Genomic DNA, 108,795 nt, shown 5'->3' with positions numbered 1-108,795 from the left:
CGCCAGTGAACGATGTTGTTGGCTCCGCCTTAAGGCATCTAGTTTTTATATGGTATCTATGAGGGGGAGGGCTCCCACTTCAAGCAGGGCTCCAGGGCAGCCATCTTTGATGACAGGGTTCCATCCAGGGCCAAGCTGTTCCTGGTCTTGGTCTTGTTTGGTCTCACTCGGGGAAGTTCTAAATGACATCATCATCTAATTGCATAACCGCTCATTTGCATATCTCGGTCAATTAGATAATGACGTCATTCAAAACCGATACATTGTTGCCAAATCCTTAGTCAGAAAAGTTCTAAACAATAGGTGCGTTCACGATGGCAAAGCCAGAGGTAGACAGAGCTAGACGAAGTAGACGCGCAGTCATGGGGCGAGTTGATAAGTCTGCCTCCAACTCGGACAACCCTATGTTCTCCATGTTTGTGTTTCTCATGACTCCCACCGTGGGGGGTGTTTACAGGCCCGGCGTCCGGGGTGGCAATGCCCCCCCCCCCCCCCCCCCCCCCCCCCCCCCCCCCCCCCCGCCTGTGCCTCCTTGCCCCCCTGGCTGTCAGAGGGGTAATTTTGTTTTTCTTATTAAAAACAAAAGAATTCATAATTTCTTTTGTGTGTCACATTGTGTTAATTCATATTCAGTTAACTGAAATAAATAAAATTTAAAAAACAAAATAATTTTAAGTTACGTTTTGGCTTCTGTCATGTGAAGCTTGTGTGCTGCTGCAAGTGGACCAGGCATCAAGGGGGGGCAGACTGCCTCGCCCCCTCAGTCCAAAAAATTAATAAATAAGTTTTCAGTCTATTTTGTGCTTAAAAAACAACAGCAAACTCCGCTGGCTTGGTCCAATCAATATGAAGTGTTGTGCTATTCAAAATTCCAGAAAAAAAAAAAGAGGAGACTCCAGCTCTACTAAAGGTGAGGGCTGGTTATTTTATCATTTGTTTTATTACTATTTGTGCTTTTTAGCAGTGTGATTAATGATCAAACATTGTTGGACATGGTAGAACAGGCCTCTGATCTCTGGATTCTGTTTTTGTGTTGCTCCGTTACTTTTTCGCCACCTTTGCGCTACCCCCCCCCTCTGCTCTCGAGCAGCTTACGCGGCTACCTCTGTGACCGATCTCGTTTGGGTCTCGCGAGTTTTCGATGCCCTACGTAGGTCCTACGTATCAGTGACGCCGGGCCAAACCTGGGCGGGGCGGCTCAAAAGTCTTAAAGGTCTGCATCTGGCTTTCTCATGTCGAACGCACCTGTTATTGTCATCTTACTGAAAGAAGGAACAGCATTGGTGCAAAGAGAGTCACGTGACGTCATAGACATCCAGTCATCGAGAGCCCTGATCATTCAAAAACAGCTTTTAAATGGACGGACATACATCTATTCTGTGTTATTATTCTTTTTCAAATGTAGAAATGTTATCTACAGTTACAAATCAAACGTGATTGGTGTCTTGTCTTATATTATTACATGGCAATATTTTAATAATTTAGAGTAATGGTAGTGTTTCCTGTTTGTAATTTATTCTGTCAAGTGTCCATTTATTTCAGTCATCATATATTCAGTTTTATAATAAATAATTGAACATGCATCTTCAAGTTCCATCAAGAGGGGATCCAAATTCTTTGACATATTTAAATATGTTGCTTTTAAGTAATGCAATAGTTACTTTTCTGAGTAATTAGTTACTTTTAAAATATAACTAGTTACTTTCCAAAATACAAATACAGTTAAACTCTTTCTTCTGTCTTTTTTGTTTGTGAAGGTACACTTTTCTGAATGTGTTAAAAAAAGGCTGCATCTATGTAAATTAAGCAGCAATAAGCCACACGTCCATCCATCATCCATCATCCATCCATCCATCCATCCATCCACCCATCATCCATCCATCAATCCATCCACAAATCATCCATCCATCCATCCTTCCATCCCTCCACCCATCATCCATCCATCCATCCATCCATCCATCCATCCATCCACCCATCATCCATCCATCAATCCATCCACCCATCATCCATCCATCAATCCATCCACCCATCATCCATCCATCCATCCTTCCATCCCTCCACCCATCCATTCACTCACCTGCAAAAAACAAAGTGTGTGTTGGCGTCAGTGTGACGATATGAAAATAGGCCACAAGATGGAAGCAAAACCTCATGTGAAGACCGAGCTTCTCATACAGACCTTCTTCCTGGAGACCACCAGGGGGCACCATCGTCAAAAAACCTGAGGGATGACCTCCATCTCTGAGGAAATAGATGTTGAGACATACTAGAGAATTTCTATCATTAAAACCTTTCATAAAGTGAAACATTGTTTGGCTAAATGTGTATTAGGATCAATCAAATGCTCATTTTACCAGCAGATGTTTGAGATTTCAAGCATGAAAGATGAACCATATAATTAATCTGCTCTTGTCCACACAGTTGAAGGCTCTCTGTAACAGAAAAGCCTGCAGTCCGAGCAGGAGATGTAACTCAATATCTCTTCTCCGGTTTCCTGCTCTCCCACTGTGTGTGTTTTTTTAATCTGTATAGAGTGAGACTGTGGGAGCCGCTTGTTCTTGCAGCAGAACCTAAAAATAATGCTGATTTCAGTTTCCAAAGAAAGCAGATGTGAGGTTTGAAGCAGGAGAACCGGTGAGGTCTCCCAGTGTCATGTGATCTCTCTGAGATGAGAATCTTTGTGTCTGCCTCAAAGGCGAACCATATTGATCTCAGGGTGCTTCTCCTTTCCCTCTGTGGGCTGCCGAGAAACTGCTGCAGTGGAGCCAGCCGAGAAGAGAGAGAGAAAAACCGAGATACTTAGAGATGTCTGAACAATGAGTTTGTTTCCATCAGTTTCACTGGACAGGAAAACAACACGGTAAAGTCATTAAGACAAAAATAAAAAATTGTATTGATTTCATCGAGACTTCATCAGGTTTGTGTCCTTGTTCCTTCCTGTTCAGATGCTCAAACGCCTTCAGTCGTCCCTGTAAGATGACATGTGTGTCCTGTTAGTGGCTTTTGACTTCACAAAACCTGACTACCTCAATTATTCGGCATGACGTGACAATGATCGCTCAAGTCCCTGGCCCTGTCAAGGTAGGCTGTTTGTTTCTCTAACAGATGTTCTAGGCTTGAGTTGAGGTAGAATTTTTCCCCACAAAGATGCAAATCGGAGGATATCTGGCATCACTTCAGAACACTGCTACACATGAATATTTTACCAAAGTGTCAGTAGATCAATCTTTAAAAGTACCAACACAGAGCTTTTTAATGATAACACTTTGGTTAATTAATACGGTGTATATATCACATTACATCTTCCACAATGTGATGATTATGCTAAAGCACTTTTGATCCTGTTTTCTCCCTTTAAGCTGTGCGGACTCTGCTGGAAAGCTGACTAATCGCACTGAGGAAGTAGATGTAGTAAAAATGATGTTGGATGAATCATGTGCACCCTCAAAAAACAAAAAAACCCAAAAAAACTAAACAATTAGCTTTGACAGAAAGAAGTTCTGTAAAAGCAAGAGATTAAAAATTATTTTTCACTTAATTCCTCATTAAGAGAGACTTCATGATTTCCTAACATGTAGAGGAGTCTTAGATTCAAATACAAGCATTACAAATCTAGTTCTCAGCAGTGGTCAATTCACTTCATCAGTATTTGTTGCCTGTGACATTGGTGCTATAACAGGTTTTTGCTAAAAACACAGTACTGGTTATGCAGATTGTGAGTGGCACCTTTACCTTTGGTACTGTGAAGTATGCTATCATGTGTAAAAAGAGCCATCTGTGACAGAGGCAGATAAAAAAACAACCTCCCTCGCCCACAGCTTCCTGTCATGTGTCTGGAGAAATCTCCAGATTAATGGTGATAATGCTCCTCTGGGCGCAGATTCATACCTGGGGTTTAACTTCAGTTTCACTGTCTGCACAGAGCATTCCTCCGCTCTGACTGTCAGACACATCCGCTGCTGACAGAAGGCCAAATATGTTGCTAAGCTGGTTGGAGGAGTGTCAAACACACTTCAAGGCTCCTCCGGGCACTCCTTTGTTGAGATATTATATCCCTGAGAAAGAGAAAACTACTGTTTGCCAAACCACCTTCTCACCCCGTCTCACGTCCAATGAGATTCATTTACACAACTGCAAATTGCAGGGAAAGGTTCAACCTGATGCAGATGACTGTTTGTGGTGAAACTCCATGATTTCAGATTGATGATGATAGAGCAGGCATGTAGCCGCGCACGGCACAGAGCTGGCTTTGTCACGGCACAAAGCATTTATTATCCCCGTCATGGCAGAGAGGGGAAACGCTGCTCCGCAGACCCCTTCCTGCTTATCTCAGACGAGGGGAAGGCGCTTCATAATCACCAGGCGTCTGGAGGTAAATCTGCAGCATCCCGAGTACCAGCTCAAGCTCTAATCACTGCTGTCTCACAGGCTCGCTCACCGGCTCCAGCTCACATGTCACAGGAGTTCATTCATTATGGGACAATGGCACAGCCGCATATTTCCCACCGTCTACTTTTTATATGGAAGAAAAAAAAGTACAGAACATGCCCTGAACAAACGCAATGTTTTTGTCTTTTGCACAAATATGTCGAATCACTTGACTCAGGGATATTTTGGCTGAATGAGAGGTGGAAAATCTTCAAATTTGACTGGAGTAGTAGAAATCAAGTATTGATTATTTCTCAGTGCAGAACATGCAAACTCCACAGGGAAAGGCCTCGGCTGGTATTTGAACCCGTTATATTCTGGCTTTGAGAGAGTGCTAACCACTGCTCCAACACAACACATTATCTTTTAGTGATCAAAGACAAACTTGAGTCACTTAAGGACAAATTCTTCAACAAAGGGACAAAAAAAAAAAAAAATCAATTTACAAAAAAACAAGCTGTTGAAATCACAAAGCAGTTCCCAGGACAGGGTCCGACCTAGGAAAATATTGATTTTATATATATAGATTTTATATATATATATATATATATATATATATATATATATATATATATATATCTATATATATATATATATATATAATATATATATATATATATATAGATTTTATATATATATATATATATATATATATATATATATTCTTCCCAGTTTATACCTTTATACCTCAGTATCTTGAAGGTTTTGCTTTTGAGAGATGAGGTCTTTTATTCAGATGAGAATTGATTGACTGATTGAATTATTGATTGATCGAGTTATTCATTCATCCATTCATATATTCATATATTCACTCGTTCATTTGAATTAATTATAACGATCACTTTGGTATTTGAATGCAAATGAAGAGTCGCTTCAACAACAACCAAAGCTAAATACCACATGAAGAACATTTTCTAGATTTATTATCGCAGATCTGGAGGTACAAACATGGATCACATCAGCGATATCTTTCCAATCTTTGTAGACTTTGTTAGTTGGATTGGCTTTTTCCTGAAGAAAACAACAACAACAACAACAAAAAAGTACTTGTGTAACTATGTCAGTTTGGCCACAGCTTTCTTTTATTCGTTGTTGCTGACTGGGGTGGCAGCAGGGGTGACAAACCTTGCTTATAGGGAGGTGTTTGCCATCCAGGTAGATCCGCCCATGTTCAAAGACTAACTTTGCGTATTCTTGCCCTCTGGTTCATCACTGCATGCAAGATGCTTGTGAATACAATAACTTTAACTTTTTTAAGGGCAGAGTTGAAGGCTTCATGTAAGAACAGAGTCCCTCCGGAATCAACATGAGTTAAACCTTAACGGAGAGCAGAATGTCTGTTTGTTTCTGTTTGTTTTTTCTTAACAGAGCGTCACAGGTTTGTTTGTTTGTTTGTTTTTTGTTTTGTTTTTTGTTTTGTTTCTGAAGCGCGCTTCGCCTCTTCTGTCCCTCGGTGCTCGCCGTACTGCTGGGCCGGGTTGCCAGGAGACGGCGGAAGCGTTTTCTCCGCCACGGCGATGGAGAAGTACGAGAAAATCAAAGTGGTCGGAAGAGGAGCTTTCGGGTAAAAACTCTGTCTTTCAAAGCTTTTCTGCGGGATTCACACCTGCCGACATTTGCGGCGCTGTTATTGGTGCGTTAAGAAAAGCTAAAGTTGCCTTTTTGCCCTCAAACTGAGAGCAGATAACGGGAGGTGACGGAAAAAGTGACAGGAAAAAACTTTGTTTTAACGGACTCCCCAGTAAGATTAAATAGCAGACTTCGCAGTGTGCGTGTTGTTTCAAGGTTTTGTAAACTGGGGGGAGAAACGGTGTACTGTCTAAGATTATTAAAATGTCTTTAAAACAACTTGGAAAATAACAAATTACCTCTCATATGTAATCAAAACATTCCATTTAGAACACTAATCAAAGCAACTTCATAAAACATGCATTTAACTTCGGCTTTCAATGCGTCTTTTGTTTTTGTGGATTGCAGATTTCTCTTTTTCTACAACTTTTATCCAGCAAAGGAAATCAGAAGTACAATGTCGTGTCGGATTTTGATATGGGATACAATATTTACAATAAAAAAAAAAACAAGATATTTAAAAGAAAAGGGAGGGCAATAACAAGTGTAAACAGTCTTTGGACATTTTAGTGAGGATTTAGTAAAGATTAATTAGAGTTACATCATCTATTTGTGTTTATTTGTGATGACAAAAACTTTTGTTTTTCTCTCAAAAAAATGATTTTTTGCAGTAAATAGTTTATTTCATATTAAAGTACACATTTCCTTTAAAACATTACTACTTCTGTTGATTCATGGATTTACTGGATACTGTTTGACAGAAGTTATGTTTTCTTCCATAAATGAGTGAATGCAGGAACTGTCCTGTTGGCATTTTTGTTTTTTATTGTGATCTTCATGGCAGCATGGATGATTAAGTATTGTCATTAATTCGCTATATTAACTTCATTAAACAGAGAATGTAACAGGAGTAATTTCAGTCATTTTTAAAAAGATTCTTTAGTATATTTACTAATAAGTGAAGTTGTAGCGCTTCTCGTTTCATCTCGTCAGACGGAGCCAGATCCATGACTCTCAGGGTCAAAGCTCTTCGAGGCCGACGCCACTGAATGTAAACTGCACCGCTTCATTCCTCTGTGCTCCCGCTTAGAATAAATAGATGGTTCATTTTTCTTCGCTCCCCTCGCCTGTCAGGATCGTTCACCTGTGCCGCAGACGCAGCGATGGGGCCTTCGTCATCCTGAAGGAGATCCCGGTGGAGCAGATGTCACGAGACGAACGTCTGGCAGCTCAGAACGAGTGTCAGGTGCTAAAGCTGCTCAACCACCCAAATATCATAGAGTATTATGAGAATTTCCTGGAAGATAAGGCCCTCATGATAGCAATGGAGTATGCTCCAGGTAAGATCGTCTTTCTTCCCTTTTGTACGTTGTTCTGCGGTAAACCTTCTCCCATGGCTGCGTGCCTCCAGGTTCCCTGTCTTGTTCCCATGTCAGACCTGTGGAGAACGTTTGAGAACATCTGGCCTCAGTGTCAGCTGCAGATGAATCTCTACTTGAGTTGTGTTCCTAAAGCGTGTTAAAGGCTTTGCTCACTTCTGATTGATGGAGGTAATGAACAGTAGTGTTCTTCTGTCCTCATCATCCCCGCAGGTGGAACTTTGGCCGACTACATTCAGAAACGCTGTAACTCCCTGCTGGACGAGGACACCATCCTCCACTTCTTCGTGCAGATCTTGCTGGCTTTGTATCACGTGCACAACAAGCTCATCTTGCACCGAGACCTGAAGACACAGAATATTCTGCTGGACAAGCACCAGATGATCGTCAAAATCGGAGACTTTGGCATCTCCAAGATTCTCGTCAGCAAGAGCAAAGCTTACACAGTGAGACCATCTCTGCTTCTCTTTCAACTGGTCATGACACAAGGCAGTGTGTGTGTGTGTGTTTGAATTCAGTGCTGGATTTGTTTGCTCCGCAGGTCGTTGGGACTCCTTGCTACATTTCCCCAGAGCTGTGTGAAGGGAAGCCGTATAACCAGAAGAGTGACATCTGGGCTCTGGGCTGTGTGCTGTACGAACTGGCCAGCCTGAAGAGAGCCTTCGAAGCCGCTGTACACAAACCAGCTGCTCTGCTTTCGTAGGACTGCGGCTTATTGCGATGCAGCTTGTCATTGTTATTTAATTCTGCTTTCAGAATCTTCCCGCCCTCGTTCTGAAGATCATGAGCGGAGCCTTTGCTCCGATATCAGACCGGTACAGTCCGGAGCTCAGACAGCTCATCCTCAACATGCTCAATCTGGATCCATCCAAACGGCCTCAGCTCAACGAAATCATGGCTCTCCCCATATGCATCCGGCCTCTGCTCAACCTCTACACCGATATAGGCAGCGTTAAAATGCGAAGGTCCGGACTTCAAAATGAAGCAGTGAGATCTGAGCTCACATCTGAGATCGAGATTAACTGTGTGAATCTTTCCTCCAGGATTGAGAAGCCACTGTCAACTGTGCAGCCCGGTTCTCAAGGGAGACCAGGAGGGAGGGTTCCTACCAGCAGATCCAGAGGTGATCGCTCTAAAGTCCATGTTTTGACTGCAGATTGTGCCCTAGCATAGCGTTTAAAGTTGACGCTTATGAAGCAGGTTGTGGTTTCTTGCGCTGAAACAGACGGATCGGTGGGTTTGGGATCAGGGAAGCTGCATTCCCTGCCACTGTCCTCGGTGTACACGTGGGGAAGTGGCATCTCGCCGCCCCTCCGCCTGCCGATGCTCAACACCGAAGTGCTCCAGGTGTCGCTGGGTCGCACTCAGAGGATGGGAGTCACAAAGTCAGGCCGTCTGATCACATGGGAGGTCTGCAGCACCTTGTTTTTTACTCTGTAGTAGCCGTGGCAGTAGTGCAAACAGCTGACACCAGTTTTGAAAGAGCTGAGTATGTGTCCATTTTTTAATCCTAGAAGACGCTACAGAAAATATGAGTGTGTTTCATGGATACTGAATAGAAAGTAACCGTTGTGTTCGGAGGCTGATCGTGTCTCGTGTGTGAAGTTCAGGAACTGTGGTAAAGACACTCTCTGCTCACTTGAGAATTGAAGTCATTCCTGCCTTCAGGCTCCCTCAGTGGGCTCTGCAGAGGCCAGCCTGCCCGGCGCCGTGGAGCAGATGCAGCCTCAGTTCGTTTCTCGCTTCCTGGAGGGACAGTCCGGAGTCACCATCAAGTCCGTGTCCTGCGGCGATCTCTTCACCACCTGCATGACAGGTTGGCGAGCCGTTCATCTCCGGGTTGCCGTCAGAGAGAGCGCAGTGGTCCTCAGTCAGTTTCTCTGGGAGCTCTGCTATAGGAAATCAATCTTTACGCTCGGCTGGCTGCCTCCACACGCCGCAGCAAATGACTGCAAAGCACTGAGGCAGCGTTTGACCGTGCATGTATGAACGTGTGGACGCAGCCAGCTTTTTCTCCTCAGAGTGTGAAGCTGCTTGGAGAAAATAAACCTCCCCATGCTAACCTGGCACTTTAGAGGCCTGAATTTCATGAACCCAGCCTGGGATTTTCTTCAGAGTGCCCTGAGAGGCTGTTGTCAGTCCATCCAGCAGATAACACAGGATTTCAGACCCTTCCTTTCAGCTCCGCAGCAACTCTTTCATCACACTTCACTGTAAGGACGTAGATTAGCGTTTTAGACCAGGATTAAAAGCATCCTGTCGGTCTGCACAAGAACACACCTACACTCATCAACTGATATCGCTGATCCCTTCCCTTTGTTTCCAATTTGCAGATCGGGGCATCATCATGACGTTTGGGAGCGGGAGCAACGGCTGTCTTGGCCATGGGAACTTTAACGATGTGACACAGGTACGGCTGCACAAGAGTGGATTCTTTAGTTCCAGGAAACGGGAATAAGCAATAAATCATTTGGATGACTGACAGCTGACTCAAGGTGAACTGAACAAGACTGGTTTTCATTTGTCACAGCCATGAACACTGGCTAATCCATTCTTCTTCTTCTGTTTTTAAACTCTACCTACATGGATGACTTTCATTTCTCTCTGTCTGATCTTCATCCTCAGCCAAAGATCGTGGAGGCGCTCCTCGGCTACGAGCTGGTTCAGGTGTCTTGTGGAGCGTCCCACGTTCTCGCCATCACCAACGAACGAGAAGTCTTTGCCTGGGGTCGGGGAGACAACGGTAGAGTGAAAAACCCGGCGGTCTCTGAGCTCGCCTGGGTTACGTGGGTTTTTCTTTGTTTATGCGTTTGTTTCTCAGTGATTTACTGCAGCGGGATCTCGGCACTCAGCTCGCTCGCTCGCTGCTGTTTTCTGTCTGGAAGGTCGCCTCGGGCTCGGCACCCAAGACACCCACAACTGCCCCCAGCAGGTGTGTTTACCTGTGGAGCTGGAGGCCCAGAGGGTGGAGTGTGGAGTGGACTGCTCCATGATCATCAGCACTCAGCACAGCGTCCTGGCCTGTGGAAGCAACAGGTAACCGCTGCAGAACACAGCAACAGTGAGGCCGAGCGGCCACTGATGTTTAATGAATACTTTCTGCACATTTACAGCTCAGTTACTGATTCTCACAGAGAGATTGTTCAGACGTTGATAAAAATATAAAACAAGTTTCATTTGACAAACTCATCAGTGATATATGTTTACGGTAAGATTTGGTGAGATTATTGTTTTGTTCATTTTCAGGTTCAACAAACTGGGCTTGGATAAAATTACAGCTGGAGAGGAACCGAGTCCTGCGAACCAGGTGGAAGAAGTTCATTCCTACACGCCGGTCCAGTCAGCTCCCCTCAGCAATGAGAAGATAGTTTGCATTGACATTGGAACTGCTCACTCTGTGGCTGTGACAGGTATCCAGACGTTCTGGCTCCTCACCGCACACGTTAAGCAAATAGAAACAAAGAACCCTCTTTGGCATTCAGGCGCACATTTGAAGTAGAAAAACACTTTAACAGATCATTTGTAGTGGATTAATATCTGTGTTGTTCTTCTTGCTCGCAGTCATGAAACGTGTCTGATTCATCGTCCTAATATTCTAATATTTCATCTAAAACGCGGTCAGTGCACCTCTCCAATCTCTTCCTGTGTTTATCACTCAGCTGGAGGTCAGTGCTTTACCTTCGGCAGCAACCAGCACGGCCAGATGGGCTGCAGCTCCCGGCGCAGCAGCCGCGTTCCCTACCTGGTGCCGGGCCTGCAGGGCATCGCCACGGCTGCCTGCGGCGACGCCCTTCACCCTGGCGATCGGGATCCGGGTGAGCAGAGGCAGGCAGAGACTGAGCTGCAGCGTGTTTCTTCTGACATGTCTGAAATGAATTCTCTGAAAAGCAAAAATGTATGCGAGAGTTGCGACGCGTGCGTGTGAGCCCGAAACTGACATATTTCTGAGCAGTGTGTCCCTCGTTCAGAGAAACAGTACGCCGCATCGAGCTCAGAGTTCTTCTAAACTGAGATGGGGCTTTCCGTGGATTCTTGTGGTTCACTGCATGGAAAGAACAAAGAGGATTGGGAATATTTAGAGCGTTTTCAGTGACTCTCCGTCTCAAAAGAAGTCCTGTGACTGAACAGCAGCTCTCCAGAAAAGCTGATTAATCGCTGACTGTCGTGGATTCTTGAGTCTCTGTGAACTGCAGTACGGTAGAAACTGTGCACGGACTCTGAGAACAGAGCAAAACCACTGCTGCAGTTCTTCAGACATGTGCTGTCAGACCCACAGCAGATGTGTGTGTGTGTGTGTGTGTGTGTGTGTGTGTGTGTGAGGGTTTTGTTCTTGGGGTTGAGGGTAACATGGTGAAATGTCACTTTGTGCCACCGATCGGCTCCCCGGGGAGGAGCCAGCCTCCTGCAGCTCGTCTCTGCTGAAGAGAGGCATTGTGGGGCCGCGGCGTCCTGCGGGTCGAGCCGTTAGCCGCCGCAGCAGGAGGTCCAGGCTGTCACTTCTCCGACCTGTGTGGATCACGGCGTCCCTCGGGGGTTTCGGCTCCTTCTCCTCTTCTTCTCCCGCAGACGGCGAGGTGTTCACGTGGGGGAAAGGAGCCCTGCGGCCGCCTCGGAAGGAAAGAGGAGGATTCTGGGATACCGAAGGCGGTTTCAACTGGATGAGAGTCACCCCTTCACGGTGACATCCGTGGCTGTTGTCATGGCAACACCCCTGCTGGCAGTGAAACGTAATATTTTATGTATTACCCTCCACGAGCACACACTGTGAGATGTAGGCGCGTGTTGAAATCCCGCTAAACCCCGAGAGAAAGACCAGCTGAACCTGAGGCATGCTCCTCCGGACCGCACCAGCCCCGCCCGATCTCAGCTTCAGCTTCGGATCGAACGATCCGACCAGAAAGTTCTGGCAGAGAGGAGAGGAGAGCAGAGGCGCAGGAGGAAGTGAAGGGAAGTGAAATCCAGTGAAGGTGGGATTAGACCTCCAATTGAAAATAGCCGCAGAATTAGTAGAAGATTAAGCCGCAATCGCAATTTAATAAGTAACAGAGACGTTGGTAATCCTCACTCTGGGCCGCAGGGCGCTGGACGGCTGCCTGGAGCCGACCTGCCACGGGGAAATGGTCACGGTTATTGTGACGAAGCTTTTTAGGAACGCACGGCCGCACCCGGCTGCTGGGGACGTTTTGTCCTCACCTCAGAGGTTCAGTTCACAAATCATGACTATAAACGAAAGTGAAGAAAAGCCTCAACTGTTTGATTTACACGCTGGACGATATTACTGAACGAGAACAGGAGTTTCATGCAGGTATTATTCAACTGTAACTTTCAGCCAGAATTCTAGAAACATAAAAGTGACAGATTTAAAGAACTTCCACTGTCGTGTGCTCAACGGAAGAAACTTCAAACCTATATGTAAAAATACATAAATAACAGGCCGTGCAGTGGTGCAGTGGTGAGCAGCCTCACCTCACATCGAGAGGATCCCTGGATCAAGTCTAAGCTTGACACCTTCCTCTGCCAGTACTTGAAGTTGGTGCCAGTTCCTGCGCTGCTGTGCGCTGGCAGCCTGTCCCGCAGTCCTCTCCAGAGAAGACGAAATAATGGAACGATGAATTCCAAATGTTGCATAAACCAGGATAGAACATAGATATCTAGTAAAATCAGTTTATTTACCATAAAACAGTCTGTACAAGAGAACAAAGAGAGGTTTGAATAGTTTAAAGTCTGACGGTATCTTCCCCACAAGGTGCTCATCACTTCATTCATGATCTGATAACTAAAAATCAGTCTCTGTTGTTTCAGCGCTACTGGAGGAGTCCGTCCCAAGATGATTTTATCCTGAACACACTCGCTCGCCTGTGTGAGGCCGAGCGGAGGCCTGAGGAGGAGGAGGAGGAGGAGGACGAGTACAGTTTCCTCCCAGATACCCATCTGCGCCTCAGCTCAAAGATTTCCTTTCATACCGCAGCTGCAGCCTTGAGTTTCGCTCCGTCTTCCTGCCTTTCTGGTCTTATCTCTTTCTGTTTCAGGAGTGAATCTTTGTTTGACTCGATGGCTCTGATGGCTCGGAGCACAGCAGAGCAAAGGTCGCGACCTGCCGGTGGCAGCAGGTGTGTCTCCGAGCAGGTCGACGGGCGGAGCGAGTGTGGCGGCGCCGACGCTGGCGCCGGACTGCAGGAAGTCATCAGGCAGAGCTCATGCGGGGAGCCATTGTCCTCCTCCTCATGCTGCTTTTAACATAAACAGTGACAGGTCAGAGAAAGTCAATCGGGTCTGACCTCCCCTGAGCAGCGAGTGAGCGAGACAACAGGAAGAATGAAAGAGGTGAACACATTACTCACTCTGCTTTATGGGATTAGTCCTTCAACAGCAGCCTTCCAGCCAGATAACGACGGCCTGTTGGGCCTTACGGCCTGAAACCAGCCCCTCCTCTCTCTCTCTCTCTCTCTCTCTCTCTCTCCGCTCCCAGCAAAACAAACACTTCAGCAATCACACAACAAAGTGACACACATGAACAGAGCACGTGTCTGCAGCGGCGCTGCTTTCAGTCCACCAAAGGAAGTTTTGACAGAAGCGTCGCACAAAGAACCAGAAACAGCAAACAGGCTGCGCCTCGACACCAACAGAATCAGGAAAACGTGAGGAACCGGACACAGAAACTGCCTGAACATCCAGACTCCAGCGAGAGAAAACACTCACCTCCGAACCTCTGAGCCCTCTGCTGTTTCGTCCATTTCCCTCTTGTGCATACATCCTCAAATTCAGTCTATGATTCTTCACAGCAGAATCGACGAAATAAGTACGGCAGGATGAGGCAGCAAAGTTTCCCCTCAGCTGTGGATGTTCCTCAGGCCTGGAGGGGCTTCGCATAGCACAGAAGACTTAAAAACAAAGTTCTGTAATGACAGTGTTATTGGTTTGAAAATGTGTTTCTAGGAATGATAAAATGTGTTTCGTTCAGTGAGTTACATTTATGATCCACTTCACGCAGTAACCTGGAACAAACATTCAGCACAACAACCTTCACACACAGACTGTGAACTCATGAGCATGTCGTCAGTCGGGGTGTGTGCGAGAACGGATTCCACCTCAGTGATGCTGCTTGGTAGAAAGAACAAGTCGCAGCATCAGTGTCGACCCAGCGAACATTTAGAATCAAAACTAATAACTTTAAAGTCATTTTTAAGTATGGGATCGTGTTGTATTATGTTTTAAATATCCTAGCTTCTTTCTGTCATTTCTCAGTGAGGATTATGGTGCATGACTCTATTTTACACCTGCTTATGAAAACATGAATGGATGCTGATGTTATTTCTGACTTCAGTCTAATATCTGTTATGGGCTAATAATCTGCATCTCTGCTAATAATCAGTACACAAAGTATGTTTTTTATGTGTTTTAATTCTGTATTATTGTGAATTTAATGACTACAGTGTGGAAAACCACAGAGAGACATTAGTAAATAACATCCAAAGTAAAGCATGTTAACTATAAAACTGCTGAAGGAGGAAAATATTTATTCAACTTTTATTAACGTTTAAAATAATTATTATTCTTTTGTGTTGCTGTTTTCATTGGTTTTGCAGACAGTAGTGTGAGAATCCTGATGTTAGATGGCCACACAATGAAACTGGACGATGTTTTATGAAATAAACGCTGATGTTGAATGACAGTGTGGACCTGTGGGATGTGCACAAACTTTATCCTCTCACAGTGATAAACGGCAGCAGCCTGTTCGCCTGGCTTCATGCCTCCTCCACAGCCTTTTTTCTTCATTTTAGAATTTCATGTTTTTCTCTGGAACATCGTCTGATTTCCAGCTTCACTCATTATTATTATTGATGCTCGTGTTGTTAAGGACCTATGGTTTCCTCCCTCCTTCCCTCCCTTCTTCCCTTGCTTCCTTAATTCCTTCCTCGATTGCTCCCTTTCTTTCTTCCTCACTCCTTCCTCTTTCCTTCCCTCCCCCCTCCCCCCTGAGGAGCAGCGTGTTGGTGTAAATACTGCCCCTGTCACACACCTTCTCTGGGGCTCAGCTGCCATTGTTGCCCCTGTGATGATGTAATGATGATGTAATCCGGTGGCAATCACAGCAGGTGAACAGGCATCCAGATGTGCGGGCGCGCGCCTCGCTCACGCGCGCGCTTTCACACGATGCCGCCGCACTCCTCTCCATCCATCAGGACTGCAATGTATGCGCACGTGAACGGTCGATTTTATTTCGGCGTGCACGTGCGGATTTGTGACCATAAAACACAAAGAGCGGTCCGGCGCTGGTTTTGCTGAGCGGCTCCGCCGCCAGGGGGCGCCTGCAGCCAGCCCTCCATCACGTCCACTGCTCCTGATTTCCTCCATAACCTTCAGATTTGGAGTCTGTTCACCAGCGGCCCTGCTGTCTGCCGCTGTAGATCAGTCTCGCGGGCGTGATTGTGTTCAAGTGACCGCGCACGAGCCTGCAACTGACTTTTATCTGGCGCATAAATAGTAATTATTCACATGTGGAAATACACAACAGCGCGTGTCACGAGAGGCCAGTGCGGGCGGACAAAAGCCCAATTAAAGCTCCGTGATGGGAGATCAGAGGGATAAAATGGTGAGAACGGAGTGCTTCAGCGGCTTGACTCCTCCTGCGTGGAGGGAGGAGGAGGAGGAGGAGGAGGAGGAGGAAGGAGGCGGGGCTCGCTGCACCTAAACAGACGGGGAGCTTCTACATTGTGCTCAGTGTGTCAGTCCCCGCACCGCCGGAGAGACCCGCACAGCCGCGGCCCGCAGCTCCCAGCCAGCCCCGGAGGAAGGACCGCGTCCGCCGCGTCTCCCCGGACTCTGCGCTCTTTGTCGGCCGCAGGAGGAAGAGCTGCGGAGGACCGGCCTCCTCCTCCTCCTCCTCCTCCTCCTCCGCCTCCTCCTCCTCCTCCGAGAGCCCGACGTGATATGAACCCCTCATCGGCTTAAACGGCCGCCGAGCGACACGCAGCCCCCGGCAGCAGGGCGGGAGGACCGGAGAGGACCGGAGAGGACCGCAGCGGACCGCAGCGGGGCGGACAGGACGTCTGCACCTGACCCTGCAGCCGAAGGCCGGAGAGGAGCGCGCGGAGCCGCAGCCATGCCCGGGTTTGATTACAAGTTTCTGGAGAAGCCAAAGAGACGCTTCCAGTGTCCGCTCTGCAGCAAGGCCATGCGCGAGCCGGTCCCAGGTGTCCACCTGTGGACACCGCTTCTGTGACACCTGTCTGCAAGAATTCCTCAGGTACGATCAGTGTGTGTTTGTATGTGTGAATGTGCGCGCGCGTCTGTTTTCTGTGCGTGCACAGAGATCAGCCTCTCTGCGGGCGATACCGGACACCCGGGCCGTGCTCGGTCCGGCCCGGGTCCGGCCCGGGTGTCTGCTCTGGTCGGTCATTTGCGCCGCTGCTCGCGCACAGCCGTGTCATGAGGCCTGGTAAACAGGAGGATTTAAACCTCCTCCTCCTCCTCCTCCTCCTGCAGCTCCAGGTGGGATTTCTCTCTGCACGAGCAAATGCTGCAAGTCAATATTTCGGTGCGTTTTTGTTTTTTTGTTTTTTTTTCTATTTGAGCAGAATGAATATTGTTGATGTGGATCATATCCTTGGTGTTGTGGTGATTGTGTCCTGCAGAGGGCTCCTGCCTCCCCATCCTGTCTGTGTGTCTGCCCTGGGGTGGCTGAGGTGTGTGTGCGTGTGCGTGTGCGTGTGTGTCAGCAGGGCTGACCTTTCGCCCAGAGGTCAGCGGTGTGACAGAGCCTGTCGCCTCTTAATCTGCTCAGCGTTGCAGTCAGTGTTGCAGTGGAACAGTCGGCGTCTTTGTGGCGATGTTTTTAATCGACTCTGGCGCTCGTCGCCACACTTGGCTCACAGGATGCCAGTAACTCCTCCGATCCGTCAGCAGGGTCTTCCTGGTGCTGATGTGCTGCAGCCTCACGTTGAGCAGAAGTAAACATCTGCAGCTGGAGCACGTGTGCGTCCTGATTTACGTCTTCATGGGAGCACACAGCTCCAGAGCTCCAGTCGGTGTGCACTGTGTAGACATGGATGCCGAAAACAAGCCTGTTGTTGTTGTTGTTGTTGTTGTTGTTGTTGTTGGGGGGGAAAATGGCTCCAATCAAGTCATGCAGGCTGTTTTCTGCTAAGTGTGAACTACTCATTGGTTGCGTTCGGTTAATAAATTATTTTGCATGTAGATGGTCAGAAAGAAGGACAACAGTGGTTTGACACACTAGAACCAGTGAACACCTGACAAATGGCTAACAGGTTATTTAATCAATCACCTGCAGCTGTTTCCATACTGATTTTCTAAAATCACTCTGAGAAGACATGATGGCTCTTTGAAGACTGTCCTCCCTCACGTCAAAAAGAATCCTTTTGGGTTTTTCTTTGTTTCCCAGAAAGAGAAACTCTTCAGGTGGAGATATGTTGAGCTGTTGACTTGGACCACGTTCTGAGTTCTTACAGCTCAAACTAATTCAATAAAACACACTCGGTGGCAGCTCATGTGCGACGGGGGGAGGGCGGGCTCTCTGAGAAGCTGTGGACGACCTGCTGTTTTCATGCTATGGAGCAGAGTTGGTGTGTGTTCAGTGAGGCAGACGAGCAGTCATGATTCAGATCTGAGCTTCATGGTTTTGTGGAGAGATGAATGAAAAAAAAGACAAAACAGAAACCTGCTTGTGTTCCTAACAAAGAGCGAGGCCTCCTGCAGTCTGTGACAGTAAATATGCTTCAGTTTCACATTTTAATTGACAGAATTCAGTATTCACGAGTCATAAAAATCTTCTTTTTTTTTTTTTGGTTTTCATGTGGAGAAAATTTTGTGTTGGTCGGCCTGATCTCCAGTTCCATCTCAAGTTTCAGTCTGACAGCGATTAAACTGGAACCGGCTTTGAAAATAGGATCCTAAAGTGTGTTTGGTTCTACTTGATGAGACATGAAGACGCCCTGAGGGAAGCTCACCCAGCAAGCAGAGTGAGCTCTGTGAAGGCTGCTGCTGCTGCTGCTGCTCTCTGGGAGGAGGGAGGACTCATCCATCCCGTGGACCTGGTGCGTCGGGGGGGAGTCCGCCGGCCGGCAGCAGAGCGGCGTCCTGACGCCGCGAGTTCTGCTCCTGGTCTGAGTCATCAGGAAGCCTCCTCGGCCGGCAGAACATCGCATCTGCCTGAAAAGCAGAAGCTGTGATGAACAAAGCGAGCGAGGGAGGAACGCTGATCAATGAGCTCGGCCCGACGCTTTGTCTGCCTCGTCCCTCCGCCTCCGTCTTCATCCTCCAGTTTAAGCTTTTTCTCTGAAAAAAAAACAAAAAAAAACCCTTTTTTTTTCTTTACTCCCACGTAACGTACCAACTGATTTCAACTAAACTTTCCCAGTTGAGTTTTAATCTGAGTAACTTGGTGGATGTGTGTGTGTGTGTACGTCTCGGCTGCTGTGTGGTTCTTCTTTGTTAAATGAAATGATGGGAAGCAGCCTCTCCCTGGGAGAAGCAGCCTCAGGACGTCATCGTCCATCCACAAGCACACTGTTTCAGTTTCCAGGAGCCGAAGCTTCATTTCTCAACCTCGTTAAACCCTTCATCACACTGCTTAAAGGTAAAAGGTGAACCTTTTCACCTGCCTTGTTTACATTCATAACTTTGAATTAGATCATGAGAATGCAGCTTATGAATGAATGTTAATCTTAAAAGTTGTTTCAATTACAGTATTGGGTACATACCTGCAGAAAAGACAGACCTGATTTCTATTGATATTTGGAGCGTAGACGGATCACTGTAATAATGTTCATGACTGCTGATTTCACAGTGAAACGTCTTCAATAACACACTATTCAAGTGTGTGACTTCAGGTTAGACAGTTATTACTTCTGAATAATGGATTTTTAGGGTTTATAGCTTATTGAAAGGTGATTAGAAGTTTTTTTTCCTTATTAATGCTCTGAATCAAATGCTAGGTGGCTAAAACACCGATCCATTCATTTTAATTAACTCACTTTTAATGATGTTTCATCATTAATCTAGGCAGATTAGCTCATATCCCTTATTTATTATTGATTAATTAAGGTGTACAAATGCAGGTCAGATAAATAAAGTCATCAACTCGAGAGAAAAACTTTTTTTACGCTGACTGATGTCGACACTGAAGAGTCGTTCAGGATCGCCGTGAAGAGAAAGTTGGCTTCGGAATAACTGAACAGTCCGGTTTTTAGTAATCCAGTAAAATATTATGTAACACTGCGATCACTGAGCCAACTTTAAACCAGATTTTCTACTCGACTTCACCGGCAGATGAAAGCGTAAATAAACACTTTATATCAACAGTGGCGCGCTGCAGAGCGTCTCGGCGCTGCAGCGCGGCGGACAGGCCTTTTCTCACCTCTGTAATTAACAAAGCGTGCCGGTGGAGGCCGTCCAGTGTGTGTGTGTGTGTGTGTGTGTGTGTGTGTGCATCCTTTCGTGGGCAGAGTTCAAGTTTATTGAGTCTGACAGACAGTCGTTAGCTAATACTGAGTCCATTGTGCAACAAGGCCGGCCCTTTTCTCTTCGTTTTTCCCCCTGTGGTAATTACTGAGGGCTGAGGAGCATCCAGCCTGGACTTGCTCTCCGGCACACTTTCACATGGACGCGTGTGTCTCGTCTCCACAGCTCCATGCTGCGTCGCAACAAGCCGCCCAGGAATGCAGCAGCTATTTGTTATCATTATTCACATATGCTGCTGTGCATCAAGCAACCTTAAGTTTAACCGCGACTAATAATTTATTAAACACAAATGCTTTATAGTGTTGCAAAAAAAAAAAAAAAAAAAAAACCCTTTTCCGCATGAGTGTTACGGTTCAGAAACCAGCCTCCACAATCCCAGCATGAATAAACACACAGAAATATCACACTTTAGAATACTGCTGTGACTCCAACGGCCCTCCAAAGACGAGTTTTACTGTTATCTTTCTCTGTCTGGTTGTTTTAAAAAGGAGCCTCCACCAGCTGCTGCCCTCAGAACATTTCTGTCTGCGGTAAGCCGTTTGTCACAGCTTACATACCCCATAAATGTTCATTAACTGGCTGTAATGTGGTAAAGGCTGTGAAATAGAATGAGTAGCCGTATATCATCTTCCACAGCATTAGAAATTAGATCGGGATTTTTTTTCAAAGTATAAAACAGTAAGATGCTCATACTGTCCTTTGAGACCATGATCGAGTGTGTTTGAGTCGGCTTTCATGCATCGATGCATCAATTAACGCTCTAATAGATGACTGTAACAACATGACAGTGTTATTTAACGCAGGGTTTCTTAACCCTGGTGCTCGAGGCCCAGTGTCTAAATTAAATCTAAATCAACATATGCTTAAGATTTGGTTACGTATATAAAAACGATGGTGAAGACTGATGGATCCTGTAGTTCCACTGCAGTCTTCGTCTCGGCCTCCACTGGAGGAAACCCCTGGATGGTCCTTCGCCCCGTTAGCATGTGATGCTAACGGCGGTTCGGGATGTGTGACCCCGGCGGCGGTCATGAGGCGAGACTTTTGAGTCACGTCAGAGTTGGCCTCACGAGCCCGGCCCTCCTGAGCCGCGGCCGGGCTTGGCAGTGTGGCGGCGGCGCCGGTGGTTATTTGGTTGGGGCGGGGAGCCTCTTCCTCGTCCTCCGGGCTCCGGCGCGGCCGCGTGGCGCTCTACCCCGAGTCACGAGGATCTGGAGTGGGCTGATGGGAGAAGGTCTCGCAGCCGGATCCTTCGCTGTCCCAGTGTTTCAGACCGAGCCGTGATCGTCTCCCTGTGCCTCCTCTCTCCCACCAGCTCTGTAATCGCCTCTGTCAAATGCCTCACTGATGAAAAGCTCCGATAAGCCACCTTGATGAAGCACTTATCAAGAATCAATTGGTTTGTTCTTTTTTCTTTTTTTTTTTATGTAAGTTTCCAATCAATCATTGTATTCAGCTGGTTCATAAAATGTCCCGAAGTGCCTCAGCTCGGCACGGAATCTCCTCTCTGAATGTCACAAATACGTCCATTAATCATCCACCTTTTCTGCCTGATTTGTCCAAGTTGGGGTTTCAGAGGCTCAAACATTTTCTGTGCGAGTTTGGACTGAAGGAGGAGGTACACATTATAAAGACAGTCATGTTCAGATGTCCTCATTAACTGGACAGACTAAGAAAAGAGGCCTTGAAGCAGGTTTTAACCCGAATCCTCAACCTGTGGTGAAGGAAATCGCATCAAAAACCACGACCTCTGAACCAGCGTCCTTCATCAGGTGTGTTTTTCTGAGCGGTGACCCCCGCAGCAGGTGTGATGTGAGTCGCTTCAGGCTCATTTAGCTCCTGATGAGCGGCGTTGGCGAGATGCGTCCCCTTTAAAGACGCGATTGTGTCCATTGTGCGTGCAGCCGGATGCATGGCGGCTCTTCGGGGCCTAAATGGAGCTGTGTTGCGTTAGTGTTCAGTGTTGTGTGTAAGTCTGCCACTCGGGGCAGCTGGGGCTTTGTGTCTGAATGGGAGCCAAGCCGCGGATGGCTGATGAATGACTGCTCCTTCAGAGCCCTTCCCGTCCCCCCGCCCCCCCGGCCCCCCATCACAGAGACGCTCACAGTCCCCCCTGCAGGTGTCCCGGGGCCTCCCGGGCAGCCCGGGTCCAGATCCGGAGGCTTCGGACAGAGAGGAGCAGTGTGGGTCCGAGTGAAAGCCCCTCTGCTCTCCCAGGTCTGCGAAGGCGACGGAGCTGGAAACGACGTTTCTTCCCTCCTCTGCAGAATTTCCAGAGCCGAAACGGCTCTGGAAATTCTGCAGAGGAGGGAAGAAACGCCACAGGACGCAGCGGCGGTCGTCAGGGGAGAGAACAGCCTGTGCTCTGTGCTCTGCCGAAACCTACCTGTGGAGTGAAGAAACAAACACTCCACCGCCCACTCCCTCCCTCCCCGCCAGCAGAGACTGACTGACAGCACGGCGAGCACAGAGCCGCTCGCTGCTCTGAACTTCACCCTCCTCCCTGCTCTGGACTTTGACACTCTTGGATGATTGAGAGCTTTAAAGTTTAACTGACATTACTCACGGTTTTATTTAGATTTTGATGAAGCATTTTGACTTCAGGTTGCCAAAATAAAGAATTAACGGTTGTTTTCAGGAAGCCACGGCCTCCACTCTGCTTCAGCCGGCGTGATTCCAGTTTGAGCTCTTCTTCTCGAATATGTGATAAAAGTCAAACAACAGGAAACGACCTGAAATCACGGTGTTGTGTGGATGTGAGGAAGTGAAGGTTGACGTCAAGTCGCTCGGTGATTATGTTTAACGCTCTGAAGCCTCCGACCGACGGATTCATTTAGCGCTTCTGAATGTAGAATTGTGGGAAAAAGTGCATTGAATGCTTTTGATGTTCAGGTGAATGTGAGCGGATGCAGACGTCCTGGAGGCGACTAATGACAGGATATCGACTGAATGTATCCACTTCCTGGTGCTTCTTGATTCTTTTATTTATTTTCTTTAAACAGTAAGGTAGGAAACAAATCACTTCCGATTAAACCAAAAGTATTGCAGGAGTGAGGCGACCTGTGGCTTTGAGGCAGGTATTTATGGAGGAAGCCTGTTGAACTGTGGCGAATGTGACTGACTGACGGCCGTCTCAGAGTGGGGCGAGCGTCTCTCCGGGGAGGCAGCGTGGAGGATTTGGACGTGCAGCTGCAGATGACGAGGCTGCTGGGAGAAAGTGTGCGGAGGGTTTCACACAGCTGCAGGGCGCCGCGGCGGACACTAGATCTGCTCACAGGGCTCCGGTCGCTCCAGGCGGTCCCTGCTCCGCCCTCAGGTCACAGAAATGAAGGGTTTCTGGCAATTTTTTGAGAAAGTTTGGGTGGATTTCTGCACAAAAACGTGACCACAGAGTCGTTTTCACTGCTGCTTGTGGTGCGTCAAATGCGTCAATGAGGGTAATTTGTGGTTTTAGAAAGTGATTCAACACCTGAATGACTCTCAGAACAACCTGGAATTACTGAAGTGACTTGTCAGGCTTCACACGCTGAGCTGACAGGAGATCAGTTTGTGAATGAAAGACAGGCTTATGGAGATGAAGGTGGAGTATTTTGAACCCTAGCTCAGCTTTATTTGTGACTGCTTTGGCCGTTGACTGAAGGGATGTCCACACTCACAAGTCCTTCATTCAGGAAGTTTTTTGTTGCTAAAGTCTCTAAACTGAAATATTGAAATGCCACAGCTCATCTGGAAGGCCCAGAATGTGAAATCATGTCTGATTTCAGAGATTTTCGTTCCTCCTCACGTCCTTCACGCACTCAGTTTTCTGTTTCTGACTTTGTCCGAGTCTGGCCGGAGGCAGCGGACTGACGGTCGGGACGCAGGAGCCGTGATTCATCGGTGGAATGAGGATGTTGCGTCTCCTCCTGAGAGATGTTTGCTTTGTGTGTCAGTCTCTGTTTTGGGTCAACCGTGGCGGGAAATTATAGCATCCTTGAACTAAACCTCGGTTGCGGCGGCGTTCGCCCTTTAGGAGCCCGTCACGGACATGCCCGGACTTGTCCCTTTAAAAATGATTCCCGCAGCCTCTGGAGGCGAGCGGGGAAACTTTCCAGCGACGCAGCGAGGCACCCCGGCGCTGCCGCTGGCCCTCCTCCAGCTGGCCCAGATCTCGGCAGCGTGGCCGGGTGCGTGCACGTGCCCGGGTATGCTTGCTATGTCGGGCAGCTCCGATAAACACGTCTTGATGGCGGTGCGTTCGTGTTCCGGGCCTCCCGAACCGCCGCGGTAATGACCGGCTTTAAGGTTCAGCAGATACGTGAAGGGCGTCGTTAGCTTGATGTGCTCTCTGTCGTATGAACCCACCCCCCCCACCCCCACCCCCGTGCGCTGTGTTTGTGTCGTGCACAGGTCACTGAGCTGACGCAGCAGCGCACGTGTCTGAGCTCCCACACAGATCATGACAGCAGGACGCTTCCCGAGCGTCCAGGTCGCATCTGGACGGCGCCGTCACACGGTCAGGGCCGCAAATTAGGGACAATTAGTCGTCCTGGTTCAACCGCAGGCAGAGGTAATCTGCGTCATGTGACTGGCCGGCCGGACCGGCCAGGGTCGGCAGTCTCTTGGTTTTTCTTTGTTTCTGGGTTCTCAGTAATGTCCTTTTTCCAGAGTTCAGTCTCACTCAGTGATGAACGGAGAGCTTGTGTTGGCTAAAGGTCAGCTCTGCTGCGGTCCTTTAACTCTGGCCGAACAGCAGGTTAAGTCTGGGAGACGGGTTCGATTCCCTGTTGTGGCGGGAACGGGACGCTTTGACCTTCTGACTGCCGTGACCTCGGTAAAAAAAAAAAATACAAAGAAGAAGAAGAAGAAGCCAAACAGACAGACAGGTTTCCTGCAGCAGTTGTGGTTTGTGACAGAAAACACATCCAGTCCACTGCGTCACAAAACGCAGCCGTAATTACAAAGTGACTCATTTTATTGTTCCTGTTTGGGAATGTCTTCTGGGCGAGTTCAGCAGAGAGCCGGACTCATACGCAGCTTTAAAACAACGACGTCTAAAACATAAATGTGAAAATGTGAAAAAATTAATAAGTCCTTCAGTTAATACAAATGTTTATTGACTCTTTTACTTTTCCAAGGACTCTAAATGTCACCTTTTCCCACTTGTCTTCCCTGATTATGGACGACACAGAGGACATGTGGGTTGATTTCAGACACGCTCTTTGTACTTTATATTCCTGTCTTTTCATTTTTTTTGTGAAAAACGTAATTGCCGTGTTCCTAAATGAACGAACTCGGCTCTGTTCACCTTTATTGCACAAACGTGGAGTTTCTCCTTGAGGGTCTGAACGGAGACGGTCCTGAGAGGTGAAGCCGCTGCTGGAGTTGCTTCGGTTGAGCTGGAGTCCGTCTGGCTTGTTTCTGTGTGAAGTGAATCCTGTGCAGAGTTTCAGGGACCTGTCTGCAGGACCCCCCCCTCGTTGATTTAAAGCGCCCCGTTTGCAGCGGCCTCCCGACAGGAAGCCGTGTGAGGGGTCTGAAAGCCGAGCGGAGGAAGTGGCGCCCGGCTGCGGAGACACCTGTCGGCAGTGAAAGGCTGCTCTGTGGAGCCCGACAGGTGTCGGCGAGGCAGCTAAGCCCTCCGCTCCGAGCCGACACACTCGGGGCGATTGTCGTTGATCCCGTGTCGGCGCTGGGGTCGCCCCCGCCTCGCCGCTTCACCGTTCCCTCCGCTCTCTGTCCTGCCAAGACGGCTCCGTCTGCGTCTGGTCAGCTGCTCTGTTTACTGCAGCGCTCCTCACCCAAACAGCTCAATGGCTCCGTTGTCCCTCAGGATGCGGCGGCGGCGGCGGGGCGGCGGCGCGCGCTGCTTCCTCCTCGGAGGAAGTCGGTCTGTCAGGTGCACCTGTGGCTCCACCATGAAGGAGCACTTGTTTTCTGGACCTTCTGCCATGGAAATGAGGACGAGAGACGGTGCAGCGCGTTAGAACGATCATTTCTCCTTTCTTTGAATCCTTTAGTTTCATTTCAGCTGTTTACTCAGCGTCTCAGCAGTATAACTGCTTAACTTATTTATTTTACGAGGACAAAGGAAACCTTTAAATGCAACATAAATGTGATTTCTAAGGCTGTATTGACGATGGGGTGGGGCCGTGGTGGCTGAGAGGGCGGAGAAGCTTGTGTTTGGAGTTTCCTGGGTTTGAGTCCCACTGGGGCTTCAGTCCCAGCAGCTTCTCGGCTCAGATCGTTTCAGGTTACCTATGAATGGAATGAGTTAAATGCAGGTAGCATTCTGTGTGTGTTGAGGTGGTAGCCACCCATCCGGAGGGCTCTGGCTCCCTGCGAGCCCCGGCTGAGTGCAGCCGGTGCAGAATGTCGACGACTGAAATGACAACGTCCTCTGAGCAGGGTTTGATTTTATGAGAAAGAGCTGACATCCCTGTCTGTCACTGGCTCCTTTGTGTTTTTTTGTCGTCTTGCTCTTTAATACACCGGTTGAAAAAAATCTTGTCATTTATCTCATTGTTGCTCCCGGCAACAGGGGCAGGTTGTGAAATCCAACAATGCAGCCGAGGCGTTTTTTTTTTTTAAAACAAAGGAGGCGATTTGACGTCAGCGCCTCGCCTCGCCGAACAAAGAGACCGCATCCCCGCAGCAGAGAGGTGGACCGCCGCAGGCGGCGGCGCTCCAGCCGCTCTGGCAGGCGGGCAGCAGGGCACGCCGCCGCCGCCGTGCCGGTCCGGACTGGATCCGCAGGCAGCCGTCACAGATGGAGGCTGATAAGCCGGAACAGCGGCTGATGTGAGCCGACTGCAGCACTCCAGCAGGGATCGCTTGGTTTTTCTGAATTAGTGTGTGAATCTGTGTGTTTGTGTGTGTGTCCCCTGTCAGACACACACTCACCTCACCTGCCCCTGCAGTTACCATGAGCACAGCCACGCAGGACCCACCGTGAGGGACGTACGCTCATCACAGACCGGAGTGAACGTAGCGAGAAGCCAGGAGAAGAGTGGAAATAGTGCCACACAAAGGCTGGAGAAAGAACTCAAACTGATACTGAAATCTCAAACTGGCAAGACAGACCAGTCAGTTCCTCGCTGGAGGTCGGGGTTCCCCTCCCAGACGTCTTCCTGCCGACGCGAGGACCACGGGAAACATCAAGACAGTCTCAGTAAAACCTCACACAGGTCCAGACGTTCGGCTCTGGTATCGGGGTAGAAAGCTGCAGCGAGCAGCCGCCGGGTGCTGCAGCCTGAACCAGGAGGAAGCAGCTCTGCGCCGCGTCGGGCGCCTGCTGGCCTCTGAAGGCGAGCAGCGCGGAGCACAGAGGCTGCGAGGGGAAAGTTCTCCTGCCTGAGAGGAACACCAGCGACTGGTGACACATTGACTCACTGCGCCGCCGCGATAGCGCCGAGTCACACGCCCCGACCGGGGACGGTCCGAGTCCTTATCAGGCCCGCAGTCCGCTCCGTCTTCGCTCCGCCGCCACCTCCGACACTCTGCGGCAGAGTGCGTGAGAGCCACACGTGCCTTATCGCTCTCCGGGCGTTTGGTGGAGTGGAGTCGGTGTGATAAGGACTTTATGTCTTAACGATCCGGCGGGACAGAACCGGCTCATTACTAGATGTGTCACTGAGGCCGTTCTGCGATTTTACAAAGCTGCTTTTTTTTGTTTTGTTTTTTCAGTGCAATAAAACAAAAAAAACCCCTCCCACACAGAAAAGCTGATTCACCCCCATGCTCTCTCGCTCAGCCGCGGACGTCCTCAGGTGTGTCCAGCTGCCCCGTGGTCGGAGGGGAGGCCACAGTTCAGTCTGCAGCCTGTTTTCAGATCAGACGGCGCTCTGGTGGGAGGGGGTTGTTGGAGGCAGACATGATGGCTGCTGCTGAGGTTGAACATGGCTGCGAGCGAAGCAAGAAGACACAACAGGAGCACCTGCTGGACCTTGGTCGGCTCTCGTAGTGCATCCGCTTCGAATCCAGAGAGGAAACTAAGTTTACTGAGAGTTTTGTCTGCATTGACTTCACGTCAAACGAGGAACCTGCTGTAGACCAAGCTCCGAGCAAATAACTCAAACTTATTAATCCTGAACAACCAACAGTAACAGATATCTGAGCTTGACTGTCATTTCAAAGTGACAGTTAAACACAGGAACTTGGCGGCTTTACGTATCCTTCAGTGTTTCATTCACCCGGGAAAAAAAGACGACTCAGCAGACTCAGACAGTTCTCTCATGTGGTCGTATTGAAGAGAAACCAGCTGGTAGCAGCGTCCTTCGGAAGGCCACCTCTCTACCTCGAGTACCTCCAAGCAGACTTTCATTCCCACTCGAGTGAGACCCTCCTTTTACAGTATTTCTCTCTTTTTTTGCCTCTGCACAGTCGATATGAGACGCTGAGAAGAAAAACCAGAGTCTGCATGTCTTGATAAACCTGCTGCTTCTGTACCGGGTTCAGGAGTCGTGCGTCTTTCCGGCTTTTTCCCGCAGTAGACCGGCGAGCATTCACAGCAGGGGTCGTCTCTGTGTGCAGACGGCGTTGGCATCGGCGGTCAGCGAGCCGAGGCTCCTTCTCTTACGCACCGCTATAAAAAGTGATTTACGGCGCGGGCGTTCGGAGCGGCGGCTCGCCCCCCCTCCCCGGCCGCCATGAGCTCAGCCGCCTTCAGGCGCTAAGCAGTGAGGCTGCGGCTCTGCGTGGCCTCTGATTGATGCGGGGCCCTCCGGAGGAGTTAAAGCTCTCCCTCCTGGCTTCTGGACGGGGTGAAACTGATCTTGGCGGTTTTTTAAACCCATAAAGCAAAAAAACTTCACGGACGGCAAAAGTAGGCCGTTACACGGGAGTAATGTGGCGGAAGGATCCGCTCAGAAGTCACATGCATGTTTCACTCTTCCTTCCGCAGGAGAGGTGGAAACAAGCTGTGCTGGGATCGGTGGATCCTGGTGGTTTTTCTTTCACGGTCGATAAACGTTTGTCTGGCGTTGTGATTGTTTTACTTTCCATCTTGATGAGTGTGAGGGGTGACGGCAGAGATGCTCCATTTAGAGCTCAACTCTACACCACTGATGGACGGCTCCTCTCTCTCTCTCTCTCTCTCTCCTCCCCTGGCGATTTAAACTGAAGTTAATCCACTATTTATGTAAATGACTGACTTCACATGGGCTATCTCTGCTAATCAGAGAAAGTGTGTTCAAAGGGAAATGTTTTATGATGCAGAATTTGCTGATCCGTGGATTTGCCGGGCATTAGCCTCCTGCCCTCCCTGTCGGCCATCTGTCCGACGCTCCGACCGTCAACAGCGCGTCAGCTCAGCCAGACGCTCCTAAGAAGCTTTGCAGTATCTGCTCATATTCGAAGTAGTAGTTTGAAAGAGTAGAATAAGAAGGTCGGTTTCACTGCGGCTCAGCGTGGCGCTGCGGCGAGCGGCTTGCTTTACAGGGAGGAGGAGAACAAACTGCGAAAAGGCTTGGGCGCGGATTAAACCCAGCAGCTCTGGAAGTGTTTGTAAGCAGATTCTGGACAGACTGGGATGAACCGCTCCGAATGTTTACGGCCTTCCAGCGTCCAGCTGCAGTCTCGGTGAACCCGCTCCTCATTGCGCTGGTCTTTCCGACTCATAAATTCATTTTGGCGTTCAGAATAAATGTGGAATGATGTCGCGAGCGAGTGGGATCTCAACAGGACGAAGAGAGCATATGCAAAACTTGAGTGAAAATCGCTAATAGACCAGCCAAACACTCACTCTCCTGACTCATCGCAGTCAACAGGAAGTCGCTCGCCTTACAATTCCACTCTGGGTGTCAGATTTCCTCAACGACCTGAAGCCAGAGACTGGAGCAGCTCTGCAGTGCGACGGCAAACAGAACGGAGTTTCGGCTCTCATCAACAGTCCGTCACGACCTCTCAGCGCTTTCTGTCTGTTTCCTGCATCTCAGGACCAAACTCCGGCTTTAAATCTGGAGCCACCTCAGGAGCCTCTTACTTTAATTAGCTTGGAGACGGCGAGCGCGGAGAAACTGCAGCCAGGCTCCGTCCAAAAGTAATGAAATCCACCCACCAGCACATTTACATACTAATAAAAAAGTTTAATGTTGTATCGGTACACAGACGCGCTCGCTGCCTGCTACCTGCAGGCTCATGTTCTTCCTCCTGTGTTCATGTTTCCTGCAGTATTGAGTTACCGTCTGGGGGTTGTGTGTTATGAGAATCTGAAATTCAGACGAGAGATGACCTTAAAGCGAGCGCCTGTGCGTGAGAAAGTGTGGGGTTTTTTTCCTCGGCGGCACATTATCACCGCCGGCTGCACACGCTGATGAGAATGCATCGCATCCCTCCGCTCTTATTTTGACAGACAGCTCGTACAATAGCTGGAGGCGCGCTGCTGCTTCCGCGCTTAATCTGCATTAGCGCTGCGATTTCATGCCGCGCTTCTGGACCGTTCTGACTGCAGTCGCTGATTCATTAATGCTGTTTGAAGGAAAAATGAGGCGGCTGTGTGTCGTCTGCAGCTGCAGCTGCTGCTGGTGCTTCTTCTTCTTTGGTGCTGTAAGCGAGCGGTTGGCAGGCGGCTCTACCCTGAGCGGTGCGGCGGTCTGTGAACCTGCGCGTCCGGTGTGGCCTCTCCACGAGCGCCGCCGCCGTCGCAGCAGGTCACTTCCTGTGCACAGATCTGCCCTCTGAAGCGGCCCTAAAATTAGAAAAGCCATCTGTGATTAAAACAGCTCAAAACTCACACTCGGAGCGTGAATACTGTCCTCCAGCTCTTCTGCACCCTCTCCGATGTGCGACGGCGAGTCATAGAAATGGGAAGTGCGTTTTTTTTCGCCACCTGTTCGGGCCGTGGCGTTGGCTCTCGGAGCGTCCTCGCAGACCGGCAGGGCCTTCTCACGTGCGCGACGTGTTGGAGCCCGGGACATTCATTGATCTCCAGATGCAGCTCTCCGCCCACCCCGCCCCGCCGCAAACCGCCCTTCAGCCACATCAAACGCAGCGCGCCGCTTTCATGTGCAGGCCCTGGTTTGTGTGGTCCGCCTCCGCCATGGCGCTCGCTCGCTCGCTCGCTCTCTTCTTTTTTTTTTAGCTGCTGTGCACTGCGTGGGTGGGTGGCCGCTCTCATGCATGCATGAGCTCAGCTCCTGCTGGGGCTGATGGGACTTCTCCCTTCCTCCTGCACTCAGCCTCCCCCCAAGATCAGCAGCAGTTAATGAAAGTGGATTGATTTTCCTGCGCCTCCCGCGTACGGCGGATAATCTGGAGGCCGAGATCGACCGGGAAAACAAAAGATCCCTGAACATTTGCCGTTTTGTTTGTTTGATAGCGTCCCGAGCGCGGCGGAAAACTCCGCATGTGAGCAAAACTGAAACCAGGATCGTCCTGCTGCAGCTGACGTTCTCACACACCAGCAGGACCGATCCCACGCGTCCCTAGTCCTGGACGGATTACTGACACACACACACACACACACACACACACACACACACCACACACACACACACTCACCCCACTGAGGCAAAACGGTCACAGATGCTGAAACAATATGTCAGGAGTCATAAAAAACGCACAGAACGAGCGTGATAAGACAAAGTGAGCACGGGGACAGTAATGACAACAAATGGTCACGCAAATCGCACTCATTCACATAAAACGAGTCTATAAGCAACTGCAGCATGACGTGAAACGACTACAAAAGAAGGACAACGTCATTAAACTAAAAAAAAATCCTCTCAACTGCACAAAAGAGCAAGCTCTGTAAAGACACACAGCGACCACATGCAAATCAGAAATGACACCGGAGCTCACAAAGTGCCTGTTCGAGGACCTGAAACGACCACAAAGAGAGACAAAGGGAGCTGCAGCAGATGCAGCGAGACGTACAGAAACCACAGAGAGTCAAAAAGCTGTTCGAGATCCAAACAGCACGTTGATGCTAAACTCTATAAAGAGACACCAAATGAAAAGAAGCAGTAAGATGAGTAACGGAGATCAGATGATGTGAAAGATAAGTGATTTATTTCCATCGTCTTATCCCCGTTTCCCTCCCAGGGCTGTTTGAGACGCTGTGGGTTTATGACTCTGAACCTGATGAAGCAGCAGAAGCAAAGTGTCGGAGCTGGATTATAATCTGCTACTCGGGCCGACCCTCTGTGACGGAGAGTCCTCGTCAAACCGCGATCGCCGTGATGGAGGGAGACAGTGCGGGGGGATTAGAACTACTTGTAACTGCCGCCCCCCTCTCTCACTTCAGGGGGGGATTATGGCGTCCTGCAGGTGGCTCCTCCTCCTCCTCCTGACCCGCTCCCTTCTACTCCTTCTCTCGCTTTAATTTCCTCTTGCAGCAGGTGGCTCTCCGTTTTGGGGGTTTTGCCGTCCTGGATATCTGCTCCTTTCTGCAACCTGATGAGTCACTTGTTGTTTAATTTCTGATCGTTTCTGTCTAGACGCTTCAGTTAGGACGATAAAACTACTCATGCAGCAATAAGATATGAAAGTGTGAGCCTTAAACATTACTGAAATACAAACTATTGCTCAGGGGCAGCATGGAGCCGCACAATGTTTGCACTGAACACAGTATTTCATTACCACATATAATATAGAAATAACCTTTTATATTCTCAATTTGCGTGCACTCCCTGTCTTGCATTTTGCAGCAATGGACTCTTTATTGCATGCATTTTTTAACACCATGCATCTTGTGCCTCATTTGTGATTTCATCCTGCAATAAACCTGCAGTCTGCAGCCGTGAAGACGTTATTTCAAGAACAACCCACACAGCTATTTCTGGATTATAATCTAAAAAAAAAAACACGAAAGAAAGAAAAGATGCTACTCCTGTAAAAATACTGCCGTGCTATATATTTACATTTTCCAGTGCTGCAAAGCTGACATTTCAGGAAAACAAACAGAGCTTTTGTTAACCTTTCCAGGCTTTTTTAGCGGCGTGAACTCGCTCACAGATGGCTCGTGCTCACAAATGTCAGCGCGGCGAGGCGCTCCGCACGCGGCCGCTTACATAAGCCGTGACGGCGGCCTCAGGTGTCCGATCAGCAGACCGGACCGCCGCGCCGTCAGGATCCGCGGCCTCTCGCAGAGGGCTTCGTGGGAGACGCCGGCGCAGATCAGAGTTTGAATTAAAAAAAAAAAAAAAGCCAAAAAAGAAAAAAAATGCTTTTCAGTGGTTTTTCTATCTTGGTCCACATTCGGCCTCAGTGAGTGAGAAACATGGGGAGGTGGAGATGAAGCCAGGGAAGGAGGCCAGACATCCACCACACACACACACACACACACACACACACACACACACACACACACACACACACACACACACACACAACTCGTGTTAGTAGTAGTGCCTTTCACTTGCATCATTCTTCTCCTGCTTTGGCAAAGCAACACAACAAAAATAGTCCCTTTTCTCTTTCCCTGCGTTCGGAGGCATAAAAGCTCGCTCGGCACAAAAGTTCACTCGATGCGAGTGTGAAACGCTGGAAAGGCTTTGATTTTCCGCCTGTCCTTTTTCGAGGCGTCTGACACCGAGTCAGATGTGATTTATCTCCGTGCCGCTGATGAGTGTGACCTGCACACTGTCAGCCATTGTTACTTCACATGCAGCAGCTGCCAGCGGCTGTTAGTGACCCACACAACACACACACACACACACACCACACAGTCGGATGGGATTTTACAGGTGTCGTCTTCACGCTCCGGTCGGACATCACTGCCAACACGCTCCTATTATCTGGAAGTACGGTCCAGTTTGCAGAACACTGCGATCACCAGCGCATTCAGGAGAGTTCACACAACCGCTTCGCTTCATTTACCAACTTCTAATGACAAAATGTTCATTAATCACAAATATTCCTCCGACTATTCATGTCCATGTTGAAATCTGTGATGGGAATGACGGAGATTTCTAAAACTAGCTGTCAGAAACAACCAGAGTGAGATTCCTTCTGGAAGCTCTTTTATTTTGAAGGTCCTTGCTTTGGTGGGAGCTGGAGTGTCCGCCAGCGCCTGGCTTCCCTCTGCTGTTTCAGTGAATCAGAGGTCATGTGGGAGTCCTCGACCTTTCTCCGAGGCGGTCTGGGAGTTCATCAGAATTGTTAAATCGTTCCAACAACCATTCACAGATTGACAAAGTCGTTTTATTAAGCGCCTTCCTCCCGTCCATCTTCCACGCTGCTCTGTCCAACTCGAGAGAGAGAGAGAGAGAGAGTGAGAGAGAGAGAGAGAGAGAGATCTCTTCTGCTTCAGCCTCTCCTGTTTCCATCGCCTCTCAGACTCTTTGATCAGAGTGTATTCAGGGAGTGAGGAGAGGAGTTTGATGCCACAAACGTCAGCATATAGTCTGCCTCAGACCTCGTGCACGGGCAGCTGATCCGGGAGGTTTTCCGTCCCAGGCAGCTGTGCGTCGCAGCTCAGCCGTCCCACACAGAGAGCCTGAAACGGATCACCTGTGGGCAGGTGTGTGTCACACGCCTCCTCCCGACTGCTGCCGCTCGGCCGCTCGCCAGGCCGGCAGCGGGTCGGGTTTCTCAGCCGAGGAGACGCTTCGGTCCGTTAATGAGGGACTGTCACCAAACAGCAGCAGCACCGAGACCTCCCGGGTTCTGCTGTTTTAAGACCCGCTCCGCACGCTTCGTTCTCCTCGCTGAGTTTGATCCAGTTCAGCAAAAACGCTGCAGCAGCAGAAACGCAGCCCCGAAGTCGCTCCTCAAATCTCATTTGGAAGAAATTAAGAACAATAGTTGAGGTCAGACGGTTCAGAGACGTCTTTAAAAACTAAACTCTTCAACACTAATCCAGACACAGAAAACGCTCAGATGGTGGAGGATTCATGCTGGTTTCTTCTCTTTTTGATGAAAACAAATACTCTTTGTATGTTTGTTGGTGAGTTTGAACCTCGTTGACTTTGAATGTATCGAGTGGAACTTGGAATCATTGTGATCTGTGAACATCTTTTAGACGAATCGGTTATTAATCTGAACGCTTCCAGCCACACATTCAGTCTCTTTGTGTTTTTAAGGAATCTCTGCTGCATTACAGACACTTCCTGCGCTAAAAACAGCAGCGATGTGAGAGGTTAAAGGTGACGGCATGTAACTTCAACTCATGCACATATGCTCCCCCCAGATGCCTCCTTTGAACCAAAACGTTGAGCAAAACAAAGGACGACAGTGTAGCTCTTTCTAAAACTCTCTCCTCTGCAGCGTCAGGACTCACGATGCTTTGGCGATATCATCACATCCTCCGCAGTCATTGTTGAAACTGCGTGGCGAAGACAAAGGAAGTCATGACTTCTTCTGCAGAGAGATGTGGAGGATTACTGTAACTGTACCGGAGGTAAAGCTCGGGCCTGCGCTCCAGCCGGGAGAGCTGCAGCCTGCGGAGGCCGTCGGCTGGAATCTCAGGTGTGTTTGCAGATATTAAAGATAATCCCGGGTCTGAGTCAGGAAGACGGGAGGCTCCAGCGGGAGGAGGAACATGAAAGCTGGCGGCTCGCGCCGATGGCCGGTGGAGCCGCGATGCCGTCCGGGGGGGTCTGTTGGGGTCTGTTAATGTGCCGCAGACGCTGAGCTCTCTGCTTTTCACTCCGTTTGTTCAGAGCGTCTCGTCAGTCCGGCCGGTAAACACAGGGGGGTTTGCTCAGGACCGGCTGTCCGTCGATACAGAGAACGTGGTTCATAGTCTGAATAAGCTGCTTTGAGATTCGTGTGTGTGTGTGTGTGTGTGTGTGTGTGTGTGTGTGTGTGTGAGAAGACATGAGTGTCTCTGGATGTTTACAGCTCGTCATGACCACAGCGACGTGAAGGAGCATGACGGATGTTTGTGACCCAGATCTCTGGAGTCCCTCCCGCCTTTTGTGACAGTTTTTAAATGAAACCATTAACGGGACCCAACCTGGTATCGAAGTCTGCGGCTCCCGCTCCGTCGTGGTTTATCTGTGGAGTCAGAGGAAGCGCCGGCGTGGGGAGATGGACGGAGATGGATGGAGCTGAAGCGAGCGGAGTTCCAGATCAGCCGCGGCATGCGGCGCTAATGCGCTGTCACGAAGCGGCAGCGAGCCGGAGTCACGAGCCGCTCCGACCGGCGGGGCCGGCCTCGTGGATGCGAGGCTGCGGGAGCTTCTCCCGGCCGAGGAGGGAATCGCGCTGACAGTGTGTGACGAGGCTCTTTTCGCCTGTCTGCCTCCCTGTGCGTCAGACGAGGCCGGGGCCGGACGGCGCCCGCGGCCGTCCCCCGGCCCGCGTCGCAGAGCCTGTCGCTTCGCATCGCCTCTCGCTTCCCGGGCGACGGCGGAGAGAGCGCTGACTCCGCTCCGATCGATTGACCTTTCTCCAGGCCGGGCGGCTCGTTAGCCGGTCCCCGCTCCCCGCTGACACACTGACCCCGACGGAGGAGAATCACTGCTGTCCCGTCATGCATTAACCCCCCTGCTCGTCAGGCCCGCTCCACCCTCCCCCCGCCGCCAGCTGAACAAGCTGCAGACTCTCCCGTCAGGTGATTCGAATTAAAGCGGCGAAAGTCAAACGCTCCGTCTGCAGAGCTTCAGCAGGCGGAGGGTCAGGAGCTCCAACCGGGGAAGGCAGGAAGCCGCCTGTGGGATTCAGCCCTTCAGGACAGGACGACGTCCCAGTCTTCACAGGAGCAGCCCTCTCTCTGCTTTCATCTCTTTAGTTCGGTACAGAATGACACAGACAATAAAAAAGCCATTTTCGATCATAATGCATCCATCAGTTGATCCGCTGCAGCAGACTGGCTCCAGGAGCATCAGATTATTCATTATTGATGAGGAATACATGGATGGATTCTCCGTGTTTCTCAGATTTAGAAGTTGTTCATCCTCTTTTCCGGTCGTTTCTCAGCTTGTCTTGGAAGTCGTACCTCCACCTTTTAAGAAGACAAGAGACTCCAAACCGAGTGCAGGAAGGCCAAAGTTTAAACCATTAAGGAGTCTGGTTTGGATTTACGACCTTCAATCTACGAACTTCTCTCAGGAAATGTAACTGGCGGCTGCGGTTTCTCACTTGTTTGCGACCATCTTTTTCGTACTCCCTGAGTATTTTGTTCTGGCTTTGCATACAGCGTGTTGCTAACGGCATGGCTTTAATTAAACCAGAACAACTCCATACATCGGCCTCGTATGCCGTTATCCTCATGAGATTCCTACTTTGTCCTGTTGCCAACCAGACGTCACAGTTGCTGTGTGTAAAACCATGTTTTTGGTTGTTTTTAGTAGCAACATGAAATATTTCAGTCTTTCGCGTCACCTGATTCCTTGCTGTATTTGTTGCCGTGTGGCGGTTTGGGACCGCCGGCGCCTCAGGAGGCGAGGCGGCGGTGTTGTTGGTGTAACCTGTGCGTCTGGACGCCATGTCGCCGCTCGCCCGAGCCTCCATTATTCACAAGTGTGAATATTTCATGACAACATCGGGGTCGGGGCCGGGAGGAGGCTTCCCTAACGAGCCGTGGCGCTCGCTCACTTGGCCCCTGTAACGGGCTGGCGAGCGCGAGCGCTGCTGCTCTGCGGCGCCACGGAAACCACGCGGGGGGGTTTGGTGGTAAAACCAGAGTCAAAGTTTTATTTTAGGATGTTTCAGCTGCGGAGGAGAAGAAGAACCTGCCTCTGGCTGCTTCAGTGTCGTTCTCTCCTGAGCAGCCTTGAGCATGACGTCCAGATCGGTTTCACTCAGGGGAGAAACGGGAGTCTGGTTCAGGTAAAACGTTATCTAGATTCTAAAAGCAGTGGGGAAGGAGAGGGGGAAGGCTGCTGCTGGGAGTTCAGTCTGCAGGAGTATAAATGTGTGTGGACGGTCATTAAAGCCAGAGGCTCGCAGATCTCTGAGCGTTTGAACGTCACGCGGCGTGATGAGTCAGAAACTTCTCAGATTAGCAGCGCGTGTCCAAACGTCTCAGCAGAGGGGGGGGAGGGGGGGGGGGGGGGGTCGGCCTAATCTGACGCACTGTGCTCATCCACTGCTCACTGAGGTCTTTATTCGCATCGTAACCCCGCTGCTTCTGTGCTCTTCTCTTGCAGTGAGGGCGTCTTCAAGTGTCCGGAGGACCAGCTGCCGCTAGACTATGCCAAGGTACGACCCTGACACACTAACGTGCAGAAACCAAAGAAACCCATGAGCAGGACACGTTTTGGTTCAGGGTTCAAATCAGAACTCTGAACTCTGAACTCTGAGCTTCACACTCAGAAAACGTGACCGAGATGTGATGAGTAGCAGCCAAATTATACAGCAGAGCAACATCCAGGAAAACAACTCTGCTAATGATTCACCCACTCAATAAACAGCGGTGTGTGCACAACCAGCACGTGCTGCTGGTCGTTAATGTCTCCCATGGTCAGGGTACTGTTTCACTCTGTTGTCACTTTGGTACGATGTTGGTTTGGTACAGAAATAGTGCTAAAATGTAGAAGTTGTGCACAGGGAGAACATGCAAGCTGCACACAGAACAAGGCCTGTGCAGCCAGAGCGACGTCTCCTGTAGCTGCTCTCACTTTCAGATGCTTCAGCCTCAGAGGGTTTCCAGCCAGAGCAGGTTCAGGTCAGAGAGAAGAGAAGCGCACACTTCCAGCACAGACTGGGAAGAAGAAGAAAAATCAGCTTAAGTAGCTCCGAATTTCTGGAAAGCGAGAGCAGCAGCTTTTGTCACCCGAGCCCAAAGTCAGGGGTTTTATTTCGCTTCATTACAGAGGGTAATTTATTAAAACCACCAGATTTCTTCTTGTCCGGAAGAAGGAAGAGAATTCATGTGAACTCTGAGTGCAGTTAATCAGATTGCACTCTGGGAGGGAAAGATGACTGGAAGTGTGTGAGAGTCTCTCTCACGTGATCTCCCCGCTGCACGGGGATAAGGGCCGGCAGAGGATCATCGCCCGTTTCTCTTTTCTTTTTTCGATTGTGAGGATGGAAGTCTCCTCGCAGCGCCTGAATTAGCCGTAAAACCCCCGCCGCTGGGCCGTTCTCCGTGAGAAACGCAGAAACCAGAGGTTCATGCAGACCTGACGAAGCACCAGAGTGTCGGACAACATGGCGGGGGGGTGCACATGGCACACCTGTCTGAGTCTGACGTTATTTACCCCTGCAAATCCTGGCGTCCCGGTGGTCTCCGATGCTCGCCAGGAAACGTGGAGGAGCTGCAGCAGACAGAATAAACCCCCGACGCGGTGCTGGGAGAGCTTAACCCCCCTCCGATCTGCCTCGGACTAAGTTATTAAAAGGTCATTACTGCCGTCCCCGTGCAGATTCCAAGACTGGAACAATGAGAGAGTGTTTCGCTTTGCGGCAGAGGATTTTTTTTTCCTTCTTTCCGCTTTGTTTCTCCTCAGAGAATGTGATTAGGCGAAATACCATCTGCTCCTCCTCCACAAGTGGAGTGCTGCACTTATATATCAGCATTATAGGAGACTCAACAGACATTTCACTGCTTAAACACACTTATTTGCTCTGCCGCGCTCTAACAAAGCAGATCCCGACGTAACGGAGATAACGGAGGTGTTGTTCCTGCAGAGCGCTGCGCTCTCGCCGGTGTTCCAGCGCGGCTCCGGAGCTCTCGTTTGTTCAGAGGGCTGTTGTGACATTTTGAGGAAGTAGCTTTTCTTGTTTGACCGGTCGTCTCTGCTCGCGCCACAGCGTGGGGGATGGAGGCGAGAGCGGGGCTCTAAATCCTCGGGACAGCCAACTGGAGGGGGGGATTTGGGGTGTTTGGGCAGAAAACTGACAGAGAGGATGAGTAACCCCCCGCCCCGCTCCTCGTGCCTCCCTCCCTCTCAGAGGTCTCATAAACTCATAAACGGGCTCATTATCACTGCTGTGGCCGGCTCCACTTCCTGTGCTGCACTTTGATGAGGGCTTCATTCCTTCAGCTCCACTTCCACTTTTTTGACAAATGTGCTTTTCCTCCAGTCCCGGCGTTAGCTGGGCGTGACGCGCAGCAGCTGCTTCGTGCTGCTGAAGGAGCAGCCGGCGCTCTGATTCATCTGTACAGAACTGAACCTGCAGTCTGGAGAGAATCAGTGGAGCTGTGCCTGAAAACAGAGGGAGCTGCACGGGGCTGTCCCGACCAGTCCTGACCAGGGCGATCCGCTGAGCCCAGCCCGGATGACAGTATATGGAGTTTCTTTCTGAGAGACTCTCTATCTGTACACAGTTGTGCATTGAAGTCCTCGGCAGGAGCCTTGTGCTGTGGTTTCATACAGCAGATGTATGAGAGTAGTTAGTTGGAGCGGAGCAGCTGCAGTAATGAACAGATCTGTTGTAATTGTTTTGGCTAAACCAGCAGAAGTGAACCAGCAAACTGGAAAATATGAAGAAAACATTCAACAGGTTTTTCACTTGTAGAAGGTCTGAGATCCTCAGAATGAGGTTTAACCCGTGTCGATCAGGTTTACATCAGAACGGCGTCATCTATCAGACATGACGGAATAATTGGCAGGATCCGGTCCAGTTCCGGTCTTGTCGGCGCGTTCGGCCCCGGACGCCCTCGCCTGGGCGGGATGGGAGTCCATGGGCTTCTGGACAGCAGATCGTATTTCACTTCAGTGCTGCAGCAGCTGTGGGGCTGGCGGGCCTCGGGACAGGAGTCTGGAGCTCAGAAGAACCAAAACTGAGAAAATCCTCCAAAACATCAACGTCAACAAACTGCCTCTGGTTTGAAACTCCGCTGAGGGAGAGCTGCAGACATAAAGGCTGAAGGAAGACAGAGCCAGACGAGGCTTGATTTAGAGACGGCTGCTGCTCATCAGAACTCGCTTCACTGCAGGACAGTAACTCCTCCGGCCTCCTGCTCCTTTTCATTACGAGACATTTCTGAAAACATCACTGCGCATCAATACACTCTGAGCGCTGTCACCTCACAGTGAGAACATCCACGGTTCGAGTCTCTGCGGAGTTTGCGTGTTGCGTTCGGGAGCAGCCGGTGGTGCGTTCACTGACATGCAGCCGGTGGTGCGTTCACTGCTCCTCCTCAGATCTACCCGGACCCGGAGCTGGAGCAGCAGATCCTGGCGCTGCCAATCCGCTGCATCCACAGCGAGGAGGGCTGCCGCTGGACGGGCCAGATGAAGCAGCTGCAGGTGAGAACCCCACCCCCACCCCCCAACCCCCCCCCCAACTCCCTCCACCCCCTCCACCTCCGTCACCCTGCCCGTCTCCCCCCTCAGGGACACTTCTCCACCTGCGCCTTCAACGTGATCCCCTGCCCCAACCGCTGCTCGGTCAAGCTGACGCGCCGCGACCTGCCCGACCACCTGCAGCACGACTGCCCCAAGCGCAAGGTCAAGTGCGAGTTCTGCGGCAGCGAGTTCACCGGCGAGGCCTACGAGGTAAACGCCCCCCCGCCCCGACCGCCCGCTGCAGGTGAAAGGCGTCTTTGTGGGACGCGGCGGGAGAAGCGAACGCACGCGTCAACACCTTTCAGCCCGATTTTGAAATAACTTGTGTGTTGACTGAAGGGAAAAAGCTCTGACTGTGTCTTTCATGGAGTTTTTTCCTGATGCGGCTCCTGCCAGCCGGCTCCTCCTCTGTTTACTCAGCTCTCGCATGTTCACACGTTCACAGCTGCACTGAGGAACCTTTCTCCTCTCTTTACACGCCGCTCCGCTTTTCAAACCAGCATTTTGGTTGATTTCATCCACATTGGTCCAGTTATATCGTTTTAATCACATTTGCTCTGCAGCCCTGATCAGCGCTCTGGACGGAGTGTGTTCAGTTTGGGAGTGAAACAACTGTCTTTTCCATCAGTTTAAATCATTGAAAGTCACTTTTTTACAGAAAAAAATTCAGATATGCTTTCTTTAAACATATTGGATATTTATGTTGTTTTTTTGGAAGAAGAAAAGATAGTCATACTGAGATGTGTAGATGAAATATCAGTGACAATCAGAAGATGAGATAAACCTCCGTTTCTGCTCTGTTTCTCTGTGTTTGACCTTCTCCTCCAGGGTGAGCTGCCCTCTTCATGACTGTGCTGCTGAAAACTCTGATTTTATCTTTGATTTTCTCAAAATTAAAAACACATTTGAAGCACTCTGATGTGAATTTGAAGTCACACAAATAACAATAATGTTTTTGTAATTAGTTACAAAAAAAGAGAGGAAAACAAGTTAAAATGGACTTTACAGAGGAAAAAAAACAGCTTTTTTCTTACATTCACCCTCAATATGTGATTGTTTAGTTTTTCTTGAAAAACATAGAGTTTGCACCCTTCAGACTGAGAGACGAAACGCCTTTATTTTAGCTGCAGTTGATGAAATATTCTCACCTGGAAGCGTCTTCGGTCTCCAACACATCGGAAGCGTCAGTGTGGCTGATAATCATTCTGCAGTTAGACTGTTGTGTCCACAGCAGCATGCAGCGCCGTCGTTCTCTCGTCTCTCACCTAACGTTGCGGTAAACGCTGCTGTGTGCCTGGAGAGGCCTGGACCCCGATCTGAGCCGGCGCCGTGTGTTTTGTGGCCCGCAGAACCACCAGGGCGTGTGTCCCCAGGAGAGCGTTTACTGTGAGAACAAGTGCGGCGCCCGGATGATGCGCCGGCTGCTGTCGCAGCACAGCATGGCCGAGTGTCCCAAACGCACGCAGCCCTGCAAGTACTGCGGCAAGGAGTTCGTCTTCGACACCATCCAGGTGGGTTTCCCCCTCCGGCTCTCCGACGCTCGCCGCGGCCGCCGGGTCTGGACAGCGCTAATATATCTTCCGAACGTTTGGTTCTATAGAGCGAGTCTTATTCCTGTCAAATATAGTCTAATGTGGGAAATCTGGCGTTTCTGTATTGTTTTTAAAGCTGAAATATTCTTGAAAATTATACCTCAGCATCATCCAGCTTTTAAAACACAATACGTGTTATTGTTTCGCAACATTTTAAATGAAATATTTCATATTTTAACAGTTACCCTTAGAATCCTTAATATAGTAAAAGAAAAACGAGTACTTTGTCTTTTTTAACTTTTATTTAATAATTTGGCTTTAAATTTTCATTATTTTATTGTTTTACCCAAGTTATTTATTAATTTTGCTGTCTGCTTTAACTGCTCTCAAAAGTGTGAAGTTTCAACTTTTTACTTTTTATCTGTCAGTTGTATATTTTTCTGGTCTCAAACAGCGATGCTTTCAAATGTTTTTTCTAGTGCGGTAAACCTCAAAGATTATTATTAAAGATTATTCGTTTTCCACAATATAATTAAACAAAAACCCCGAAACGATTTCATCTGAGAAGCAGGACTCTTCAGCAGACACGGTTACTTGGTTTTCTGAAGTTTGGAGGACTTGCCTTTAATGTGTATGTGTGTGTGTGTGTGTATGTGTATGTGTATGTGTGTGTGTGCTCTGCAGAACCACCAGTACCACTGCCCTCGCTTCCCGGTCCAGTGCCCGAACCAGTGCGGCACGCCCAACATCGCCCGGGAGGACCTGGCCAACCACGTGAAGGACAACTGCGGCAGCGCGCTCGTCCTCTGCCCCTTCAAAGACGCCGGCTGCAAACACCGGGTAGCGGACACACTCCTCCTCTCTCCACACACACCCCATCCCTTCCTTCGTTTCTCTGCCTCTTCACCTTCACTGCCCAGCGTCCTGATTCTGGAGAGAGGAAAGCATGTTCCCTCAACACCACCAAAACAATCCCAGCATGCACGTCTTCACCCTGTTTATCATGGGTGTGAACTTGGTGCAGAAAGAAAGAGAAATTCACACTTTTTGGGGAAAAATATCTTCTTCTCTTTTTTAAATTTGTCAGATAAAGATGATGGTTGATTTGTAGCGGTCATCTCTCTGAACACGACATGCAGATAATCGATTAATCTGAGCTGATTTGCCTCCTGAATCTCTTCTTACTGGACATATTTAGATTTTATGGCTGTGATTCTGTCTGCCCCGTTTCCAGGTTGATGTGTGTATCTCGTATTTGGGTGTAAAGTTTTCAGTTCCACTGTTTGTTGACCGGTGTTTAAATGTTCCGGGCACCACGGACGCTGTATGAGTTCTGGTCTGTGGAAAACTTTTAATTAGCGGCAGCAGGAGATGAATGAGAGGGTTAAATGACATTATAGTGTGTGAAAACAAGTGTTCTCTGTTTAAGAGAACCATTCAGAGTGTTTCTCTGCAGTCAATGAAGTAGACACAGTGCAAGGAACAATCTGACACAAAAACAACGCCAGCTGGTAGGAATCCAGGCAGCGAGAGGAACAGACTGTACCTCTGTGCTTCATGAAGTGTGGGTGTGTAACACGTCCTCCTCCCCGCAGTGCCCCAAGCTGGCCATCGGCCGTCACCTGGAGGACACCACCAAGTCTCACCTGACCATGATGTGCAACCTGGTGGGCCGCCAGCGGCAGGAGATCCTGGAGCTGCGGCGGGAGATGGAGGAGCTGTCCGTCAGCCACGACGGCGTCCTCATCTGGAAGCTCAGCGACTACTCCCGCAAGCTGCAGGAGGCCAAGCTGCGCAGCAACCACGAGTTCTTCAGCCCGCCCTTCTACACCCACCGCTACGGCTACAAGCTGCAGGTGTCGGCCTTCCTCAACGGCAACGGCAGCGGCGAGGGCTCGCACCTGTCCGTCTACATCCGCGTGCTGCCCGGCGAGTACGACAACCTGCTGGAGTGGCCCTTCTCCTACAAGGTGACCTTCTCCATCCTGGACCAGAGCGACCCGTCGCTCTCCAAGCCGCAGCACATCACCGAGACCTTCAACCCCGACCCCAACTGGAAGAACTTCCAGAAGCCCGCAGCAGCCGCAACTCGCTGGACGAGAGCACCCTGGGGTTCGGCTACCCCAAGTTCATCTCGCACGAGGAGATCAAGAAGCGGAACTACATCCGAGACAACTGCATCTTCATCAAGGCATCCATAGAGATTCCCCAGAAGATCATGGCTTAAGACCCCGCCTTCGTTCCGCGTCCATGGAGGAGGAGGAACACCCCCGCCCTTTAGAGACCTTCTGCCCCCGCGGCCCCACCGTCTCAGAGCTGGAGGCCGGTGTGTTTGGCTGCGCGAGCGGACTGGGAGGAGGAAGTGTTGGGTCTGCAGAGCCGCCGCTCTCTGCTGGGTCTCGTGTTGTTTTCTATTCCTTTATTGACCTTTTATCACAGTCTACGACAAAAAGCCTTGGAAATCAAACAGTGCCTAGAGAGTTTATTTTAAGTTATACTTTTGTTGTTGTTTTTTCTGCAGTACAGATGTTAAAGATTATGGAAAAGATTTTAAAAAGGAAGGTGAAGGGCTTCACTGAGGAAGAAGGTGCGAAGCTGTTCAGGCGTCCCGTTTTATCCGGGGCGACGGAGGAAGCCCGGCGCTCAGCAGCCTCCAGCCTGGAGCCCGACCGCCTTTTGTTTACATGCTCATACAGTGAACTGATCCCTGAACACACACACACACACACACACACACACCACACACCACACACACACACAACACACACACACACACGCTCGGTCCTGCTGAGAGCCACTCGCTGATCATGTTTCCAGGTGAGGACTCCGGCCGTGTGGCAGACGGGACTGCCGGGAGAGCAGAGCTGGAATGTCTGCACCTCAAGAACACATTCAGGAGTTAGCTTAGCTTAGCTTAGCTTAGCATAAAGCTGTGAAGAGGAGAGACGCCGATGATAGCAAGGCCCTCCGAACGCCACCGGTGATCCGCACCAGCCTCCGCTTTGCTCCGGCTTTCAGATTTTATGCTAAGCTAACTAGCGAACAGATGTTTTCCATTAGCCAATCCAGCTGTGAACAAAGAAAAACCAACAAGCATCAGTCTTTGGATAAAAACTCAGCGCTGAGCTGAGCGTGTTTTAACAGATGAGGTTCAGAATAAAGTGGAAATAGTTAGATTACTTCAAATTACAGCAGACCGCTGGTTCGGACGGAGAATCCCTCGACCTCCCGGCGACTTCCTGTCTCTCCTGGCATTTCCTTTACTGCCAGTGCATCGCCGTCGGCATTTAGGGATGCTGGGTAACGGCTCCGTCCCGTGGGTGGCGTGGCCTCGGTGGTGAACCGGTGGAGCTCCGCCGCCGCCCGGGGTCCTCCAGGCAGAGGGACGCCTAAAGCACCTTCAGTGGGTCGGGCCGAGCGGGGCGGCGCAGAGGCCCGTGGTCGCACACGGGCGTCTCGGAGTGGAGGAGAAGCCATGTGGCCTTTTTATACAGTATGTCTTCGCATGAGGGTTTCCTGGGGGAGCAGGGCGACACACACACACACACACACACACACACACACACACACGCATGCATGCTTCACGTGCGACCACCCGGATCACGTTTCTGTACTGTAACCTGTTATCTTGAATCCCCCTCCTGTTGATGGCTATTCTCTCTCTTTTTTGGACCATTTGAAAGTTTTTTTTTTTAAAGTTTTGTTTTGTTTTTATATATCAATAAAATGTGAACGCTGTCGGTGGTTTAGCCTGTAGAGACGATGAACACTCGGCTGTCAGGTGCGCCCGCCGCCGCCGCCGCCGCACCATCAGACTGCGATGCTACAGTCCACTCATGATGTATGTGAATACTAATGTAAAAAAACAAAAAAAAACACTCAAAAAAATATGCAGAAGCACATTCTGTCTTTTTTCTTAATCAACATGGAGGGAAGAAAAGCCCTCCTGTTCTCTTGTCATAATACCAGCTGATATTTTACAGTGATTTAAAGAAGTGAGAGGTAAAAAAAAAAGAACTTTTTGTAAGATTCTGTATTTTTAAAAGTACCTACCTGTTTTATACAAACACTCGTTTTGTTGGAGAGTCGGGGTTGACTTTGGGAAATTTTCAGACCCTCTCGTCTCTTGAACATTTGGATAATTTGTTTGTCCGTGTGGTTTGAGCCTCACATAATCTGTCTGTATTATTTCCTCTTCAAAGTATTTATTTTAAGGCGCCGCCGTGCGAGTTTGCACCGACGGCGCAAATGTTTTAATATGATTGATGAGTGCTTGTCAATTTCTTAACTGAAATAAAATACCATATATTATAGCTCCTCTCGGGGTGTCTCATATCTCCATTACACATTTTATTTAACCTGTAAACCTCAGCAGGTTGTGAAGGCATCCTTATTTAGAGATGCAGTGACATTCCCACAACATTTAAAGGTTGTTTTCTAATGCTACAAATGGATTAAAAGCATTGAAAGGTGTTGGTGTGAGTCTTAAGAGTGAAATAGTTACAGAAAATGTCCAAATAAGTGGCTTAGTTCTACTAGAAGATGCAGTTTCTTTTCCTCGTTTCTCATCTCATCAGGACCTTTTGACCAAAGAACACTGACATTTAACTGAACCTTTCTAGTTTTGAGAACAGCGTTGTGGGGTTGGCTTCTTTTTTCATAGTCATGGGCCTTATGTTCTAGTCTGAGTGGCACTGACTTTGGGAAAACTCCTCTTCCAGTTGTTTTGTCTGACTCCAGCAGCGGCTGTAAAACTGCAGCACGTGGAAACTTTCCTTAAAGTCTTGCTTGAACTTCTTGCCGAGCCGAACTTTCAGTAATTCGCAGTTTACAGATCACTGTGTGTTTGTCTCATCCTGACTCTTTCTGTTAAAACACTCCTTTGACTTGTCGAACTGGAGCTTCCACCGTGGCTCATTCTGCGGCGTTCTTCTCCTCTGCTCCGTTTCTTTCCCCGGTTTCGATCTGCTGTAAGTGAAAGTCCTGAGCTGCTGCTGGAGCGGAGTTCTGGAGACGGAGCTTTAAGCTGTTTTCCTGAAATAACCACTGACCACTAATGCATTTAAAGGACACACACACTTCAAACGCTACTGAATAATTGATGAAATATTTATCAGTATCAATGCTTAATGCTGTTTAAGGCATCTGTAAAACCAGCCGGCTGTCGTGTTTTCTCCGACCATTAATATTCAAAACAAAGAGGACAGTGTCGGACGTTAAGGTTTAATTCTGGGCTCAGCTCTGCTTCACCGAAACTTTAGCCTGTTTAACTTGGATGAAGAGCTGAAAACGAGCGGCTCCTCCTGCTCTGGATGTGATTTCCATGTCGGAGATGTAGGCCGGGGGTCACGCTGGAGGAGGAAGCCAGGGAGACACCGGGCCGGCTTTGAAGCGCCGCCAGGAGTTTGCATTAGCTCGCAGCCCGGATGATGTTCAGCGCGGCGGGGTTTAGAGGAGAGGAAAATGAGCTTTTAATGTAAAAGTCAGTGAGAGGTCTCGGAGGACGGCCGGCCGCTCCCCCTCCCACGTACAATGGCCGGCCGCATTCTGCATGAAACCTATAATCTCGGCTCTCCGTCCACATTTTTCCCCCTAAAAATGAAAACAACATCTGTTTTAAGAGCACGGCAGGGCTTTTCGCCGAGGATATTGCCAATATCCTTCTTGAGCGTGCTTATTTTTCATGCAGGGTGGCTGTTTTTAGCCGAGAGAGGCCGTTCGGTGAAACACAGAGTCGACACAAACAAGAGGTGAGAGTCCGAAGCCGTCACACTTTCCTGGTGCTCAGCCGGCAGCTCGGTGCAGAGTCGGAACAGAAACGGCTAATTGCAGGCTGGAGAGCGCCATGTTTCCCTGGAAGGACAGGATCACGTGCGAGGCGGTGGGCCGATGGCTAAAATGACTTTAAGATTTATAACCCTGGACTCATTGGGTCCAATGAGGAGCTCATGTTCTCCCTGAGCCAGCCCAAGACATGTGCTAGTAGTGCTGCGCTTGTACTGACAGACGGAGAGTTTCATTCAAGAATCCCAAACATGAAGGATCGACTGACTCAGACGTGACGACGTGAAAACAGAAAGACGAGAGACGGACTGACTGAACCGGTGCTGAAGACAAAGCCTGGAGGAAATGACGAGTCCTGGCAGAAGACACGAGCAGACAATGCACGAGGGCGGGAAGTGGCAACCAGACAGGTGGAGGAAAGGGGGCGGAGCCACGGCAAACCTGGTGGAGGGATGGGAGGGACAGAAAAACAGGAAGAGGAAGGAAATATGACCTGAGATGAAAGCTGCGGGATTCACCTGAAAGCAGTCAGGATCGGACCAGTGGTCCTCGTGATGACATGTGGGGTCATTTGTCTCAGCTGTTGATTGTTTTATGTTCATTTACTACTGTTGTTTGACAACTACTCCTCCTCCTGCTCCTCCTCTTCCTCCTCCTCTTCCTCCTCTTCCTCCTCCTCCTCCTCCTCCTCCTCTCTCCTCCTCCTCCTCCTCCCTCGGTGACTCACTGCTATAATCGTGTCTTCCTGATGCTGCAGCAGATGCAGAGGTGCGACACTGACAGCAGAGCTCATATCTCATGAATGAATCACCAGAAAACACCTGAAACAGTCAAACGGAGACCGAGCCCCTCCAGACGGGTCTCCGACAGGAGTCTGCTGCCGCCGCAGAGTTTACGTCCTCCGGGATGACAGCCGCTGATTTGCTGCTGTGATCTGATCGGGTCGATCATGTCCTCCGGGTGATTTACTGTTTGATCTGAGCGGCTGGATGCAGACGCGCCGGATGATTTATAGATTTCATCTGCTTTTAAAGTCTGTTGGGTCGTAACGAAAGCAGCATTTTTTTTTGGGGGGGGGGGGGCAAAGGTCAGTGGGAGCCTGTGTGACTACCTGCACGTTGCTGCCAGGAACGCTTCAGGAGGAATTATTTGACAGCTCCTCGTCATTTTATTGCTGATTCCCCGTCTTGAGTCAGATAACAGCGTCCAGTTCAAGGATTTGCATTTTCAACAGGTTATTAATTATTATTCACTCTCTAATCTGTTTTTGAATCTCAACAGAAAATTTCATTAAAGCTGTTGTCATCAGGAAGCTTCTCCTAACAATGTTCAAAAACGGTTTTAGAGTTTGCATGTTCTCCCTTTGTCTTTGACTCTTTCGGGCGCTGCAGTTTTCTCCCAGTCAAAAGAATGTGTGCGTTAGCTTGATTCGTGCAGACATCGATGTCTGAAACTGGTAGAGACCAAAACTGAAGCTGAAAATGAGCACAAAGAGATTAAAACTGGTGACATTAAAAGGCTCGATGTTTGACATGTAAATGAAAATGTTCGTTTCAGGTCAGTAGAGGCGCGGAGACCAGAGAAATTGGGTCACTTGTATTGATTCTGTTGCTGTTGTTGCTTATCACATATTGATCTTTGTTGTTTTTGACTGCCTGGGCCGTGCAGCGCGCTGAAGAGAGTCTGGTCTGAATGCTCCAATACAACCAGGCCTCGCGCTGGATTTAACCGTTGCTGTCCCAGATTCCTCTGGTTGACACGCCGTTGTGGAACAAATCTCTCGGGCCTGCAGATAAGCTTAACTCCAGCGTTGGGAAGCTAAGTAGTGGCTTTCTGCGGCTGCCGCCGTGGACCCGGTAATCTGTCCGGAGGGTGAACGACCACGCGGCAGGAGCGAAGAGAAGGACCGTCCAGATCCCGGAGCCAGGATAGAATGTGCGTCTGATGATCTCTGGACTATTTTTATTTCCTGTTTCAGGAGTTCAGATGCACATTTTCGCAAGCATGTACTTTCCTGGTGAAAATACGCGAGATGTAGTTGTTTTCTGTGGCGTGTTCAGAGGTGTGCCTGGAGGAGATGTGGTATTTCTCACTGTATTTGGAAAGTGAATTACTTCAGAGTGAATGGAAAGCTTCGTTTCAAAGGTATGGGGGGGTCGCTCCATCCATCCATCTTCTGCACCGCTTTATCCAGTTTAGTGACTGGAACCAATCAGCTGACGGGAGGCGAACACACAGAAACAGGCAATCAAACATTCCCAGTGTCTGTTTCAGACTGGAAGAAACCGGAGTACCAAGAGGAAGAAAAGAGGGTTTCAAATCTCCACTTTCCTCTCTGATATCTGGAGAAATGACAATAAAAGAGGTTTTATCAGACTGAGGGACAGCCTCGGTGCTTCAGCTTCAGCCTCTCATGTGATCTGACATGAAGACACTGGGATTTTCTGAGATGTGTCCACCGAGCTCAAAAGAGTCAAAAGTTAAGGAAAGAGGATCCGCATTAATATTCAAACTCAATATGTGATCTCAGATGACTTTTTTCCCATATCGTTATCATGAAACGTATTTCAGAATCGGCTGCTACATCAGAGCAAACAAGATGAATTCTAAAGTGGAAAACTTCAGCTCCTGCTGAGTAAAGCCCTGCTGTATGAAGTCAAACTCACACACAGCGTATTTATGATATCTGACGTGTTTCGCCATCGATCCTTGCTTCTAACTGATGGGGGTTCATTTCATTTCATTTTTTGCTGCTGGAGCCGGGTGGTGAGCCTCACTGCGGCCGCCGGCAGGGACGCACCTCTGGAGCGGCGCCGTGTCGTAGCCATGTCAAACTCCTGTCAAGCCCCGTTTAATCCTGTTACAACCACTTTCATCATCACCAAGATATCTAGATTAAATTCCCTGTGTCAACAGAGATTACACTGGGGGGGGGGGGGGGCTGAAGCCTCCAGATGGGCAGAAACAACTGGAAGTGATCAGTAATAGTGTAAGTATAGATTATACGCCGGCCCTCCCCCCACCGGCGGCTCTCAATTATCCATTTAAAGTAGCAAATCAAATACAGAAGACTGAGCGTAAAGACACTATTCTCTGTATGTTTCTCTTGGGAGCAGGGGGAGCTACAGCAGAGGACGAGTGCAGATGGCCGGGCCGGCGGCGCCCTCTGAACCCTCCGTGAAGCCGTGGAGGAGTAAACAGGCGGCGGGGGTCTGCGTGTTTTGTGTCTCTGTGCATGTTTGTTCCCGTGTGCAGATGTGCGGTCGGCGAAGGGTTACTCAAACAAGCGTGGGTTTGTCTTTTGTGGCCCAGCTGCCATGAAACGCACACTCGCAGCGGCACCACCCACACCGGTCTCCAGCTTTATTCCAACATCTGTGCCGGTGTTACGCCGGATTCTGCACCAGTGCTGGGCGCTGCAGCGCTGCTGCTGCAGGCGCTCCTGCAGCAGCAGCGCTGCAGCTCTGACTGCGGTTCTCCGGCCTCCTGTTATTGCCAGGCTCCGTCGTCCGCCGCCCTGAGAGGCCGCTCGCTGCTCCACGCCGAGCGCTACTGAGATGGAGCAGAGAGGACTCTGGGAGGACTGTCAGCCGCTGCGGTTGCCACGGCGAACACGCTCCGTTCCACCAAGCCGCTCCGTGATTGGCCGGGGGCGGCTGAGGGAAGGAGAGTCTGCCAATTGGAAACAATTGATGTTTTGTTGCCGGGCCGAGCTGTCCTGACACAAAGCGGGTGTTTATTTGCCAACAAGGTTGCTCCTGGAAAGGTGGCACTTTTTCAGCAAATATGCTCGTTTGTGGCGCAGCCGTCAGCCCGGGACCGCAGCGGAGGAAACTCCTCAGTTATTACTTCAGGAAAAGTGTCCAAACTACAGAGTGAGAGAGCTGAAACCTTCACCTCATGTTTGCTTAACAAGCTAACAAAGTGTTTCCGGCTCCTGTCCGGCCTTTTGCTGAACGTATCGACTCTCTTCATGGAGACCTGGACGTCTCTCACAGGAGGCAGCAGCAGACCCACAACACACACGTTGCTGTTCGAGTAATGGTCATTCTGTGTCATTTTTCGTATCTCCCTGATCAGTTTTTCTTATTCATCTGTCTCTTCTATTAAGTGTTTGTTTGTTTTTGAGTTTGGGGTTGTTCTCTCTGCTTCTCTCGTGTCTCTTGAGGTCATATTGGATCTGAATTTGCTTGTGTTTGTCTCTCTCCAGTTCATTTTGCATATATTTTTATCTTTTGGTGTTGAGTGTCCCTTCGTAGTCGTGGTCATTTTGTTTCTCTCAGGTCTCCTTAAAGAAAGTCTTCATTCTTCTTTTAGTCAGTTTGAACCGGTTTCTGTTGGATTGGCCTCTTGTGTTTGATTTATATCTGTTTTTCTTATTGTGAGGCAGTTTACTGTGTTTTGTGCTTCTTTATGTTAATGTTTGAGTCTTTGTCATTTTGAATATGTCTGGAATAGTTTTGCATCAGATTTACTCTAGTTTGTGTCTTTCTAACATTGTTTTGGACTCTTTCTTGTCTGCTTTTGTGATCATTTCGTGTTTATCTGTGCTTCAGAGGGGTTGTTTTCTCTGTATCGAGATATTTGTGTCTCTCTGTGATCTATCTCAGTTTGTTTGAAACACTTTTAAATTGTTTTGGTGTCTAGATTATTTTATCTTCTCTCTTCCTTCAGGAGAAAAAGTGCGTTATTTTGTGGTTTTAATGTCATTTGTTCTTTTTCTGTTGCATGTATTGTCTGTGTGGAGTCTTTCGGTGGTCGTTTCATGTTTATTTGTAGAGTTTTATGCGGGGATTTCCTTTTAAATCTCTTTTGTGTATTCCTGTGGTCGCTGTCGTCTTTGAGGTTGTTATTTGGATCCTGACGGTGAACTTGTTCCACTCCGGAGCTGTTTGAGCCTGCTGAAGGTGAGTTTAGTTCCCCTGCCATGTCTCCATATGGGTTTATGCAGAACCATTTACACACCTGCAGTCATCAATTTACCATTTCCCAGAGTCCAATCTTGTCATCTGAACCAGCATTGCTCTTTTTCTGCAGTTGAAGGTTTCTACTATAAAACCTCCAGAGCTCCTGTTTTAGAGGAAAAGAACTGGCTGAACTGTTCAAGTCTCTACATATAAATCAAAATACGATTTCTTAAAACTGCCAATGAAGCATAAAACATATTTCTGAGTTTGTCCATCGTCTAAAGACGCCTGAGGTGTTGTTAAAAGTGCACAGTGACACAGATTGGAGCCGTCTTTATTAAACCGACGGGTCACTGTGAAACCCGGCTCATACAAAGACACACACTGTAAAGTGCACGGAGTGTTTTTTCAGATGCTTTATTAAATCTGAGCCGTGCATCCAAACAGATCCTCCCTGTTTTTAATAAAGTCCCGTAGCTCTGTGATTTCAGGCTGTTTGAAGCTTTGGGGCCAAACTTGAAAAAAAAAAATGAAAAACAAAGAGCTCAGTATTCTCTGAAGAGGTTTCTCTTTTCTTCTTCTTCTTCTTCTTCTTCTTCTTCTTTTTTATTGCATCTGTTATAGGCTGGGTGTGAATCTGCAGCAGAATATATTCAGATTCTTGTAAGACTGTAAAAGCTAGCGTCGTAAAAACATTAAAGCTCTGCTGCTTCTGTTCTCGTTTACTGCTTCACGTCACTCATTAAAACCTTTAAAGAAAGAGTGAAGCTCACACTTTCAGCTCTCCATTATTGGAATTCAAACTTACATGAACAAAATTCCTCTGTTTGTCCCTTAAAAGGAAGCCGGTGTTAATTCTGTGTGTGTGTGTGTGTGTGTGTGTGTGTCATTCATTAGCCAGACCGTGGCTGTCAGCTCCACACCAGTAATCCAACAGGGCGGCTGCACTTAAACAATTGGCGCTAATTGCATTACTGTGATGGAGCGAGCAGCAGCGGCCGGCGGCCTGGACGCCGCCCGATCGCCACGGCTAATTACGGATGTAAATCAGCAGTGTTTGGCCCCTGACGAGACGGACGAGCCGACGTGTTGAAGGGACGTGTTCAGCGATGTTGATTCGCAGTGGGCATGGCGGACCGGAGCAGCCGACAGGGATCAGTGCTCCTCAAACATCCCAGCATTGATCCGACGGTTTCATGGACTCCGCCGGGAAGACGCCTTGACTGCAGAGAGATTCATCCTTGAGTCGCTGTTTGAGTCTGGGACGGAGTATCTATAAGGAAAGAAGAGCGATACTGACTGAGACGATCCATTTATGAAATACTAACGTCGATTTTGTACGATTCACTGACACAGCTCACCGCAGTGAGATTCACTTTACAGTTTGATCCCAGGTTAAGGACACACTGATCAAAGTTATTTGACAGTTGAAGCACTCTGAGCTGAGGTATTTCTGTTCTCTAAAGTGACCTTTTCCTCACAGCTCGTAGTTTTTAGTGATGTTAGCATCGTCACAGCTAACAGAACAATTTAACTGCAGTATTTTTATTTCTAAATGCGATTATTTCACTTTGGATGAACAGAGTCGTCAAACGTCTGAACTATTTCCATTGTTTCTGCAGCATATTGTCTTTCACGGCATTTTCTGTCCGTGAAGTTTTTATTTCACTCTTCGGGCCCTGCTGAGTGAAGAACTCCCACGAGAGCTGAAGAGTTTTCATGGTTTCTGGTTCACCAGGATCAAAACGTTCCCTTTCACCCAGAAAGAAGTGCGTCGTTCTCCCACACATGTAATCACCCGGCTGTATTATTTTCACCCATCTGGGCAAATCGGCAATCATCGCAACTCGGAGCATGACAAAGACGTTTCAGTCGGCCAATCGGGACAACAGTTCAGGATCCCGCAGACCCAGAAGAATGCCCCTCGATCCGTCTCCCGGCATCTCCAGTCCTAATCAGAACCAGGTGGACTGGACGGGGTCCCACATGTGCCAGACCGGATTAGGAAAGCTGTGAACAATTAACGCGCACGAGGGTCTGCCTCGCCTCCACGACAGAGGAGCCGTCTGCTTATGGTCACTTCTCAGGATTAATTTAAGGAGCTTTGAAGGGCTTCAGTGGGAGGAGCCACTCGAGAGCTCCGAGCTCCTGTCTGCACAGAACCTGAGCAGGAACCAAACCGCATGGATGCGTGTGTGTGTGTGTGTGTGTGTGTGTGTGTATGTGGTGTCGGCTTGGAGATGGGCTGGCGCCACGAATGGCCCCATGGCTGTGACTCCAGATGTGCTCTTTCTGACACACACACTCACACACACTCACACACACACTGGTAGGAGGGGGAGGAGAAACAGGAAGAGGCAGCCGCGAGGTGACCTCCTCCTCGTCACCGTCGGCCTCCATCGTTACGTCAAACGGCGGAGTCGTCTGAGTCATCTGAGCCCTGCGGGCCGTTGTTAAGGCTGCTGGATTCAGAGCAGGCGCTTCATGTGACACATTCCTCACATGGACAGGATCCGTTTTACTCAACCATCAGTCTGTCATCTTTACAGCTGATGAAGGCTTTTCTCAGTTTGGTCCTGGACCCTCCCCTTTCTGGATGTCATCTGATCAGATCTGCCATATTGAGAGATTTATATACATGTATATTCAAAATAAAAGAATATTACTAACATAATAAGACAACGTGAATTATGCACGTTTAGTTTAAAGATGTAATAATTAAAATAACTTTATTACATTAATATTTATATTTTTACTGTTTACTGCATTTTTCTCATGATGCTCTTCAATATTATCAGCATCTCAAACATGAAAGGAACATTTCTTCCACTGAAAGGCCTCCGAGTGACTTGACATATCATGTAGTTACCCAGCTGGAGATTTACAGATTTGCAGATCTGACACTGATCCCTCATCTCAACCCTTCGCTGGAACCCGAGGCCCGCCTGGTTCCAGTGGTCTATGTGGATGTGAGCACGGAGGGCAGGGTGGATCCAGGACAGCTGGCCAGGACATCACAGAGGCAGAGACAGCGTGACGGAACTCAACTGAGCTGCAGTACTCTACTGTAACTCTGCCGGTTGTGTTGAAGCTGCATGTTTTCAGTGGTGGTGGGGGGGGCTGATGATCGGGTTGATGAAGGGTCACGGGGGAGTCCTCCATCACTGGAGAGGCTCCTCCACCCTCAGTGTGTCGGGTTTCACGCACATGGAGTGGATTACCCAGCCGGCAGCAGGCGGCCGTCCTGCAGGGCGGCGTCCGCCGCACCCCGATGCAGCGCCGGCCGCCCTGTCGGGAGGTCCCGCTCTGTTTTCTCTGCAAACACAATGTACATTTAAGACTTGTTGTTGCAGGACGGCGCCGTTGTAAAGCGCTCTGAGGAATGCTGCTGGAATCCGACTCCATTGTGGAGGAGCCGGGTGATTTCACGAGGTCCAGACCGCAGCTTTTCACAGAAAAGTCACATTTTACTAAATAAGGAGGCGTCTTTAAAGGACCTTATTTGCTAATTATTGGAGCCGTATCAGCAACATCAGCATTCCGTCTCAGTCTGTTACTCTCAGCCGTTCGTGTACTTGTCTTAAAGCACTCAAGTCCGTCAAATTCTCAATCCGTGGTATATTTGTGAAGTCTTTCTGCTCCACAGAGATCAAACACACGGTCAGCGGGCCACAGCGTTGTGTATTTAGCTGAAGGACACTTCAGAAAACCTCCCATGACTCACTGGGCTGGTGTGTACATTACAGGCCGACCTTCATCCCCGAGGTTGAGACTGAAACTCCACTGCTGCGTTCATTAATACACTGCGGCGTTCTCTGTGTTCCCATTAACGGAGCTCAGCCTGATTCACGCATTCCTTTAACGTGGGCGCTCACTCTCACCGTTGGGAAATAGTAAAATATTAAACCACACTTAACAGTTTGCATTGCAGGCCTCCAACGATGAGCCATCACAACTATTTATAAGCACAACACCTGTGAGGTTGTTCCAGAGGAGGCTTGGCTGCGATCCCAGAGTCCAGATACAATGAGCTGAAACTACAACCCCCCCCCCCCACCCCCCGACTTTTTCCTATCACCAACTGCAACGAGATAAGACAACGGCCGGGCGCTGTGAGACCGCCAGGAGGGGGGAGGGCCAGGCGAAAGGGTGTCAGCAGACCGGAGTGTAACGCTGGGGGTCCAGTTTCAAGCCACACACACAGACACACACAGACACACACAGACGATGGAGATTTTGCCTGCTTGGGCGGAAACCGGCCGACTGTAGCAAAAGAGACGGTGTTTTCACCGGAACTGGAACAAAATATCGTCCGTCTGTGGAGTGGTGATGACTGTGGGGGAAGGCGTTTATTTAGTGACTCCTATATATTGACCTGATTGTGTTTCCAGCAGTGAGCCACTCACATATAAAATACCTAGCTGTATATCAACACTCCCAATATCAGGAACATGCAGCAGATACTTGAGTCCACAACCCTCAAATTATGAATAATAAGAACAGCACAATGGCAATGACAGATGTGCTTCAATAGCTTAAAGCTTATTTTGTGGTATTTATATTCCAAAGAGGAGTTTTGACATTGTGAAGCCCCTAAATAATCCCACCACATCTCAGTAATCTGCGCCTCTCTCTGCTCACAGAATGACAGGCAGGGTAGAGTAAAAGTCAACCAAAAACAAACCAGATATTACAGGCTGAGCGGAGCGGAGCAGGAGCCCGTCCCCACAGGACAACAGGACGCAGCATGGAGGACGCGTCAGGTCTCCGTCAGGTCGTCTCAGACACCGCCAGGCCCCGGTGGGGTAATATTAGCGCCGTGCTCAGAGTCCTGTATCAGCGGCACGAGGACGAGATGAACGGTACGTGTGGAGGAGGGCGTGGGATCGATCTGAGAGATGGATATTATCTTTAGAGTGGAAGATCAACATAGAGATGAGATCACTGGCGTTTCATACGTATTGCTCCCGTCTGGAGCGGCGTCGACGGTTCTATTACCTGACATCTCAATAAAAGCTGCTCTGACGTTGTTTCTATGCAGAAGCTGTCCTCTCTGGATGTCTGAGGTTTTCTGCTGTGGAAGTGAATGAACTGCATAAAGATGAATATTTCCTCCACTGTAACTCTGGGTAATCCAGGAAGGACGTGGAGCTTTGCTAAAAGTGATGCTACAAAATTATGGGAGGGGGGAATCTGGACAGCAGAAAAACTACAGAAAGGCTTTTTCAAAACCATAATTCAGTTTTTATTCCAAATTCACACCTGTACATCTACAACGAGCAGAAGAGCCCTGGACCACTGCACTAACAGGAGGGTTCAGTCTTATTGATGTTGATGGAGAGAAATACGTTTGTATTTATGAGTCCCAGCCTGGAAAAATTCAAGTCAATAAAAAACAGTGCAAAAGGAGAAGAAGGCTTTATTATCTCAGTATCATGCTGTAGTTTTCCTCTCTTGCACCTCTGGAATCCCTCAAACAGGCACAGGTCTCCGTTCAGGCGGGGAGTGTCCGTCCAGGCAGAGTTCCTGTCTTCTCCGTCTCTGTAGCCGTGAGGCCGAAAAACAAGAAAAATCACACAACAAAATCTAACCCTGGGTTCAAATAACAATGCGGATGGTAATTTCTGCTTTACCTTGTTCAAAAATAAATAAATAAATAAATAAATAAATAAAATCCCTCACTTTCCAGATGCTAGAGTTGATAAACTGGGATTGAAACGGAGGACTGTCTGTTGAACCTTCTGACGGTGATTCACTCAGGAGACACATGCTCCCTCTCTCAGTTCGAACCGGTGAGCGATTTGTCCGGACACAGTGAGAAACGGGAGCGATAATGTTGCGATGGCGGGGTGTGTGTGTGTGGTGTGAAATCTCGGGGCCGAGCCTCGGAGACGGCCGAGGATGACGCGAAGCCGAGGTCGGACGGTCGCGAAGCGTCTTTATGGCTTTGTGTGGCAGGCGAATGAAGACGGAAGGGCGGTGGACGAAGGCGGCTCGCTCCTGCGCCCCGGTTTCATCCATCTCCTGTCACCGCCGCCAACACGGAGCCGGCCACGTGCCGGGACGACCGCCACCGCAAACACCTCGGGAGGAAGTGATTTACGCTGTAAACTCGCCGCCACGCCGGAACAATGGCGCCGGCGGAGGCGGGATGAGCCGTTGCTATCGATTGGAGCGTACAGATGGACCTCTGGTAGCTGACTGGCAGGGAGGGCCGCGACCTCTGACCTCAGCTGGACGCCTGTTCCTTCAGGGGGGGGGCATCTCCCTGAGCTGCACTTTCCACTGCACAAGCAGAAAAGACAGCGGTCAGGGGAAACTCCCCCCACCTCCACCCAGAACCCGGCCCTGCTGCTCGTATTGATTCTCCCTGAATTTGCACAGATCGTCAGACGTGGATCAGATGAAAGCGGAGGTCCGACGGAGGCAGGGTGTGTTTCAGCGAGAGAGAGTGTCCCTTGTAATCTGCAGGTTGAGTACTGGACGGGATTGGACTGAGGAGATAATGTTCTGACCCCATAATCTCTACCTGTACTCTGAAACCCAGTCAATATGAAGTAATCCTCATCACAATGTAATCCTGCCTGTTTGACCCAGTTCAGGAAGTCACATTATCAACATAAAAAAAAAAAAAAACGTTTTTTTTCTTTCATGCTCCTTCAAGCTTTAACATCTTTATTTCTGTTTTTCCTTTCAGCTTGGTGAAGCAGATCGATCTGTACTGTCACTTCTAACCACAAAAACACTCACAGATTTGAATGTTATCGAACGTATAGTGGTCGAAATGCAAACGATGAACACAGAATGATGAATTCCCAGTAATATATTCACATAAACTCTAATGAATTGTCATAAATTGATCATAATATGCAGAGTATCTGTCTTCTCTATCTCCTCATCCAGCCAGAGCCTAGCTCAGTAACCGTCAACCGGTGGTCGTTCAGTTCCAGCCGGTTCATTTCCATCCTTAACCCGAATCTGGTAATCAAGAGCTTATTTGTAACATATTGTAAATCAAAAAGTTCTGTGCTTTAACCTCACCGAGTGGCCACAGAGCAGACGAGCCGGCTGATCGGATGAATCCACACTGGACAGGAAGTGAAATACCCCGGAGCTGGAGACCCAGGTCACCTGATCAATGGCTGTGAGAGGCAGCAGAGGTCTCTTTATCTCAGCCGGACCAGCCGAAACAAGCTAATAAAGCAATTAGAGGCACTCTTTTAATTAAAGTAATGCTTAAAGACAACTCTGAAAACTTGAGGTTTAAAAATGTGAAGTCTTTGAAAAAAAAAAACAAACAAAAAACAACAGGTGAGGTCCAGAAACTCTGACTATCTACAGCTGCAGGTCGGCGCTCTCAGGTCCAGCGTGTCCTTTACCTTCAGTCTTCTGGAGTAACCTCACTGGAGGCTTTCTGGGGCTGTGAGCACTGTGGAGACGCCCCGCGCCCGCTGGCTCGCAGACTGGCTCTTTTCCCTGCGTTGTCATCGACCTCCAGCGTGGAAGAACTGAGGCCGAGAAACACTCTGGCTTGTAGTGAGAGAGAGACGCTCTTTTTCTCCCCCGGGTGTTTTAACTTCAGCGCTGGAGCGTCGGCGGGAGCCGTGGCCTCCTCATGAATTAAACATGGCGCCCAGAGGCGGCGTTACCATCGCTGCGGCCGTCTCCCAAAACTTTAAAGTCACTTCAGTTGCAATCACCTCTAAAACTCTCTGCAGCGCACTACAGAGCGTCCTCCGGCTGCTGGTGAGCAGCCTCAGCGCTTCCTCCTCCTGATTAACACACTAGATCAGCACTTTTCTGCCACACACTAACTCTTGGCGCACTTTCTCCCTGCCTTTGTTCTGGCGGAGCCGCCGGTGGTCCGGCAGGCCGACGGCGTCGCGCCGGCAGTTCAGCGCCGCAGCAAACCATCGCTGAGAGGTAAACAAGCCGGGAGAGCTCCGTCAACACCGGGGGGAGACGTCAGAGTCAACAGATACTCCGCCCAGGACCACAGGAATAAAGGTCAGCCTGGGACTAAATACTGGCTTCTGCAAACCAGGGTTCATGAAGGGAACATCACCATGTATGTGCGAGACTCTCAGTAACCAGTCGCACCAGTGTCTTCAGCTGGAACATTCTGATGAACTTTTAAAGTAAAGGGATGAAATGAGGCCTTGGTGTAGAAGTTCTGAACACATTCATGCAACTTTGAGTAACCAGTCAAAGGTGATGTATGCACAGGGAGAACATGCACACTCCAAGCTGGGACTCACACTAATTCTGCTGTGAGTGCTAACCGCTCCTCCAAACCCAAACCACAGCTACCTGTGAGTGACTGACTGGAGCCAAACCAACCTGACGCTACGTTTCTAAACGTTATCTCTTTTCAGATCCTTAAAAGCCTGTCACTGTGACGGTTAACTATAATAAAACATATAAACAGAAAGAGCCGCAGCACCTCCGCTGGACTGTTTTTAATTATTATTAAATCTTAATCCAGCCAGGTACACCCACAGAGAATCATCTCTGATTCACAATAGTGACCTGGCCAGAAGCAGGACAACTAAAACTATATTATTACCATCTTTTATTGTCTGAACTGCAACAGTGTTGAACTGAGATGAAGAACTGAAGTCAGTGAAACGGATGTTTGAAGTCAGAAGGTGTCAGAGCGAAGCGGGACCCCTCCATTCCTGCAGCTCTCCTGACTTCCTCTGCTGTGTGTGTGTGTGTGTGTGTGTGTGTGTGTGTGTGTCTGTGTTTGTTTGTTTGTGCACAGCGGTGAATCTTGAGCCCGTATCTCTGTCACCGTGTGCAGAGCAGATAAGCTGAGCTGCTGAAGGCCTGGGAGCATCCAGAGGGCTGAGGGGAAGTCCTTCAGCCCATACAGGAAGCACGCAAACAGGAAGCTGCTGACGGATCGCAGGCGGTTAAAGGAAACGCTGCAGAGTTCCTCAACGGCTGCAGCACATGGCCGATTGCTGGAAAGCCGCTCACGCTGCTGCAGTTCAGGGAAAAAAAAAAAAATGTTGTGGTTGTTTTATGGGCTGTCGGGTGACGCTGCTCTTCCTTCTCTTTTCATTTAGCTTTGTTTCAGCTAACGTCCGCTGGGATTTATTTATCAACACATACAGTAGCTATCACGCCTGTACAATTATATTTACATAGCAAACACCAGAGCGTCACAGCAGGGCTGCTTCAGATGACTTTTCCTGGATTTTTTTTTTTTTTTTTTTACAATCTGAATTGATTGTTTTGAAAATTTGAATGAACTGAGAAAAATTTTGACAAAATTTCAATTAAAACAGGCATTTTTATTCATGAAAATGATATAAGAAGTAATGAAGACTAATTCAATTAATCAAATTTGCCATTTAACAGTAACAGACTTCGCTAAAAGCCTGAAACTGTGCACGAGAAGAGCTTCTGTGAGTCTGTCATGCTTTAAGGTCACCACATCTGGAAGTCTAAAAAACTTTGCTGTGAAAGTCCTTCTGGAAGCAGCAGAGGAGATCATGTGACGCTCACCTGTCTCATGTTGCTCACTGCTTTTGTTGCACAAACATTTAGTGCTGTGTGTGTGTGTGTGTGTGTGTGTGTGTGTGTGTGTGTGTGTGTGTGTGTGTGTGTGTGTATTAGATGTGAATTAGTGCTGCTCTCTCGATCAAACAATGCTGGGGAGCATTTACTGCAGCGCTGAAGCTCATTACAGCATCTGCAGGCTTTGTTTTGAATAATTTAGCGCCTTTGTGTTTGGCTTTGCTGCAGCTCTCTCTCTCTCTCTCTCTCTCTCTCTCTCTCTCTCTCTCTCTCTGGTCTATTGACAGTGCGAATGCGCTGATGAAAGTGTGAGTGTGTGGTTACATAAGAAAGCTGGAGGTCAGGCTGGTGTAGTGGTTCGCTCTCACACTGAGGACAATGAAGACAAAACTGGATTAAAACTTGTCGTCTCCTCATTTCTTCAAGCAGGTTTATTCTTCTACACAAACACTGATTGAAAAGCAGCTGCTGATTACATGCTTGAGCACTTTGTTGCTGGTGGTCTCTGGGTCGTGACCCTCTGATCTGCAGCAGAAGAACAGGTGCGACTGCGTCTGCTGTGGACCGTCCTCCTCCATCTTCACCCACAGTTACAGTGTGTGTTCAACAGCCTGGAAGCACGGAGCGAAACTGTTAAAATACCAGAAGCAGTGAGATCTTAATCGATGAAACGATGCTTCTTCGTCTCTCCAGCAGTCAAAGCCTGGAGGATGAAAGCGGTGGACAGTGATCTAAGGTCGTCCCAAATCATGTGAAAGCTCGGCTCGTTTCATCCACAGCCATCAACCAATTAAAATTAACTACTTCCTCATCAAACCCGGCTTTTCTCCGGTTAATCAAATTCATTACTGGCATCATTTCTGCAGCAAACGGCCTCCTTTCAGTCTCAAGCACCTGATTGTTTGCATTTAATTCAGGCGCTAATTAAATTTGGCTTCTCCAGGCTGTCTCCTGAGCAGCGAGCAGGGCTGCTGGTTCCTTCCTGCCGGTGCAAAAATAAATAAATAAATAGATAAAAAGTAGCTGCGGTGGACATAAACAGCTGATCCAGATGGAGTCAGCTCTGCTTCTTCTTTTCTACCTGATATTTATTCCCTCTGTGCAGTTCCATTTCCCATCAGTCTCGCGGGCTGCAGGCAGACACCTGTGCACCGGCTCCCGCTCCATGATTCTTCTTACAGGCTCGGGCAAAGGGTTCAAAGTCACATTCTCCACTTTTCTCTCTGGTTTCGTCTGTCTCTGGTGTCGCGTTCCCACTGAAATATCGCCAGTCAACACAAAGATGGACTTACTTCCTTGTCACTTTTCGTCCACAGCTGAGGTCCTTCAGAAACAGGCCTCCTGTTTTCAGCTGACGAGGCGAAAACCAGCGATCCAGAACATTTCCTGTCAGAACTGATAACGTTTATTACTGACAGGAAATATCACCTCCAGGTGAAATCTTTCTTTCTAGGATCCATTTTGAGATTTTGGATCAGCTTTTAAATCCCGTTGTGGTTTTGAACCTCCACACCTCGAAGGTGCTGAGTTTATGTGTAACTCGTGTTTTTGATGTAGATTTTTCTTCTGAAATGTCGACTTGGTGATAAAGAGAGACATGAACGTTCGTCCCACACTAAGCCACGTGGTTTAGACACACACCAGTTAACTTCAGACTCCTCAAGATGCTTTTGGGCAGCGGGGGGAAACCAGTAGCTGCAGAAAACCCATGGCTCAGGGAGAACATGCAAACCTCACACAGAAAGGTCCGACACCACCATCGGACTGGGGATCGCTCTACACTGAAACACTGAAGTAGTGATAAGTTGTGTTGAACTCCTCACTATGAGGACAGATCATGGACAAAGGAAACACTGAGTTTTACAACAGAGTTATGGATTCAAACCTGAGACTCTCTGAGCAGGCTGCATGTTCTCCCTGTGCCTTTTTGCTGAAATCTCTCCCAATACTCAGAGTTTTTTTTTCTGATTTTCCATAACAAATCGGCACAGAAATGGAGACGTGCCATTTTTATATTGATTCTTTTTTGTAGAAACCGACTCCATGCTGAAAATGGGTATATAGTGAATATGGTGCAGTCAGAGCTTTTTCTTCAGATGCTTTTTCATTGTTAAAAGCAACAGAAACCTCACAGGTAGAAGGTCTGAATTTTACATTTTCATCTGTCAATGTAAATGTATCTGAATACATTTTTTTTAAATGCAGCAGAGGGAGTTTGTTCTCCATCTGATCGAGGTGTGGAGGGAGACGCTCGGCCGTGCCGTGGACACATGCCTCTGCAGCCGCCGGTAATCAGCATCCTGGCTGCAGGAGATAAGACTTCGAGGCTGCTCGCTTCCTGCCAGGACACTCCAGGGAAACAGCAGCAGCACAACGGACGGCTGGACCCTGGTCTACACCCCCACCGAGGCCAGAGCGCCGGACACCTCTGTAATAGGACAAACACAAAACTCTGCAGTTTGAGTCATTGATGCTGAGGATACACAAGGTGGTCAGAATACTGTGAAGTGAAATACGTACAGGTATTTGCGTAACACAATCCTGTTTCAATTATTTTGACAAAATTTGTTTATTCTCTCGTAACAATAAATTCTTCTTTTATAAATTCAAAGTGCCTTACCCATAAAAGAAATGTGAAAAAAACACATAAGTGTTTCAAACAGAGAGAAGGTCAATAAACATCAATGGATTTCCAGTTGAAACAGATCACAACTGGCGTTTTCAAAGGCAACGAAGTAAATGCGAGCTGCAGCCAGCCAGGCATACTTGGTGAAATGTAAACAGATGCAGTGAGTATTTTTGCACCAATAGAAAGTGTCAGAAAAAAAGCAAAAAAAAAGCAAAACAAACGGGAACTTGAAATGTTCCAAAAGGAAACTTTAAGCACCTTCAAGTCAGCATCTTTACAGACATCTTGAGCTGTAATTTGCCTTTAATATCTCCCATTCTTCTCTGATTCCCTTCAACTTAAAGCATGCTCGTAGAAAAACAGTCTCTCTCCTCCAGATTCGTTTCAGCAGCAGCTCTGCTCTACAAATCAGAGCCAAACTCCTTAGTCAGGGAAAAACCTTCTCCATGTGGAAGCTGTGCCGTTGTTGCAATCAGCCAAATGAAACGGAGGGGGGGAAAAAAAGTTGTTTTCAGCATGCAGAGTTCTCCAGTGGCTGTGCAGCGAGCGGGTCTTTACGAGCCCGCAGACACGGCTCCAGTGGAACATGTGGTTTTGATGGTCTCACGTGCGAGCCGGGGCCGGATGGAGCGCCAGCACACAGCCAATCGCTCACTGCTCCGAGCCAATGGAACCACATGCCGGGCTCAAACCGAACGCCTGATCCGGGCGCCGTTCTCCGCCGGTCCCGGTCCGTGGGAGCCGCGTTCCCCAAAGCTGCAAACAATGGCTCTGCATTCATTCAGCTTTCTGGGGATGTTTTCGGCTCCTCCTAACATGTTTCTCTGCTTATATTAAACCAGATAATGTGCTAAATGGTTTGGGATGGAGAGGGTGGGGGGGCGGGGGGGAGTCCCTGATCATTTCAGATCGTTCTCCCGCAAATCAACCGGTCATTTAGTGCACAAGGGGGGAAAAAATCATCTCCTGCGGTTTGAGATCAGACATGCTGAATCAGAGACAGGCTGTGCAACTTTCACTGCTTATTCAACAATCTGAGGGAAAGAGTTTAAGGTGGGGCGGGTCTCCTGTCGGGGGGGGGGGGGGGGGGGGGGGCTCCAGAGAGCAACAACTGCCTCAGTATCTGCTGGTGTCTAACTGCTGTTAAATTCAAAACAGTGAGCAGCAGCAGAAACGCTGAAATCCCTCCACTGGTGTTGTCAGTCTGGTCCGTGGGCAGAGAAATCCCGCATCCGGCTGTAGCCCACATGTGCAGCGCCGCCTTTTCCCCTGCAGAACAGCTGATTCAGGGTCCATTCACTCCAGAGGCAGCATTCAGAAAGTGACTCTGAACACCAGCATCTGTAAACAATATGAAACTTGCGCTCGCTCAAGAATTAGCTCCCACAACACCAGGCTGATTCATGAAAAATGTTGCTGATGGAGACAAAAAATGGCAGAAAGCTGAGGAAAACACCTTCCAAGATACGAGTGAGTCGAGATATTGTCTACTGGAATATGCCTGGACACCCTGGTGTAAACCGCACTAACACTGTTTAATCGGTCAAGTGTAAACTCTCTTTACCAGATCCCCACTTTTGAAATCAATCATAGTTCCAGATGGAGCTGTTATAAAGTACCGTAACAGATAACTGCTGGCTGTGTGGAATGATCACTGTGTTCAGGCTCTATTTCGGGTCTCACCGCCTCCTGCAGCGTGTGCAGTACCTATCTCTTAGCGGCCGAGCCCTCCCCTAGGTTTGCCAGTTAATTGCCGACTGTGTCTGTATGTAGTTTTATTTGGGGCGTTTGCTAAAAACAGCAGCCAGTTGTGGCCAGAACCGCAGTGAGGAGTGATGATAGTGAACCAAAACAGTCAGGCCGGCGGCCACAAAGCTCAACACTGCGCTGAAGCGCTCGGAAAAACAAGAGCCAATGCAGATCTGCTGGACAGATCTGTTACTGGAGGCAGCATTATAGTTTTATATAGCATCACACTTAAAAATGTAAATATATAAGAAGATGGGAAGTCTCAGAGTTTCCATATAAACTGGAGTAATAAGCAAATAAATAATGCGCAGTAATAAACTGTGCATGTATGGAACTGAATAGAACAATGAACTCTGGAAAACAAATTATTTTCCAGCTTCAACAAGAAAATAAAATAAGAGGGAAAGTATTGTGTCTGAGCCCTGAAAAACACTGAATCAGACTGGAATCAGGCCGGTAAACCAAATGACAACGATTAATGTTTAGTTTGTAAATGCACCTCTCAGGAAGATCACTATGAATAATTCCAAATAAAGAAAACTCGTAGAGAGAAAAACTGTTTCCCTCCATGTAGACAGACTCACTTGCTAAAGCTACTAGCATTGCTAGATTACTTGTATGTGGAGAGATATAAGACGCACGTCATGGTGAAAACACTGAAGCAGCATCAATCAGCTCAGAAGTGCTATAATGGCTCAACGGCTAAAACAAAAGATACAAGAGCTAACATGGAAAAAAACAACAAAAGATCGATTAGCAAAAGCAGCCTAAGCTGCAAAGAATTTGGCACGAAAACAGAAAACACTCAAAATGGTTAAAATGGCCCAAGAGCACCAAAAAACACTGGAAAAAGAAGGTTGACAAGAAAAAAGTGAAATTGTTAGAAAGAGCTAAAAAAAAAAAGAAAGAGAAGAGGGAGACGTCTCAGCGTGAAAGGAGCTGAAGCAGAAAAGCTGCTGCTGACATTCTGAACTGTACTGATGAAACTTTGAATGTGACCAATATTCTACTTTATTTTACATGTATAACAAAGTGATAAATAACTTTATGACCGAGTTCCTCTTTTTCAAGATGAGACATGTTTTGAGGCTCCAGATGGATGTCAATTCTTCATTCGGCTGAAAGTGGGAGGCCTCCGCCGTCCCTCTGTCCCTGCTGGGCTGTCCTGGTGAATGTCCTCCATGAGTCTCTGCTGTGTTCGGCTGTTCGGTGTCGTCCGGCTGTATCCGCCGACCACCGCCACGCCGCTGATCGCTGACTCTGCTCTCCTGAACTGTTGACTGAGGAAGAAAAAAAATACCTTTTAGTCCCCCACCGACAGCTGGCCGCCCAGACCCCCCAGCGGAGCTTCTGCAGAGGACATTAAACGTTTCTGCTGCGCGGCGGAAAGTGAGAGAGTGGACGGGTCGCGGCCCTGAACCCCCGCGGCCCGGGCGGCGTTCTCATGTCTTTATCTGCGTCTCTCAGACTGCCGCCGCCGCATTCCTGCTGCGACCCCGGCCGCCGTCCGCCACTCCTCGGCACGGGCGCTCCGGAGGAGCAGCTGACGGCCCAGAATACTTTCACCGAGTCGGCGGGCCGCACGGCGCTGCCAGGACGGCCCGCCGGCGTGACGACGGGACGCCCAAAGCAGGCGGTCCATCAGCACAAACCCAGCAGCCGCACTGCGGGAACACATCTCAGTCGTGTCTCTCGGTACGATGACAGGCGCTTTGGACTCAGTCAGAAGCTCTTTAGACCATCTATAGATTCCACACATTTCATAAAGCTGACACAGAAAAAAATCCAAAATATCTGAAGGACTCATTAAAGTGTGGCTCTTTGACCAGCGGGGTCACCAGGCCTGCTGGCAGGATGTTCCTCCCCTGTCGGAGCAGCAGGAGGCGCCGCTCCGGGGCTCCAGACCGCCACTGATCGGCCTTTTGTCAGAACTTCTCACTTTGTGCCGCGTGACCCGTGGCTGTTATTTCTGTCCTTTCTCCCAAACGCCAGCAGACATAATGCATAATGCACGCCATCGGGTGGGTGGGGTGGGGAGACCCGGGCAGGCCGGCGGGGCCGCTGGGAGCGGGGCTAAAGCAACAGGCCGGCGGGGCGTCCCGGGCTGTGCCGGGGGGCCGTCAGGCTCCGGCGGCTGATGAGTCCTGACAGTGTTGTGGTAGAGCCGCTCTGCCGTGAGAGGCACAGAGGAAACACGGCGGTTCACACGGCCAGCGCTCTCTGCATCCACAGCGCGGCCTCAGCGGGGAACATCGGATATCTGTGTGTGAGTGTGTGTGTGTGAGTGTGTGTGACCACATTTCCACATTTTAGCCACAACAATGTCCTCTCTATCTGCTCACCAAGGATTTTCCCACTCAAACTGCGGCGTCGTAATTTCCCCAGCAATGGCGGAAAACACGTCGAACACCAACAGTCAGGGAAACTTTAAGTCCGTAGAATAAACACGCCATAAAACACACAGAGTGAGAGTGTATGCATATCCAGTCAGCTGAATTCTTACTGGACGTTTCTCGTTTCCAGTGATAGAGACTCAGAGACTCCGTTGCTCCTTGCTCCCTCCACGTCGACTGGCGAGCGATTCTTTTCAGGTCACTTCACATCTAGGCTGAATTCAGCAGCACACTTACCGTTACTGATGATTAGCTTGACTCGGCTCTACTAAACTAGTATCAGTGTGAAAATGCCCTCCTGCTGGGTCTGTCCTGGGCAGTCTGGCGCCACGTGACCTGCTCTGCTCTCAGTTAGTACGATCAGGACACATATCAGCAGCATCTCGGGGCTTTTATTGTAGTTTGAAATAAAATAGAGGGGCAGCATGATGGTGGCGTTCGGCTCACATCAGCGTTTCTTTGTGATCAATAGCTTCTCATTTGGACTGGAACCATTAGAAGAGGTGTAATAATTCAACCTGACAGGACTTTCTGATGTGACGCTGCTTCTCCGGACTCCTCCAGTTCAGACCTGCTGGAGCTGCTGTGTGGCTGGTTTCCTCGGCGTTGGGGCGTCGAGCTGCTCCTCCTGGGAGTCGCTGGGGTTCCACACCCACTGGCTGACCTCCCTGAGCACTCCCTGACGGGTGTCCTCGGTCCGCCGTGGGGACACCGGGAGGACCAGAGGTGGAACTGAACTCGTTCAGCAGCAGAGCCATGACGCATCCGTCGTTGAGTCATCTGTTTTTACTAATTTATTCACATCGAACTGACATCTTTCCAAGAGAGATTACGGGTTTTTACAGCGCTGGATGTAGAATCACCTTCAGTTCTTTGTCTGCTCAGGACTTTTACTCACATTTAAATCAGTGGAGTCAAGTGCTGCGTGCCAAAAGCCATTTGAAATCCACTCAAAACTCTTCAGGAAGTATGATGGTGGTTATGTAAAAGAAGAATGAGGCGGAGCAGCTGCTGCTGCACTGTGTGAAAATGTGACTCTTATCAAGAGTTTCATCAACATGTGGGGTTTGTGTTTGAAGACACATACTTGAATCATGAGTCACTCGGAGCCATGTGAGCGTCTCTGAGCCAGAAACAGCCGGATGCCTGTGAGAAGGCGAGGGCCGTCCGAACGTAAACACCTCCGTCCTCTGTGGAGCGGCAAACACACCGAAACCTCCAGTGACTGATTAACTGCTGCCAGACACTGACAGTGGGGAGTAAAATGTAACTTTTGCAGGCCGAGAGGGGTGCATTGAATGAATTATGACAATTAAAGGTGCTGTAGGCAGGATTTTGCTAGTCATTGCTAATTTTCTGTGTTTTCTTTGGATTAAATGTTAGAGTATCCATTGATAATCCTTTAGGAGTGAAGTATAATTGCACTACCGCGCAGACGCAGCGTTTCCATCTGTCTCTGTTCTGAGCTGAAAAGGAATCTCGACAGCTCCAGGTATCTTTGACCAATCAGAAGAGCCCCTGAGACTCTAACCGTGATTGGTCGAGGGGTATTCGTCACATGTTCTTGTGGGAGGGGCTTAACTTGCGTAAGGGCGTGATGTCAGAGAAAACAGGACAGGATTGACTGTGCTGGGTTTCAAATCGCCATCTTAGATGGGTCAAAACACCGGAGGAGATGCCGAATCCTGCCTACAGCACCTTTAATGGATTGTCATTAAAAGCACAAAATGACCACAAAACTGACAATGAATGGCCACAAAGGAAAATGATGACGATACAGAAGTTTTGGCAACATAAACACAAAATTATGACAAAAACATTGAGAAGACACACAGATCCTCACTGAAAGGTTTCCAGCGCTCTCCCATCAGACAATGAGTCTTTAAAATGACCAAGTGTGTGCGTGTGTGTGTGTGTGCATGCGTGCATGCGCGTGCGTGTGTGTGTGTGTGTGTGAAGAGACATGAACGACAAAGAAAAGAACCGCCGCGAGATGCAACAAAACCCAAGCAGACATTAATGGGCAGTAAATCGGGATCTCGCGCCTCTGGAGGAGAGCCTGGTCTTTCATGTGTCTGCGTTCTGAAGTTTTAGTGTCTCATAATCAAGCCGTGTGCAGAGAAAGCTGCGAGTGTGTGTGCAGGACACTGTGCAAACAGGTTGATTCCACGGTGAGAAGAATTCATCCGGTTCGATAAAAAGAGCAAAGCTGAAACACTGAGAGCAACTGGACGTTAATCAGTGGCTGCAGTCAGACGGGAGACCGAAGTTAAATAAAATAACAATGAATACTGATGATTTTAAACAATATGCTTTCTGTTTTGTCAAGTGTCACTCTGTGTCTCACCGTGTTGTCCCCTGTAAGGACACATTTGGGAGCTTTGTCCATTCTCGCTCCGTGCTCGTTTAAAGAGGTTTAATCTTGTTTCAGAGTCTTTCCATGACAGGAGCAGTTAAGCAGTTTTCTTTTTTCAGCCCCCAAGGCGTGTGCCAGATGCCTCCTTTCTCCAGCGAGGCCCTCATATTCAAATGGCAGCAGCTGGGAGGTGTTTCAGCAGAGGAGGAGGAGAGGGCAGGCGCTGGGGAGTTCTTAAAGACGTAATGAGGAGGTGGGTGATGGACAGAGGAGGGTGCGTTGTCTGGCCGGTCTGTAATCTGGCACACTTCTTTGACAGGGAAAACCCGACGGCTCTGTGTTTCTGATCCACATGCGGCCCGAGGCTGAGGGGGGGGGGGGGGGGGGGGGGGGGGGGGGGGGGGGGGGGGGGGGGGGGGGGGGGGGGGGGGGGGGGGGGGGGGGGGGGGGGGCGGGCCGGGGCTCGGGGGGAGAGAGAGAGAGGGAGAGGGAGAGGGAGAGGGAGAGGGAGAGTGGGAGGACGAGGCGGGGGGTGCAGGCGGGCAGACGGGGGTGGCATGTGGCCGCAGAGACAGCAGGTTGTCTGCCCAGCAGGCGGCGATGCTGCGGCGGGGGCCGTGGAAGGGGAGCACACATGTCACCCGGGCCAGGCGGACATGATTTCCTTTGTTAGTCCTCCATGTGGATAATGGATTCTGCCCCATTCACTGCCAAGACGTGATTTTATACAGTATGCTCCCACATATGCTGACCCTGGCGTTTCAGACTGGCTTGCAGTGAGAGGGTTTTTGCTTATTAAATTCATATGAAGGCTACAACAGCGCCCGCACACATATCAGGAAACAGAAAGCAGCATCCTCACAGGGACTGCTTGCTGGATATTTCTGGGACTTTTCTTCTTTTTCTTCCTTAGATGAGATTTCATTTTGTATTCAAAGGAACATCAGCATTACAAACCTCCTCTTAGATCCAGCTCAAATATTAGTCCAGTAATATTACAGCATTTGTTCATTATATTTCCAGAGTTTGTTGCTGGAACTGTAAAACTGTTATTTTCCCATCTGGGTGTGTAAAATCTTGGCTTATTTACACAAGAACCTGAGACTTTTCCAAAAGCTTTTGGATGAACTTTACCAAAACACACAGACAATGCTGATTAAATTCATACATCATTCATCTGATCAGGACAGAATCAGAGTATCATTCTTTCAGCAAAAATCAGGAAATAGTTTTTTCTTTTTATTGTGTGAGCATTTGCATCATGCCTTTGCCTTTTATATCTTGTTCTTTTTTTAAAACAAAATCCACAGTTATACAATAGTCGACCGTCTCTTTGTTCAGATGTCAGTTTTGTTATAAAGGATGTTTCTGGCTGAAGTGATAAAAATAAAACTTTTGGACTAAATGGCCTTGAATTTTAAAGCACAGGGTTTTTTTCTCACATGCTGAGGCAGAAACGTCCACTTCAGCAGCACTTACACCAAACCAAACAGTTTTATTGCTCCGCATACTTTCAAGTGTTTTCACAGAGAGGTCAGTTCATATGTGATTCACACCCTGATTCATTTTATTCAACATCCTGGGGACAGAGTAAAAGTGCTTTATCTTTTGTTTTGTAATATTATTTAAAATAAAAATAAAAAAAGATCCAACTTCTTTAAACTTTAATATGTTAACAAAATCATAAACAGATGTAAAAGTTCCAAATTGGAAATGCATTAAAAATGATGACTCATCTTCATATCTGCACATTAAATTTCAGAAACATGAGAAATGAGATGTCGTCTTCACATGCAGCCGGTCTTCTAGCAGCCGTGGTTTTTGGGATGGGACGTTTAGCCCTCTCAACATTCTGCAGAGGTTTTTATGTCACATACTTTCAGTCATAAAGTCCACATCTCGCAGAGACAAAAGCTTCAGTGTTTATATGGAGCTTCATAAGAGCACAGGGGGGAAATTTGGCTTCATCCACGCAGCACTCACACGGCAAACCGTCACACTGAAATGAGAAGTTCCCCTTTTAAAGATAAATAAATCATATCGCTCTCATGGGCGTGTTAAACAAACTCTGACAGTGAGCTGGAGATTCCTCTGAGGGAAAGTGCTGCTGTCCCCTCCTTTCTGTGTTTTCATGCACAGTCTGCCGGACGGCCACTTTGTCGTTACTCATGGATCTGCATCGCTCGGGGCTCTCAGGCCCGCTGAGTCTCTCCCCAGAGGTCAGACGCAGCCCCGCGGGGTCGGCACGCGCGATGCAGCGTACGCAACTGAACGCACATGTCACTGCGAATTGTCCTCAATGAGAGGGCCGAAGGTAGCAAGAGGAAAGGAGAACACACACAGTTTCACCCCAATGTGCACTTCGGTAGCGGAACTAAAGCCCTATTATGGGTTCATAGCTCTTGTGGAATGAATTCTATTTAGATTTGACAAATAACATGAAGCACATAGCCTAATCCTTTGGCACTGAGTGGAATAAAAGCCAAATGTCAGAGGGATTAAATTCTTCATACAAGGCAACTAAGGTAAAGTGATAGGCCTGGTTTAACACCATTATCCTGATGCTCACACTGCTGCCAGCTTGCTGCTGCTGCTGCTGCTGCTGCTGGCACATCTGCACCGGATCAGGGGTCCACTTCACTCACATCTCCACATCTCCACATTTCTCTTGTTCATGTTTCGTGGCTTTGAGTTGTGCACAGTTGCAGTTTTATGCAACAAGGCTGTCAGATGTTTGTTTTGCCATGTCTCCTGTTGTGCAAGTCACAGGGGTGGCCTCTAATTGCTGCCGTTGGCATTTGATTTGGGGGCCAAAGTTGGATGCAGTAGATGGAAAATATCAGGAACTGCAGATATTTTTATTGCTTGTTATTGCTGGAGAGAAGTATTTCTTTTTTCAGTCATTTTCAGGGCAGGCAGCACTCCTGAAAGGATTTTATGGGGGGCAAAAAGCAGCATGGGGTTGTAAATGTGCTGAATTCCCACATCCATCGTCTGTCTTTCCATTACTCAGCCTAATGCATGGAGCACACAAGGCTCAGGTGGTGGTGTATTCTGAGAGGGAGACAAAAGACTGCAAGGCGGTTGTCGCTTTCATTGAGCAAACAGTGCAACATCAACACCCTGTGGTGGCATTCAGAATGACCACACTGCCTTTTTCTCTCAGTCAATTTTGTAAAGATCAGACAAAATAACAATGAAAGACTAATTTTTCCAAGAAAATAAACTATAAAGGAGGAAAACAAGATGGATGAAACAATAATAAAGACTGATTAAGACAAAATGATGCTAAATGCCACAAAACTAGGACTAAACGAATTGAAAGACCTCATCGACCGCTCTGAGTTCGACTGGTTTTGACTTCGAAGGTGAGGTTTACTTGCGAACTCCGAAAAACAGATCGAGACAAAACATCGGTTCTGGTTTTAGTTAATCCCAAACAAACATCATAAAATGGATCGCCTGGCGTCTTTTACCAGTAAGTGTTCACATCAAGCCTCTATTAAATGTGGCCGCTGCAGTTTTTAAGATGACTCTCTGTCGCCATTTCTCTCCGTTTCTGCAGTTAGCCGCTTTAGCTGCTCTGTGCTAGCTTCGTGTTAGCATTTAGCGGCGTGTAAAAGCTTTTCTCCAGCATTACTTGACTTGTTGCTGTATTGTGTATTCTCATTTGTGTCTGAACAGTTTTTACGCTATAAGCAAAGTGCGGTAACATTCCTTCAGCTAAAGCTACAATGCAGTGAGTTGTAGTTTTGTGTGAGAATCATGTTGTTTACATCTCACTAGAAGAGCCCTTTCAGTGTTTGGTCACTTTAACCAGCCTTTTCGTGTGGAGCATTATGTAGCAGCTCACAGCTCACATGTCTTGTAACTCCTTGCAGATGATCCTTTTGATAAACCTCCGTGCAGAGGCTGTTCCTCTTACCTGACTGAGCCCTACATCAAGTGTGCAGAATGCGGACCTTCACCTTTCCTGCTCTGTCTACAGGTTAGTGTTTTCCCAGGAAATGTTATTAGAAACTGAAAAACAAGCAGCAGAAAAGAACAGAGTGGGGATCCATTAGGATGTAGTGAAATTAGGACACAAATAATAGAAAAAGATGAAATGTTTAATCTGAGGTGTCAAAATAAAGCTTGGTTCCATCCATCCCATCAGCTGGCAGGGCATGGAGCCAATCCCAGCTCACTGTGGGTGAGAGCACGGTTCACTCTGACCCTGGACAGGTCATCCATAATGTGAAATAATGATAATATTTATATTAAATGCTTAATGATTAAACATCATGGATTTTATTGTGTTTTGTAAGAGGAAAGAAAAACAATGTTGCTTTTAAACAGATACATTGTTGCCAACTCCTCAGTCAGGAAAGTTCTAAATGATGTCACCATCTAATTTGCATATCTGCTCATTTGCATATCTAGGTCAAACTGAGCTTTATTGTCAAGACCAGTGATGGGAGTAATGGTGTTAAAATAAACGGCCTTACTATTTTTAGTAACGAGTAATCTAACTAATTACTTTTTCCAGCGTGACATCATTGTTACCATTACTGTGAATATTATAATATGAGGCGCAGTTCTTTTACTACAATCCACTGCTTTCAGCTGGTTTTTCCTCCAAAGCCGGGGCCTATTGCACAAAGTAGGATTCAGACATCCAGGATGAATGACTGACCCAGGCTCATCCAGTCCTAAACCAGAGGGCTCAGGCTTACTAGTAGGATTCATCAAACAGGTGAAACCAATCCAGGATCAGAGTGATTCCTCAAAGAAACCCCCACGATCGATCACAGAATCATGGATTCACCTTGACACCCAGAGTGGCGTCCGCTCTGCTGTCTCCTCTGATGAAGCCCCACCCCCACCATCGCTCCCCCACACCGCTACACAAACACAGAGGGACAGAGAGACCGACAGCCACACACACTCACATTCACACCAGGGGCAATTCAGCACCACCAGTTAACCTCACATGTATGTTTATAGGCTGTGGGAGGAAAGCGGAGGACATACAAACTCCAAACAGGAACACACATCCTGCCTGTATTTGAAGTCATATATGACCCAACTTGGCTCTGACTGTCCATCTCAAGGCTGAGACCCACAATCACACACACCGGCAGGCCAATCAGGGTCAGCTTTTAACCAAACAAACATTAAAGTCACACACATCCGTAAAATAAACTCGTGGAAACACAAGAACACACAGAGAGGCTCTGGTTTCCCTGCTCCAGTTCAATTCAGTGTTCTTTTATTTCAGTGTTTCACTCGAGGATTTGAGTACAAGAAGCATCAGAGTGACCACAAATATGAAATTATGGTAAGTAAACCAAAGTGTCTTCATGTGAGAGGCGTTTGTCCAGCCTCACTGTTCACCTCCTCACACGCAGACGTCAGACTTCCCCGTCCTGGAGCCGGGATGGACGGCCCAGGAGGAGATGGCTCTGCTGGAGGCGGTCATGGACTGTGGCTTCGGCAACTGGTGAGTGCCGCTGCGCTTTGCTTTGGAGCTGTGAACAAACGGGATGGCTCGTAAACTTCTTCACCAACAGGAGTGATTTGATACTCGAAATGTAGGAACATACTTTGTTTTATCTCCACATTTTAATCTTCTAAGAGAAAACTCTCAGTTCCAGCTCGGTCAGTACTGCTGGTTGTTATTCCAAATTTAAAGTTACAAGTTGTAGACATGTAAAGGAAAATGAAGGGAATAAACTGTCAAAAGTAGAGTGTTTTACAGTTTTTCTCCATTGGTTTGGCTCATTTCTTGAAACCGAAATTACATTTTCAAAACAACATGGACAAATCTCCAAACTACCCTGTAACTGCTCACAACAGAACGGTATTTCTCATTCATGTCATCACATTGGAAATGTCTTAATACATGTTTCAATGTCTCAGAAAATCATTGCAAATGATTAAGCACAGTAAGGCTAGATTTAGTACAATTCCCAAGTGAATCGGTCACGTTGATCTAAACTGATTGATTGATTCTCAGTCTGATGGTTGCTCCCTGCAAAATCATCTGTTCAACTGTCAAAATTAGTCAAAAACACACACAATGCCGTCAATACCAGACATGGATGTGTTTGCATGAAGGTGAGGACAGTCAGGATGGTGAGGAGGGAGACCAGTGAAGAAGTGAGCTGTGAAACTCCAGCTTCAATTACAGTTCATTGGGCTACATACAATTTCCCTTTTTTTTTTTTTTCTTTGTTTTTATTTTGCAGTATATTGAACTCCGATGGATGGAAGTTGCTTTGTGTGTGAATAGAAATTATAACAGTTTCCTTGGAGGCATGAGAGCGATGTGTGAATCAGAACTTGAAGGTTCTTACTGTAAAATGCTTTTTGGCTTCATTTTCTTATACACAATATTTTCTGTTGGCTAAAAAACCCAAAGAAGAAAATAAAAACTATCACAGTAACCATTGTGAATGAAGCACTGGGCCCAGGCAGAAAGGTAGATGAGGGATATTTCAGTGGTCCTCTGCCCTTAATGACAAAACATCTAAACATTTTGACTGTCAGAGCTCACACAATGTCAAAGGGACAAAGCATTTTGAGGACAATGACCATTTGTTTGAGAAAGAAATTTAGTTTTTCCACCCAAGTGAACTGTTTTGGAAGAGATCTGATCTTTGACAGGTGAACCGTGTGGTTCTGCTGAACCTTCAGGTTGTTTTTGACAAGAGAACCAAGAGAACTGAGAACGTCCGGTCTGTTTTGAGAAATAAGCCGAAGCTGTTGAGAAGGATCTTTACAATTTGGAGGGTCTGACTGTTTATATGGGAAAGAAATGAAGCTTTGGAACATGAGTGAACAGTTTTGAGAGAGAGATGAGCTTTTGCTAGTGAACTATGGGGTTGAGCTGAACTGTAAGACCATTTTGCCAAATGATCTTCGAGTTTTGAAAATGTAATTTCAGTTTCAAGAAATGAGCCGAACCAATGGAGAAAAACTGTAAATGAATTGTACAGAGGGGTTTGTTTTTTGGGGGGGATTTTTTACATTTTTATTTCACTGGACTGAACTCATCTGTTCCTCAGAAACTCTCTGCAATGTTTGAGGATTTCATTTCAGTCCAGACGTTGAGTTTCAGCGCCTCGGGGTTGAAACTATGAAAAGTTTAACTGCTGCTGTTTGCCCTCAAGTTAAACATTAATCATTTCAGTTAAAGGCTGAAATGTAACACTCACCACTCAATAAAGGTTCTCACTTTTTTTTTTACCTTTATGAATTTCACTATTAAGACTTTAATGTTATTGATTGAACGACGATGTTAAACAGAAGGGACTTTTTTTTTTCAGTTTCACACGTTTCTTTAATTTTGATCCAGAACATCAGGTGATTGAATGCACACCTGAAAGCTGATTGTTTTTCATTCCAGTGAGGGTTTCTGCCTCATTAAAAAGTTTAAAATGAAAAGATTTTAAGTTTTTTATGTTAGTTTCAGACTATTGGGTTCTAAGGCTCAGTGTTCATGTTCACTTGAATGTAAATAAATACAACAAAATAGAATATCTGCTCTCTGTATAGAACAGGAAAGATGGATGAATTAAACTGAAGCTTCTCAGTTCAAACTTTTCCTTCACATGACATTTTTTTAATTCAGAAATGATTTAATTAATAGATCATTACAGCTACATTTATGATCCTAATCTTTTGACTTTGGCTTCATTATTCTGAATATTTCCTCAGTGTTTCTCATCGTGATAAAAACCAAATAACGTCAGATCATTTGAGAGAATAGACAACAGGTTAACAGATTGTGAAGGTAAGCCGTCGTCTCCACTGAGCTGCTGTTTGATTCGTCGTCCTCAGGCAGGATGTGGCCTATCAGATGCGCAGCAAAACCAAAGAGGAGTGTGAGAGCCACTACATGAAGAACTTCATCAACAACCCGCTCTTCTCCTCCACCTTACTCAGCCTGCGCAAAACGAAAGACTATCGCTACGCAGAGGGAGCCATCCCCTTTAAACGTAAGCACCTGGAGGTTCTTCTTCACGACAGTCCGAACGGCTCCTCTTTTAGATGTGTACAGACGCCGCAGCAGCGGAGGAGCGGCTTGTCTTTCAATCAAGTGAGAATTCAAAATTCAAGTGTGCAGTGATGCTAGAAAAATCTGTCATCTCTCTCAAGTTTAAGCTGAATGTAAGGTAGCTAAAATGTAGAATCTTCCAATTACAAGGATTCATATTTGAATGTTTTAAAAAAATGCATCGTTAAATTCAGATATCTGAACATGTAGAGGAGTTGATCCAGGAGAGACTGAAGGAGGAGCAGCTTCTCTCCAAACTGCTTCTTTACCTCCATGTGGACCAAACAGCTAAACAGATGGCGGCCTGTAAATATCTGAGCTGCCGGACCATCATGAAGGATTCAGTTCTGTCCTAAACTCAGCTTTGCTGAAGTCATCAGAGTGAAAATATATGAAACGTTTGAATTCTTTAATATTATTGTAAATCTTCTAAACTTTGCTGGCGTAGAACTGATCCTGTTTAAGATAGAAAATATTTTCACACTGAATACTGTTTCTCTTTTCTCTTTTGAGTAGAGGGACGAAAATCAACTCTTCTCGCCTCCATTTCTGAGCATGATTTAAATTAATCACATTATTTCAGCTTACAATTTTAAAACTATTTGTGGGGAAAAAAAACTATGATACAAGAAGAGATAGAAAGCCAGATAGATTTATATAAACCATCCAGAAAAAGATACATTTTGTTTATTTACAATTCAGATAAATGAGAAATTGACTTCACAGATACAATAGAGAGACAAACCTCTGAATATAGTCGAGGAAATGAAACTGTCCGGCTTGAGGCTCGATGCCAGACAGTTGGACGGACGCAGCTGCTGAGTCAGAGTTGTCACGTCTCCTCTCTGGCTCCAGGTCTCCATCTGCCGCCCGGTTTGAGCTCACCACTCACTTTCACCGACTCCGGAGTCAGTGCCAGCTCGGAACCGGTGCCACAAATGTCAGTGTAAATGTTACAGAAGCGAGTCTCTCGGAAGTGAAATCTGCTGTTCTCTTCCTTTTCTGGTGGCGCAGCCAGCGACGACCCCCCTCGGCCCACGTTCGACTCGGTGCTGTCCCGAGACATGGCTGGATACATGCCTGCCCGAGCAGACTTCATGGAGGTGAGCGATACTCTGCGTACGTGCGTGTGCGTGCGTGCGCGCGTGCGTGCATGCCAGTGTTGCCTGTCGACACCACTAAATCGGCGGGCCGCCACTAGAGGGCTGGATATTACCTGTTATTGAAACAGTGACTCATGCCGGTGTTGAGTGATTCATCTCGCCGCTCGCTTCGCTTCGCCTCATGAATTGTTCATCGTCCTCTGGAGACGTTTGAACTTCCATCCAGCGGAAAGATTGTGGAAATCATTTTCCCCCCCTTTGACGCAGGAGTTTGACAACTATGCAGAGTGGGACCTGAAAGACATCGACTTCGTGGACGATGACTCAGACATCCTGCACGGTGCGTCCAGCTATCGCCCGTCTTGCTTTCAGACACAGACGTGCAGCGAGCCACGCCCTCACGTGTCACATGTTCTCCTTTTCAGCGCTGAAGCTCGCTGTTGTCGATATTTATCACTCACGATTAAAGGAGAGACAAAGAAGGAAGAAGTAAGTCTTTTTTTTTCCTCTTTAATTTGTGAAGCGTCTGTTGATCACGCTGTAACGCTGCCAGTCTGCCAGCAGATGGCCTCAGAAGCTTCTCCACTGACCTCCAGGAACCCTCAACTCCCTCACGTGCTTCTTTATGCTCTCAGGTTGAATAAATGCATCTCGGAGTGAATTAAAATCTACGAGCCAGACGCTTCCAAAGCCCCGTCTGCGGCCTCTGTGTTAATACCTGCAACATGCAGATGTATTCATGAGTTCTAATCCAAACCTTCATTATTCTGTTGAAGGCTCTCAGGAGCCTCGGTCTGTCACAGAGTCAGCAGCCTGGTTATTATTGAATATTCAAGCCTTTTTTCTTTCAGGCTCTCGTGACAAACGGCACACAGCCGTTCGGGGTGCGAAAACCCCGGTTCGAACCCCGAATGTTACTGGAAACGGGGGGGAGTGTGTCGGTGCGTCGGTCCCCAGGCGAGGAGCTCGGGTTTAGGCTGACAGGGCGAGCAGGAGAGACTGGAGGGTCGCTCCGAAGCGACTCCTGTTTCTGCTGGCAGCCTGTGTCCAGTTGAAACCAGTCCAGACTGGTACGACGGTCCGGCTTCTGGAATGGTTTGTTTTCAGGTGATGATAAATAAGAGAGCCTTAATTTAACATCTCCACTCATCATTGAGTTTGATCAGCTGGTTAGTACAAGACACTGAGCTTCGCAGTCGTCACAGATGATGCTTTTGTTGCACAATAACCTCATTTTTTCTTCGTTTTTCTTTTTTTTAATCACAGTTTGGGTCGTTAGATTTCCGGTCGTTGTTACGTATCTTGCTCTGACAGATCTGTGTTTTCAGTTCAGCGCAGCGGTGGTTTTTTTCCTGACGTACGCTCATCGCGAGGCGGTCCTCCGGCCTCTGAGCAGAGTGGAGCTTTCAGTCGGTGCTCTTCACAAACCGCCCCGTGTTTTAATGCGACTGAGGGTTTGAGGGACGGCGGACGCCTCCCTGCATCGTGCGCGGTTAGAATAAATTATGAGAGGAGTTTATGTCTGTTTACCTTCGCTCTCTTTGAAGACAGTGGTCGGTTTCCAGAGCCTCCTGCTGGCTGCCGTTGCTGGAAAGCCGCGCTGCTGCACAGCCGTCACTAAATCAGCTCTAACGAGTGGCAGCTCCGCGGGCCGGGCGCGAACGGCATGTCAGGCTGGACCGGCATGTGTGTTTCCCCCCCCCCTCAGGAATCCCAGCAGCCGTTTTTATCCCGGCTGACCGAGGGGCTGTCAGGGAGGCCTGAGCTCTGCCCCTCAGCCTCTCATCCGGTCGTTTGAGCTGCAGCCTGTTGGTCCTGGTGTTGATCTAATCTCAGGAAAGGAGCTGAATCTTCTAGTCGCTTCCGACGGAGATGCAGGGAATGTGTGAAGGACTGAAGTGAAGGGAAATTCAAAATGTGACAGAGAAGCCTCAGAAACACGTGAACTGTGGGAGTGCGGCGCCAGGTTTCAGAAAAACAGCCCTGGATTTATGAGGTTCAAATTGAATTCTATAAAACTCCAAGAACGAGTCGTAGAATAAGCTATATGAAATGTGCAAATAGGAATTAAAGGATGAAGTAAAGATTCACCTGCAGAACACCTGGGTAACAGAATCCAGGAAAGGTTGATTCTATTGTTTCACAAAGCTAATCCTGTCTTATCAGTGCGTTATGTTAAAACTCTAAAAAAAAAAAATGTATATTTTATAGAATAAACCTCCTGACAGCTTAGCGACTGTGTAGAGATGTTTAATTCTCCTCTCTGGTTTACAGCGGCTCACTCCTCACTGTGCTCCAACGTTTAAACACATACTGAACCAGGGAGGGACTACTGCTCGTACATATCCATGAACGCCGACACATCGCCGCTTCGTCGTCTCCAAACAGACGTCGGCTCTCGTCCCCCTGCCGCACTCCCAGCGTGTCCTTGAGAACCTCGCCGTGAAGGCGGACTGGAAATACTCTGGGCCGTCAGTTTATTGAGTGCAGCTCCCTCACATTAATCCAGTCTAATAAAACAGCCGTGCAATAAATCCTCGCAAAGGTTAGGAGACTGAAAATAGTTTAAAGAGCTGCGATGGCGCTGCGGATCCCGGTGGAAGGTGCTCAGTCCCGGCTCCCTCCAGTCACCGGCGTTAAAGACTCGTAAAAGCAGCTCCTGTCAGGGTGACGCAAGAAAACCCAGCTGCCAGAAATCTGGAAGGTGGGATTTGAAGGGTGTGTTTTCGGAGTTTGGGGTGTCTGGAGAAGTGGCCGGGGTTTCTGGAGCTTCCAGTGAACAGTGGTGGTGAAGTTTAGAGAAGCGTCAGTGAAACACAGTCCAGCTCAGCAGCACCTTTCATTTCCTCACGTTAAGTGTAAATTGTCCTAATTTATTCCTGAAAGAGTGTGTGTGTGTGTGGATACACACTCCGTTCCTGGTTTTATTTCCATGCTTTGCACTCCGGGGTTCATGCCAGAGCTGTGTGTGTTGAAGAAGGCAGCGAGTGTAAACGACCTGCAGCAGTAACCAGAATGTCCTGTGTCTTCCAGGATAATCCGGGACCACGGATTGATCAACCTGCGGAAATTTCAGCGTGAGTCCAGCCCTGAGATCCGTCTGAATCCTGGCTGCAGCCAGGCTCCTGCGCCGTAGCGGCCGGCGTTAACGCAACTTTCCCTGCTCTGCTGTTTTTTAAATGTTGAAAGGAAAGCTTGTTTAGTGCAGGTGTGTGTGTGTGTGTGTGTGTGTGTGTGTGTGTGTGTGTGTGTGTGTGTTCAGGTTGGAGGAGTCAGATACTGTGATCTGAAGCGTCTGGGTATTTGGTGGAATGGTTTCATTGTTCGTGGATCTGGAAAGTCGCTTTATCGTCAGAATTATTGGAAGCATTGATCGGGACGTCGCCGCTCGCCGTGTTGATTCTGTGACGTGTTTTGTTTTTTTGTTTGGCCCGGCCGTCGAAGCGGCTTTAATCGTCCTCCGCGAGCTGTCACGGGATTAATGCAGCGAGGGGGGGTTCATCCCTCCACACCCCACCTGGCTAATCACACTGTTTATTTATGTCTCCTGCCCCCCCCCCCCCCCCCCCCCCCCCCCCCCCCCCCACTATCGCTCTCTCCGGTCCTTCAAGACAAAAGGGAACTCAGCGTAGCTGTAGAGCTGCAGACCGGTTGTCATGGAGACTGTCAAAGTGTGTGTGTGTGTGTGTGTGTGTGTGTGTGTGTCAGCTCTCAGCATCATGTCTGAGTGGCTGCTGCAGGCAGACTGACCGCTGCCTCCGCTGTTGTTTCTGTTGCTGTTGTTGTTGTTTGAGCGCCGTCGTCCGTCCCGTTCGTCTCGTTGAGCGGTTCAGACCGGAGCCGTGTTGCCGTGAAACCACACAAACGTCCAGCGTCGCCACGGTGATCCCAATCAACACCGGCCCGAGAGTTCTGCCCGAGATGGCAGCTGCTAATTAGAGCTCACACGCTGGAGTCTTGACACACACACACACACACACACACACACACACACACACACACACACACACACACACACACACACACACACAGAGCAGCATCCCTCCCCGGCTTTAACCCTCGCCTGTTACTCGGCAACAGGGCCGCTGCCTCCAGACGAGGCGCCAGGCTCTGGAGTGTGTGTTTGCTGCCAGAGTGAGTGGACTGTGGCGAGCGCACCTCAGCGGAGCGTCGCCGCGACAAATCACAAGGACGCTCCTGATGCTTCATCCGCTTTTATCAAGTCCAGCGTGTCTCAGCCGGACGGTCTCCTCACACTTTCAACCTGACTCTAATTTGGAAAAGGAAAACAAACGAAGCTGCATGTCGAACACACCTGTCGCCTCGCGGTCGGGGGGAAAAACCAGCTGTTGAGTCGGTCTGTTTTCAGTAGCTGTTGGGTATTCAGAGGAACTCATCGTTTCGAAGGTGTATGTTTTTTTGAGGCAGAAATGCCAAAAATGAGCCTTTTTCTTTCCCCTGTGGGAGGAATTACAGGACTTCTCTTCATTGTTCGTGGCGTTAAACTGAGATTCTTCTATTCTTGAAGTGTTGCTTGGAAAAAAAAAATCAGCGATATGAGGGTGAAACTTCAGCTGTGGGGTTTTAAAATTGACTCTTTTTTTTTAAATGGAACATTAATTAAAGGAAATACTCTCCAGGCGAGTTTTCCAGGATGAGAGAGTGTACATTAGAAGAAATGAGCTGTTTTTCATAATTATGATTTAGTTATTTATTAATTGACAAATTGTGATCAAGTTCAACTCAGTAAGTCTGCAGTAATGAAAGAATGAGCTCTAATTGATGGCATTTGTTTTGCACACATCGGTATAAAACAGGTGAAAGGGATCAATAGAAATGTCATATTTAATTACTGCCTGCAGGACGTAATCCTCTGCTGGAGGCTCTTTTAATGATATAATCTTATTGTGCGGCTGTGTTTTAATGGCGCGGAGGTAAAAATGGCACAAGCTGTTAATCTCAGAGAATTCTAATAAATGTCCAGCTGCAGCCGGATAAGCATCCGATCAGGTGTTTCCACACACCGCAGACCTGCTGTGGACTGCTTCAGTCTGATTATTATAATCAATGAGGACAAACCCTTAATGTTGAACATTCCAGTGTTGAGATACACAACATGCCTGCAGCTCAACATTTGGTGAAAAGTAGCAGAATTGAATTAAATGAATGTTTTTGCAGCTGCAAAAACATTCATTTAATTCACTTCTGCTACTTTTCATCAAATACTGAGCTCAGGACATGTTGTGCACCAACAATCAAAGTCTTGTTTTTATGGGAAACAGATCAGTCCTCATATCATCTGAAAGGGAAACAACCAGCAAGCAGCCGTCGCCCGAAGAAGCATCAGATTAGTGAAGTGAAGTGAAGCCCTGTAACGTCCATTATTTATGCCGCTCTCTTGCTTTTTGATGATCATCGCGTGATAATATGGAATTATGAAGAATCGATTGGTCAGGTGTCGGTGCATCAAGTTGAATTAAACATCCAACATTCCCAGAAGACACTTCTAAATGGAGTTCACATAAATAAAACGCTCATCTGCTTATTAACCAATGAAGCCAAAGACTCTGAATGTAATTTAATGTGTTCTCCTGTTTCATAATTCTGGCTTGAGCAGATTATAAAACTCTTAAAACTGAGTGTTTGTAACGATTCCTTCATCTTGATTAGAGCGACATAATATCCTCTCTGATTTATCAGCGGAGCATCTTCAGCATGCAGACAGTTTTCATTCCTACAGATTCAAAAGGACTGAATTTCACAAAAAGTGATTTATTCACACAGAATTGTAAGATGAGCCAATTAAAAGGCTTTTATATGATTGAGAGCGCCGCTTGCTCCCTGATAACACCTGACTGGCAGCGTCTCTCTCAAGCATCCTGGGCGCCGCGGCGGCGGCGGCGGCGGCGTCTGCTCACCCGCCTCTCTCCTCTCCCCCCCGGCAGTGCTGGAGCGATGCTACCCGAAGGAGGTGCAGGAGCTGTACGACGCCATGCGGCGCTTCGCCCGGGTGGTCGGACCCACCGAACACGACAAGTTCATCGAAAGCCACGCGCGTTAGTATCTGTCCGCCGGTGTCCCGCCGCCCTCACGCATCCTTCACAGCGTCTGGGAAATGAAGTTTCTGTAGTTTGGGTTTAGCTTCTGAGTGATTCCACCTCTTTTCCAAAGGAGTTTTTCCTCATTTGAGCCAAAAAAAAAACTCACAGTTTTTCCTCTCCACTCATGGGTTTTGTGCCAAACCATTTACTTGCTCTGTTGCCGAGCAACAAACAGACCCACCAAGAAGTTGTGGACTTTGAAGAGATATTCGAGTGCAGAAAGCCCACAGAAGATCCTGAGATTTACCAGAATAACATCTGTGTTAACTGGCGACCGGCAGGACTGAGCCGACCTGATCTGAGCTCCTCGTGACGCTGTTGTGGCCTAAAAAACGCTGCTGCAGCTGTGTGAGTTCCATTTGCATTTAACCGGCTTCACCTTTCCTCCCCTTGCAGTGGAGTTCGAGCTGAGGAGGGAGATCCGCCGGCTGCAGGAGTACAGGAGAGCGGGGATCAAGTCCTTCTGCAGTCCGTCAACTTTCACCTTTTTCCTCCTCTGGCTGGATAAGACGTAGTTTTAAAGTTTCTCGCATAAATCAGGAAAAAGTCTCTTTGTTCTTTATAGACAAGTGTGAGATACAAAATGTGTGTGTAGAGCTGCGCTTGCAGGCGATCGCTGATCATTTGGAAAGTGTTGGTAGTTTGAATCCTGTGATTCCGTCCCGTCAGGCGCGAAGGTGTACGAGCGGGTGAAGCGGATGCGTGAGGACGAGCGGCGGAAGAGGACCATGCTGTGCGACGTGCTGCAGTACATCCAGGACGGCCGGGCCTGTCAGCAGTGGCTCAGCAAGCAGGCGGCCATGTGAGGCTCCGTCCGCCCGGGCGGCGTCCGCGGTGGAGGAGGGACGCGCAGCGAGGCGCCCGGATCGCTGAGCACCCCTCTTCCACCGCAGACTCTCCGCTATTTTTAGTCTCTGCAAAGTGCCGCTCCTCATGAAGCCTCGTCTTTGGGTTTCAACCAAGCGCTTCTAATTATTCTACTTGACAACAAACAAACAAAAAAAAAAAAACCAACATGAATTGCCATGATTCATCCTGTTTGGATTCTGGAGCGAACACAGAACAGAGAGGCTGTGGAAGTGGGACACTGTGTGTGTGTGTGTGTGTGTGCGTGCGTGTGTGTGTGTAAACAGGCTTGTGGAGGTAATAACGCTCCTCTCTGTGCTCGCAGCGACGCAGGCATCACCCCGGCAGTCACCACCATCACCGTGTCAGGTAGGCGGCGTGTCTCCGGCACGTTGAAGCTCACACTCCTCCATAAACACACTCGGCCCCGACATGCATGTTTACCTGGCTGATTTCTCCCTCCCCTCCCCCTCACCTCCGGAGCTCTCCTCCGCTTTGATTCAGCTTGTCGGCTGTAAACATTTGCCCGCCCGTCCATTCCCAGCAGAGGAGCGAGTGTGTCGCGGCGCCGCTGCCGGCGTTGTCTGATCGCTGTTGTTTGTTGTGTGTTGGCCTGGCGTTGGCAGCAACAGGCCGGCGGAGCGCCCCTCCTCTCAACCTGACCGGCCTGCCGGGGACGGAGAAGCTGAACGAGCGGGAGAAAGAGGTGCGAGACACAGCTGTCTGTTCATCACCCACCAAACACTTTCATCCTTCATCTCCTTCTTGTTGGTTTCCCGGTTGAGACCTGACGGCTTCCACTGATGTTGACATTAATCAAAGCAAAAGGAGAAATCAGGCTTAAAAATTCAAACTTTCAGCGTTTTCACCGGCTACAATATGTGTAGCTACTTTCATTCAGGTGAATTCAGGAGCTAGAAACGGGCATCTCCAGGGACTGCTACCTGTTTTCCACCCATTTTTATTAAAAGTTTTTCTAACTGGCACCATCAGAAGCTGTGCTGCCGTTACCATGGAAACAGGTGAACCGGCTGAGCCTCCACTACAGCTGTTTACGTTTCCCACCGCGTCACAGCAGAGTCAACACTGGACGGTTTAATCACGGCCGTAGTGACGCGTGCGTGCGTGCGCGCGTTGCGTGCGTGTGAGGAATATGCTCTATGGTCTTTAAAAAAAGAAATGAATTCAACAGCGAGGATGAGAAGAAGCTTCAGGAAAGCGGTGATGAACTGCTGACAGTCAGAAACGCTGTGAATCAGTCTGAAAATGTTTACTTCACACCTGCAGTTAAAGCAACACTAAGGAACTTTCAGTTTCCGTTGATTTTGGCGGCGCCAGTGGACAAAAGCGGTAGTGTTTTGCCTGAACAAATACTACAGTTCCCATGAGGACTAGTGCGTGGCGTCATAAAATGCTGCTCCGGTTGGCGCGCTGTAGGACTGAACTCGCCTGCATTTGTTTCCAGTGGCTGTGTGAAGGACGGATAGCGACGAGGTAATAGATCTAATGGTGGCTAAACGATGTTATATCATAATGTGACGCATGCCGTGTGCAGGGTTCCTACCACCCTCCTCACAGTTTCTTAGTCCAAGTGAAAGCAATACTGACGCCCTCAGCCCGTGACAGAGGGGTCATTCAACTCGTTGTAAGTCGATGTATCATCACAAAAGATATTAAAATGTTTTATTAAGGTTGAAAAGTTCCTTAGTGTCGCTTTAAATCAGGATGAATCAGGATCAGTTCAGAGAAATAGTCACTGCTGTTCCGAGGGCCAGATGTGCGTCTGTACAGATGTTTTCACGGCTGCTCCTTGTTCAGGGTTCAGCTCTTTCTCGTCATCAGCGTCTCTTCTTTTCCCGTATTCGTGACCTTGAGGCGGTTAAGCGATCATCGCCGCGTTTCACTCGGCCGCGCGGAGACGAGCGGCGCGGGAAAGTTGAGCTCACGCCGCTGTTCCTCCCGTCTGCAGCTGTGCCAGGTGGTGCGCCTGGTGCCGGGCGCCTACCTGGAGTACAAGCAGGCGCTGCTGAACGAGTGCCGGCGGCAGGGCGGGCTGCGGCTGGCGCAGGCCCGGGCGCTCATCAAGATCGACGTCAACAAGACCCGGAAGATCTACGACTTCCTGATCAAAGAGGGCCACATCACCAAGGCGTAGGAGCGCCGGGGCCCTCCACAGGGGCGGCGCCGCACCCACAGGCTGCCTCTGTTTTATCAAGTGTTCTCATATCATGTTGTTTCTTAATACAAAGTATTAAAATGTTTGTATAATTCTGTCAGGTGGACAGAAACTCCTTTTAAAAGATAAAGTATTCAGTTCTCAAGCTGTCATGTTTTAAAAGTAATGATGACGACGATGATGTCCAGTTAGTGTGTTTTCAACATGTCCTGTAGTTTTCTGTAATTATTGTAAAATTAAAGAAGATATTGTGGACAAACCCTGAGTTGTGTTCTGAAGACGTGTGTGTTTTTCCCTCAGGTGTTTTTAGACTTTGCTCCAGCGACAGCCTGCAAACAGGAAACTTAACTCGTCTCTATTGACGCCTCGTCGGGGCTTTGTTAAGCTGGACGACTCATTTCCTCACATTTCTGTCATAACCGAAGTATTCTAAATAAATAAAAATCAGCACAATAGTAGCGCTTCTCAAATCAATATTCTTTTGTACTTGTAGCTTAGCTCCACCAGCAGGGACAAAAACATGTTTGACTTCAAGTCGATTTTTCGTCAGCGGCTTTATAAAAATATCAGTTTGTGGTTTTTAAGGAAAGGAAACTTTGTGGATCATCAGCAGAGAAACGACAGAAGCTTCGTCAAACGGTTGCAGTCAGACTGTTATAAAGACGTGATTCTGTTGAGAGTGGTTTTATTGTTATCAGAGGAAAGTGTGACGCACTTCAGTGACGGTCTGGGTTTTCAGCCTCAGAGCAGATTTGAACGTCGGCCTCATGAAGCCTGTTTTGTTTCTCGGTGTGAGTTTTCTGGAGTCTTCAGAGGAGCGTGTTGCTCGGCGGGTCTCAGACGGGCCCGTCGGAGCAGAGAGCAGCCGATTCATGATAACGGAGCTGAGATCCGGTGCAGCAGGATTCAGGGGGATGTGGAGGGAAGACGCTTCTTTATGTGCGCGGCGTCAAATCAGAGCTCAGGCAAGCGAGAAGCTGCAGAGTCGAATCCCTGCTTTCATAACGTCCCGCTTTCCCGGCATCAAGACGGAGCATCAGCTCCAGGAAAACCCAATAACCCGACTCTGACGAGCCCCGTCTGGTCTGAGGTCAGGAGGCCAGAAACCCCCAAAACTCTCCGACCTCTCTCTTTGTTTTACTGTAAACATGAAGGTTATTTTGCAGTGCGTCAGGTTTGGAGCAGCAGAGAGAGTAAACTGGGATTTGGGATTTGATTGGTTTGAACACATGAACAAATGCGAAGTGAATTTCTGGATTTAAAGGAATCCACTGCTCCTGCAGGGCTGCAGAGCTCCTCTGCCTCAGTGTGTTCATCATCTGCTGCAGTCAAGACTTTCAGATCATCGTACAAATCACTTAATATATTCAGATCATAACAACTTAGTTTCTGTGAAGGGAAGCAGGTTCTTTGGTGTGTGTTGGATTTTCAGGTCGTGAAATGGACAGACTGATGCCAGCTCTCCCTTTAATATCCAACTATACACTTGAATTAAACATTGTGAAACACAAATCATTTCATGACTCATGGAATGCGGATATTCTCGGGTTTTTCTTGCGACGCAGCATTTTGTGTCAGTTACCATGAAAAGCAAGCCGAGATGTGAGACGGCGGAGCAGTGACTTTGTGTTTTGCAGCAGGTGTGTGTTCCTGTCTGCTGGTCAGACCCCACCTGTTCCCCGTGTCTGGGTGGCGCCCGGCGTGGCGCCGGCGTGGCAGGGGCAGCAGATGGAGCAGATGTCGGCGTCGGTAGATGCAGCGTTTCTCCAGCCGCCCACTCCCCGCCGCCTGCTTCCTCCAGAGCCGCTTCCTCCATCCACGCCACGAGACACACAGCACAGCCTGACACACTCCGCTCCACAGACAGCAGCCATGAATCAGCATCTGATCAGGATCCGCTGAAACAAACACAGGATATAAGCAGCTGTGACAGGATGACTCCATGAAGCATTTCACTCCACAGCAAATTAGTCTTAATGTAAAACAGCTGTGATTCTGGGTTTCGTGGTCGTTTGAGTCTCACGACTGAGTTTTCATTCCTGCCCAGCCTCAAACAGATTGATTAAAAGTCTGTCAGACAGTATTGTTCAGCCGATAAAAACAAGAAGCTGCATTAAACACTGAAGCCGCTGACAAGAGGACGAAACATGGAGGAATGGCTGCAGAACACGCAGAGCAAACGACCAAAAAACACGACGGACACACTTTGAAACAACACGGATGAGAACTCTAAAGAAATACCATTTTTAACTTGCAGCTTGGACGAAGATTATTTAGACAGGGCTGTATCTGAGCAGGAAGTTGTGAAGCCGCTGCAGAATAACAACAAAGCTCCAGGACCAGACTGTAGAAGACTGAAAGCTTTCTCTGAAAGACTCCGAACGCCATTAAAGATAATCAAGACCGGAACACAGAAAGACTCTTTGCTCATAATGTCAGCGGCAGAGGAAGCTTCAGACGGGATCGAACCGAGCTCCTTTCTGCTCCCTTTAAGATCAATCAGCCATGGACAAGTCTTCATTGGAGATCCAGAAGTGTAGATTTTAACTAATGGGAGGCTTTCAGATCCTTGTTGAGTCCAGAGGTGTCCGTCAAGGCTCCATGCTTTTGTTCTGAACGGCCATTGAACCACTGGATACTGACATTCACTCGTTCACTCTAACAAAACCACAGTGCACTTTACAATTGGTTCAAGTGAAAACTGATTTTTACATTTTTCTGCAGGAGCCACTCAAATCATTTCCTCCTCTTCCAGAGTCTCCAGACACTCCTGCATATAAAATCAACCTTTCAAAAGTCAAACCATGTCCTTTAGTATCCATGATAAGACTAAAACCTTTGCAAATCTTCACTGTGCTAAACTCACAGCTTCCTGTAGCATCACATTAAAATCAAAGGTCATCAAAGCAGCTTTCCTTCTGCTCTTGTTGTTACAGTTTTTCACGATTGTTAACACACAAAAATCTAAACTTTGGCACAAATTGCACAACCTTAACTTCACGTACCATTCGTTCGACTCGAATTGTCACTACTTCACACTCCCTTATGACTCCGCTAGACTCTGACTTTCCTTCTTTACACTCTGACGCCAGTCTCACATCACCTTGTGGTCTAAACACTACACACAATGTTCAGTTGTTGCACACACTTCTCATCTAAAAGCTCAAAGCTTCAACCGACAATACACTCTGCAGTCAATTGCACATTAACTTGTTGTCAAAACACGACACACAATGTTCTGTTGTTACACACACTTCTCATGTAACATCTCAGTGGTGTCAACCTACAACACACAAGTGTTCAAAACTCAACAAATTCAGGTCAGTACACTGTATACCAGGAGTTGGCAACTGGCGGCCCGTGGGCCAAATCTGGCCCGCCGAACCGTCCAATCCGGCCCGCGACTGGATTCCAACACACTCACGCACGCACGCATGTACCCAAGGCGGTTCTTCCAGAGACGTCTCCACAGGGAGAACATGGCCTGTGATGTGGACGAGGCCTCTGGCCTGACAGGAACCAAAGGCATGATGATGCTTGATCATGATGGTTCCTCAACTATGTCCAAAAATAAAACATTTTTGGCGGCATATTTGTGTGCTGTTTTAAGTTTTAATTTTTCTATGAAAAAATAGGCGACATTGAGTCATTTTTACGAAAGGAGAAATATCTTATTTTCCAGAGTCGCTGTCATTCATATGGTGTGTTCCATTTTACAGCAGTGTTTTCAGTTTTTCACTACAGTCTGCTGTAAATGCTTGGTAGTGTGCAGCAAAAGCTTACTTGTGTGTGCTCAATGAATGGTGTGTGTGTCATACGACTGTGTGTAGCAAATGAAAACATGAGTTCCATTTTGTGAACACGATGTAGAGATTTGATGGCAAGAGTGTTCTGGCAAAGGGAGTGTCAGGTTTAGCATTTTGTGTGTGCAGTTTTCAGTTTTGTGTGTGCAGTATTGACAAAGCCGTTATTGTATTGAGAAACGTGTGTTAACAATCGAGAAAAACTGTAATGTGAATTGTGGATGTTCCATCTCTCACGATGAAATGTTTGAGCAGTGAAGATAAAGAACCAGCTGGAAACACACAGCTGGAGCCAGATGTTTCCAGGCCTGGTCTGAACTGCAGACGCACAGGGAGCACATCTGATGAACAGAGATGACAGAAGGACGTGTGTTTCCGCTCTGAGGTGTGATCCCTGACGCTGACGTTCTGATTTTAGCTCGGGAGAAATGTGGCACCAGGGTTTTGTGCACATGTAGGTGAGATCTCTAAAAATACTGCAGCGCTTCCCCTGAATGTCAGAACGCCTGCAGCTGGAGGTGACAGGACAGAAGCTGCTTCATTTTCAGTGGCAGTGTGGCGGGTTTCAGATGTGTGTATCGCCTCTGCTGCGGGGAAGTGGAAGAACAGGGGGACATAAAATGCTGAAGCGATTCAACCATGTAATTATTAATCAGCAGGTCGAGCAGGATGCTGCTTTCGTCTTAATTTACTGTCACTTTTACGTCTCTTTCATGATTCGCGCAGCAGCAGGAGTGAGACGCACATTTCCTCCATGAGACATGTTTCATTATCATTAGAGAAAAAATAAAACTACGCTCCCAGTTTTTTGGTAATGGAAAAACAAAACGCAAACAGTGCAGAGAGAAATCGATCCATCGGGTTCAGAGCCTCTCCTCCGCCGGGGTCGCATCGATTTTTAACTTTGCTGCTATTCAGGGAGAAACGGGAGAAAAAAATGTCTCCGGCGTCCTCGCTGTGAGGCCTGTTCAGAAAGGACAGACTCTGCACGCACACGCACACGCACACGCACACGCACACGCACACGCACACGCACACACTGCTTCAGTCATTATTGCTGGCCAGTGATTAACACAGAGGTGAAGCCGTCAACACTCGAGGTTACCTTGGCAACCAGGTCTGTGGCATGAAGGAGACTGAAAGGAGGAGGGGGGGAGGCGCAGGGGGGAGGGGGAGGGGGGAGGCGGGAGGAGGGGGGGCAGAGGGCAGCTCTGTGGAGACACACTCGCCCTGTTGCTCGTGCTCATCTGCTGGGCAGAGGAGTCGTGACTAACCAAGTCTCCCCCTCCTCACCCAGTGTGTGTGTGTGTGTGTGTGTGTGTGTGTGTGCAGCTCCTGATGCGTTCAGGATCTTGTGTTTTTTCCCCCTCCTTTCCTTCCGCGGCAGCAGCTGTAAATGTGTGTTTGCTGTGCAGCAGGCTGATCAGAGGCCCCCCGCTGAGCCCCGTCACCTCGCCCGCCCCCTCGTGTTGCCACAGCAAACACTCAGATCCCGTGTCTGTTTACCACCGTCACAGCTGGAGCAGGGCGGGGGGGGGGGGGGCGCCTGCGGGATCAGCACCAACTTTATTTAGACCTCCTGCACAACAGCCAGCAGCTCCGACCACAAAGCACTTTCCATTCCGCTCGTCTTACGCTGCTCTGCGCCGGCTGGGCAGAAATACAGGAATAGCGCTCCTAGAGTTACAGCCGGGATCACTTTGGTTTACTTTCCCAGAGATAATCATTTGTCAGGTTATCAGGGAGCCTCCCCGATAATGTGGCGAGGCCTGCTCCTCTGCCTTTCCCCCTCGACGCTTTCCTCGCCGGCCGGGCTCGCGGTGCAGCGTCTGGACCGGCAGATCTGTGCCGGCTCTCAGAGAAGTGTGTTGAGTGTGCGCTCATTTGAGGGGCGCGGTGGAGATTTTCCGGTGCAAAATGGCCGAGCAGCCCGGGCGCCGCGGAGCTCGTCGGTTATCTGGCGTTACAGGCGCTCCGGGTTAATCAGTGTCAGCTCCTCGGCTGCGGGGCTGCAGGTGCTTGTTGTTGCAGCATTATTGTCAGTTTCCAGCCTGCACGCTGTGTGGACGCACACTAAACGCCACGCGGCGTCCTCCCAGAATGCCTCTGACTCATCTGACATTTCAGTCTGGACCCCATTCTTCGCCCGCAGCTCTTGTCTTTCCTCTCTGCCTTTATCCCTCCGTCCTCCCGTCTCTTTCTTTCTTGGCCACCGGGATTCAAGGTTACCGCTCCTGAGCACATCTGTCATCGCCCGCTTCGCCCCGCAGACAGTTTGTCTCACCATTTCCTCTTTAAACATTCATCAGGTGAATTTCAATCAACGCCGGCTCTTATCTCTCCTCTGTGCTCGTCCCGCCGAGCCGCCCGGGTCAGAAACCGCCGTCCGTCTCTTTGTTTCCTGCTCAGACGCAGAAACAGTCACCCCGAGTCCTCCTGGCTTTCCTCTCTTTATTGGTGCTGCCGCTGTTTGTTTCCACTTGATTGAATTTGGAATGTAATTAGGAGTGACTGAGGCCGGGCCGCGGGTTCGCGGGGAGCGTAATATCTCCCCCAGGAGCCCTTTGAAATGGGATTGACTTTGGGAGGCATGTCTAATTATGGCGCTGCGCTCGGATCCATTCACTGGGCGCTGCAGAGAAAGCCCCGCAGACGCGGCGGCGGTCTTGAAGGTCTTGGAGTTGGAGGCGTAGATGGTCCAAGCCGTTTTCTTCCCGGCCCCGGCTTAATGAGATTTGAAATAACGGGCCGACCGAACAGGCGGCGTATTTGTTTTCCTGTAAGCCGCCATGCCGAGGCAGCGTTTAGACGGGCAATGCGTGCGTGGAGCCGTGGCGCTCTGACATTGTTTACTGCATCTCTGAGCTCGCCCTGTGGGGTTCATGAAGCCCGCGACCCGCAGCGTGATCACGCACGTCTCCGGATAAAGCTGCTCCTCGTGTGCACGGCCAGGCGTAAAGCCTGGATCCTGTGCGTCTACAGGGCGTCGCAGCGTCCTGCATGACTGCGGTGACGCCCTGGTTTATGATCCGTACAGCGTCGGTTTGAGGCATGTGGCGCCGCCCATCGAGCGCCTGCTGCTGGATTCCAGCGCCCAGACGTCAGAGAGCGGATCCATCTGAGCCCGGAGAGCAGAGCGAGAAGCTGCGGTTGGTTCAGAGCCGACGCAGTCCAGACCCGACCTCTGCGACCCCTGCTGCACCCTCCAGGTACGGCCCCCAAACCAACTCTGGGATCAAGAATATCTAAACAAGTTGTGTTAGAGCAGAGTGGTCCGGGAGCGTCACCTCCAACCGCTACACCTGGAAACAGTCAACCAGTCCTGCTGGGTTCAGGTGGGATCAGAGGTTCTGGGGTTCGCTGCTCAGGTCAGCTGCCCTGACCGGGGTCCCTGGGATGAGATTTCACTGCAGGACATTTTCCTTTCGAAGTTTTAGAAGACATTTAAACTAGTGCTGTCAATTTTAATCGCGATTAATCCATTGAGGTTTGCCAATTGGGTCAAAGAAAAGAACTAGAGGAGAATAGTGTTTTTTCCTGACATTGGGACTGATTTATGAGGATTAGATTCTTCACTGCAATTAATCTCAACTTCAAAAAAGTTAATTGTTGACAGTTCTCCAAGAATTAATCACGATTAATTGCGATCAATGCGATTAAATTGCGATCAATGCGATTAAAACTGACAGCACTAATTTAAACATTTGTATAACTTTATCTCACATGGAATAACATGGATCATAGTCGTGTGTGTGTGTGTGTGTGTGTGTGTGTGTGTGTGTGTGTGTGTGTGTGTGTGTGTGTGTAGCTGCTACATGCTAAAAGAGTCACACACGTCCCTCCGTCGTCACGGCAACAGTAATCATACTGTTCATGTGAAGAGCTCACTGGTTGTTTCCACACTAAAGCCTAAAGGTAACGGAACAAAGGAGGATGTTTTGAATTAAATGGCAGCTTTTTTTTCGACAATCTTAACGCCGGACTTTACCTATGATGTTCCTGAGATTCAGCAGGCACCTCAGTGTGACACAGTAACACCAGCTGCCGTCAGGAAGCCAGGTTCACTCTGAAAGCTGAATCAAACAGTCGCTCTCCGCTCGGCCGGAGCAGCAGGTGATGAACATACAGCTCTAACACACACTTATACCGACTCCTCCCTGAGAGGTGAAAGGAACACTGTGTGTGTGTTTCTGAGTTGCAGCAGTGGAGACAATGATGCTTTATAGCTTCTGCTTGCTGCAGCGCTCTCAGCGCCTCGGCTTCCCGCGGCCTTGGATTCGCACTTGTCAAAGAAAACCATAATAAAACACTTTCCACGAGCCAGAGCAGAGCCGGGAAACCGTCCACTGCCTTTATGTTGCAGGCTTCTGCCTGTGTGTTAGAGGGTGTGTGTGTGTGTGCGTGTGTGCGTGTGTGCGTGTGTGCGTGTCTCCAACAGGGTTTGGCTCCACTGTGATGTTTGGGCAAATCAAAGATGAAAGAGAGAATTTAAAAGTTTGTCTTGGAGGCACTTTGAGAGATCTTCAAGGAAACAAGGGCGTGACCTGCTGCTCCAGACGCTGTTTTCAGATTCCTGCTCGAAGCAGATATGAAACTTCTCCACACAAGCAGAAAAAAACAGCGCTTTATTAAATTAAATATTGAAATATTGAAAGTGAAAGTCATGATACATAATCCTCCAGATGATAAAATCTCAGAATTAAGACATGCAACATTGCAGAACAGCTCTGGATGCCGAGCGCCGGCTTTTTCTCCACCGGCTGAAAGTTGTGGAGAAAAACAAGTTTAAACAAGTTTGATTCAGAGCATCAGGACTGTTTCAGAGGGGAGAACGAGAGCAGAAAGAAAGAGAAACACTCAAAAAACCAGCAGGTATCTCCACTGTGAGAGCAGTTTTTCAGCGATGATGATGATGAGGATGAGGATGATGAGGATGAGGATGAGGATGAGGATGATGATGATGATGATGATCTCTGGGTTTATTTAAGAGATGAGGAAGTGAATCAAAAGGGGTTCAAATGCCTCTTTTCATGGAGTGTTAGGGCCACTCAAAGAAAAAGAAAAAAAAGTGTAAATGTCCAGAGCACAGATGCAACAAGCTCCGCCCCTCACACTCCCCGAGCCACAGAGATTCCAGGTGAGTCTGCGTTCCAACTTAAATGCTAAATTACCAAATCTTTTGTCTTCTGTTTGATATATCTGTGTTTTTGTTTCTGCGTGGGTTAAAAATGGTATTTCAGCTGGAAACATTTCGAAGTGGCAGATTACTTTGAAAAAATGTGAGGAGTGTTCCAATCTCATGGAGGAGGTGTGGCTGTTCCCATAACTCCGCCCGCCTTCGGCCCCGCCCAGACGACGACGAGTGAACTCAGTGATGTCTCAGAGTGGCTGATCGGGCCTTTTGTCCTCGTGTTCATGAAGCTACGAGCCACCTCAGACCATTATTTCTGAAAACTGTGTTTTCATGTCATATATGAACAACCTGTGTTTACAGTGGCCCAGGCTTCTGATTGGCTCGCCTGCCGTTCTGCTTCCTGTTACACTGCCCCCTACTGGTTTTTCCTGCTCATAGCAGCTCCTGACCACGTTTGTTCAAATAATATTTTGTTTTGAAAAACGTATAAGGGGAAATATCACTTGTAATAATAAGCTGAAGAACGATGAAGCGCCCCACCAAAGAAATCCACCGTCAGAGAGCACGTTTCAAAGCGGACGTTTATTTTGAAAGGGTGTGAGGATGAGCTCCACACTGATGGAGGAGGTGGAGCTTCCGTCAGAGCTCCGCCCATCTGAGGCATCCTCCAATGGAGGGCCTGGACCGGTGCCCCCTCCTCCTCCACCCGCTCCTCCTCCGGTGTGTGGCACTGATCTGCCGTCATACGGAGGCAGCCGTGCCGCTCGCCTCGCGCCGCTCCCGGACTCCCGTACCCCGGACCCCGGACCCCCGGACCCCCGCACCGGGGAGGATGGAGCCATGGCTCGGATTTCTCCTCACTCTGCTGTGATGTGTCCGCGTGCTGCGGACTGCTCACCTCCCTCCGTCCTCGCGCTCGCGCTCGCGCTGGCCGCAGGTGGATGAGAGAAGCGGGCGGAGCTGAGCGGAGCTGCGGGCGCGCGACACGCCACACGCGCCGAAAACCTCCATCTGCGGTAAGTTCACTGAGTTCCGCCGCTTCACGCCTCTCCTGTCCTCCGTTCCACCGACAGCGGGGCTTTAAAGCCACGTTTCTCCCGATCGGAGTGACGGGAACTGAGGGAGAGGAGCGCGCGGCAGGAGGAGGACACGCGCTCCACGCCTCCGTCACGCACGAGGTTCTGGCACGGTTCTTTCCTCCCGTTTACCTTTTTTGACATTCAGACCCGACAGCCTAACTTGTTAACGCACGCACACCCCGCGTCACGCGCACGTGGACGAGCAGCGCGTGCGCAGAGGCTCGCTCGCACATGATTAAACTTGTGGAGTCATTCAGTCACTCAGAAACACGCGTTCACTCAAACACCGGGGGACAACACACACCCGTCACGAGCATCACGCACCTGTCACGAGCATCACACACCTGTCACGAGCATCTCCTGGAATAAACACTTCTCTGTTCTTTAATTTATGTGTTTCTGTTCTTGCATATATTTTATTAAGTCTTTCATAATAAAGATGGAGTAGTGAGATAAAAACGTTAATTACATCTTAATATGTTTAGAATTATTCTAGATTAGATATTTAGACCTGAAAATGTCAGACAAATATGTCAAAATTAGAATAAAACCTAGATTCCGGTACAGCTGAATAAACAGATTGATGACAGAGGCTCCAAACTGCGGTCATGATCCATTATTTCCTCAGTTCAGTATTTTGGTCTTCATAGTATCCAGAGAACAATAAGTGTGAAATGTTGAACATTTTAGATTTTTTTTTCCTTCTATAGTTATATTATATGAATAAAGAGGAAACATTCTGCTACTGTTAAGACAACTATTTAATTTTCATACAGATTTTTTTCAATTTAAAAATAAATCATATAATAACACTCACTGAGAGCCCTGAACCATGATCGGGATCAGAGGGTCATAGTTTTACAGATAAAATAAGGAATTGCTTTCAGTTTCAGAAATGGCAAAAATGTGTAAGTTTTATCAGAAAATCTGTAATATTCAGTTTTTCTATCAACAATTCAGACTAAAAGCTGCACTTTCACACACATAAATACCTGTAATCTAACCATTCGGAAGCTGATTTTCTGCTGGTGGCTTCAGTTTGATTTCGTTGTTCTTGTAACGGTTATAATTCTGCTACATCATGTCCTTTATGATTGCAGAAGAGCAGATTCACGGTGTCCGTTCATCTTGCAGAATCAGATAATCAGAATGTGGATTTTTGGGCTCTTTTGAGTTTGAATCTTCTTCCAGGGGTTTTTTTGGTCCATCGGTGACAGAAGAGAGTGATGTTGTGCACGTACGCTCGCTCACGGCGTTGCAGCAGCAGCAGCAGCAGCAGCGCGGCATGTGGCCGTCTCCGGCCTCGTGCTGAGGTGTGACATTGTGGACGAGTTGAGCTGCTGCTGCTGCTGCAGGAAGCCGAGCCGTGTCTCCAAACGTCGCCTCCGGACCCCGCGCAGGGACTCTGAGCCCACTGCTCTGGATTCTGTGTCTGCCTGAAAAGAGCATCCTGGTGGCTCCATCGGGAGTCTGAGCCGCCGCTCCAGGACATCCGTCAGCCTTTTGACGGACAGCCGTCGCCGAGAGCAGCAGCAGCAGCAGCCTCAGCCTCCTCCTGCTGTTATTTCAGCGCGAGTGGAGCTCAGATTCAGCTCTGGGTTTCCTGCAGGGGGTCATGTTTCCAGTTTTCGTTGGCGGCGGTGGAACCGAACCCCTGGGGAATCTGCCCAGTGAGAGTTGAGTTCAAAACCTGTGCGGCTGGAGCACCTGTTGACAGATCCTCCCAGTCCCAAGCCGAGAGTGAACCTGTGGGGGTGAGACACCCCCCCCCCCCCCCCCCCCACCCCCACCCCCCACTGACCCTCCACACGCCGAACCCTCCCAGGAAAACGTGACTGACGCTGAGCGGCACCGTCTCCAGCATTAAGTAGATTTTGTGTGGCGACAGCCTGTGCATAATTCTCCCTCCTCCGCTCCACTGCTGTCCCGGGTATAAATAACCGTGTGGATCGAGCAGATCTGAGCAAAGCCCGGCGCTGCGGTTCATCAGCACTTCGGAGAGGGCCGGGGATTATTGGCTTCTTTTGTCTTCCTCATCTCTGTTTGATGTGGCTGCCGCCGCCGTGTTCTGATCGTCACGTGGGCTGGAGCCGATATTTCCTCTGCAGAGTGATGAAAACACAGGAGGGACACTCACCGATTCCATGATCAGTCTTCTTATTAAAGCTCTCATATGGGAACTGTTTCAGCTTCATACTTTAACATTTAATGATCTACACAAAAAGCTACAACACTCATCAATAAATGTTTTGTTTTTTTATTGTGATGTGAATAAATGTGACTGCTCCTTAAGTAGCCTATTAATCTCATCTTGCAATACCACTTTGTACCACAGGGTGGTGTATTGGGTCACTACAGCATGGCTACTGAACTTAAAATTGTCAGTGTGTATGATGACAACTGAAGTTTTAGCAGTGCACACCGACAGCAAACCGCCGGAATTTGTGACTGAAGACAAGAAATGGATTATTATGTGAACTTTATGATTTCTTGTGTCTGATTTAAAAATCCTACCAATGCCAAACCATGTCTAATGAAGTGACCTCTGATCTCAGCAAAAAGTCAGCTGTGAATTTTCCTCAAAGGTGAACACCATCACTTTTCCATGTCAACGTCCTGCTGCAACTCTTCAGAAGATCCTGAAAACTGAATTTAAAATAGAGCCTCCTCCCCCCAGCGAATGTAGTCTGCAGCACACTTTAACTGACTAACAGACTGACCTCTTGAATGTAAATCGGACATTAATCTCAATCTAAATATGTTTCTTTACGGGTTAATTTTCCCCCAGAGTTGTGCTCTTTCCATTAGCAGTACTATTTGGCCAATACTGACAGATTTTCCTCTTAAAAGTGAATTTGTTGCAGTAGATACTAAACACTTGGTTGGTTTGTGGATGTGATGTTGCTGACTGTGTGTTTCGGTGACGCTCGGTCTCAGGCTTTGTTTCCTGGCCGCTCTGTAGCAACAGGCTGTGTTTATAGTTTGGTCGCCGGTGGCAACGGCGTGGAGAAATCTGCTGCAGACAGACCGTCTCAGAGGCAACGTGCCCCGGGAACGGCAACCGGCAACACTCAGTTCCAACCTCTGACGCCCCCAGCGGCTCATTTTGTTCAGAGAACTTTAGTTTCCACCGTCTGGGTGTTGCATCGTGCGGTGGAGCAGCTCCATGTTTGTTTCTATTCACTCAAATAAAACCAGCAGGTTTGAAAAACAGGACAATATCAAGCTGTTCCCTTTGTGGCCACTAGGTGGCGACACTTCTGCTGCCTCTGGGATGTGACACGCTGGTTTCGCTGTTAGAAGAATATTGTCCAGTTCAGTCAGCTGATCAGTCCCATAATGCTTTGCACCGTGACACGTCCAGCTTTACCCAGAAGTCAGCTCAACTGATCGAGGTCGTTACGTTTCTTTTCACGCCGAAACATTCAAAAAACGCGAAAAAACTCAAAGAAACGTTTGGGAGGAATGTTTTCTGTTCTTAGCTGCTGCTTTTTTCAGTGTGAAGCATCGAGTGGCGACTTTGTGTCTCTGCCTCGACACGATCAGGACACATCAAGGAGCGCAAACATGCGTCTCGATCAAAATTCTTTCATTTTGATCCTTCAGTGGATTCAGATTCTTGCAATGGAGGTGTTTAAAGGAACCATATTGATTCCAATTGAGCTTTAAATCCCAACATTCATGCAAACACAGCTGCTCCTGAGTTAAAGGTGCTGTAGGCAGGATTCCGCATCTCCGCCATCTTGCTTAGGTAAACCTAAGCAAGATGGCGATTTGACCCATCTAAGATGGCGATTTGAAACCCAGCACAGCCAATCCTGTCCTGTTTTCTCTGACATCACGCCCTCATGCAAGTTAAGCCGCTCCCACAAGAACGTGCGACGAACGCCCCTCGACCAATCACAGTTAGAGCCTCAGGGGCTCTTCTGATTGGTCAAAGATACCTGGAGCTGTCGAGATTCCTTTTCAGCTCAGAACAGAGACAGATGGAATGCTGCGCCCTCGCGGTAGTGCAATTATGCTACACTCCTAAAGGATTATCAATGGATACTCTAACATTTAATCCAAAGAAAACACAGAAAAATTAGCATTGACTAGCAAAATCCTGCCTACAGCACCTTTAAAGACACCAGCACGATGCTGCTGTACGGTCAGTCAGAAAAATCTGATCCTTTGCAGCAGAATCCTGTTCAGCAGCACGAACATCAGTCTGCTGTTGGTTGATGTGAGCTTTGCCTCACGTTGTGTCGCTCATCAATTTTAAGAAATGCTTTTCCCAAGGACTGGCTTTGACACATTTCTGACAGTAAACTAAACCAATAAAGAAATGTTGTTGAATAACTGGGCGAAGAAAGTAGTTCACAGATGAATCAATTATTGATAATTGAAATAAAGGTAGTGGTTGAATGTCAATATGCGACTCTTCCCAGATGCGTTCAGCTGAAGAACAACTTTCCTGTTCACCACAGGAAGCGAACATACAAAGAAACAGAAACAGGCCGTTTAAATTCAACCATGAACATGTCATTCCTGTGACATCTGAAGTCTTCGTTACTGGTTAATTCTGTCCTTAGAAGGTTTTTCTTCTTGATTTGAAGCTTGAGGTGAAGACTCACCCTGTGGTAACCGGCCGGTCCAGGCCGGAGCACCAGGTGTGCATGGTGCACCACCTCTGTCACGCCACGGTCTTCGTCACTGTTGTTCACTGTGCGACACTTGTCCTTTGTGTTGGTGTTTTGCAATATGAATAAGTGATTCTGACTGAAAATAAACTCAGGATGGTGAACTTATCCAAACTGTGAGTTTTTAAATGAGGCGTGTTGAATGCAGGGTTCGGTTTTGTGCACGTGACGGCCCTCCATCCTGCCGTCTGGATCCAGAGGCCATTTAGCCGCAGGAGGTGTAATCTGTAAGCTGTGGGCTGTGGATGGATGAACATGAGACGAGGCGAGCGTCTGCCTGCAGGGCGTCTGGCTCGCACGGCACAGGGCGGCGACGAGGCAGCGAGGCCATTCCACCTGAACGCTGAGAAACGTACAGTGGGGGGGGGACCACAGGAACCCGGACGGTCCCTGAAGCCCTGCTGGAGAGATGGAGTGAGGCGGGCGGATCAGCAGCAGGTTGTTTCACAGCTCTGAACGGTTTCCTGGCAGCGACTGTCACAACACGATGCCCTAAAAAAAAGACCGATTTCAACGCCGTCTGCACACAGCAGCGCCGCCACTCGTCCTGGGAGTGTCTGCACCCAAACGGAGGCATGTTTCCTTATGTAAGAAGTGGATCTGTTTGTGTCTTTCAGGAGCTCCTGAGGAGTTTCCCTTCCGACCGACAGAAGCAGAGAAGGCCAGGTTTCCTCCATGGGTTCCCGCAGCCAGGGCTTCTTCCACCACCACCACCACCACCACCGCAGCTCCATGGTGCCGGCCGCCGTGCCGCGGCTGCTGCCCGAGAGCGGCAGCCTGCTGGGCGGCATCGCGCAGATCACCCCCAGCCTGTTCCTGAGCCGGGGCAACGTGGCGTCCAACCGCAGCCTGCTGCTGTCCAAGGGCATCACCTGCGTGGTCAACGCCACCATCGAGCTGCCCAACTTCAACTGGCCCCACATGGAGTACGTCAAGGTGCCGCTGGCCGACATGCCGCACTCGCCCATCTCGCTGTACTTCGACAGCGTGGCGGATAAGATCCACAGCGTGGGGCGGAAGCGCGGCGCCGTGCTGGTGCACTGCGCGGCCGGGGTAAGCCGCTCCGCCTCGCTCTGCCTGGCGTACCTCATGAAGTACCACCGCGTGTCGCTGGCCGAGGCCCACGCCTGGGTCAAGGCGCGCCGCCCCGTCATCAGGCCCAACGGCGGCTTCTGGCGCCAGCTCATCGAGTACGAGCGGAAGCTGTTCGGCAGGAACTCGGTAAAGATGGTGCAGACGCCCTACGGCGTCATCCCGGACGTTTACGAGAGGGACCGCAGGAGCCTGGCGCCGTACTGGGGCCTGTGAGCCGGACCTGGGTCGGCGGGAAGCCTTGCGGCGCCTCCCGGACTGCGGGCGCGACGCCCGTCCTGACGGGCGGGGGCGAGACGCCTGAGTGTTCGTGTGTGTGAAGCTTATTTAAAGAACACCGGTGGGTTCAGACGGAGCGGGTCAACCAAACGGCGGGCGCCAGGCGTCCCCCAGACCGAAGCGGCGTCTGACGGGAGCGTGGGAGTCGGCGCCGTCCGCCTCCCGGCCTGCGTCTGCAGCTCCGGGGACGGGCGAGCTGCCGGCCGCTCCGACCGTGATGTGACTGGAGTCCTGTTCCTGGCGTGGTGTGGTGTGCTGGTATCGTGACAGTTTTGCAGTAATCTTTAGTGTGAAGGGCAGCAGCATGCTCTGAATCTATGGTAGCATTCAAGATAAGTGTACAGACAAAAAAAAAACAAAAAACTACTGTTTTGCTGGAGTGTATGGATCGTGAGGGGAAGAGAAGTGTCACACTTTGTCCCAGCATTTTAAAGATGTTGTTCTTTCTGCCTTCTGAAGGCGAGCATCAAGCAGATGTGCTCTAGAGGTGGAGGTTTAGAAGCTCCTGTGTAACACAGGGTGACTGTCTGTCCTGTGACCACACTATGTTATTGTAGTGATATTGATGCTGTATTAAAAAAATCTGCTGCCTGAAGGGAGGAGGCAGCGCCCAGAAAGGAACACGACCAGTCTCAGTTTGTTTCTTGTGCACAAATGATATCCTGACTCCGTCGTTCCTGAACCTGCAGCATCTGGGAGGCTCACGCGATGTCTGGAGTTTTGGAGCTGATGAACGGCAGTGAACTGGTGTTGTGTGGAATGTGAAGGGGGAAGGATCCACCGGGGCCCGTCTTCACTCTCGCCTCTGCTCCTCGTCATGAGCTGCAGATCCCAAGCCTGCAGGGAGCTGACATTTCCCCCCTCAGAGATCACCGCACCTGAAGGGCGACAGATAAAGGTCACAAACAGGCGGCTGCAGATTCACGCCTCCAAATCAAGGCGATGAGAGTTAAATTTGATGTAAGATGCACCAGGAACAAACAGCGGTTTCTTCTTTTTCTGCTACCAGAGGATGAATTCACTCCAGACAGAATTCGTTTTGCTGTCTTGTTTCTCTTTCCTGATTTCTACTGGAGAGCTTTCCGAGGAGCAGGCTGCCTGGCTTTCCTCCTCCAAAGGCTTGTAGATGTTCGATCTTTTCCCCGAGAGATGCCTTCACACGCCGGAGAAGCCTCCTGCCATCCGTTTCCATTTGCTGCGGCCACAGAGCGGCAGGCGGATATTGATGAGCGTTATTTGTCTTCTGCCCACACGTAGTGCTGGACCTGTGGAGCTCTCCCCGGCGGAGGCCGTCGCCCGCCGAGAGGACCGGCCCGCCGCCAGTGGTGGCTTCAGATGGCGCCCCAGCAGCGCCGCGCCGCGCCGCGCCCCCCCCCCCCTCCCTGCCCCGCCCCCCCGGCTGCGTTAATGTGCCTCCGCTCGCACGCACGCGCTCTCCAGGCCTTATTCCAGCACTGAAAGTAAACACATCCTTCACCGGCAGCAGGATATTATCATCTATCATTAAAGCAGCCAGCGGAGCCATTTGCATCACCCTGAGCGCCGGAGCAGGTCGGCTCCGTGCACGCCGTGCACGCCATGCACGCCGTGCACAACCACTTTTTGCAGATGACATTCACATGAGAGCCGCCCGACTGGACCCATCAGGGGGTTTTTTTTGGTAACACTTTAATTTGTTGTTTTATGATTAATTGCCTAAAGTCTTGTGGAAAGCAAAAAGAATAATTTGCTCCACCGTAGAAAAACCTGTTAATCATCATGAATAATCAGGAAAATCATCAAGTGTAAAAACTAAGGCTGCAGCAGGACCCTGAACCCTCTCTGCAGCACCAACACCTGAAACATCTCAAGTACGACGCACCTCGAACACACTAAACATGAAATAATAGCATTTTTAAAAGATCCAAACAGCACAGCGCTCACTGACGCTAGAAACCTTAAAAAAGGGCAGTTTGTCTCATTTTGGTTGATTTGTTTGAGTTCCTCATGACTTTTATTTTGGAAACAGGGTTCAGGTTCAGCAGCAGGAAGAAGCCGGTTCACCTGTGCGAAAAACCAGACAGACCAAAGCATTCCTACCAGACAGATGTTTCACTGTAAGTTCCAGATCTTCAGTTACTGACATTGATGTCGTCTCGTGTTAAAAGCACCTCCTTTCCTTGGGTAAAACACACATTTAGATTTTTTTTCTTTTTGTCGTTGCTCTCAGCATCCAGTAAAATGAGTGGATTTGGTTTTTTGACAGTGGAAAAAAGAAAACAGCACAACATTTAAATGAGAACGTTAAATTGGACAGAGAGACCTGCTCACATCTTTTCGCAGGTGCTTGTTTTTCTCTGCTTGGCTGGAGACACTCTGCATTTCTAAGCTCCCGGCAGCCATCCTGTCAATTTTCTACTTCTGTTTATTTTTTTAGTTTTTATTTTTTTTTATGTTAAGCACACAAAGCAGAGATGAACATCTGCTGGAGCTGCAGTGATTTACTGAATCATGGCTTCAAATGATGCCGACGTTAATGACTCACCGCCATCAGAATGAACGCCGCTCGCCCATCAGCCGGCGGTAAACGCTGCATTCCCATCTGCAAAACGTCGTTTCCACGCGGCTCTTATTAATAGAAGCACGCT

The 108,795-nt window shown here is 48.7% G+C and overlaps 4 protein-coding genes and 1 long non-coding RNA gene across 7 annotated transcripts; 4 read left to right on the top strand and 1 right to left on the bottom strand.

Moving 5' to 3' along the window:
* The first annotated feature begins 5,917 nt into the window (after nt 1-5,917).
* Nucleotides 5,918-15,038, top strand: nek8 (NIMA-related kinase 8). Of its 2 annotated transcripts, XR_003932745.1 has the most exons (16): nt 5,918-5,992; nt 7,132-7,337; nt 7,590-7,822; nt 7,918-8,049; nt 8,133-8,341; nt 8,420-8,499; nt 8,602-8,786; nt 9,045-9,192; nt 9,710-9,786; nt 10,002-10,119; nt 10,262-10,412; nt 10,623-10,786; nt 11,036-11,191; nt 11,943-12,103; nt 13,179-13,700; nt 13,846-15,038. XR_003932745.1 is itself a non-coding variant. In XM_030107611.1 (15 exons), the coding sequence occupies exons 1-14, from the start codon at nt 5,946-5,948 to the stop codon at nt 12,056-12,058; spliced, it is 2,022 nt and encodes a 673-aa protein (XP_029963471.1). In that variant the 5' UTR covers nt 5,918-5,945; the 3' UTR covers nt 12,059-12,103; nt 13,179-15,038. The 2 variants fall into 2 exon arrangements, 1 of the variants encoding a protein (XP_029963471.1); XM_030107611.1 differs by having other exon boundaries at nt 13,179-15,038.
* A 1,075-nt stretch (nt 15,039-16,113) lies between these two features.
* traf4a (tnf receptor-associated factor 4a) lies at nt 16,114-46,802 on the top strand. Its single transcript, XM_030108969.1, is given in 9 exon segments — nt 16,114-16,566; nt 16,568-16,623; nt 37,871-37,922; nt 40,814-40,918; nt 41,006-41,167; nt 42,307-42,468; nt 43,174-43,329; nt 44,085-44,568; nt 44,571-46,802. Coding segments are annotated over 9 exon segments (1,410 nt in total). The 5' UTR covers nt 16,114-16,479; the 3' UTR covers nt 44,717-46,802.
* Nucleotides 46,803-64,981: 18,179 nt separating this feature from the next.
* Nucleotides 64,982-70,427, bottom strand: LOC115400895 (uncharacterized). The gene is made up of 3 exons (XR_003932832.1): nt 69,995-70,427; nt 68,136-68,363; nt 64,982-65,133 (listed from the first exon to the last, which is right to left on the bottom strand). It is a non-coding gene; the product is annotated as an uncharacterized LOC115400895 (long non-coding RNA).
* A 4,743-nt stretch (nt 70,428-75,170) lies between these two features.
* Nucleotides 75,171-90,454, top strand: tada2a (transcriptional adaptor 2A). Of its 2 annotated transcripts, XM_030109037.1 has the most exons (15): nt 75,171-75,310; nt 75,714-75,820; nt 77,093-77,152; nt 77,223-77,314; nt 79,657-79,814; nt 80,888-80,976; nt 81,244-81,316; nt 81,402-81,465; nt 84,010-84,053; nt 86,922-87,032; nt 87,474-87,545; nt 87,747-87,879; nt 88,249-88,292; nt 88,550-88,629; nt 89,893-90,454. In XM_030109037.1, the coding sequence occupies exons 1-15, from the start codon at nt 75,286-75,288 to the stop codon at nt 90,076-90,078; spliced, it is 1,338 nt and encodes a 445-aa protein (XP_029964897.1). In that variant the 5' UTR covers nt 75,171-75,285; the 3' UTR covers nt 90,079-90,454. The 2 variants fall into 2 exon arrangements, with proteins under 2 accessions (XP_029964897.1, XP_029964898.1); XM_030109038.1 differs by lacking the exon at nt 89,893-90,454 and having other exon boundaries at nt 88,407-88,592.
* Nucleotides 90,455-99,827: 9,373 nt separating this feature from the next.
* Nucleotides 99,828-106,635, top strand: dusp14 (dual specificity phosphatase 14). The gene is made up of 2 exons (XM_030108618.1): nt 99,828-100,052; nt 105,415-106,635. The coding sequence occupies exon 2, from the start codon at nt 105,473-105,475 to the stop codon at nt 106,103-106,105; it is 633 nt and encodes a 210-aa protein (XP_029964478.1). The 5' UTR covers nt 99,828-100,052; nt 105,415-105,472; the 3' UTR covers nt 106,106-106,635.
* Nucleotides 106,636-108,795: the final 2,160 nt, after the last annotated feature.

Source organism: Salarias fasciatus, chromosome 14, assembly GCF_902148845.1.
Source record: "Salarias fasciatus chromosome 14, fSalaFa1.1, whole genome shotgun sequence".
NCBI classification, from domain to species: domain Eukaryota; kingdom Metazoa; phylum Chordata; class Actinopteri; order Blenniiformes; family Blenniidae; genus Salarias; species Salarias fasciatus.
This window is presented reverse-complemented; position numbering and strand designations above follow the sequence as displayed.

Bases quoted from the DNA above. Each gene is read 5' to 3' on its own strand.
- nek8 (XM_030107611.1), top strand. From the start codon at position 5,946: ATGGAGAAGTACGAGAAAATCAAAGTGGTCGGAAGAGGAGCTTTCGG. The intron at 7,338-7,589 runs GTAAGATCGTCT...TCATCCCCGCAG, and splicing joins AGCAATGGAGTATGCTCCAG to GTGGAACTTTGGCCGACTAC. The intron at 10,787-11,035 runs GTATCCAGACGT...TTTATCACTCAG, and splicing joins TCACTCTGTGGCTGTGACAG to CTGGAGGTCAGTGCTTTACC.
- tada2a (XM_030109037.1), top strand. From the start codon at position 75,286: ATGGATCGCCTGGCGTCTTTTACCA. The intron at 80,977-81,243 runs GTGAGCGATACT...CCTTTGACGCAG, and splicing joins CCCGAGCAGACTTCATGGAG to GAGTTTGACAACTATGCAGA. The intron at 81,317-81,401 runs GTGCGTCCAGCT...TCTCCTTTTCAG, and splicing joins TGACTCAGACATCCTGCACG to CGCTGAAGCTCGCTGTTGTC.
- dusp14 (XM_030108618.1), top strand. From the start codon at position 105,473: ATGGGTTCCCGCAGCCAGGGCTTCTTCCACCACCACCACCACCACCAC.